This window comes from Miscanthus floridulus, chromosome 9, assembly GCF_019320115.1.
Source record: "Miscanthus floridulus cultivar M001 chromosome 9, ASM1932011v1, whole genome shotgun sequence".
Classification (NCBI taxonomy): Eukaryota; Viridiplantae; Streptophyta; class Magnoliopsida; order Poales; family Poaceae; genus Miscanthus; species Miscanthus floridulus.
The window spans coordinates 128,135,378-128,261,589 of NC_089588.1; the positions used below are offsets into that span (position 1 = coordinate 128,135,378).

A 126,212-nucleotide genomic window follows, 5' to 3' on the forward strand; every position below is an offset into this window, starting at 1 on the left:
AGGAATTTGTAATTTGATTTGGCATTAGAGGCTTATTACCCTATATTTGTATCATAGCGAACAATCCTAAGAGCAGTACAAAAAAGATCAACAAAAACATGCAGATGATTCACCTTGTTTGTGTCTACATTTGTTCCTTTTACCTCCATCAATGCAGCAAGTCACTAATAAAGTAATAATCTAACTAGTTCTATTCAATTCAAATACATCAATTTTCATTTTGTGTTTTTGCATCTTCCTAATACAATTCAGTTGCAGATGAACTGTCATCGGCATTGGATGGCTATGTCAGGAACCCAAATTTTGGGGACAATAACCATGCTCCTGGTCATTCAATCGGTGGGTTGAGACTGGTTATTTATGTCGATTTTGTGGCATTATCATTTTGGCCATTTAAGAATATATTATCCTAGCCAATTGGCCCTAGAGTACAGAAAAAAAGGAAAACTGAAATCATTTTGCAATCTGAAATTTGAATGGTAAATAAAATTTCAACCTAATGACTACCATATAATGTCAGCTCCTTGAGGTGAAGTATCTCGTAACCATAAAAACCTTAAAATCGCCTACCCTATATTTTTTAATCTATTTTTTTCTCTTATTTCTCTCTCCTTTCCCTCATTTTCTCTCAGATCCAGATCTGTGGCTGGAGACCGGAGCTCCCCATCAGCGACGAAACATGGGAGCCGGCGCGCGGTGCATCAGGGGCGTGGGCGGTGGCCTCCCAACTACCGACTGGATTGCGGCGCCTCTCCTCTCCCCGGCGGCCCCCCAACCAGCAGAGACGGAGCCCCCTCCCCCACCGGCGACTCCGACGAGGTGGACGGGCCCGTGCGGGCGGCCGCATCCGTGAGGGTGCTGCTCGACCTGCCGGCGGAGGAGGACCTGTTGCAGATCAAGCTGGTCGTGGCCACAAAGGCGTCGGAGGACGCACTCGAGGCGCACGGGGCAGCAGATCCCGTTGCCGTGATGCATCCATTTGCAGCTGGGGATGCCAGTGGTAGCAACAACGGCAGGTCCGCTCGTTCGCTAGTCACCTGCGAGGTCTGGTGCCCATCCATGCATGCCGATCAAGGTCTGTTTGTTGTGGATCCGGAGGTGTTGTGGTTGATCCTGGACAGGTCTGTTGATGGTGGATAATTTGTCTGTCCACCTTGTGTCCTTGCATGTACCGAGGTGTTTGGGACTGTTGACTGTTCTTCACCGAATCACGGCTGGCTAGCAACAACTCGCAGCAACAACCGGTGACAAACTGCTTTGTTACTTGTGATTCATTTGATAAGCTTGTATTTGTATGTACAAATAGCGATGAATTTTTGCGTACAAATCTTTACGTATTCGTTTGATTTTAGTATAAATTTCCTTCTTGGTTCAATATTACTGTTGTAAACACTAAGTGCAACTGTGATATTTTTACATACTATTGTTTCAAACACATTATTATTTCATAGATAATGTGCAAATGTCAGTATTGCTATATATTGCTCTGCAGGCTAAACCTATAATTTGTCTGAACTTGCTCTACTCATTGAATTGAACCTGTAATTTCTCTAAAGCCTGAAGTTAGAACCTGCTCTGCTCTTTGCACTGAACCTGTACATGCTTATTGCAATGAGCCTGTACATGCTATCAACTATTTAAGATTAAGAAGAAAAAACAAAAAGTGAAAGTGTTCAGCAAATTTAATCAATTGTTTCAATGCTTTTTATTTCTAGAGATAGTAAGACAACTGGCCGTGTTGGCCCCGTTCGCTGCTCTGAAACTTCGCTGAAACTGGCTGAAAAACACTGTTTCGGCTGAATTATTGTGAGAGAAAAACACTGTTCCGGTTGAAAAAAGAAACCGAACAAGCCGAATATGGGGTAAGCCGAACAGGGCCGTTATTTTTAGCTGCATCAATCACCTTTGCTTTAAAAATTGGTGGCATTTTTATTTTTAACTCCCCAATGTGCTGGCTGCAGCAGGATGGCAAGCAGAAGCGGCCTCCCCAATCCTCCTGGATGTGCACAGAAGCAGCCTCCCACTCCCAATTGGATACTGTGCACTGCAATTGGCACAATGTGGTTGATGGTGCCAATATAATCTAGTGAGCATATCTGATATCAGTTGAAGTCACTTAGATTACAGGTTGGCAAATGGCTTGCTTTTATATTTTTCGTACAGATTATTCAGCTACTGTGTATGTGATGCTAGTGCTGTTATGTGAGATGTATGTGTGTGCCGTGACTGCAGATCATGCATAGCATTTTTTTTGTTTGTATAATAAGTATCATTGCTAGTTTTAACCTACAACCATCATATTGTTTTAAATAAAAGTTGGACGACTCACTGTCAAACTTTGAGCTAGCCTTCAGTATATCAGCACTGTTATTAGAGTGTATTTGTTTAAGTTAGCTAGTTTTCATTATATCAGCACTTTGGTCCGGTTCGGCTTGCTGAAACTTGGCTGAAACTGGCTGAAAACACTGTTCTGGCTGAATTGTTGTGAGAGAAAAACACTGTTCCGGCTGAAAAAAGAAGTCGAACAAGCCGGCTTCTGAGTAAGCCGAACTGGGAAGTCCTCGAAGTGCATTTGTTTAAGCCCTGAAAGTGCAGATCTCGAAACATTTGGTGAGTTTGGGTAGCTTGCTGAAATGCTGTAAATTCTGAACTTTATTGCCCTGATTGCAATCATTTGATTTCTCATTTAATGTTTTCTTGCTTCAATACAGACTGTCATTCAGAAGAGCAGAAGGCGACAAAGGCATTTCTAGCAGAAGGCGACAGAGACATTTCTAGCAGGAATAGGCGACAGAGGCATTTCAATACAGACTGTATATATATAATTCTATATTTGAATCTGATTTTGTATGTGAAAGGATCAAGATGTCCAAGAAGGAGGTGAATTAGGCTAATTCTAAAATTCTTTGCAATAATTAAACCCTACACTTAGCCCACTTTACCCCTTATGTCTAGAATGTGTTTCTAATGTTCTACCGCACAAAAGTTTTGCAACCAAAGTTCTAATCCTACTCTAGCATGACAATTCTATGAATGTAAAAACAAGAATTGAATTGCTCAAAGTAAATGCTTAAAGTAAGATAGAAGGAGGAACGCGGCGATGTTTTGCCGAGGTATCGGAGAGTCACCACTCCCCACTAGTCCTCGTTGGAGCACCCGCGCAAGGGTGTAGCTCCCCCTTGATCCGCGCAAGGATCAAGTGCTCTCTACGGGTTGATTCTTCGACACTCCGTCACGGTGAATCATCCATAACCGCTCACAACTTGAGTTGGGTCATCCACAAGCTCTGTCGGATGATCACCAAACTCTCAATCACTACCAAGCCATCTAGGTGATGGCAATCACCAGGAGTAACAAGCACGAACTCTCACTTGACCATGGCAAGCCTAATGAGAAGGGTGGATGCACACTTTGCTACTCTTGCTTTCACTAATGAGGCCTCTCGCTTGGATTCTCAAATCTCAATCACCTCACTAGGACCTTGCTCTGGCACTTTGAAGGGTGTTTTTCAGCTGTTGAAATGAGCAGAAGTGATCCCTTGAGTGAATAGAGGAAGTATTTGTAACCCCTCATTCAAAACGAACCGTTACCTTGGTAGGCTTTGCCATGAGGCATGTCGATGGAGTGTTGAAGATGGAGGGCTTGTTGTTGATGGCGATGCTTGCTAGTGCTTTTTTGATAGATTTCTTATCATCATCACTAGAGCTATCACTATCCGAAGAACTTTCCTTTGTTCTTGGATAATGATGAGCTAGCCTTGAATGCTATACTCTTCTTCTTGTTGTCTTCTTCTTCCTTCTTGTCATCCTTGTCATCCCCCTCCCTTTCCACATAGTATGTCTCTTGTGTCATGACATCACCTAGTACTTAGTTAGGGGTAATCTCCTTCAATCCTCCTCTTATGATAAGCAATCTCAACATCTCAAATCTTAGAGGTAGGCACATTAAGAACTGATGAGAGACATCATCATGCTTGATCTTCTCTCCCAAAGCCTTCAAGTCATTGACAATTACTTACAACTGATGGAACATCTCCAGAATGCTCTCATCATCCTTCATCTTGAAGCTTGTCAACTTATCCTTGAGGATGTACAACTTGGCACTCTTCACCGCCGGTGTGCCCTCATATGTTTCCTCCAATCTCCTCCACACCTCATTAGCTCTTTCACAATCATTGATTTGCTCAAACACACTGGAATCAATGGCATTGTATATGGTATTGAGAGCCATTGTATTGCATTTGGTCTTGTCTTAGTTGGTGGGATTGTCGGGATCAATGATAGCATAGTCATTCTCGGTCACCTCCCATACTTGATCATTGATTGAACCAAGATACATCCTCATCTTTCTCTTTCAATAATCATAACATGTGCTATAAAAAAACGGTGGTTTGCCCCCCACATGATTGAACACAACTTAAGCCATAATTTGACACCGAGATTGTTAAGCCTTTAAGCAAACGGTGACCATGGCTTCGATACCACTTGAAAGGTCCTAATATGGCTAGAGGGGGTGAATAGCCTATTTAAAATCTATAAATCAACTAGAGCAATTTGATTAGTATAACAAATAGCGAAATGCAAACTTGCTCTAACTCTACAAGGGTTGCAAGCAACCTATCCAATAATTCTCATTGTTATGATCACTAGGCACCCAATCCACTAGGTCACTACTCACTAAGAGCTCTCACAAATACTACACTAAAGAGCTCCACTAGATGAACTTAATCCACAAAGCAAGCTCTCAATTCTAGCTACACTAAAGAGCTTGATATAACTAGTTTGCGGGAGTGTAAATGAGTAAGTGAGGTGATTATACCGCTGCATAGAGGAGTGAACCAATCACAAGGTGAATACTTTATCAATCACCGGGAGAATACTAAAGGGCAAGAGACAACTAATTTTCTCCCGAGGTTCACGTGCTTGCCAACACGCTACGTCCCCGTTGTGTCGACCAACACTTGGTGGTTCGGCGGCTAAGAGGTGTTGCACGAACCTCGTCCACACAATTGGACACAGCAAGAACCTACCCACAAGTGAGGTAACTCAGTGACACGAGCAATCCACTAGAGTTACCTTTCGGTGCTCCGCTGGGGAAGGCACAAATCCCTCACAATCACCGGAGATGGCCACGAACAATCACCAACTCGTGCCAATCCTCCTCCGCTGCTCCAAGCCGAGGTGGTGGCAACCACCAAGAGCAATAAGTGAATCCCACAGCAAAAAACACGAACACCAAGTACCTCTAGATGCAATCACTCAAGCAATACACTTGGATTCTCTCCCAATCTCACAAAGATGATGAATCAATGATAGAGATGAGTGGGAGGGCTTTGGCTAAGCTCACAAGGTTGCTATGTCAATGCAAATGGCCAAGAGAGTGAGCTTGAGCCGACCATGGGGCTTAAATAGAAGCCCCCACAAAATAGAGCCGTCGGGCTACTCACTACACTGAACACGGGGCAACTAGACGCTCCGGTCATATCGACTAGACGTAGGACCCCAACATCCGGTCATGTGATGCACGTCACATGTCCCTTCTCTTTAAATACTAAGCGCCTGATCCCAACGGTTAAGTGATGACCGAACACGCTGCTGCGAAGTGACCGGACGTTGGACCTCAGCATCCGGTCATTTCCAGTAAGCATCCAGAAGCGAGAAATCACGACCAGACACGTCCGGTCATGCTCGACTAGACACCCCCAGCGTCCGGTCACTCAACGTCATCATACGTCAGACTGACCAGACTCAGGGCCTGAGCGTCCGGTCAGTTTTTGCACCAGCGTCCGGTCATGAGACCGAAACAGCGCGTCGTCGGCTGCCACTGACCGAACACACCCGTCCAACTGAGACCAGCATCCGGTCACTTACAGTGACCTCCATCTTTTCTATATAGGGCGCCGGTGGCACCGTCGGACTATCCGCACTCTACGGGCGGACACTCCACCGGTGAACTTTCTAACCCTTGCTCAAATATGCCAACCACCAAGTGTATCATCTTGTGCACATGTGTGTTAGCATATTTTCACAAACATTTTCAAGGGTGTTAGCACTCCATAGATCCTAAATGCATATGCAATGAATTAGAGCATCTAGTGGTACTTTGATAACCGCATTTCGATATGAGTTTCACCCCTCTTAATAGTACGGCTATCGAACCTAAATGTGATCACACTCACTAAGTGTCTTGATCACCGAAACAAAATGGCTCCTACCATTTATACCTTTGCCTTGAGTCTTTTGTTTTCCTCTTTCTTCTTTTCAAGTCCAAGCACTTGATCATTACCATGACGTCACCATCATCATGTCATGATCTTCATTTGCTCCACCACTTGGACTAGTGCTACCTATCTCATAATCACTTTTGATAAACTAGGTTAGCACTTAGGGTTTTATCAATTCACCAAAACCAAACTAGAGCTTTCACCAGCGTCCGGTCAATATTTGACCCTCCATTCACTTCCAACTCGCAATCATATGTGAATGAAGTTCGCTCCAATTGATCTTAGGGCTACTTAGGAGCTACCTAGTGCTAGATTTGATAAGTGTGCACCACACCTAACCCACTAGACTTACCTAGGTCAAGCTACCTGTCTATACCCCCCTTAATAGTGTGGCCAAAGGAAAAACAAAGTCCTAAACTACTCTAAGTGTCTCAACACTAAAAGACACTTAGAACTAGTCCATCCTTAACCTTGTCGTCCATCCGTTGAAAATCAAATTGATTTCCATCGTAGGGGCATGACAACCATGATTGCCCAATCAATTGTTATTACCATGACCTAACTTAATTGCATCTGCAAAACACATGTTAGTCATAGTAATCTCGTATTGTCATTAATCACCGAAACCCAACTAGGGGCCTAGATGCTTTCAATCTCCAACTTTTTGGTGATTGATGACAATACAACCTCGAGTATGTAAAAGAGATGAGGTTTTCAATATGCTTGGTTCATATAAGCTTTTGACAATAAGAACAAAAGAGTTAGGCAAGCTTATATGACCCAAGCCAACATGATGTACTTAATAGATATGAAATAAGCATGAGTATAAGAAATAATGCTCATTTGCATCGGAGTAAAAAAGCGGAAGCAAAGCAAATGAGCATAACCAAGTGACATGACATATATAAAGATCAAAGTAGAGAGCACATATGTCACATATCACATAAATATCATGATTACGATCACACTTATGTAGTTCAATGCATAAAAATAAATATAAATGCATAAAAATGTATCACACATAAAAAGCCAAATATAATAGATAAGCTCCCCCTAAATGTATCGCTCCCCCTAAGTCTATCATACTCGATCTCTCTCCCCCTTTGGCGTCAAACACCAAAATCTAAGGGTCTGTCGGCAGGGCTGCAGCGGACGAGTTGGGCGCTGAGGTGCGATGAGCGATCTAGAACTAGGTAGCATCATCATATGATCCTAAGCTCTAAGTAGTCTGACCCTCTGTCACTGGGAGTGACGCTGAAGCGGTCTGGGACTGGTGCGGCTTGTGACTCTGCAGGTATCATAGAAGCAGGCGACTCTGATGATGCAACTGAAGAAGGGAGCGTCTCTGTAGTCCTAGTGATAGGAGCAACTATGGAAGGACTAGGGACATGTAGATCTGGCGGTGTTGACTGCACTATCAACTCACTGAAGGTAGCACCAAGGCTCCTAGAGACTAAGGTATCTGGCACAAGTAGCGAGGAAGTCTGAGCCAGTGTGAAGCCTATGCAAAGTGGTGTGAACTATGGACCCTAGGCTATCATTGGCGAAGCAAACCACTAGGACACCTGCTCTGTAGGTGAAGCAAACTGAGTAGCAGTCTGTCCCTGACTCTGAAGCCCACTGGGCTATAGAACTGGAGTCTATGAAGTGGTGGCAGGCTAGCCAAGCTAAGGTGTAAGCTGTGGCGGTGGAGCCCCAATAGCAGAGACAACATGCTGCAGGAATCCAAGTAACTGCTGCTGCATGAGGAGCTGCTACTGCTGCTGGATAGCTTGCTGCTGTCGCTGGAACTCGTCTTGTCTAGCTTGAAACTATGCAAAAGTAGCTGTGGTCTCCTAGGCCTGGGCGAGCCTGATCCTACCTCATCCTCTCAAGGATAGCAAGTAGAGCGGGGTTTGTCTATGGTGTAGGTGGAGCTGAATTGGAGCTACCAGCCTCATGGTCACGTCGTCGAGAAGGCATCTGAGGGATATCCTAGTAGTCATAATCTAAACTGTCGTTGGGGTCGCTCTCGACCATACCCTCCTGCTGAGCATCTAACTGCTCCTCCTCTGTAGCTACAATGCCCCTGATAGTCTCATCCTGCTAGGCTGCAGTCTATAGCACCTCTGGGTGACGGTGCGACTGGCTAGGTGCACTCAGCCTGCTGTGACGGAGCATCTGAGTCATGTTGTATGTAGGGAACTCGGTAGTAGCACCAAAATACTCTGTCAACATCTCTAGAGGCCTCACTGTAACTTCCCTGTGAATCAGAAATGTAATCCAGTGAGCATAAGGTAACTGACGATGACCCCTGAACCCCTCTGCAAGAGTATCCTCCATCTCTGGTAGTATGAGATCCCAAATATCAAACACAGTCTGCTGCATCAGAGAGTTTAGTAGCCATAACTGAATGCGAGTCAATCCCTCGCGATATCCCATCCTCAGTATCAGGGTCCTCCTCATGATAGCATCAAGCAATCTAGTTGTAGGAGTGAGGTCTCTAGGTGTCCTGCTGACCCCTCACCGAATGGCTCTGTGAAACAAGGTCAGATGAGATCTGTGGGAGACACAAGACCACCATGAGGGCGTCTAGGAGGCTCTATATGTCCATAGCAAACCTCATGAATGCGGATGGGTGAATCTTGTAACCTGAGGATCTCTCGGACCCTGAAGCTCATCCATCTGTAATCACAGTCTCTAAATGCAAAGTGAATAAATCTGTGGCCTAGGTCAATATAAAGTGAAGCATAGAACTCATGCACCCATGATGAGACATATCTGCCTATCTGTCCAAGTAAATCTATCAGCCCTGGTAGATAAGATAGGTAAGGGCGAATCTGCTCTCATGCTGTTGCTACAATGGACTCAATGGAGCAAACCATCTGAGACCTGAATGCAACCCCACTGTTAAGATATGTATTATAGAAACCCTCCTACAGTGGTGTATAGAACCCCTCTGAAGCACGCTCATCCCTCCTCGGTGGGAACTAGACCTCAAATGGAACAAACCTGAGCTGCTACACCTGCTTGGCCGTAGCGGCCCTCAAATCCAGATGAGTCACTAGAGGCGGACCCTATGGTCTAGGAGGCGGATGAGAACCCCTCCTCTGTGTCTCTGGCCTCGATGTCACCTGGATACGGGTATGACTAGAGCGGCAAAGCTATGGCTGCGATGCCTGCTCTGTCTCCTCTGTCTGCTCACCCTCCTGAGTCTGCTCAGCACCATCTGACTGCACTAGTGGCTGTGTCTGCTGCTATAACTCCCCCTGAGGCTGAGTCTCCTCCAAAGCAACACGACGTCCCTCAAGCATGATAGTCCTAGCTGGACTACCATGATGACACTCAACCTGCTCAATAGCTACCCTCTATGTTGGTGAAAGCTGATCTGCCATCTAGACTCCACTCCTAAGTCTGCTCAGCACCATCTGACTGCACTAGTGGCTGTGTTTGCTACTGTGACTCCCCCTAAGGCTGAGTCTCCTCCAAAGCAACATGGCTTCCCTCAAGCATGACAGTCCTAGCTGGACTACCATGACGATGCTCAACCAGCTCAATAGCTACCCTCTGTGCTGGTGAAAGCTGATCTACAATCTAGACTCCACTCCTAGCATCTCCTCTCTCTACATGCTCTGCGGCAGCTGCCACTGCTGCTACTCTTGCTATATCAGCATCTGCATACTTCTGCTTCTTCGACGTGATCTTCTTTGTCGCCTTGCCTATCACATCAGTAGGCAAATGAGGTGGAGGCCTCGGATCCTCATCACCTAGACCACCTTCGGCGTTCTTGACATGAGCCATTGCTAAAGCTAAAACAAATTGCAATCACGGACAAGAACCAACCGTCACTGACACTTGCGAGGCTTGGCCTCGATCCGTACTCACGAGTTTGGACCCGAGTTGACTGACAACTGCCAAAGTGACCTCAGAAACACCGACTCACTGCATGATGGAATAGATTGGATATATGAATAATTTCAATATACCTCTATAGATACGAAACCCTAAGAAGCAAGCAATAGCTACAAAATTAGAATTGAGGACTTGCTACCTGATGAACTGGCGACCCAAAGAGCAGAAGAATGAATCATGGGGAACCATCAGGAATCGCCTAGGGTTAGGGTTCGGCGAGGCAATATAGCACTGGATCAGGCATGGAGAGGCGATGAATGGCAGTTAGGGTCTTCGGCGAGGATGCAGTGCGGGCGTGTGGCTGAGTTGGGGCACAACAGCGCTAGGGCACGGGCAGGTGGCATAGGAGGCAACGCAGTGGACAACGCGGAGAAGGCGTGGGCAGTGCATGGGACTAGAGGTGGCGTGAGGGTGTGGCTGTGCAAGGGCGGTACGAGACGAGGTCGTGGTGAGTAATGTGGCGCAGTCAGGCGGCACGGGCACGGGAGCAGGGTGGTGCGACGAGTGGTGGAGCACAGCTAGGGCACGTGATGTGGCGGCATGGGAACGGCGAAGTCGGCGCGGTGGTACGAGTTAGGTCAAACATGGCGCGGCGCTGTGGTTATATGGTGGTCCCCCGTTGGATGAGAAAAGGAAATGGAACATAGACTAGAACCCACACGACTTCTTCTGACCGAACGCTCTGGTGGCAACGACCGGACGCTGCCACCCAGAGTCTGGTCGACTCCAGAGAGGTCAAATCCCCTCGAGTCATGACCATACGCATCCGATCACCACTGACCGGACATAGCCAGAGTCCGGTCGATCCTTAGATCTTCTTCTTCGCTTGACCGAATGCAGGGATGTCATCTGACTGGATGCAGGGAAAGAACTATTTCAGCGTTTGATCACTCCTTTGTAGCAACGGTTCACCACCTATGAACTGACCAGACGCTGGACTTCAGAGTCTGGTGCAGCGTCCGATCACTCTTTTTCAGCAAATCTTCAAAGTCCTTCGCGCTGCCTGTTCCCAATCAAGTCCCACCTTCAATAAGACCCAAATAAACACCAATTGGGACTGATGTGAGTGACCTCTCTCAAACCCTCAAAATTTTTAAAATATTTTGCCTTAGTCTATAATTCTTTTTAAGAAAATAGGCAATAAAAAGGTGATTGAAGAGAAACGACAAAACAACATTCATGCATATGCAATGCAATACTTGAAAGTAATTCTAGTTGCTTGTCAAGTTTGATCCAAGGTTAAGCTTCTTCACACGCTTTTCAGCGGTTATCTTAACCATGTTAGACAAGCCCTTAGTGCATTACCACAAAGTAAACATGTTGTATATTACAATGCAATGCATGGAACAACACAAGCTCATTTTCTAGTGAAGTTGCTAAAATCAAGCACATTGAGCTCATTCCTCAACCGACAAAATGTTGCCACATCTAGCGGTTTAGTGAAGATATCCACCAATTGATCCTCGGTCCTTACACCTTCTAATAAAATATCATTCTTAGCAACATGATCTCTACGAAAGTGATGGCGGATATCTATGTGCTTGGTGTGAGAGTGTTGAACCAGATTATTAGCAAGTTTTACCGTACTCTCATTGTCACACAAAAGTGGTACCTTTTGTAGAACTACACCATAGTCTAGCAAAGTTTGCTTCATGTAAAGTATTTGTGCACAACAAGCACCCGTGGCATTGTATTCCGCTTCGGCGGTGGACAAAGCCACACTATTTTGCTTCTTGGAGGACCAAGACACAAGTGATCTACCAAGCAAATGGCACCCTCCGGATGTACTTTTTCTATCAACTTTGCAACCAGCATAATCCGAATTGGAATAGCCAACTAATTCAAATCTAGCTCCTTTGGGACACCAAAGGCCAATGCTTGGTGTGTGCTTAAGATACCTAAGGATTCTTTTAACGGCAATCAAATGAGCTTCCTTAGGATTAGCTTGAAATTTAGGACACATATACACACTAAATATGATGTCGGGCCTAGATGCGGTCAAATATAACAAGCTACCAATCACAGAGTGGTAGAGAGTTTGATCAACCGTTTTACCTCCCTCATCTAGGTTGAGATGTCCATTAGATGACATTGGTGTCTTGATTGGCTTACATTCATTCACATTGAACCTTTTAAGAAGATCTTTGGTATACTTTTCTTGAGAGATGAAAATCCCTTCTCTTATTTGCTTGACTTAAAAACTAAGAAAGAATGTAAGCTCTCCAATCATTGACATCTCGAACTCCTTCGACATCAATTCACTAAACTCTTTGCAAGAATCTTCATTTGATGATCCAAAGATGATATCATCAACATATACTTGACAAATGAAGATATATCCATCAAGCTTCTTGGTGAATAGTGTGGTGTCAACCTTTCTAATGGTGAAGCCCTTCTCAATGAGGAAATCCTGAAGACCCTCATACCAAGCTCTTGGGGCTTGCTTAAGCCCATATAGTGTCTTGGACAACCTATAAACATGATTAGGATATCTAGGGTCTTCAAACCCGGGAGGTTGATCAATATAGACTAGTTCATTTATAAAGCCATTTAAAATGCACTTTTCACATCTATTTGATATAGTTTCATTTCATGATGTGATGCATATGCAAGGAGGATACTAATGGCTTCTAGTCTTGCAACCAGTGCAAAGGTCTCTCCAAAATCCAACCCTTCAACTTGAGAGAATCCCTTTGCAACTAGTCTTGCATTGTTTCTCACAACAATGCCTTGATCATCTTGCTTGTTGCGGAACACCTACTTTGTTCCAATGACTCTGGCACCTTGTGGTCGCTCTTCAAGAGTCCAAACTTTATTTCGGGTGAAGTTGTTCAACTCTTCATGCATGGTGATTATCCAATCCGGATCTTGAAGAGCTTCTTCTACCTTAGTAGGCTCAAAGCAAGAGACAAAATAGTAATGTTCAATAAATGAAGCAAGTTTTTGAGATCGAGTCATTACACCCTTTGATAGACTCCTTATGATGAGATTTTGTGGATGAGCTTGTAGTAGAGGTGAGTTTCTTCTATCAACCACTTGAGGGGGAGGTTATGAAGCATCAACATCTTGAGCTTGTGCCACCATTTGATCATGGGAGACATGAGTATCTTCATTTTCTACTCTCTCATCTTTATCACCATCTTGTGGCATATTTGATGAAAAAGGTGGATTGATCACTTGTACATCATCTTCATCATCTTGAGGCTTGATGTCTCCAACCAGAATATTCTTCATGGCCTCCCTCAATGGTTCATCACCTACATCATCAAGATTCTCATGTGCTCCTTGGGAGCCGTTAGATTCATCAAATTCCACATCATATGCTTCTTCAACCAAGCCGGTGGCATGATTAAATACTCGATATGCTTTGGAATTTGATGAGTAACCAATAAAAAAACCAATATCACGTCTTTAAAACTTCCCTAGGTGTTGCTGCTTCTTGTAGATGTAGCATTTGTAACCAAACACCATAAAGAAGGAGACGTTCGTCTTCTTCCCATTGAGCAACTCATAAGGTGTCATACCAAGAAACTTTTGAAGGAATAGGCGGGTGGATGCATAGCATGCGGTGTTGATAGCTTCCGCCCATTTGGGTGTGTTGTACTCATCAAGCATTGTTCTTGCAAGTGTGATTAGTGTCCGATTCTCTCTCAACTACACCATTTTGTTGAGGAGTGTAGGTTGCGGAGACTTCATGCTTGATTCCAACTTCATCACAATAGGCTTCAATGTTTGTGTTGTCGAACTCTTTACCATTGTCACTTCTAATCTTTTTGAGCTTTACTTCAAACCCATTTTGTGCTCTCTTGGCAAACTTCTTGAAATATGATGCCACTTTGGATTTGTCATGAAGGAAGAATACCCATGTGTATCTAGAGTAGTCATCAACAATCATGAGACAATAAAGATTTCCTTCCAAACTCTTGTATGTTGTTGGTCCAAATAAGTCCATGTGAAGAAGCTCTAGCACTCTTGTTGTTGACATAAAAGCTTTTGTAGGATGAGTGTTTGCAACTTGTTTACCGGCTTGACATGCACTACAAAGCTTGTCCTTCTCAAACTTCACATCCTTCAACCCTCTCACCAATTCATTCTTCATTAACTTCTTGAGTGAGCTCATCCCAACATGAGCAAGTCTTCTATGCCATAGCCACCCAAGTGTTGTTTTGGTGAATAGGCATGTCTTCAAGTTAGCATCTTCAGAGGTGAAGTCCACTAGATATAGGTTGTTGTATCTAAATCCCTTGAATATCACTTGATCATCATCTTTCTTAGATACAACCACTTCCTTCTTGGTAAATAGGCATTGAAAGCTAAGATCACACAATTGTCCAATGGATAGTAAGTTGAAACTCAATGAAGCAACATATAGCATATTTGAGATTGAATGATCATTTGATATTGCCACTTTGCCCAATCCTTTGACTTTGCCCGTTGAGTTGTCACCAAATGTAATTCTTTCTTGTCCATCTACTTCTTCATCTAGTGAGGTGAACATACACAGATCACCGGTCATATATTGTGTGCAACCACTATCAATTACCTAATGACTTCCACCGGTCTTGTAGTTCACCTACACACAAGAGATAAAGCTTGTTTAGGAACCCAAACTTGTTGAGGGCCCTTCACTTTCTCAACAAGTGACTTTGCTTCCCAAATTTTCTTAGTCCTATTCTTGTTGGAAGGTCCTAAGAACATAACTTTCATCTTTCCACTAGAGTTCTTTCTAAGCATGTAATGAGGATTAAAAGCAAAGGGTCTAGCATGCTTAGGCAAGGGTTGTGGTGTTAGAGTTTGACACTCATGGGCAAAGTGACCTTCTTGTCCACACTCAAAACATCTCTTTAGCTTTGGCTTTGACTTGTGTTGTTGTTGTTGAGCTTGATCCTTCTTCTCTTGGTTTGCCAAGTACCCAATGCCACTCCTATCCATCTTCATGATGGTGTTCATTAGTAACTCACTTTGAAGATGTTTACCTCTTGTGAACTTGCTCAATCTAATCCTGAGATGTTCTTTTTCCAACTTGAGCTTCTTGTTCTCTTCTTTGAGTGCATCATTATTTTTCTCTTCCTTGAGTCTCTCGTTCTCCTCTTTGAGCTTCTCATTTTCAAGAATCAAATCACCATCATGATCAAGAGTTTCTAACACTATAGTGTTGGTGGTTTTGAGCTCTTCAAGATCTTTCTTGAGCTTTTCATTATCATGCTTGAGCTTGACATACTCATCATAGTTGTCGATTTCAACCACTTGCTTGCCTTTGCCACTAGATCCTTGCTCAATGCTCTCAACAATTAAATCACCACATGATGTAGCTATATCAATCTTAACAATATTGTTAGTAGCATCATGTGGCTCATTGGATAAAAATTCTTGAGCGATAACAAGATTATGATGATTGATCTTGAGAGTTGTATATTCTTCTTTTAGCATATTGTGGCTAGTGATGAGCTCATTATGTATCCTCTCAAGTTTATGATGTTTTTCTTTAAGCTCTTTCTTAGAAGATTTGAGCTCCTTGAGTTTGGATGACATAGCATCATTTGCTTCTCTAAGCTCAACACTAGCCTTTTCCGCTATGTCACATTTAGCTAAAAGAGAGTCATTCTTAATTTCTAGCTTTTCATTCTTAGCTCTTGACTTTCTAATGATCTTAGTGTATTGATTTAGCAATTTAACAAGATCATCATATGAAGGTGATTCAAATTCATCACCATCACTATCACTATCACTATCATCATTGTTAGCATGATCATCACCACTACTATCATCATCATTTGATACCTTTCATTCACCCTTGGCCATAAGGCATAGGTGTGTAGAGGATGGTAGCGGTGGTGTCGGTGAAGATGATGAAGAGTCAATCACAATTGCGGCCACTTTCTCATTCTCACTATCATCATCAGATGAGCAACTTGATGAATCAATTTCCGTGTGCTAATCACCGATGATGTATGCCTTGCCATTTTTTTCTTCTTGTGGAAGTTCTTCTTGTCATCTTTCTTCTTGTATGGCTTGTTTTTCTTCTTCTCATCTTCATCTTCATCACTTGAGTCATCTTTCTTGCCCTTGTTCTTCTTCTTGTACTTGTCTTTCTTGGGCTTTGTGCATTGATGTGCTAGATGACCAAGTTCTCCACAATTGTAGCAATCCATCTCCGAGATTGGCTTTCTTCTAGTGCTAGTGAAGAACTTCTTTTCTTCCCATCAAACTTGACGCCATTCTTGTTGAGCTTCTTTAGCATCTTGACGGTTCTTCTCACCATGAGACTTCCAGCGAGAAGCAGGTACGTAGAGGCCTCCATCGATCGAGTCCACTATGCCCTTTTTGTGCTGCACTACATCTGTAGTACTTTTCAACAAATCAATAGTATTTTTCTCTCACAGCATTTTAGCATAAGCATCAACATAGGCCAAATTTCAGCGTAATTCTCTTTCATTGTCGGGTATCACTATTAGGATACCTGGAAAAAGGAAGCTGATGGCTGCGAATGCTAACTCGTCCGGATGGTCAAGTGTGTATTTTGGTCTCGCCCGACCCCAAGGGTGTGGGCTCCATGTCGTCCGACCCCGAGGGTGTGGGCTCCGTGTCGTCCGACCTCGAGGGTGCGGGCTCCGCCACGCCCGACCTCGAGGGTGTGGGTTCCGTGTCGTCCGACCCCGAGGGCGTGGGCTCCATCACGCCCGATCCTGAGGGCGCGGGCTCTGTCTCGCCAGACCCCTTAGGCGCGGGCTTTGTCTCGTTAGACCCCTCGGGCACGGGCTCCGTCACGTCTGACCCCGAGGGTGCGGGCTCCGTCTCGCCCGACGGGGGTCCATACAACCTCCAACCACTACGGGTCTAAGAGTACGAACCCAGGGTCAAACTTTTGACGCCAGAAAAGGGAGTAGGCGTCTTGACGTGACCCATGGCCACGATGGACCATACCTGAGGACTCACGTCACCAACAGTGTCGGGCATGCCAGCGCTATGCTACCTAATTCCCGTACGACTTCCGACGAGGGTATCTGCTAACCATGCCGCCTGCCGGGATGGAATGGAGTGCCACGACCAGCTGACGACGCCCGCGTATAGCACCAGTGATGAATATGTTCGCGATGTGGAGCCGTCCCCGTCATCATCTACAGGACCGACGAAACCCGCAAAAAGGAGATGAAGGGCGCCGCGACCCCGGAGGCCTTCTTCCTCCTCGCTTTTCTCTCTCTCTTTCTCTCGTGTAACCTGCGCCTTCCCTTTCAACTATAAAAGCGGAAGCAGGACGCCCCACGAAGGGCACAACTCAACACTGAAGGGGCTGAACGAGTTCAACTAGACTCAACTCCATTCAATCCTTTCATCAGAGACTTAAGACCTTCTCCCTGTCTCGCCCGTTTGTAGCCCCTACTACAAACAAGTGCCGGTAACATGAGCAACCTCAAACTGAACGTAGGGACATTCCGTCCGAACCAGTATAAACCATTGTCTTCCGAGCACATCATCTGGGTCAGACGCGTAGACACAAAATTACTAGTCGATGGCTCAAAACACCGACACGCGTGCATCAAAATAATGCATGGTCGTCCATTTATTTGAGCTGCTAGCTAGCTTGCACACGCTGCAAGGACGATAGATTTTGAGCTTAACTTGTGTGTGCATGTGCAGATGGACGAATGGGTGCTGTGCAAAATCTACAGAAAGGAGAAGCTTCCAGTGAAGGACAATTACGCGAAAGGACGACTCGTCGGCCAACAGCTGTCAGATTTTTTGTCGCACACGGATCTGCCGCCAGGGTTCCGTTTCGACCCAACAGACCAGGAGCTCATCTTGCACTACCTGCGCAACCGCGCTACCGCGGCGCCGCACGGTATGGTGTTGGTGTCAACAATCATCGCTGATGTCGACCTTCACAAGTTCGAGCCATGGGGGCTGCCTAACGAGGCAATGTCTCTCGGTGGGCACGAGTGGTACCTCTTCAACTACGGCGAACAAAAGTACGCCACCAGAACCCGCTTCAACCGCACCATCAAATCAGGCTACTGGAAGGCTACCGGCAAAGACAGGACGATAGCTGCTGACGACGGCAAGGTGCTTGGTTTCAGAAAGACACTCGTCTTCTACAGGGGACGCGCACCCAGGGGCTGGGGCACGAAGACAAGCTGGACACTGCACGAGTACCGCCTCATCGACGACAACCCCATCAGTGCCTATGGCAAGGGGTCAGCGTCGCCGGTACGTATATACACGCGCCTCCTTGCGAGTTTCGACATTGTAGTGAATCGATCGTTTATGCATGATTGTGGGCCTTTACTAGATCTTTATTACTAGCTAACCACGCTTACTTCCTGCGTGCAGGACCAGTGGTTGTTGTGCAGAATCTTCTACAAGAGGAAAGAACCGGACCATATGGTTGTTGTGCAGAATCAGCTGCAAGACGACTTCTACATGGAGACGGAAGAGCCATACCATCAGCTGCAAGACAACGACTTCGTTCTACGAGAACTTCTGGCGGATCCAGGATTAAAATCCACCTATAGCGAACTTTTCAACTACTAATTTGAGTGACGGTGCAATTATATGGAAATAAGAGGTAATGGTGATGTAAAATCAAAAGCAAATAATTACAATTCACACACAATTTGCAGTCGCCTTTTTCATTTTGTTCTTCCCTTCGGTCTAATTCCTCAGTGAGTGTAACTACCGGACACGACTGATTTGGTGAGTGCAAAAAGGTTTGCCGAGTGCTTTCTGTCAGGCACTCGGCAAAGGCAATATTTGCCGAGAGCTGGACCCAGAGGCACTCGGCAAAGATAGGACGTCGGCAAATCTACCTTTGCCGAGAGCCGGACACTCGGCAAACTTTAGCCGTCGGCAAAAAATTCCTTTGCCGAGTGCCGGGCGCTCGGCAAATATTGGCCGTCGGCAAAAAAATCTTTGCCGAGTGTCGGACGCTCGGTAAAATTTGGCCGTCGGCAAAGGTGGCTGACTAGACGGCGGCCACTTGCCGTCAACCTTTGCCGAGAGCTCCGCCATTAGGCACTCGGCAAAGGGTTTTTTATTTTTTATTTTTTAAAATTCTTTGCGAGTGCCCTTTGGCGAGTGCCAAGGTTGGCACTCGGCAAATTATTATTTTTTTGTTTTTTTCGCCCCATTTTTTTCTGGGGCCTTGCTACAGTAATTAAAACTCCATTTCAAAATTTGGGACAGTTTTGAGTTTGGTTACTATATTTCCTTAATTATTTTTGTTTCGTTGAATTTTTCCGACTGTTTTAAATTTGAACTGCATGTACATGAAATAATGGAATTTGGTCATTCAAAAAATGGTATTCATGATGTTTGGCGTATGTTGAGGCCGTATCCAGGAACTCGCATAAAATTACCAGCATCTTGTTATCGTAACATGACGATGTACTTGCGGGAAAAGTGTATTTAAATTATATGAAATCCAAACGAAGTCCGAAAATCACGAAACTTGTCGAGGTGTCTTGTTATCGCATGTGGAGGCCATGGTAAAAAATTGAGAAAGTTTGGAGCAAGTTGTGACGTCGGATGCCTAAAAACCAGACATCTCCACATGTGATCCAACTGATTCTTTCTCGTTTGCACAGGGAATTTATTCGTGTATCCTGGCATCAACCAAGGGGTCCTACCCCACGGCAAACCAATACCCTTCTTTCACAGGGTCCGGGAGCAGGGAGGCCTGATTTCATTTCTTGGTTCAAAACAAAGGTATTGTCCAATTTACCTCGTATCTAGTTCGAGATTTTGAGTTTCGCGTACTTAGTCCGGCAATCTTCTATTCTTGTGCTTGCAGGCCCAAACCGATACAACTATGAGTAAGGAGTTGAGACAGGTTGCAAATGGATTCGACAATAAGGTGAAAGCTTATTCAGGTTATGATGTGAATGGATATCGCTTTCACACAGCAAGCTACGAGCAAGCTCGGCCCCATCGAAAAACCACAAACAGCGGAGTTTGTACTCCCGGCACTGATGGCCTCGAGTATCATGGCATAATCGAAGAAATATATGAACTTTCATTTTATGGTTCGAAACCACTTCGTCTCGTCATGTTCAAATGCCACTGGTTCAATCCTCGACTAACGAAACGGAGCCCTAATATTGGTCAAGTCGAGATTCGACAAGATTCCATCTATCAAGGAAAAGATGTCTTTATTGTGGCTCACCAGGCCGTGCAGGTTTATTATTTGCCATACGCGTGCCAAGGCAACAAGACTCTTAAGGGTTGGGCTATTGTGCACCAGGTATCGCCACATGGTAGGCTAGCTATCCCAAACGATGAAGATTACACGATTACCCAAACACATATGACGGAGAGTTCTATCAAGAAGATGGGCTACTAGGGAGGCTGGTAATAGACTTAACCGAGGCGATCGGAATGGAAGTAGACAATGAAAGGGTCGATGACGAGGAAGAAGGAGATGAGGTGCAAAATGCCAAGGACATAGAAATGCTTGAGCGATTACATTTAGACAATGACGATGAAGGCAACATTGAACCTTCGGACAGTGTTGTTTATTTGGACAATTTTGATAGTGATGACGAGACATATGATCCAGATAATCCCAATAATGATGATTACTTCTAATACATGTAATACTATGTTATTTTGTAATCGTGTTTTGTTTATTTATTTAGCATCTATTTTTAACACATGTACTAATATGTCTTGTTTGTTTCTTTTTAATTGCAGGTGATTGAACAAAGATGGCGGGCAGTCGTGTGCCAAGGAACGTGAACTCGAGGTTCATGAGGGCACGCGATGCAGATCCAGATGCAGAACAGGGATCGTCGGACGGGAGGAGGCAGAGGGCCAGGAGCAGCGGTAGTGGCAGCGGCAGCAGGAGGGGCCAGCCTCCTCTAGTTAGGCCACGTGATGTGCCGGAGCAGGAGCGCCATACCCCGGACTCCTCGGACGAGGAGGAGCTGGTTCGGCAGACGGACGACGACGGAGACCAGGCACAGCAGGGCGGCGAGGCTGGAGGCACAGCTGGTTCGGACTCCTCTGCTGTGGCTAGGATCTACTTGCGAGGTCCCTCAAAACTCCCTAGGCCTCCGCTTCTTCCCCTATGCCCAGTGATCTGCCCCTAGGGGGACAGGTAAATAACTTTAGATTTTATCACAGCTACTTCATATAACCTGTTGAAAATTGTCAGAGAAACTAATAATGTTTGTTAATGACTTGTGCAGGCACTAGATGGTTGTGTCGCCTGGTGACTCACGCAACCCCAACCACATCCTGGGTCTTGTGTGCAGGCACTTTTACCCCGGCATTATCACGCACAAGGGGAACACTAAGCCGACCAAATCGTGGGACCACTACAAAGATGCCCCCGACGCATGTGGAGATAAGCAGGAGCGGGTGAGGAGAGAGTTCTAGGTAAGTCTCGCTCGCACAACTTTGATCAATACATCGCATTCATTTGACTTTTTTTGACATAATAAATTGATACATTGTGTCGGTCTACAGACTTTTTTTAGATGTGAAGAGGGATAGGAGGACAGCACGGAGAAGGTGGTGGTGAAAAGTGCCAGGAAATGAATCACCGACATGCACTACGAGGAGCGCCTCACTTGCATCGTCAAGTACTACGCCATGCACCTTGGTGAGAAGATCACCAAGACACAGGCAAGACAGAGGACGCTGACCCGGGAACAGTACCTTTAGGTAAATGAAGAAGAATAATACTGATTCATTTTGAGATTAAGTAGCTTTAATTTGGTCTTCTTACATCTCAAATTCTTTATGACATGTAGACAATTCCATGGTGGTGCGAGTCGTATCGGGACTGCTGGGAGATGATCGTGGACAGGTGGTTCACGGAGGGTTATATCCAGGACCACGAGGCAGGGCGGGAGCGGCGTATGGCAGCAACAGGCCCCACACACCATCAAGGCAGCCGCAGCCTCGGCGCGTATAAGCAAGCATGGGTACGTGAATTTTTAGTATTCTGACGCTCCATTCTGCATGTTTCTTCTAATCATCTTGTTGTCTTTCTCGCAGTCGACGTCACATGGTGGGCAGTCCATCTCCAATTTCATGGCATATGGTCTGGTCCGCAAGGGTAAGGCGACGTCCGCTGTCACCTTCACCCCGGATGACCCGCCCGAGTCCTATAGCAACCCGAGCGTCCACAACCGCATCAGTTCGTACGTGTCGGAGGCAAGGTCGGTCCATGGGCCAGACTGGGATCCGAGCACCGACGACATCGATGGGACGATGGTCATGAGGCTCGAACATGGCAAGAAGCATGGGCGGTACTGGATTGGCGATGGCACCCTCGAGCCCAGCGAGATTCCCTCCCTCTCCCAGATCCAAGCACAAACCCCGACCGGAGGCCTAGCCATACGCCAACGGCCGTCCCCTTCACAGCAGTGGGTCGACGCACTCCAGGTTAGTCCTATTTAACTCTTTGTACATTGATCTTTAAATAACTTAGTTACCTTTGTATTATTGAAACATTCGATTGAAATGTTGCAGGCCGAGAACGAGAGGATGGCTCAGGAGCTGCGGGACCTGGCGGCAAGGACCGAGCAGGCCGAGCGGGAAAGACAGGACGAGCGGGCCGAGCGGGAAAGGCGGGCCAAGCAGCTGGCGGAGATTACGACGTTCCTGCAGAACTTTGGGCAAATGGACGGTGTAGCTGTGCCGCAGTTCGCTCCACCGTCGCCGCCAATTAGAGCTAGTCCTATGAGTATGAAACCAAATTGCTTTGACTAGTGGTTTCATTAGATGACCACTCTAACAGATGCAATCTCTTGTCCTTTATGCAGCCTCCGTCGGCGGGTTCGAATAACCCATCTCAGGCGCAAGCAGGCGACGACACTTTTCCTTCACCAAGCACTCAGTTTCCTCCTCACCGGTAGTTTGTATCTCTTTTTCACCGCTTGATGGACATGTGATGCACTATGATCAACTATCGACTTGTTTCGATGGATATTGGACCTATTATGCTTGTGATGTCGTGTATGTGAGATATTGTGTGATCGACATATGATATATATGTGGTATTGCCTTTGTGATGAGATGGATGTGATATATATGTGCTATATTGTGTTTGTGATGTCACAGATGTTATATATATCTCTTATATGCTGTGTTTGTGAATATAGAATAAAAAAATTAGCCTCTTTGCCGAGTGCCAGGGCCAGGACACTCGGCAAAGATTTTTTTAAAAAAAAATATTTGCCGAGTGCCGCCCTGACAGGGCACTCGGCAAAGAAATTACGAAAACAAATTAAAAAATATTTGCCGAGCGTCGACCTAGCAGGGCACTCGGCAAAGAAATTATTAAAAAAAATAAAAAAAATCTTTGCCGAGTGCCTCCCTGGTAGGGCACTCGGCAAAAAAATTTGAAAAAAAAATTAAAAAATCTTTGCCGAGCGTCTCTGACATGACACTCGGCAAAGCATGTGCTAACGCAACCGGCGCCGTGACGGTCACTTTTCTTTGCCGAGTGCCGAGATTGCACCCGGCAAAGACTTTGCCGAGTGTTCGATAAAAGGCGCTCGACAAAGAATTTTTTGTCGACGGATTTTTTTACCGGAAGCTCTTTGCTGACGGATTTTTTACCGGCAGGCCGAGAGTAAAGTAGCCTTTACCGAGTGCATTAGGCAGTCGGCAAAGCGCCTTAATCCAGTTGTGTGTGGTCGACTTATGGCGTGCTTTGGAAATAAGTTGGCAAGACGATAATTGCGGCTGCCTGTTCTGTGTTCACCTACCAGCTAGACGTGCATCCCAGGTGGGCCAGTCTAGTTCCAGTGCTTGGAGCTTGTGGCCGCTGGCCTTTGTAACTTCGTGAACACGTGTCACCGTCTTCCTCTGTAGACTGACCAGCTCGGTACCTCGCGATGCAGTTTCACAGGCACTACGGCAGAAAAGGGAGTGTTTCCTCGCCGACCGGAGGTCTGGCGGCTGCCAGAGCTCGCCAGATTGCTGGATCCACCTCTGAAAGAGGACGAAAGAGCCAGACCATCAGCTGCAACACAACGACTTCTCCACCGGTAGAGAAACGACTTTTGATCCACTTTGAAATTTGGCTTTAGTCATGGTATTTTTCGCATCGGGACTAGAGAAACCTTTAGTCCCGGTTGGTAGCTTCAACCAGGACTAAAGGTCCCTGCCCAACGGCTATTGCGGCAAGCTTTTGCTGCAGGGGACCTTTAGTCCCGGTTGGAGCTACCAACCGGGACTAAAGGTTAACTTTTATTCCCGGTTGGTCCCTCCAACCGGGAGTAAAAGTCTACTCCTGGCTGGAGGCTCCGTCCGGGACTAGAAAGGGACCTTTAGTCCCGGTTGCTGTCTCCAACCGGGACTAAAGATCCCCTCCTATATACCCCTTCTTCCTTCCCGAGCCCAAGCCACTTCGAGCTCAGTGTTCTTGCTTCATCGTCGACCTCTCTTCTTCCTCATCGCCGGTAATCACATGATTTCTTCGATTCCTCCATCGATTCTTCGGTTCTAAAGGTTACCAATTTTATACTCTCATGTTTCATCAGTAGCATATATCATTTTGTGGACTAGATATATGTGGTTTTTATGGTAGATTTTTTTATTTGTAAGCCATTTAAGCTCAAAATCACTTTAAAGTTTGCATTTTTGGATGAAGGAAGGTTAAAGTAGTTATTCAAAACTAGTATTCATCTTTCATTTCTAGCATGCGTAGCATACTTCATGGTTTAGAGATAGAGAATTTTAGAGTTTTTTTATTTTATTTGTTTATAAAATGAGAAATTTATATTATATTAAAAATGAGTATAGAGAGTAGATGACAACTGTTTTCGGGTCCTCGGCCTCTCATCGGGTTCCAAAGTGACTGAGGCCGGACCTCCCTTTCATTGCATGCGGCAAGTGTGAGGAGAAGATTGTGATGGAGTACCGGGTGAGGAAGGAGTGTCCCAACAAGGACCGTATCTTCTACAAGTGTCCGGATCGCAATGTGAGTTATTTTGTCGCATTTGATGATTATGGTTAATTTATACTTATTTTCATGATGATTGTGATTAAAGTTCTAATTTTTTGTTTTAATTTCAGTGGGATGGCACTAGATGGTCAGGCTGATACTGGGAGGAAGAGTATGTTGAAAACGTGCAAAACTCTCTTGCACAGGCGGCTACGGCGGCTGATGAGGCAGTGATCCTATAGAAGAAGCCCATAGATGTTGAATAAATGCATGATCTGTCTGTTTTAGTTGGGATTGGTTGCAAAATCCTTATGCTGCTGAAGTGCATTTTAGCTTTAGTTTTTTTAGGGTAGGTGGGATTGTCTACATTGTAGCGAGACTTTCATAAATTAATACCTTGTGTGGTGGCATGCATGTCGTATAATTAACTAATTATGTTGTAGGTTTTAATATGGTACGCATGTCATGTAATGCAGATGAGCCAGCATTGGATGTACAATGCTGATCGCTGCTCCCAAGAGTCATTGAGGGCATGCATTCTTTCTTACGTGTGGCTGAGGCAAACAAACGCGATGGTTTCATATGCTGCCCATGTGCCATATGTAAGAATTTGAAGGAATATGCTAGCTCAAGGAGTCCTCATTCACACTTGTTGAAGTCGGGTTTCATGCCAAACTATATTTGTTGGATGAAGCACGGAGAAACTGAGGTTGTAATTCAAGAAGGTGAAGAAGAACAATGGGACGATGATGACATTATTGCTAAATATGGTGCCTTCAATGATACTGCAATGGGGGAAGCTGAAGAAGAGGTAGGGGCAGAAGATGAGCCCGCTGATGATCTTGGTCAGGCCATTCGTGACGCACAAAGAGAATACGAAAGTGAAAAGGAGAAGATCAAGTTCGAGCGCATGCTAGAGGATCACAAGAAATTGCTATACCCAACTTGTGATGCGGGGCAAAAAAGTTGGGTACCACACTAGAATTGCTGCAATGGAAGGCAAAGAATGACGTATCTGACAAGGGATTTGTGGAGTTACTGAAAATCCAAAAGAAGATGCTTCCGAAGGATAACGAATTGCCCGCCACGACATACGAAGCAAAATAGGTAGTCTGCCCTTTGGGATTAGAAATCCAGAAGATACTTGCATGTCCTAATGACTACATCCTCTACCGTAGCAAGGAGTACGAGAAGTTATATGCATGCCCGGTATGTCATGCATCGCGGTATAAGATCCGGCGAGATGACCCTGGTGATGTTGAGGGCGAACGTCCCACGAAGAAAATCCCTACTAAGATTATGTGGTATGCTCCTATAATACCACGCTTGAAATGTCTGTTCAGAAACAAAGACCACGCAAAGTTGTTGTGATGGCACAAAGAAGACCGTAAGGTAGACAATATGTTGAGACACCCTGCTGATGGGTCCCAGTGGAGAGCAATCGATAGAGAATTCCTGGAGTTTGCAAATGACGCAAGAAACTTAAGGTTTGCTTTAAGTACGGATGGTATGAATCCTTTTGGGGAGCAGAGCAGTAGTCATAGCACTTTGCCTATTACTCTATGTATCTACAACCTTCCTCCCTGGTTATGCATGAAGCATAAGTTTATTATGATGCCAGTGCTCATCCAAGGCCCAAGGCATCCTGGCAACGACATCGATGTGTACCTGAGGCCACTAGTTGAAGAACTTCTACTTTTGTGGAACAGACCAGGTGTACGTGTGTGGGATGAGCACAAACAGGAGCACTTTGACCTACGAGCATTGTTGTTCATAACAATCAATGAAACAATCAAACAAGGGATATAATGCATGCACGCACTGTTTTGATGACATTAAAGGTATATTCTTGAAAAAATGTCGAAAGATCATGTACCTTGGCCATCGTCGAATTCTTCCTACGAATCACCCCCTAAGAAAGAAAGGCAAGCATTTTAAAGGTAAGGCAGACCACCAGACCAAGCCGGGCAACCGAACTAGTGAGGATGTACTCAATATGGTCAAGGATGTGAAAGTAGTATTTGGAAAGGCACATGGCAGTGAACCTGTTCCGAACAACGCCGATGGTCATGCACCCATGTGGAAGAAGTCCATATTTTGGGAGCTACCCTATTGGCAAGTCCTAGAGGTCCATAGCGCGATCGACGTGATGCACCTGACGAAGAATCTTTGTGTGAACCTGCTAGGCTTCATGGTTATGTATGGGAAGCCTAAGGACATACTTGAAGCACGACAGGACCTGTGGTGTTTGAAAGAATGAGACAACCTGCATCCCGAGAAGACAGATGATAGACACCATTACTTAAGTCATGTCAACTACACTCTTAGCAAAGAAGAGAAGGAAAGCATGTTTGAATGCCTAGCAAGCATCAAGATACCATCTGGATTCTCCTCGAATATAAAGGGTATAATAAATGTGCCAGAGAAGAAATTCCTAAACTTAAAGTCCCATGACTGCCACGTGCTCATGACACAATTGCTTCCAGTTGCATTAAGAGGAATAGAGGAGGTCATTGAGTTTTGTATTGACTTTATTCCCGACCTTGGCCCGATTGGTGTTCCTGAATCGCGATACAAGGGGAGACTAAGTGGAAAGTGGACACTAGGGAAGAAACCATATATTGGTACGCAGGACAATTATTTTAATAAAGCACACTACATAGTTTTACAAAACTCCTCCTTGGTGGATCCATATATCGAGACACATAAAGAGTTGCTCCAATCTGAGTTTCTAGGGAAGTCTAAAGCTTGGATTACGCGTTAGCACATGGAAACTTTCAGCGACTGGCTGCAAAAAGAATGTCAGGGTGACGAGAGTATTGATAAGCAACTGTATTTGTTGGCTAGGCAGCCATCGTGGCATATTCTCACATACAAAGGGTACGAGATAAATGGAAATACATTTTACATAGTAGCCCAAGATAAAAGGAGCACCAGCCAAAACAGTGGTGTCCGCATAGATACCACCGACCCTAATGGAAATAAGCAAACATAATATGGCCGCATAGAGAAGATATGGGAACTGAACTATGCACCTACTTTTATGGTACCTTTGTTCAAGTGCCAATAGGTAAAGGCGATTGGAGGCAGGGTAGCAGTCGATAACCAATATGGAATGACAACCATGGACCTCAACAATATTGGGTACTAAGATGAACCGTTCGTCCTTGCCAAGGATGTGAATTAGGTGTTCTATGTCAAGGACATGTTATAACACCCCAAAATTTGCCACTTTTAAAAATAGAGTTAAAATGATTTTTTTTTGAATTTTTGTGAACATGAAAACATAGGAAAATAAAAATTTTCATTAATTTAAAATTTATCATAAGGTAGAAACGTGTTTGTTGCATTCATGTCGGTCGCACCTTGTGTTTCTATGTGCAAAATGTGTGTTTTTTATACATTTAGGAGATGAATATATATCTCTAGGAATTTTCCAGCTTCTTTCTAGAATTTAATTCCTACCTCCTTCACCTTAATCTTTATGTTTCAAGTTCCCAACAATATTTCTATGAGCTCCAAATACTTTATTTGGGTTCATCATGTTCCAAAGTGTCTCTGGAAATTTTCCCCAAATTTTCGGAGGCCCCGGAGTATTTTTCGTGGCTTAAATATCAATTCTGGACTTTTCTAGAATTATTTTATCCACAAAATTAATTAATTCCGAAAATAACAAATCTCTCATTTATCCCAACGCTCAAAGCCCATGTACAATAATCCTAATAAATCCTAAAGGCCCATGCATTTATTTACTAATGGGCTTTAATGATCATTTAGGCCCATTAGTAAATGTGGAGGGGGTAACATTAATTAGTACCATATCGCTAGTTGACGTGGATGTGGGGAGTTTTTCTTTCTATATATATGAACCAACCCCTTGAGTAAAGCACACCAAAACCACCATATGGGGAGCCTAGTTTGGAAAATCCCTCGTGTAGTAAATTATATTTTTCTCCTCTTTCTCTCGCTGTTGCCGTCGCCGTCGCCGTTGCCGTTGTCGTCTTGCTCCTCCTACGCCACCGAGGTACCCCTAGGTAAGACCGCCATCGAAAATGTTTTCCCAGACTTTGTCTTCTTCTTTTAAAAGCGTAGTTTCGTTGGTTTAGATCCAAAATACGTTTTCAACTATTTACAGAATTGCCACTAATTTTGTTTTAGCCATAACTTCTCTGTTTTAACTCCGATTTGATCCGTTCAACTTGCGTTAGGTTCATAATTTCATAATCTACGTGTTTATACTACTGTTTAGTATGTTTTTAACTTTTAAAATTCGTGATTAGATTTAATCTAATATTTGACTAAAAGAAATCTTGTTTAAATCATATCTTCTGCGTCTTAGATCCGTTTTAGTCCATTCAAGTTGCGTTAGATTCATAGCGTCAAGATCTACGCGTTAGTAATAGTGTTTATCATGTCACTAATATTGGAATTTCATGGTTTGAATCATATCTTAAATAATAATTATGCAACTGCATTTTATAAATAGAATATGATTTGTTTCACATTAGTTTTATAAATCAAATCTAAATTTGACTTAAATTATAATCTCTATAAAATATCTTATATATGTTTTTATACCATTAAGACACATGAAGCTAATAGTTTTATGAGTAAATCTATCGATAGTTGTATCTTTTTAACCGTAGCTCCGATTAGCGTGCTTTTCGCGTCTGTGTGTTCATAGTAAGACGTAGATTCGTTTTACAAACTTTTCATCTTAATTTGATGTTTGGTGTATTGTTCTAATTTAGATCTATTGTTTGCTTCGTGTATGATTGCATGGATGCCTGTGTGGTGTTTTATGATTACGTCCAGTCAGTGAGATATACGTGGTGACCAAGAAGAAGAAGGAGTATGTTGAAGATTAAAGCTTACCGAAGGATCGGTGTTTTAAGGCAAGTATAGTATGGGACCATCCTTGTTGCCTATTCACTATTAATCATTTAATTCATACTGCATGTGTCTACCTTGACTACCACTAAGGATATCCTAGTCTTTTGTACTTGTACCTTGACTCCTATGGGGTACTACATTGGGTAGTATGATGCTAGTGCTCAACTAAAACCATGATCTTGTAACTTGACTAGTGGAATATGAAATAAACATTAAAAGATGCTTTTTAGCAACATGGAACAAGGGGGCTAGAGCATTGGGCTGTTTTTATGGTGCTCTAGATTCCTCTCCCTAAGAACTTATCTGTAAGTGATCATCCGGGACTTACAGTACAGCTGTGAGGGCTACATGGCTCTGGCTTTAGCTCAGTATGAGGACATTTTCTAGCTTGTTAGTGGTTACCTTAATGGCGCAAGAGGGGTGTGTTCCGGGTTGAATATAGTGCGGCCTTTGTCCGTCAGTGTATAGGCTACGCGTCATTGTGCCTGCCGGAAGGGGAGCTCTACATTCGCAGGCCACAGAAACCTAGCGGCCCTAACTTGTTAGATAAAACTTTGAAAGGCTTCATAGTGAACCCTACCGACCTTCCTTGGTAGTGGGTCAAGAGGCTGATCACCTCAGGCGAAAGGGTAAATCACGACTCACAGTGAAAGTGTACAACCTCTACAGAGTGTAAAACTGGTATATCAGCCGTGCTCACGGTCACGAGCGGCCTTGGAACATTTACGGAATAGATGATGAACACAAATGATACTGATAATGAAGATGCTCACTAATGGTTAATTGTTTATGCTATTCATTATTCATGTTTACCTGATCATGTGTTTATGGGCTTGAGGTGAACTTGTTGCTACTCAATTGCTAAAATCATGACTCATTAGAAGCTAATCGCAGTTAAACCAGTGTCAGCCTTTTGTGCCTCATGAACCCCATGTTATATTTGTTGAGTACGACATGTACTTACGCTTGCTTTATTTTCAATTATTTGGATAAAAATCCCGGATGGGTACCAGATTGCTAGAGTTTGGAGGAATTAGGCTTGTGATCAACCAGTCAATTGTCCCTGTGGATTTGGAGTCTTCACCTGAAGATTAGAGTTGTCTTTACGCTATATATCCTCTGAGGTTATATTCTTTATACTAATACGTTATGTATTTAAGCATTGTCTATTGATATTACCCTTATTTGTAGCTATATGTGATATTTGACTTCCTGGGCTCACATATGGTGTGTATCTGGTTTTGTTCTTAAAACCGGGTGCTACAAAGTGGTATCAGAGCAATGCTGACTGTAGGACGCAAGCCTAGTTAGAAATTGGCCGTCTTAAGGTTTTGAAATTGCTATAAAATCCTTGTTCTATAAATCTTGATATTTTCTTCTCTACTATATCTCTATCCTTGCTATTCATCTCTACCTTGGTGTTTTTTTTAAAAGTCTTTGTTCTCATCTTCACTCCTTCTTGCAATTATCTCTACCTATATGCTTGTAGAACTGTCCCTCATCACCTTCTTGCGAAATCTGAAGATAAGTCTTAGGATTGTTACCTCTAGTACAATGAGGACGATAGTATCACAAGTTGAGTCAATGATTGAATTGTGCATCTTTATTGCTTGTTGAATTATCATTATGTTTATGATTGTTTTGAATCTTTGTAATGATTGCAATGATCTTGTTGGGTGGTCCCACAATTTCATTTAGTCTATAGGCCTAAGGTATAAGGATTAGTGACATAAATAGTTGGGTTATGGCTTTCTTCTGCTTCCTCTATCCTGTCTTTTCGGAGCAGTCTGCATTCTTTAGCTTATATCTCTAGGATGTGAAAACAAATTTTCAATCGAAAACAAAAGTTTTAATGATTTAAATTAAACACTACATTTTTGCATTAACGAAATAATAATTATTAAAGACATTATGTTCCAATATTTATAAGAAAAAACAAAAAACTTTAGGTCACACAATTTTCTTGTATGCAATAAAGCAAAAGTAAATTCATATTCTTTTAAAACAATTTTATGCCTTGTATTTAATTTACTGTGCAATTAACATGATTTTAACATTTTATAGAAAGAAATATATAAAAAAACAAATGGAGCTTGAAACGGGCGGGAAGTGAAACTGCAGCCCAACTTTAGTCCCGGGTAGATCTACCACCCAGGACTAAAGGTGGGATACATTTTTTGCGGCCCGCCAAAATACACCTTTAGTCCCGACTCGTAATACCAATCGGGACTAAAGGTAACCTTTAGTCTTGGCTAGTATTACGAGCCGGGACCTTTAGTCTCGGCTGATATTACGAGCTGGGACTAAAGGTCTTTTAGTCCTTGGTGTTTATAGGAACCAGGACTAAAGGTCCCTCCCCTATATAAGGCGGTCGTTTCTTCTTCCTCCTCACTCTTCATCTTTGTCGCCCATCGTCACTGCCGCCGTCGCCGCCCTCGTCACCGCTGCCCTGGTCACCCTCGACATCTCTCCACCTCCGCGCGACGAGCGACAGCGCCAGTCGGGAATCGGCGTCGGCGCACCACCCCCATTAGAGAGTTTTAAATTTATATTGTTATATATAAATTTGCTATAGTGAGCTAGCCGAGGTTTCCATTGCAGAAGTCCCAATCATACCCGAGTTGCTCCGTAGCTTTGTCTAGAACGGCCCACAAGCCACATGCAGCATAGGTAAGGTCCTGGAGCGCAATCTGCATGCGGACAAAAGAAAAAAAATTAGAGAATGTTATTACAATAATAAACAACAAATAACCACGACTCAGGTATAAGTGACCATTTTACCACATCTGCACGGTTGTAGCTCACAAACCATTCGCTTTCTTGCGGGACGGGGATATCACCAGCATTCAAAGCAAGTGCCTTGAAGTGCGAGAAATCAGGCACATCATAGCAAACACATCGAAGTGCCTCTAAACAGATGTGCATGGCACTAAATTGGGCGCTTATCACGTCCGAGCTCTGTCTTCCCATCTCGTGGATATGGTTCTGATGATTTGCACCCCTCAAAGGGATGGAAAAACTGAGTTCACGCGTCCATAGCCGACCACTTGCATTAGATGTCGTGTTCTCAACAATGTCTGAGATAAAGAACCAGCCAAGTGTTGTTCGCAGCCAATCTATTGGGGATATAGTCTGCGACATATATGTATGCAACAATGATATTAAAATAATTACACTTATTTGTTAGCATCAGAAAACAAAAGATGTTGAAAAATATTTCATACAATAGCTGGAACAAGGAACCGTGGAATGGCCACATTAGAAGGGAATGGCTCATCGCCATGGTGGAAACCTAGTTCTTGTGGTGGGGGAGGTCCGTTGTTCATACCACCTGATAGATAAAATGCCAAAAAATATGAACATAAAATATACGCACAAAAAATTCTTCCAAGTAAAATGTGGCAACATAATTAAATATAGATCGAATGCAAGGAATAAGAATATATATAAATGTAGAATGCAAAGAAACATGAAAATAAATATAGATCAAATGAATATAGATAGAATATTGGAGAAGATAACATATCAATACCATTGAAAAATGCAGGAGCCATGACCAAATCACGTAGAGAGAGAGTGGATTTCTTGAGAAGTGAGAGTGAAACATGAGAAATGAGACTGTGAGAGTTCGTGGGTGGATGGGATCAATGTATGTGGCCGGCGGTTTGTTTTATATAGGGGGGCATGGACATCACTGTCGGTTTTAAGTAGAACCGACAGTGAAAGTTAATATCACTGTCGGTTTTTAAATAGAACCAACAGTAAAAGTTAATATCACTGCCGGGTTGTAAGTAGAACCGACAGTGAAGGTGCATATATGTAAAGGATATATTTATTTAGATAGTATAGTGGGAAAGTTTTAACAACAACGATATATTTATTTAGATAGTAATGAAATACATGAAAAAATAACAAAAATATTAGAAATAAATTACATATACGATAACAATGACCTTACACTAAAATTTCATATACGATAACAAAGACCTATTTACGTACAGGTCAATGCTACAATCAATGTGTATCAACACATTATAATGTAACCACCTCAGTAGCATTCTTCTAGCACCAACTAGGGTCAAACAACAGCACCAAGGTGGTCTATGAGCTATACCAGTTGGAGATGACAAGGTGGCATCGATGAATCCGCCTTATCTATACATGGCCTTTTTCCAGATGCGCATCGTAGCGGATTGATCTGTGAACCTTGTGGCATCTCCAATCTTCGGCGTTGCTCTATCTTCAGTAGCATTCTTCTAGTGCCTCTTGTGTGCACCATTTTGGTGGACTACGACGCATAACGATATCTGTGGTTTGTTGTGAGAGGAAAATATTGTATCATGGCTGATAAGGCCTGGCTGAAACCAACATGCATGGAGAGGCTAGCTCTTCACCGAGGGCCATTTTATAGGGGCTAGCAGTCATGGTATATTTTTATTTTTGAACTAAAGTTGTCGGGTAGGTTGGAGCAGTGTTCCAACTGTTGTGGTCAGTGGGAGCACTGTTGGCATGTCAGGAGCATCTACACATCACTGTTGGTTTTAGTTTAGAAACTGATAGTGAATGGAGCCTTCTGTGTCGGTTCAAGCAACCGACTGTGAAGAACCAAAACCGGCAGTGAAGAGCCCTGCCGCCATCGCACTGCAGTTAGGGGTTAAGTAATATAACTTTTCCCTTCCTTTCAAATTCCTCCGACTGCCTCAATGGTTAAAACTCTGCAACTTAGCCCCCAAGACCCGTGTTCAAGTCTCAGACGGCCTAAATTTTTTGTTTCAATTTTATAAATTATTAAATGACTTTGGGAAATTGTTCATCACAGTTGGTTGTAATTCTAAACCGATAGTGATGAGGAAATATCACTGCCGGGTCAATCCTCAAACCGGCAGTGATGTGGGTGTAGCAGTAAGGGGTTAAGTAGGATACCTTTTTCATTTCTTTCGAATACCTCTGACTGGCTGAACGGTTAAGACCCCGCAGCTTAGCCCCCGAGACCTGTGTTTGAGTCCTAGGTGGCCCAATTTTTTTCAATTTTATAAATTATTAAATGACTTTGGGAAATTGTTCATCAGTGCCGGTTCTAATAATAAACCGACAGTGATGAGGAGCCATCACTGCCGGGTCATTCCTCAAACCAGCAGTGATGGCGGTGTACCAGTTAGGGGTTAAGTAGTATAACTTTTCCCTTCCTTTCGAATCCTCCGACTGCCTCAATGGTTAAGACTCCGCAACTTAGCCCCCGAGACCCGTGTTCGAGTCCCAGACGGCCCAAATTTTTTGTTTCAATTTTATAAATTATTAAATGAATTTTCTCTATGCACCTTCTTTCTCCATGGCCTTCTTAGCGTTCCTCTTCATCTCAGCCTGATCTGTAGACTAGAACAGTACACGCATCAAGTAAACGGATCACTCAATAGTCAACACAGAAGCCACGGGCATTCCCATTCACATCTCTAGGAGCACATACATCAATGATCAATGAAGGTTGGAGGAGGAATGGAGCTACTACACCTTTGCTCAATACCGACTATGGGATGGGCTCCTTCGAGTATTGCGAGCAGGGACTACAAACTGGTTGGGGACCAGTGGCGCCGAGGAGCTGTGGATCCCTCACTACTAGTAGTAGCTCGGAAGAGAATGGCCGCCCCAATGTCCTTCTATCGGAAGTCTAGACATATATATTTATATTTATATTTATATTTAGCTGGTGTTTAAATTTAGAGAGTAAAGTTTAGAAATGTTACGTCCGGTGTCTAATCGAGTGTTTGAATAGTAGTAAGGTCAGTCTCAATGGTAGTTTTAAATAACTTTCATTCTCATTAATTGCTATGATACGCCAGCATATTTGCTGAGTTGGTAGAGTATTAACGAGGAGGAGAGAGGAGATGAGAGTTTCATCAGGATCAAACATCCTTCACTGTTATGTGCATAATGATTACATAGTTAACAATAATCTAACTATCTTTACGTGCATCAACAATGAGGGCCTCATTGTGATCAAGCCGTACGTTAGCAGGTTCGTCACCCTCTTGAAGGATAGGTAGGGGTACGTTCGCCCCGAATGGAGGCATTTCTTGATAGCCCTTGTAGTCTTCTTTGTTCGTCACTCCATCGACACTAGCAATCTTCCTTTTCCCTTCTAGGACTACTGTTAGCCTTCCTTTTGTCTTGTTGTCCCTTGCATAGAAGACTTGTATAACATCTCTTGCAAGGACGAAGGGGTCGTCTCTGTATGGGGTCTTAGTGAGATCAATGGAAGTGAACCCTTCGCTGCCAGTGTTGATTTCCTTGAGCCAGACCCATTGGCAGTGAAAAAGAGCTGCCTTCAACGGACCGTAGGCTAGCTCCCATATCTCCTCTATGAAACCATAGTATGTCACCTGCATGTTGCCGTTTTCGTCGTGAGCATCAAAACGAACACCACAATTTTGGTATGTGCTCTTTTCATCTTGCTTTGTTTGTGTAAAATATGAATCCATTGATCTCATACCCTTGGTACTTAAGATATGTACTCGAAGGTCCCTTGGCTAAGGTATCTAGTTGATTACCCAACTTTATTCCAAGCAAGTGACATCGCAACCAGCTGACAAATTCCTCCTTATGTTTTTTATCCAGCCAAGTCCGTGACCTGCTCGGATACAGAGTTTGCAATTACTACATGTGCTCATCAATGTATGGCATCACACCCTTGGCTTGCTGGAGAATAGCAAACTATGCCTATCTAAAAGAAATATGGTCATCTACTGTAACAGATTTCTCCCCGATCGTTCCTTTGCCATGTAGTCTTCCCTCGTGTTGAGATTCTGGAACTCCGACCCTTTTGATGTCTAGATAATATGTGTAGAACTCAATGGCCTCCTCTGTTGACCATCTTTCAACCATGCCCCATTCTAGCCTGAATCTGTTCCTAACATACCTGCTGCAAACTTTCATCAGTCTTTCAAAAGGGAACATCTGATGCAGGTACATTGGGCCAAGGGCTCTAATTTGGTCAATAAGATGAATGAGCAGATGCAATGGGATATCAAAGTAAGTCAGCGAGAAATGCATCTCAAGCCTAACGAGAGTTTTGGCTATGTCCCGCTGTAGCTGCTCTAGCGTGGACACATCAATGACCTTTTTTGAGATTGCATTGAAGAACGAGCAAAGCTTTATGATTGGGCTGCGGACCTTTTGGGGGAGGATACCACGTAGGGAAACAAGGAGTAGCTGAGTCATAATGACATGACAGTCATGGGCCTTCATAGGGCCATAGTTGGTTCGCACAGTAGCCCGTCGGGACTTTGAATTCATTGAAGAAAGAAATAAGCGCACGCTTTTCTTCCTTCTTCAATGTCCATGATGCAACCGGAAGTTTGAACTGGCCATTCTCTAGCTCCACGGGATGCAGCTCCTTCCTGATTCCCAAGTGTTGCATGTCTAGGCATGTGGCTAGTGAATCCTTCGATGTCCCCCCAGTGTCCATCAAGGTGTTAAGAGTGTTAGCGCACACGTTTTTAGTGATGTGCATGGGATCAAGACAGTGGCGTACACTCAGAAATGGTCAGTAAGGTAGTTTCCAAAAAATCGATTTTTTCTTCCAAACGCTCCCATTAGGCACTGCTACTGCATTGTCCCCCTTCCCAAGGACAACATCTAGTTTGTTGAGTTCTCGAAGTATCGTAGGCCCATCTCGATATTTTGGAGCTAAGCATTTCTCAATAGTATCATTGAAATCTTTTCTGTTCCTGTGGTAAGGGTGATCCTTAGGTAGGAACCTACGGTGTCCCATATAAACTATCTTTGAGTTATTTGGCAGATTTGCAGCATCGGTGTCGTCCAAGCATTCGACACATCCAATATAGCCTTTTGTCTTCTCTCCGGACAACGAACCTTGACCTGGCAGGTCGGTGATTGTAGAGATAAGTACTCCCTTGATTGTGACATGTTCCTTTTTGTACTCGTCCCAAACATCCGGTAAACCCTTTTCAAATATCTCCACTAGTTCATCGATCATTGGTTCCAGAAACACATCGATGTCATTCCCAGGTTGTCTTGGCCCTTGGATCAGTAGTGGCTTCTGGATGTACGACCGCTTCATACAGACCTAAGGTGAAAGGTTGTATATACAGAGCGTCACTGGCCAGGTGCTATGATTGCTTCTAACCTGGTCGAAAGGATTCATCCCATCTGTGCTCAAAGCAAACCAAAGGTGCCTTACCTCGCCACCGATGTCCTTATAGAACATAGTATTGACAGTCCTCCAGTCATGCCCATCGGCGCGGTGCCTCATCATTGTATCTTTCTTACGCTCTTCACCATGCCAGCACAACAGTTTGGCTGACTTTGCACATGCAAACAGGCTATGCACCCAGGGAGCTATAGAGAAATACCAAATGACCTTTATGGGACCTCCTCTGGTCTTGGTACCCTCATCTGATGGCTCTTCCTTGTACCGTGGAGTTTCACACTTGGGGCACTTGTCTAAGTCTTTGTATTTTTCTCCATGGTACAATATGCAATCATTGAAACACGCGTGGATTTTTTCAACCTCGAGGCCGATGGGGCAGATCATTTGCTTGGCCATGTATGTCTTTTTTGGCAACTCATTTTTTTCTGGGAGCATTTTCCTTATTATACCTAACTACTGATCGAAGCCTTTATCGCTCAATCTGTTTATCGATTTGAACTCTAACAGTATGATGTCGGCTTCCAGTTTGCTCATTGGACAATCCCTATATAATGGTGTTTTGCCATCTTGTCTCATTTTCTCTAGCTCTCTCAGCAGTCTTTCACTAAGACATCCGGTCTCTACATTACATAGTAGCTGAGAAATGCCATCGTTATCCTCGGTGTCATCAGCTAGCGTGTTCCTAAACATATTTTTAACTGTGGCCATAGGTTTCGTGTTGACACCGGGTTCCTCATTAGCATCATGGATGGCTATGCCAGGCATGTCCACATCATCATCGTTTTCCAACAGAACATTCACACCAACCTCGCCATGCATAGTCCATATCGTATAGTTTGGCATGAACCCCCTGGTAATCAAGTGCGATCGTATAGACTCAATTTGGGGAAAGTTCCTTTGATTCTTGCAATCTTGGCATGGGCAGAAGACAGGGTTCCCATTCCTAGCGTGGGCTTTGGCATCAGTGATAAACTGGCTGACGCCATGCATGAGGCACCCCGCTATAAGCTTGGCTTTTCACATTTATTAAGTCAATTTATTAGCTATAAGCCTAGCTTTTCACATTTATTAGTACCCCTTTTTCCAACCTTTTCCATTCCATATCTCACCAGTCTTCTTTCCCAGGGTTGTTCTTGAAACGCGGAGCATGGCCTCCCTCACCCTTGTTCGATGCAATACAGTTGTTTGGCTCTAACATTGCAAGCCCATATGGCTGATACATGCAAAGGTAGACCTACCATTGGCAGCAATTGGATTTGTCAGATCCCATTCTTGCAAAACTTTTGGCAAGAATCTCCGGGAGTTGTGATACCGGTATGGTGGGACATGACCATGGGGCCAACAATGCTGATCATGGCATAGGGGAAGCCTCCTCTTTTCTAGATCTTGCATAGGGGTAAACATCCTATCTAGTTGGTCTGACATTGCTGAATCAACTAGGTTCGGCAAAGATCACAAGACTCACTTCTAAATCACCTCCGGTGAGTGCCACATTGCTACAAAAATCTTGTGTTATTCTGGTTCAAAACTTCACATACTGCCTTCTTCCTAGCATCTCCATCAACCTGTTTGCATGCTTAATGGCCAGTGCTAGATTCAAAATTTCACATCTTTTCATGTTGCTAGCATGTTTGGAATTACTGATTTACCGGAAGTACACATAGAGGATTCGTCGGAACAGAATTGCATCCATAGATCTTGCTTTCTGTCATTTTCTATTAGTTCCTTGTGTTATATTTATCTAACTATTATTGTTTGTTCTCTTACATGTGGAAAGTAACAGTCCAATAATATTTGGATAAATGCTGCATACTCTATAAAAATACATTTATTTGTTTTAGTCTTTTATTTTCAAGTTGTAAAGTAGTCTGAGGTTAGCAATGATACTAATCGCTGCATGACATCGGTGTTTATAATCATTCAAGTACATATTTTGTATATTTCACTTGTCTTGATTTGTTGACCTTATAGCTCACATAGTCACTGTATCTTTACTTTTACTAAGCTATGGTAACTTCTTGCAGCGAACAAATGAAATAAATTTTGTTGCACTCCAGACCAAGCTATATAGTCTCATTTATATTTAAGTCTGGAAAACTTAATTCAATTCTACATTTTATGTTGGGCTTATGAAAATTGTAGCCTTGGTGACTACTAATGGTGTATTAGTTGTCTTGTGCTATGGGCTAGGCAGTAATTTTGATATGCCTAGACATGTCTGGTTCTATGTTTGCCTACTATTACAGAATACTTAATTAGCAAAACTAAATGCCAAACACTTAGCCAAAGGTACAACACAAAAAAACTCCACAAAATGACTTTGAAAATCATCGAAAAAAGGAAAAACTGGAGAAGGGAAAGGATGAACTCGAGATTTCAGAGGACAAAATATTTAAATAACAATGAAATCTCTTCTTTACAAGATCACATATTGCCTCCTCCCTTCATCCTCCTTCTAGATCTAGAAAACTAGAGCAAGAGGTGCTCCCGCTCTCTACTTCTAATCTCCTCTAAACATGAAACACTTGGCTAGGCTAAGGAAATGACTTGGGGTGGGAGAGATGGATGTCTTGGGCATTCACTACTCTTATTTATAGGGTTATTATACATTCAAAGATGACCTTAGATATTTTCTCAGAACCATATAATCCCAGGGGCATAATGGTGCAAGTTGAGTTCTAAGCACCGGAAGGCCAGAAGACCTTCATGAAGAAGCTTCTCCTCAACGCAAACTCTCCGATGATGCCATGTGTCACCCTGAGATCCTCCTCGGGGTTTTGTGGCCCAAACCCAGCAAACTTGCTGCCCGTGGTTTTGAGGTCGAAACCGCCAAAATCAGCTGGAGTCACGTATCCGCTACGCTTCCTCCATGATCTCGACGCATGTCACCACTCGTCCTAACCACCCAATCACCAAGTTCTTGCACAACCGCTTGACTTGGTCAACAACTATATTGACATGGTCAACACCGTCTACGTCGTCTCCGCATATACACTTGCTTGTCGACGTCGCCAAGTGCTAGCCATCCACAATCCGTCCTTCGGCTCTCGGTCCCTCGGTCCAAGCCTCCATGTCCATCCTTCATCGCTCCTAGTCTATCGGTACGGACTCGCTTGACCTTTTCTACTTCCGTCGACCGTCTCAATGCTCAACGCCTGCACATCACAAGACAGGAGACATGTTGCACAAACCATAATTCATGCAATGGTTAGTCTCCACACTAAACCAAATCTCAACCATCTCTTGACAATCACTCATCACTCATCACACACAGGCACATATCCACCAAGTGTTCGTAGCTACACCAAGCTATGGGCTAACGAGCCCTTCTTCAGCAACGAGTTCTACCTCGATGAGACTTCTGAGGATGTTCCAAATGGTTCAGGTACACGTCTTTTTCATGCATGCTCTTCAACTACTATAACCACACGCAACATTTGATACCGACGAGGCGGGCTTAGCTAATGTTCTAGCTATGCTACACCGACCCATGGATCATGAGGCAATGGATCACACCGACGCCATCAACACCTACACCAACACCACCTGCATGGAGAACGTGAAGCGAAGACCAACGATGATGACCAAGTTTTCCAACGATGACTATTAGTTGAGATGCACATACGTTTTTATAAACACATACATATGTAGTTCGCAAAACTGATAGAAAAAGATAAATGCTTGGGTAGTAGGTTCAACGGTCATGCTTTGCGGTTGCAGCCGTGGCTGCTGACGTCCCGCGTCCACGCACATCCGTTGGTTTACGCACACACGGCAGTAGTATTTTTTTCTTCTAATTTGGCTTTTTGATGAGGCCGATGACATTGTGGCCTGACCCAATATGAGGGCCTAGGCGAAAACATTGACATCTCTAACAGTCCAACCCGATAGTCGGTATCTCTGGCCCAGAAGTAGATGTGCTCCAATTATGCCAGCATTTGTTTACTCATTTGACTAAATGCACATGCATGATTAAATTTAGGATCATGTATGTTTTCACCAGCATATATATAAACGCAGAAGAATAAGAGAAACATTCATTTGTATTCATCAGTCTATAAACACAAAACAAGAATAAAATAAAATACTCAAAAAAGAGAATGAAAGATCAAGGAGTTCCTTGGTGGCTGTAATTCTTCTTCTGTTTTCCTTCGTCTGACAAAACTAGGCAGCATTTTTGAAGCTGTAAATTGAATACAAGATTATTTGCCAGGTGTACAAATTGAATACAACATTACTAGCAACTAGAAAACCAGTGTAATATTATGCAGGTCTCACAAAAAATATAAAAAAAACATCACATTTTTCATATCTAGCCAGACAAATTTTACGCGCGCAGAACGTGGATACATAGTGTTTGGCTAGTGGTGTGCAATGGCGTCTGGATCTGCTGTCGATAGCAGCACACATCATGCAGTGAAATTGTACTCCACCGGCATGCTGGTGATGCCGGCATGCAGCAGCAGCACCCACAGGAGCGTGATGAGCTCGCCGCCACGCTGCAGGGCCTCGATATGGACCTTGACATTGTCGGAAGGCGCGAGGTAGAGCAGCATCTCCGACCAGAAGTCGGAGAGGAGCTCCCACACCTCGTCTTCAACTTCCTCCCCCAGCTGCTTTGCAAGCTTCGCGCCATTGATGAGCACCTCGTGGGAGTTTTTGCTGAAAGTGTCTAGCTGGTGTTGGTACACGGACGACTCATCACCGCTGCACTTGGGTGCCTCCTCGATACGCTTCTTCACGGCCTCTTACCGGCGTTTGATCCAGTCAGGCTTGTTTGTTAGTCCTAGATCACAATCAACCGCTGTATGTGGCTGGATCACACGAACAAGAACAAGATCGCAAGAAAGCTCGGACAACCGTCACGATGACGACAGGGTGATAGTGCCCCTTTTCACTTTCAAGAGTTCATGATACAGGATGCCTAACCGGCTTACAGAGTGATCACAACACACCTTGATACATCCACTCCTAATACATAGAGCTAATGACACCACACTTTTACAAAATAAACCCTTAAACATGGATACAATTCAATGGAAAACAAATTCTTCAGAAACTGTCGAAGTCGTGGGCGCGGTCACCACTCCCGCTCCGGCGTCCAAGTTTCAAACTGAACTTTCCCGCCTCAGCTCCACTCCCTTGCTCTGAATCTTTCTGAATGAACCTTCAGTGAACATTCTTGTCAGGCTTAACACCAACATGCTCCCCCCTAAGCCTGACAAAGTCCAAGGTCTCTCACACCAAGCAAATGGATCATCACTGTCAATTTTGCCATTGGCAGTGGCTTGGTTAATGCATCAGCCTTCTGCTCATTCGTTCCCACTCTCTTCACTATGATTTGTCCTCCCTCTATGCACTCTCTTATAAAGTGATACTTGATATCTATGTGCTTGCTTCTCCCATGAAACACTGCATTCTTCATAAGAGCAATAGCTGAGTTGTTATCTACAAAGAGAGTTACAACTGCTGGCTTTTGCTTCATCACCTCACTGAACAAATTTCTCAGCCATAATGCTTGCTGAGCTGCTGCTGTTGCTGCTTTGAATTCAGATTCACATGATGACAAAGACACTATCTTTTGCTTGTAGGAATTCCATGTGATCAGATTTTCTCCCAAGTAGAATGCCATTCCACCTGTACTTCTCCTCTGCATCACATCAGATCCATGGTCACTATCAGTGTAGCCCACCAACTGACCTGCACTCCCTCCTTGCACATACACAAGTCCAAAGTTCAAGGTCCCATGCAAATATCTCAGGATCTGTTTTACAGCTTTCACATGCATCACTGTAGGCTTCTCCATGAATCTACTAGCAACACCAATAGAGTAGTAGAGGTCTGGTCTGGTGTGTAGTAGGTATCTGAGACACCCAATCATTTTCCTGTACTCAGTTGAATCCACTGGTACACCTTGTTTATCAGCATCAAGTTTGCATCCAGGATCCATAGGAACTCTAGTAGAGTTGCATTCTTGCATACCAAATTGTCCAAGGACCTTCCTAGCATAACCTGACTGCCTGACAGTGATGTATTCACTTCTCTGATCAACTTCTATTCCCAAGTAGTAAGAAAGCAGACCCAAATCTGTCATCTCAAATTCAGTCATCATTTCATTCTTGAATGTCTTGACATTGTTTGGATTTCCTCCTGTCACTATTAAATCATCTACATAGACTCCCAGGATGACTGCATTTGCTCCTTCTCCTCTGGTGTAAACTGCCTGCTCACTAAGACACCTGCTGAAACCTAGCTTTTTCAGGCTCTTGTCCAACTTGACATTCCAAGCCCTAGGTGCTTGCTTGAGTCCATAAAGAGCCTTGCTCAATCTAAACACAGACTGCTCTTTTCCTTTCATAACATAGCCCTCAGGTTGTGAAACATAGACTTCTTCCTCCAACTCTCCATGTAAGAAAGCAGATTTTACATCCAGATGATGAACTTTCCACCCAAGATTAGCTGCCAATGCTAGCTTGAACCTCACTGTGTCTAACCTAGCCACAGGTGCAAACACTTCTTCAAAGTCCACCCCATGCTTTTGCACATACCCTTTGGCAACTAGTCTGGCCTTGTGTTTCACCACCTCACCATCAGAGTTTCTTTTTAATTTGTAAACCCATTTCAAGCCAATGGGTTTCTTCCCAATAGGTAGCTTAACCAGCTCCCATGTGTTATTTTTCTCTATAGATTCCATCTCCTTATTCATAGCATCTTGCCATTCTTGATGATCTGCTGCCTCTCTGTAACAAGTGGGCTCACTTGTCTCAACCAGCAAAGCTTGCACTTCTGCATCCTCCAACTCCTCTTCTGAATCTGCTAATTCAATTTCAATAGTATCATCATAGACTTCATTCAGACTTCTGAATCTCAGAGGCTCACTGCTGCTCCCAGAGTTGGGTGAGAGGGCTTCTCCATCAGAGATGTCATTCTGTGGTGTAACTGGTTCTGAACAGGAGACTGTCCTAGACCTAAAACAGGAGACTGTGGCAGATTTTCTATAGTATCATCATAGACTTCTGAATCTAGAACTAAACTTTCACCTGCATTTTCTATCTTTGTCTCAACTGAAACAACATCATCAACCCAGCCATTTCCACCAACAGAAAAAATCCCTAATTCAGTGTCAATCTCAACAACAAACTCAGGTGAACTCATTGATCTATCAGCTGAGTCCCATTTCCACACTGTTCCCTCCTCAAAGACTACATCCCTACTGACAATAATCTTGTTAGTGTCAGGATCATATAGCCTATGTGCTTTGGAGCCTTCCTTAACTCCAAAGTATACAAGTGCCTTGCTTCTATCATCTAGTTTTTTCAGATGTGGTGCACTAAATCTTGCATGACTTGTGCAACCAAACACCTTCAGATGCCCAAGAGATGGTTTTCTTCCTGTCCAGGATTCATAAGGAGTGACATCACCTAGCACTTTTGTTGGCAATCTGTTCAACAAATACACTGCATGCCTCACCGCCTCACCCCAAAACTTTCCTGGTACACTCATGCTTTTCAGCAATGCCCTGGTCATTTCCATCACAGTCCTATTCCTCCTCTCCACCACTCCATTTTGTTGTGGTGTGTATGGGGCTGTGAGCTGCCTTTTGATCCCTGCCTGTTCACATACACCTGCAAACATTCCACCAAGGAATTCCCCTCCTCTGTCAGACCTGAGGGTCTTGATCTTGCAATTACTGAAGTTTTCCACTTCTGCTTTGTACTTGACAAAAGCTTCCACAGCTTGATATTTGCTCTTGAGCAGAAAGACATGCATCCACCTAGAGTAGTCATCCATCAACAACATAAAGTATTTGTTGCCACCTGCAGTTGCTGGTACAATTGGTCCACACAAATCCACATACACCAAAGACAGCTTCTCTGTTGCATGCCATTGTGCTGACTTTGGAAATGGTTGTCTTGTTTGCTTAGCTATAAGACAATCACTACAGACCTATTCAGGATGTTCTATCATAGGTACACCAGTAGCCATTTCCCTGTTCACCAATTGTTTCATTGCTCTAAAGTTCACATGCCCCAATCTTCCATGCCAAAGCCAGGCCTGGTTCCCAATGTCTGCAATCAGACAACTAGTTTCCATAGTTTTTAGATCAATCTTGTACAGTCTGTTTTGTGTTCTAGAAACCCTCATGATCATTCTATCTGACTGTTTATCACACACTTCTAATTCATCATCATCAAGAGTAATTCTATGACCAGTTTCAGTCAATTGTCCAAGGCTAACAAGATTACTTCTAAGCTTGGGTATATAGTAAACATCAGAAAGCACCCAATGATCCCCATGTTTCCCTTGGAAAACAATTGTACCCCTTCCCTGAATTTCTACTATAGAATCATCACAAAATCTCACCTTGCCAAGAACAGCATGATCTAACTCCTTGAATTTCTGCACATCACCAGTCATGTCGTTGCTAGCTCCATTGTCAAGAAACCATACATTGCCTGAAGGTACACCCTCATCAGTCAAATGTAGCTCAGGTACTATCTTCACCTCATTCAGAAGCACTGTCTAAATTTGCCTCTCTGAAGAGTACTGTAGCTGGTTCGACAAAATAGTCTCAACCAGCAGAATAGTTGGCTCCTTCTCTACAGCCTTCACCAAATGCGCCTCCTCCTTCTTCTTCTCCCCTGGACACCTATTTGCATAGTGTCCATAGTCATGACACTTAAAGCATTTGACATGACTCTTGTCACGTTTTGCAGTGCCATCATTCCCGGCGTCACCACTGCTGCCTCGGTCGTTGTGTCCACCGCCACTACCTCGACCTCGGCCACGCCATCCACCATCACTCTTCCTGCCTTTGCTTGAGGAATCGCCTCCCGCATTCCTTTGCCTGGCTTCCCACTCGGCCTGTGTGAGCAATACTTGCCCACTCTCCGATCGTGCACTCCCACTGCCACGACGCGTGCGCTCTTCAAACACTTTCAACCGTCCAACCGCCTCGTCAAACACCAAGGTCTTCAGGTCGTAAAACTGCTCGATCTCGGCCACCATGGTGAGGTACCATTCCGGGACGATGTCGAACAGCTTCTTAACCAGATCTGCGTCGCCAATGCTCCCCCCAAGCTGCTGCATCTAACTGACAGTGATGTCAGTTTTCCCGCAACTTGGTCGAGCGGATCATTCTCTGGCACGATCTGCGCCGACAAACCGAGCCTTCAGGGAGTCCCACACCTCCTTCCCCGTCTTCTTCTTCGCAACTTGCATTAGAATGTCGTTGGGTATACACTAAAGAAGGTGCGCCTTGATCTTCTTGTCCTTCGCGGTCAGCTTCATCGCCTCTGCCGTAGTTGGCGCCGCCGCCTCCGGATCCGGCTCCACAACCTCCCACTCCTCCCGATCCTCCATAATTGCCTGAACACGAATACACCAACTGGTGTAGTTCGAGCTTGTCAGAGATGGATACACTTGACGCGTTTCTTGACGTGCTTCCTCGCTCCCGCTGCCGCTGGCAACAATTGACATGGCTAAGATCTAGAGTGGCTCCGCAATTGATTGATGCTCTGATACCAGATGTTAGTCCCAGATCACAATCAACCGCTGTATGTGGCTGGATCACACGAACAAGAACAAGATCACAAGAAAGCTCGGACAACCATCACGATGACGACAGGGTGACAGTGCCCCTTTTCACTTTCAAGAGTTCATGATATAGGATGCCTAACCGGCTTACAGAGTGATCACAACACACCTTGATACATCCACTCCTAATACATAGAGCTAATGACACCACACTTTTACAAAATAAACCCTTAAACATGGATACAATTCACTGGAAAACACATTCTTCAGAAACTGTCGAAGTCGTGGGCGCGGTCACCACTCCCGCTCTAGTGTCCAAGTTTCAAACTGAACTTTCCCGCCTCAGCTCCACTCCCTTGCTCTGAATCTTTCTAAATGAACCTTTAGTGAACATTCTTGTCAGGCTTAATGCCAACATTATCGGGCAACAGTTCCAAAGCCTCGGCCACCAGGTACATGCACTAGCACCACAAGCAACAGGCGACGACGACCTTCTTCTTGCTGTCGTCGTTGGCCACCAGCCACGTCGAGGGAGAAGGAGTACCACCAGTAGAATCAGAGCGGCAACATTTCATGTCGAAGAGGGTGGTCGTGATGTACCACACAAGGATAGCATCGGTGGTGGTGACGACGTCGATGCCATCGCGGCACGCCCATGTGATGTCGTTGCCAGGTGCGAAGGCATGTCGCCTTATCGCCGCTGTCCCATTGCTCAGCTGGCCGCCGCCGCCCCTCAGTGACTTGAGGATGGCCTCCTTCACCTCGAGGGGAACCTCGATCTTGTCATCTTGGTTTCTCCCTCGTATGAGGGAGAGCTGCTGTCTGGGCCTGGCTCTCAAGCGGCGGCTCCACGCACATGGCTGCTGGTGCTGCACGACGAAGAGGTCTGGCTTTAATTAGCATCTGGGTTTGCCGGATCCTATCGTGCCAAAACTCTGGGGTCTTGCATCGTCTGAGCAGCCAGGCCAAGAACCCACGGGTGCAGTGGTGTGCACTATGTGAAAAAGGGTTTATAGCAACGGCACATTTTTTTTGTAGGGGCGGCTGGTGATGGAGCCGCCCCTACAGTGGCGTGCTCAGGAAGCCATAAATCAGCCGCCCCTACAAATGGAACAACAGGGGTGGCTGGTGATACGAGCCGCCCCTACAAATGGGTCTAATTTGTAGGGGCGGCTCACTCACCAGCCGCCTCCGGTGTTTCTATTTGTAGGGGCGACTGGTGATTGAGCCGCCCCTATAAATACCCCACGTACAGTGAATAAGTCATCCACCCAAAAATATCTGCAGCTCTCCTCCTTTCTCTCTCTCTGTCTCGACTCTTCCAGTCCCCTCCCTCTCTCTCTCTCCCTCGCTCGGATGGCCATGGCTCCTCACTCGCCCGCGCGGCGCGGCAGCGCCCCCACCCCCCGCCCGGCCGACGAGCTCTAGACCCGTGGGATCTCGGTCAGCGCCACGGCTCCCTCGAGCACTGCCCTGCGTCGCGGGATCTCGGTCAGCGCCCACCCCCAACCCTTACGCTAATGGCATCACACCCCGACACAGCGGGATCTCAGTCCTGGCCGGCACCCAATTGTTGATCTACGGTGAAGCGGCGTCTATCCGTGATCGGGCAGCATCAATCCGATGACGGGCGGCCTTGATCCATGGTCTGGCGTTGTCGATCCGTGGTCGGGTACCCTAGATCGACGACCAAGCGACCTCGACGGCGGCACAGAGAGCCCCTCCTGCTCCTTCCTAAGGTAGCGGCCGCCATGGAGGGCCACCAACACTCAAGCCCCCAGGTGAACCCACATCCCGTCGTGTCTTCCCCTTCTGGGCACCAGTCCCAACTCGGTGACTACCAACCTCGGCACCCTGCGGCGGCGGCGCAACCTAGCAGCTGGTGCGATGAATGGGGTCAGAACAAAGGTATGAGATCCGACTAGTAGATCGGGTAGTCTCCTCATCTGCCCTACGGCTGGTAGCCAGCAAGCAATTGGTAGATTGATTTCGAGGTCCATAGCCATGCGTTCTTTGCTAGTGATTACTAGATTGATTTGTGATGCGCGAAGCGTGCCTAGGATGCAGAGTACCTGTTCTGCAAGCATCTGCCTTGTGTGAATCATGTAGATTTGCATAGGAAAAGTTCACTATTTTTTTTTTGCCAATTACTCTTCAATGAACTAGTTTAGATTGCCGTAATAGTATGGCTCACCTAGTGTTGTTTAGATTGCTTGGGCTGTGACGTCACACATACATACATGAATGATGACTCCTTATGATGAGAAACAAGTTTTACTAGTTGTATGACGTGCCATTTAACTATAAAAATATGTGAACACGTATTGCTGATGTTGAACATATAAAGATATGCTTGCGACACAGCTGTGATGGGATCATGCAAGGCAGCTGCATGAAAGAGATGGTTTGTGACTACCAACTTTTAATTTTAGATGCAAGATAATAAAAACAATCATGTACTGATTCCATCCTTCTGTCAATTGGAATTACACGATCGATCATATATCTTTTATTCTAGGATGTAGTAGTAGAGTAGAGCTAGCCGCCAGCTAAGGACCTAGGGTACTGTGTTTAATTGATATAGCTTGTTATTGTATACAACTTTAATTTGCATATTGTGTTGGATGCTAAAGATAATTGGAGTAGATTGTGCATGCCAAATGTGGCGATGGGGTGGGTTACAGGCTATTTTGTTTTGTTTTGTTTTGCAAAGTCGTATGGCTAAAGGAGCGGATGTTGAGGAGCTCTCTACCAATCTCCCGGAGCTGTGGAGATTAAAGTTGAGGCGGCCTTGTGGAGGGGCCATTGCCTCTCTTGCAGATTCCTGCCCTCGCATCCATGGCGCTGATTGATGAGATGAACCTGCCAGAGCTACATCTCGACTTCCACCACAGAGGCGGTGCAAATGTTTCCTGATGAGATGAACCTACCTCGAGAGGCTGTTCCTGTTTCTTTCGTTATTAGTAGGTCAACTGGCTAGTGCTTTGTGTTGGAATGTGTCACTTGTCTTTAGGATTGATAATTTTTAATTTTGAATTCATATGAGATTACCAGAAAATATGGCAAAACGCTGACAGGGTAGACAAAAAGCTTGATTTCAAGCTAGAAGTGGTAATCATTTCTTTCCAGAAGCTAGCACATGCATTTCAGTATTATCTCATATGAATACAACTAAAGCCTTCATTTCTTGAACTAGCTTTTAAAACTTGTATTCTTCAAATTTTTGCTTGAAATTTCGATTAGCGTTTCCATAGTTGTAAATGGTACCAGGATGATGATGATATAAGATTATTACAATTATTAAGGTGCATCGGTTTCTTGGTTGTGGGAGGATGGTAGTCATTTCTGATCCATTCTGTGGGAGATGTTGATAACATTATTTGATATGTTGGTTGTTTGCTGGCTGAGGAGCATAATTAGAGATTTATTATTATTTTTATTTGTGAATAAGGATACAAGATGTGCAACATGCTTTTTTTCCAGAGTGTAAATGCTCAGATATGCGTGATTCCAGCAAACTTATGACTGATTAGATTTGTTTCCTGAGATTTTTTTTCCAGATTGGTAAGTATAAAGTATTTTTATTTGGATTCACAGATTAATTGGCTACCTTCTATCCGAATGACTTGCTGTATCACTGAATCCACTCCACATGCATCGCTGACAAAGTGGAAGATTATCAATAGCCTGCATGGTCAGATCAGTATCCAGTGTTGGAGTGCTCCTTTTTTTGCTATAACTTATGCACAGGTGATTGTATTTCTTGCAAAAATAGAACATGAATGCTACTTGTTTTGTAGAGCTTATCATGCTAGTCTCTTTTCCGTTTTGATTCAGCTAATGCTTCAGATTAACTATGCCATCACTATTTTTTTTCTTATATATTGGAAATACTCATGGGTGCAAAGATAATTCTTTATTCTTTATGAAATATAATATACTAGTTATAGGAACTAGAAAGCAATGGATCGGATATCACACTGAGCTGATCATGGAAGCATGTTTGTTCGCAATGGCACCTGCCATGCTGTGCCATGTTTGTTCGTATTGGCACCTGTCATACTTTCACAACTCACAGCATCCTGCTTGCCCATTTTCAATGAAATTCTGATACCTTTTTTTTTGGTGTAGATGCCAGAAGCAAGTGTGGGATTATTACTCAGGAATAGGAGGAAACCTGTTGACTTGTAAAGGAAGAGAGATGGGCTACACAGGGTACAATGCATGTGGCAATGGTTTACATGCATTTCCATCTGTCATTTGTTTGTTTTTTTAAGCGAAAACATCTCTCATTTGTTTCTTCCGATACTTGGTATCTGTGCAGCTTGTGTTTAGAAGTGTTCACAAGGTGAATATTTCAGAAGTTTCTTTTTTTCGGGACATAAATTTGGGTTTCCTGATTGTGCTGTTATCTATGATAAAAGCATTGAGCATACTAGTTAGCATTTTTTAGTTGACTTGATATTTTTTTTATATTTGATTTGATATGAATTACTACAATTCGCATTTGGAAGACATGTCATGGAATATTTGTTATAATCTGGTATAAATAAATGTGTATTATCATCGAGTTTCAGTACAATCGCAGAAGAAGATAAGTCATGATGAAAAATATATGTTCTGGTCGAATTTGAATTGTAAATTTAATTTGTTTAGCGAAAAAATGATTTGTAGGTGCGGTTGTTACTGTAGCTGCCCCTACAAATCGATTTGTAGGGGCGGCTGGTGTTCCCAGACCACCCCTATAAATTGATTTGTAGGGGCGGCTACAGTACCAACCGCCCCTACAAATGTATGATTTGTAGCCACCCTTTCATAGGGGCGGCTGGCAAAGCCTCCCCTACAAACGGTTACCAGCCGCCCGTAAAAATATTTTTCTACGTAGTGGTGGGGACCGAACGATGTGCCCAATTATGCTGATCATGGTCCAGTTCGAGCGCACACTAGCGACCATGTCCCAGATCTCGTGGTGGGCATTCACCAGCGTCAGCAGAAGCTCAAGCAGCACCAAAGGGTTCCTGTAGTACAAGTAAGAGGAGGAGCGTACTACTTTTGGGTTGACCAGGAGGGCCAGCGCTAGCAAGAGAAACGAGGGGAAGATGATGAGGGAGAGGAGGAAGTGGAGAGCCGCGGCCGTGGTGCCGAAGGAGGCCACGGGGAGAGCCGAGTAGAAGAAGTCACTCGCGAACGAGAGCTCGGTGGCGATCACCCTGAAGACCCTCTTGTGGTCATCGTCTTTGTTTTCGCCCCGGCCGAGCAGCAGCCCGTCGCAGACGAAACGGAACGCCCAGCTAGAGCCGGCCTCGGCGGCGAGCCGCCTGCGCAGGCACTTGAATAGAGCGAAGGATAGGCAGAGATCCTTGTCCTCCGGCCGGAGAAAGTCGTCATTGTCTGATGACCAGACACGGTCCAACGTGAGCAGCCTACTACTCCCTTCACCACCTTGCAGTGACGAACGCTTGGCATGGTACCCTTGCGGGCGCTCTTCCACGTCATGGTTCCTTTCCCCCGTCACGATGAGACGGGGTACTGCAAGGAGCTGCTGGGGCTGGGCCGCCACCATCTCGCTCTCGACTTCTTCCCGATCTGCAGCATGTAGCCGTCGATGAGCTGCACGTTGCGGCAGAGCGCGAAGGAGCCCGTCGCCCTCTGGAAGGCGACGAACCTGAGCACCATCCTGCATGCACCAAGTGTCCACAGCGGCGAGATCAGCACCGTCACGACTAGCAACAAGAGGCGTTTGTGCGTGGACGTCGAATGCTTCAGGATGGTGCTGAATATGTTGTAGATGACAAGCGCAGCCACCCATAACGTGTTGATGAAGCTCTCCGTGGACGGCCGGATCTTGAGGCTGTTGACGTCGTCGTCGCCGGCCGCGGGCGAGGCCACCGCAGCCACGGCCAAGGCCGCCATGTCGACCTTGGCCCTGAGGAACTGGACGAGGATGACCAGCACGAGTACGGCCGTGGCCTTGCCGCCCGCGCGCGGGATGTAGGTGGTCAGGTAGGACAGGACGGACGTCATCAACGGGAAGTAGGCCACCGACAGGCTCCAGAGCAAGAAGCGGCCCACCCGATTGCCGCTGCGTCGCTGCCGCGAGCTGAGCACCAGCAGCAGTGGGCCATGGAAGGCGACCACTGCAAGAAGAATGGTGGCTCTGATTTCTGGTTTGCCAAGCTCACTACTAATTGCAGTCATGTTCATAGACTGCTTGTTGGAATTATATATTGCAGTCGTATTCACGATGAACAGCTTGTTGGAATTATATATATTGGCTTGGAGGAGGTGATGAAATGATGGATGGAGAGGATTGCCTAATGCACAACGCGTTTCTATGTACTATATATATACTGACGAGGCGCCCAGTGTCTTGCCTGTCACCGCAGCATTCTTAATAATGACGACAATATAAAGTTAAAGAGGCGACAATGCCCGTCTTCAAGGAAAGAATATCGCATCAACAGCCTTTGTCCTTCTAAAAAATGAAAAACACAGCTTTATTCTTTATTCCAGAAGAAGGTCCCCTATAGTTTTCAGTTGAGAGTTGAGACAGCACAGATGAACACGGAATATATTACCTAGATCACCATTTCACCATCTTCTCTCCCTGGATGACATGATAAAAATTCATCAGAGGTCATGAATGAATGAATAGGATAAGCAGGATATATCAGAAATATCGGACCAATTTTTTTAAAAAAAATCAAATTGTTTTGAAAAAAAAATCAGAGAATTTGACTTGAAACTATTCCTAAGCTATTAAACATCACTTGTTCACATATAAAAACAAGAATAAACATTATGAGTGCAGAATTGTGGCTATGGCGGCGGCGTTGCCATGAGCATGGAAGTGTCCTGTGCGACGGGAATGATAGGGACAAGAGTTGGGTTTCTAGGATTTTGATGGGCCAGGAGGAGCTATATGCGCTATTGTACCATTGCACGAGTGAATTTGGGCCGCCTGCGTGGGAGCAAGAAAAATGTAAAAAATTGGTCGATATCTAATTATATCGGACCCAACAGATAGAACGGAAATTTCAGAAATTTCGGTGAATTTCAGCCAATAAGGAAAACCCGGCATACGGTCGTGGCGATTAGAATCTTATTGGGAGACCAATAGTAAAAGTTCATGTAATACCTATACAATCAATAAAAAAAACTATAAATCTTAGTATTGGTACATTGAAAACGGTCAATAGCCTAGTGGTTACAAACACCCCTAACCACCTGAGTCAATAAGCATGCGCCAGAGTTTTTTTTACTATCAGATTAGTCCCAGACATAATATATAGGGTATGGCAGCTCTTACCCATCGGACTATTTTTTTAGGATTCAGTTAGGCATCGTCATCTGTTGTAGGCTCTAAAGGTGCCAGGGGCAGAGTCAGGATTCAGATATAGGGGTCCAACCCATCGAATGTCAACAAAAATTTTATGGTACTACTATTGACATTGATGTCAGCTTAAAAAATATCGACCATGATGTTGGTTTAAAAAAACTATAGATCATCTATAGTTTCTTTATTTTGAACTAGAGCTTATCTAAATTGAAGATAAAAAGGGACATCGTTCATAGAATTGACGGTTTACATTATATTGATTTTATTTAGCCATATAAAATTAGAATATCAAGAGATATAATTTGAGAAAAACAAACTAGGAAGATGTATTTTGTTTCTAATTGGACATTTATCATCTTAGTGTTAGGGGGAGACCCCTGCCCGCCCCCTCTTATTTCTTCCCCTGTTGAACAAGCACATCAATAATGGGACAGAACCAAATTGGGAGAAGTTGTCGAGCTAGTTACAGTACTGGGATGGATTCAAGGGATACATGCTCTCGAGCGAGGAGGCACAGGAAGCTAGCGTATGGAACAAGCTGAACTCCAAGAAGAACATAATTCCCCACAGGCTTGGCTCACGAGGATACGCGAAGAAAGTCCCCAAATGGGACAGGCAAGAGGAAGGAGATGATTTAGCGTGGTGTTACCCATGCAACAGCCGATTGGAAGCCTGATCCAAGAGGTTCATTTTAGAGAGGGGGGTATCCTACAGTGAAGACAGATCACTTGCACTAGGCTGTAGCCAATCAGTGTAGGAGCGCATCAACGAGGTTGTCGTTGTGCATGAGGAGGCTCCAAGGGAGGTTCGAATCTAACTGGGAGAGGGATGTGCTGACCCATGCTCTTGAAAACAAAGAGCATCCCGGACGCACAAGAGCAGCCGGTGTTGTTGCTTGGAAAATTGCATTCAAGGATGATTGAGCAACGACATACCGGAGCCGCTTGTGGAGAGATGCTGAATGACCTAGCAGCTGAGGAATAGAGATGGGTGGAAAAAATCGTGGAGATCGTCAAGACTTCCATGAGTGCCAATTTTGAGCAGAGGATTGAAGAGGTGGTCGCGATGAGAATAGGCAGTGCTGGGGCATCACGAGCTGTGGCAGCTCTGACACACATGAGCTCAGTGTTCAAGGTCAACAGCTGTGGATCGACCCTGCTTGATGATAATGAAGCAACTGTAGTGTATCTGGTGGACAATATCACTGAATCCACCACTACCGGAAACATCAAATTTGCCGAGTGTTTTTATGTTTGCCGAGTGTATTCTCTCGGGCACTCGGCAAAATAAGATCTTTGCCGGGTGTTGCGTTAAAAACACTCGGCAAAAAAAGCACTCGGTATAGAGGAGGTTTGCCGAGTGTAAAAAAAAAACACTCGGCAAAGATGGGGTTTGCCAAGTGTTTTTTTTTGATACTCGGCAAAGAAGTAAAATCTTTTTTATGGGAAAGAAGGAGAAGAAAAAAAATGAAAAAAAACTTTACCGAGTGCCCAGATCCAGGACACTCGGCAAAGAAAGAAAATATTTTTTCTGGGAAAGAAGGAGAAGAAGAAAAATAAAAAAAAACTTTGCCGAGTGCCCAGATCTAGGACACTCGGTAAAGGAAAAAAATATTTTTTTTGGGAAAGAAGGAGAAGAAAAAAAACTTTGCCGAGTGCTACATCTAGGACACTTGGCAAAGTAAAAAAATTGTTTTTAACCGCACGGCCCCCACCCCTTCTCCCCGCGCCGCGTCCACACGCCCCCTCCCCTTCTCCGCGTCATGTCCGCACGCCCCCTCCCCATCTCCCCGCCAGCGGACCCTCCCCTCCCGGCCGGATCCGGCGGCCCGACCACCCCTCCTTCCCCCGGCCGCCGCCCCCTCCCCTTCTCCCCTGCGCCGCGTCCGCACGCCCCCTCCCCTTCTCCCAGCCGGCGGCCCCTCCCCTCCCGGCCGGATCCGGCGGCCCGGCCACCCCTCCTTCCCCCGGCTGCCGCCGCCTCCCCTTCTCCCCGGCGCCACCCCCTCCACTCCTTCCCCAGATCCGGCGGCGGCCCCTCCCCTCCCAGATCCGGCGGAGTCCCGGTGGCCGCCCCTCCCCTCTCCCGGATCCGGCGGGTGGCGGGCGGGTGGCGTGGTGGCGGGCGGTGTCCAGCGTGGGGCTTGGTGGCGTGGTGGCCATGTGGCATGGGTGGCGTGGCGGCGTCCGGCATGGGGCAACGGCCGTGGCGGCGTGGTGGCCATGGTGGGCGGCGGCGTGGTGGCCATGGTGGGCGGCGCCCTATGGCGGCGTGGTGGCCGTGGTGGGCGGCGACAGGTGGCATTTTGTTTTTTTTTTTATTTCTTGCGAAAAATGTTTGCAAGTGTTTTTTGGGCACTCGACAACGTCTTTGCCGAGTGCCCGATGAAAACACTCGGCAAAGTGAGTTTGCCGATGAATTTTTTGCCGAGTGCCCTTTACCGAGTGTAACACTCGGCAAAGGGTTTGGCGAGTGTATTCGTGGCTTTGCCGTGTGCCCTAGGCACACGGCAAAGCTCGCGTTCCCGGTAGTGCACTCCCTGCAAGCTGTACATGCCCCACTCAAGGTGGCACTAGGCCTAGCCTGGCTTGTCAAACAAGGGTAGCTACTACATGGGGTTTGTCAAAGGAGACGGTACGCCAAGGTCAGCATCGATAGTATCAAGAAGAGAAAGTGCAATAGGTTATTGCTCGACCATCCACCTAAGGAAGACAACAGGACACTTGGTGATAACATAGAGACCTTTGTGGCGTGGCACAAATGCTACATACAGTGTGTTCATGATGAATCCTCTTCGGATGAAGAGGACAACAACTGCGGTCATTCGTCAACAGCGCCAAGGGTTTCCCAACCACCGCCTCCTACGTTGTCGCCACCAAGGAGGGCTCCTTCTACGGCACCACTTCCCATGCTGTCACTGCCAATGAAGGTTCCTTCTCCTATGGGGCCATCTCCTATGCCATCATTGCCAGGTTCCTTCTCTTACGGGCCTTCCTCCTATGCTGTCGTCACCTGGGAGAGATCATTGTCCTACACTATCGCCAAGGAGAGAACCATCTTCTTCTCGGTCACCGCCACCACCTCCAAGGAGGTCTACTAGATTGACAAAATGGTCCAACCCCTCGGTATAAAAGGCTCGCAAAACTTGTTGGAAGAAAAGACATATGAGTGGGAGAATAACTAGCATGATGCAAGGCCCACATCAGCAGGACTCACGCTACAAGAAAGGGCAGCAGGCTTTATTCAAAGGTCTAAGGGGCCTGTCATGGAAACCCACATATCCATTAGACTCAGAATAGCAAAGCAAAAAAAATCCAACAGGCCGACTGGCCCGCGAGTACCTACCTAGGAAAAAATAGAATTCAAGAAACAAGGCAAAGCCATGGGTCTGACAGAGCTACAATTGTGGGATATAGAGGAAGGAAGACTAGAACTTGGCACCATTCCTATCGCATACAAGTATGAGGCATGCAAAAGTCTATTGGAGCATGCGGAAGAGATCACACAATTACCGACAAGTTTGTGTCGACTACATGAATGTTACAAAATAGACACTGGTAAGAAGGAGCATGGAATGTTCAGATTTGGAGTCCCATCTTGGGTATTTTATTTTATAGAAGAAACATTTTGGGTCTACTGGGACTGGTTGTTTAACTTATACCAGAGGCACCCACTCGACGTTGAGATACTATCCTTTGTTGACTATGTAAGTACCCTCACCACACATTATGTGACAGTATCTTGTAACCATGGATACATATAAGAATTGATCATTTCTTGCTTATGCAGTATGGAGGTAGAAATGTGTAGGGCCAGAGGGAACAATGATATGGCTCTTATGGATTCTACCAAAGTAAACAAAAAGGCATGCAAAGGAATTATTTGCAATCCACATGATCTTCTCAAGGATGTGATGACACAGACATTCCTAAATTGCCAACGAGTACCAAGAATACTCCTGTCCTACCATTGCAAGTACATGGTTCTAGCCTTGCTCAATATTATTATTTAAGTAGAGACTAATTTGCATTGTACTTTCATGATTGCGGTGCCTATTTCGTCGTCGTAGAGATCATGATGGACGAAAGCAAGATCAGATTGTATGACTCATGGAGGATGCCAATAAGTCACATCAGAGACCTGGAATACATACTTAATATGTTAGTCAAACATGAAACATTTTCATTTTAAGAATAGAGCACATATATTCAACCTAATCAGTACATAATAATCTCATGCAGTGCCTTCAAGAAGTACATTAAGAAAAACTATGTATTATACATTGTATCAAAAAAGTTTCAAAATAGAAACTGTGGAGAAGTATACCCTAGATCAACTGTCAGGCAATGACTATTGTAATTTCTACATGGTGCATGAAATGCACGAATTGATCAATGAAAAACCGGTGTGATCCATGCTTTCCATTTTATTTTCATTCATCAGTTCAATGAAACATGTTATTATTTTCAGTAACATATGTTAATTGTGCATCTTATTATTACCTTTTTGATTCAATGACAGGGACAAGAGCAACATGGAGAAAAAGCAATATGACCATCAGTTACTAGAGTCCGAGATCTTTGAAATTAAATGCAAGAACAACTTGTTGGGTTCCTCATGGACAAGGTGTTGAAGAGAGATATGAGTTTTACAATTTATATGAAGGCGAGAACTAATTCGTAGTGCTTTATTTGTTATTCCAGAGAGCTTGTCTATGTATAAATTATCGATGTTTGAGGTGTTTCATGTAACTTTAATATCCGCTTGTGTACGAAACATTATGAATATTTCAGGTGGCTCTATCTGGTGCATTATAATTTTCTGATGCGTTATATATCTAGTTCATTGTAACTGATGATACGTTATATACTTGGTCTTTCCTGAGCCTTACTCATTGCCAGGTGTGGTGCTGAGCTGGCAGTGACAATCATAAATGCACTGCCAGGTGCGGTGCTGAGCCGACAGTGATTTCATGCCCAATGTTGTTGGGTTCAAGCACAAGCCGACAGTGATATATTTAGTTTCAGTGCCGGCTCATGGGTCCGACCAGCAGTGATATAATGTGTATCATTGTCGGTTGATTCCTCAACCTGGCAGCTATACTAAACATATCACTTTTGGCTGGTAAGCCAAGCTTGCAATGATAACCATGAATATCACTACCAGATGCTGCAATACGCCGGTAGTGTTGTTCCCGGCAGTGGTAGGCTACCTCCATCACTGTCGATTAGCCTCTACCGGCATGAATTCCGGCAGTAATGGAGGCTTCTGACCCGGCAGCCGTTCTAGTGTAGTTCAATCATGCCGCTGGGACCCTGGGATCTCGTTTTGTCACTCCGCCTTTGCGTCGGACGCAACATTTGATCCCCGATGAACATGAGGGCCCCAATTTATATTTCACTCTATGGCCCAATTTTCTGGAGATGGCCCTGAAACTTGCATAATTTAGCCATTTTATTGTTGCAATAATTGTTGAGACACTCGTGGAAGAGCAGCCGGCGGTGCCAACACCACGATGTGGGGAAGAAGAGAAAGCACCTCGCCAAAGGAACACGTGTGTGTGTACATATTTATCGCTGACGAGGAAGACTCCCATATGGATCTGGAGATCACCTAGGCAGAGCCTGCGCACATGGATTTGCACCAGACAATCAAGATGCTTGGGCTCTAGACTCGATTAGGGACTTAATTAGCTGTTTCAAAATGGATCACAAAAGAGAGTTTATTAGCTTTTTGACATAGGCATCGAGTAAAAGGTTATGGAAGAATATCTAAGCACGTCACAATTGAGCCATTTTTAAGTGATAGGCAAATCCAGTGTGTGTCACACTGTCACATATGAGAGTAGTGAAGAATGACGACGATGATATATCTGTAACTTTTTCACTCATAACAAGCGACTATCAAAAACACGCCCGTCACAACGGAGAAACGATGATAGAAATGGTACATATTATTTATGTCTCACCATTTATAAAATTTAAAAACTATAATTTAACTATTTTATGATGATCATGACATACAAAATATATGTTAATGTTGGAAATAATATGGCAATGGACTATTAAGGCTGTATCTAATTAAAACACAAATCTTAATTGATTTTTTCCTCTATTGCAAGGAACATAAATATTTAGACATAAATATATTTTAACTTTAATTTTTATTATTTCTATATGTTGCTATAGTTAAATATCGAGTTCTATGACGTTTGATGGCCCATAAAAATCTATAATTTTAATCTCTGATTAAAATTGACAAGGAGTTAGTTGTGGATGTGTCAAGGATTGGTTTTCCACTAATAATTATGATAGAAGATCTCTCTCGACTTTTCACATGCTACATCAGGATTGCTGAGATATAATTATTTAGACTGGATTAGATAATAAACTGCTTAAGATTTTAGAAGCAATCAAGTTTTAATAAAAATATGTTTCTAATCAAAATTACATAAATACTTGGCCTTAGGAATATTTATTTCTTAGAGAAAAATCAATGGTTCAAGCACCAATAATATTGCATCTACTACTTATTTTCTTTTTTTTAGAAAAATCACTTGAGTGGATGATCGAACGGAGGCAACCAAAAAACAACAAAATAAAAAGTCCAAAAAAAAGATCGGACGGAAGGCAAAAAGGAATCAGACCTAAACAAGAGCGCACAAACACAGACAAAAAGATGAAGGAAACATTGTTTATTAGACTGAAACTGAAGGGGACACGGAAAAGAGGATGTGGCAGACAGAAAACCGTACAGAAAATGAAACGCTAAATGCGGAAGAAGATTAGAGCTGAATGAAAAAAAAACTACTGCAGAAATTTTGACTTTCTAATATTAGATACAGATACATATATAGATATAGATAGGCCTTACTCGGGTCCGATCCAGATATAGATAGGCCTTACTCGGGTCCGATCCAAAGGGTACACAAGTGACACGAATAATGGGTTATTTCAGTCACCAACGACATCTTGAGCCTGTCATATTAACCCACTTTCACTATTTTTTTAAGTTATCATTCACATAGCAGTGCTTGCGACATGGGAGTTGTCTTTGTCTCTCTTTTTGTTCTTTCCTTTTTACGTGTATATTGTTTCACTTTATTCTCAAGAAGCTTTGCCAAAGACGAGGAGTAATATTGTGTGCCTAGAATTGTTTTAAACGAGAACACAATGCACGAAGGAAAAGAATAAGAAAGGACCGATGTCCTTATAAAAAAAAAGGACCGATGTGAGGAGGCTAACTTTGATGCATGCATGCAGTGCACTGCACTGAGGCTGAGGGTTTGTCCAGCTCCCGGCGCTGGTCCAACAAAGAGCATGTAGCAGCCATGATCGTTTCATATGCTTTCTTGACATTTAGTGCAAACATTATGCGGTTCTCTTTTCTAGCAGTATTCAAGAAGCAGAAACAAAAGCAGAAGAATAAAAGACGCAAAGAGTCATTCGTTGGTGCAAAATCTAAGAAAAGCGGGCAAGGTGCCGTCTCCAAAAATATATGGGCGCATGGACACATGCATGGTACTTAATGAAGCATTTTGCAGTATCCGCTTCGTGAACTGGAGAAGAGGTTCACATGCCGTCTGTCTACCAAGTTTTTTCCGAATTCTTGAGCAATCTAAGAACTCGATCGGCCAAACAAGAAAAAGCAAGCATGAGGAGAGATGTCTCCCTTCTTGCTGAGCTGTTGTAAGTCTTACAGTAGGCAGGGCCGGCTCTATAATTTTAAGGGTCCTTGGACAAGCAAGAAGATAAGGGCCCGTTGAACTATCAAAATTACAGCATATAGTACGAATAATAAAAATTGCTTTGCAATATATGTATAGCTCATAAAACATAAAAATAGTGTAACAAAAAACTAAAAACAATAACAATTATGATTACCTCAAATAAAAATATAATGCTTCAGTGGCTTGTAAAAAAACCGTATTCGGACATTTCTTAATGCAAAATCCTCAAGAACAGTATTAAGATTAATGTTCCTGCCCCTGATCTTGACTGACTTCAGCATTACTTGACACCACAAAAAAACTTATGTAGAGCACCCCTCTGCGATTCTACGAACTGTTCTTCTTGTTTTCTTTTTTTTCTGAGCACCCGACGAATGCTTCTTAGGCAACATCTATCATATTCAAATGAATACATTGAATTAGAAATTTATAACCCTAAGCAAATAAACAAATTGGAAAATACTGATCTATCCGTGTGTTGGTGTTGCTTACTATGAGGAGCGAATCGGATCGGCGTCCTTGCCGTTGCCGCTTGTCAGTCGCCGGGTGGGGACTGGAGAGCGAATCGGATGGGCGTCGGCGTCTCCTCTCCTCAGGCAGCGCGTCGATGGGTAGGGTCGCGGCGGCAGGAAACGATCAAACGAAATGTTGCCTGCGCTCCGCTCGATGGACGATGGATCCAGGTTACGTACAATAGCACTGGAAGGAAGAGTTACCTACGGCTTGGGCTGGTCTGTGATGGGCCTTCAATTGCTTATTATGCCAAATAAAAAATTATAAGCCCCCCGCACCCCCTATGGCCGGCCCTGACAGTAGGGGCCCTTTTTTTGAGCTCAGCTGATCAATCGTCTTTGCATATTGTTGACTGAGCAAATGTGTTGCAAAAATATATTTTTTTTCTATCCATTGTGCCAAAACTTTCAGAGTACTGAGGCTGGCTTTCGGCCCGTGAATACTTACCGGCGTGGACTGTTGGAGATGTCGATCTGTGCTGGTCAAGGCCCTCAAATTGGGGCAACATGTCGTGGGCCTGAACATGAGCTGGCCCGGATCTCCCTGCGGCTGCAACTTTTTAGATAATAAAGGAGTTTATTTTATCAAACAAATGAAAGTGTTCCGGATCTCTACATAGATATATGTGACCGATAGTTATTACATAATTGTAATCTGGGGTAGACTCCGTCGCCCGCAAAGTAAGCTCACCCAAACAGCCAGACAAAACGGCTGAGATAAAGCAAGTTTATTACGTCTAGTACTACATTAGTCTATAAACAAATCGGGTACGACGATCATATCTAGATTTGGCCTCGTCAACATCTTGACTACATAAGGTTCTGGTCTTTCAAACGAAATTCAACCATGCATTTTGAACAAAATTTGTGGCATTGTTATAGCCGAGGAAAATCTGGAACATAGGCACACAAAAAGCAAGAGGAAGCTTAGCCAAATCCGAAACCTGAGAGGGGAGGAAAAGAAAACCTAATGTGACAAGAGCAGTAAAGCAAAATGGATGGCAGTGGAAAGGAAAGATCCACCAAGAGGTTGCCTGCTCCTGGCATGGCACAGAGCGCACGCCAACGAGATGATGGTGCCACATGGAGACCACACCAAGGAGATGGCACTGTTGCAACTGGGCCATGCTAAATTGCAAAGACAGTGGCGCATGGATGTGCGGACGTACTGTGGAAGCTCCCTGCCAACCAGCAGTCGACAACAATGGCCACCGACGCCTATGACTTTCTTAGGGTAAAAGAATTGATCCCTTACTCCTCAAAACCCTCATCCTCATTGTCGCCGCCCTAAAATCAAGAAACCCTTCCATCACTTCTTCTTGTCCGGCCATCCTTTCCTAGACACGAGATAAGTTTAGATGACGTTGGCGGTGAGGCAGAGGTGAGATCTATCGAGACGCTGAATGTGCAAGGCAGCTCTTTGTGAAGTCAAGTGATGGCAGTTGCTTCTTGTCAATGGCGGCCAAATGACCTAGGTGTCGACGGCGAGGTCAGAGGCCGAGTCCATGGGAGCGGGCCAAGGGGGCAATAGTGATGCGACCAATTTTCTCTAATTATTTCCTCAATCTCGTTCTCTTGTCCAATCTTGCTCTCAAGAAAGCCAAAAGGTGTGAATTGCTAACCTTTCTTCTTGATGTCATCGGATCGGAATGTTTTAGGGCACTCATCGGCATCTTTTGTTTTGGGTCCTGCATGTCCAGACTCTAGAGTGGCAGAGTATCAAATTCTCCACCGGGATGTAGCGAGCGACCAATGACCATGGACCTCGTCGTTGGGCGTTAAAAGATGCCGTCAGGAAGCTAGGGACGCTCTTCGCCTATGAGATGCTAATCAGTGGATGCAGAAAATTTGCCCCCATGGTCTTATGCCCTCGATCGTGTGCATCACCGTTGAATGCACATGGGATGCATGTGTCTCTCTCTTACTGCACACGCATCCCCATGTGCATTCAATGGTGCATGCACATGGGGCATATTCTCACATCCGTAAAGATGTCCAATACATAAATGACCAGTTCTCTAGCATGCAAGCATTTCTCAACAAACTCTCGTGAGCAACAGAAGCCCACGACGTGCAGCGGCTGGACTGGTTCAAGTGGGTCCGAGAGGTCTCCTACGACATACAACATCAGCCAATGACCTTGATGGCGAGCGCCGTGGTAGCAACAAGCTAGTGTACCTTTGGTGGACATGGTACCTGGTGTGCACGCTTTCCCCACGGCACCGCATTGCCACAGAGGTTGTCTAGGTGTAAACAAATGAGTGAAATTCATCACAATGTATCTAGAAAAACTTCAAATTTGTAGATCTCATCAAACACTATAATTTTGGTATATAAGTATATTTCTCCATCCGCATACAAGAAAGATATGGTTTTTCTAAGGCGAGAAGCCCCGATACGTCACTACTGGAAACAGAGACTTTGCCGAGTGTAAATTTCTTTGCCGAGTGTCAAAAATCAGACACTCGGCAAAGATCTTCTTTGCCGAGTGCTGCACTCGGCAAAGAATTGCACTCCGCAAAGATTTCTTTGCCGAGTGTTGCCGAGTGCCGGGCACTCGGCAAACACAGGCACTCGGCAAAGGACTTCTTTGCCGAGCGCCAGACTCTCGGCAAAATCTATACACTCGGCATAGGCTGCCCGTGAAACAGCGCCGTGCCACGTCCTTCTTTGCCGAGCACCTACGGTTAGGCACTCGGCAAAGATTTTTTTTTAATTTCTTTGCCGAGTGTCCCAGATCTGGCACTCAGCAAAGATTTATTTTTATTTTTTTTAAATTCTTTGCCGAGCGTCTCAGATCTGGCGCTCGGCAAAGAAAATTTTTTTATTTTTAAAATACTTTACCGAGTGCTCACTGGACGGCACTCGACAAAGATTTAATTTTTTTTTTATTATTTCTTTGCCGAGTGCTCCTGTGTATGCACTCGGCAAAGAGGAAATTTAAAAAAAAATTAAAACATTCTTTGCCGAGTGCCTGATGGCTGGCACTCGGCAAAGACACCCTTTGCCGAGTGCCATGCCCCGGCACTCGGCAAAGTTTTTTTGTTTTTTTTGTTTTTGGCCTCCAATTTTTTTGTGCAGCCTTTTTAAAGCACCAGGAACTCCTAGTTATAATTTGGAGATTTTTTGTGGCTTTTTGTTATATTTAGTTACTTTATTTCGTTTACTTGAATTTTTCCGGAAATTAGAAATTTGAACTGCATGTGGTACGAATAATGGAGTTTAATGGTTCGAAAATTGATAGTCATGTTAGTGTGTGTTATGAGAGGCCGTATCCAGGAACGGACCCGAAATTTCGGACATCTCGTTCACGAAACATGTCCGCGAAATTGCGTGTGAAGTGTTTATAAATTCTATAAAATGCAAACGAAGTCTGAAAATCATGAAACATGTTGAGATGTCGTGATATCATATGTGGAGGCTATGATAAAAATTTCAGAAGATTTTGTGCACGTTGTCACGTACGATGCTTACAAACCAGGACATCTCCACATATCTGATATCACATGTGGAGATGTCCTGTGGACCACCCGCCCCGACGCCATCCGTGCTCGACCCCGTCCCCGACTCCGCCCGATCCCGACGCCGCCCGCCCCTACCCCGTCGCCCGTCAGGTATGCCTTCTCACTTATTATTGTCGAGGTAGTGGTAGTTGTAGTAGTATTAGTTGTACTAGTGGCAGTATTAGTACAACTAGTGGTAGTATTAGTAGTAGAATTAGTGGTAGTAGTAGTAGTAGAAGTAGTGGTAGTAGTAGTAGTACAACTAATGATATTAGTTGTAGCAATAGTGGTAGTAGTAGAAGAACCAATGGTAGTAGTAGTAGCAATAGTGAAACTAGTAGTACAAGTAGTGGTACTACTTGGATATATTCTTCTGCATGGATTGATATCCAAACTACATGGCTTCTGTTGAGCCATATGTGCTTGTCGGCCATCGTGCCGTTGTTTTTTGCAGGTTTTGGAAATCTCACCGTGCAGGGGAGGTTCTGCTGAATTTTTTTGTAAATAACAGTATTTTGTTCCATTTTTGTAGAGAAGAGCCCATCAGAGTTGAGTCGGAGTTCTCGCCACCGTGTCGGTCTGCCTGCACCGCGTCGTCTCGCCACTGCACCGACCCGCCATGGCCCCGCTAGCCTGACTCTATCGCCACCCTAGGTATAACCCCTCTTTTCATATCATTGTCGTAGATCGCGTAACCCAGTTAGGCGTCTCCCGTTCGAAAGAGATACGGTTGGAGGTATGCAGATCTTTGCATATCTATGACCGTATCTATTTCGGATTGTCCACGCTTTTTGGACAGCCCGCGGATGCGTAGATGGGTTAGTTTCCATGTTCTGCTCTAGTCCGAGACAGACTTTCGGCATCACCTCCCTGTTGTTCTCCGGATACACACTCTTCTTTGGCAGGACGTGTATCTGGAGAACAGCGGGGAGGTGCTGCCGAAATTCTGTCTCGGATAGGAGTAGAGCATGGAAACTAACCTCATCTACACATCTGCGGGTGGGATTAGGACCTATCCTCACCTATTAGACAGTAGGAACACCATGTACATGCAATTAATGGTTACATTACTCGCCGATACATATGTTAGAGGATGGATGACCGTCAGTGGATGTACATGGGCTGGAGAAGTCAGAGTGATTACACCACGGAATGGATGAACAAGACCGATGCTTTCTTGAACAGTGCATTTGGCAACGCTGCTAAAGGACATTGCCTAGTTTTGTGTCCCTGCAGCAAATGTGGAAACAGGAGAAGGGTAAACAAGGTGGAAATGGGTAAACATCTTGTGAAGAATGGATTTACGCCGGACTACACCCGGTGGGTCCACCATGGTGAAGCCCATCGTATGAGAGAGGAGGTGGTGAGACCACGGGTGGAGGCTTTTGATGCTGATGCCGGGGTAGCAGACATGTTAGATGACTTTCACCAAGGACAGTTCGATGAGGGACGTGAGAAGGAGGAGATGGAAGCAGCCGCACAGGCGTTCTACGATATGATGGACTCGGCACAGAAACCCCTTCACGATCGGTCAATGGTGTCTCAACTGGATGCCATTGGACGCTTAATGGGGTTGAAGTCCGAGTTAAACTTAAGTCGACCTGGCTTCGATAAGATGTTGGCCGTGATTGGCACCTTGCTTCCGGAGGGCCACATTCTACCGAAGAGCATGTACGAGTCACAGAAACTCCTTCGAGCACTTAAGATGCCGTATGAGCAGATACATGCTTGTCCGAAAGGGTGTCTCCTATTTAGGAAAGAACACGAGCATGCAAAGTTCTGTCCAAAGTGTAAATCCTCCAGGTACCTGGAGGTAGACTCTGATGATGGCCAGAAGAGGCAACTTACGATCCCCATGAAAATCCTACGGTACCTTCTGTTCCTACCGAGGATCCAACGGCTATACATGACCGAGGAATCCGCGAAACAGATGACATGGCACAAAAATGGCAAACGGTACAATCCTGACAAGATGGTACATCCATCCGATGGTGAAGCTTGGATCCGCTTTAATGACAAACATCATGACAAAGCAGATGAGGCTCGTAATGTACGTGTCGTGTTGGCAACAGATGGGTTCAATCCTTATGGAATGATGGCTGCCCCATACACATGTTGGCCCGTCTTTGTTATCCCCCTTAATCTTCCCCCCGGTGTCTCCTTTCAACGACATAACGTATTCTTGTCATTGATAATTCCTGGACACCCAGGGAGTAATATGGGTGTGTTCATGGAGCCCGTATTTGATGAATTGGTCCATGCTTGGGACGAAGGGGTATGGACATACGATCGAGCTACAAAGACAACCTTCAAAATGCACGTTTGGTACCACTACTCGCTGCATGACTTCCTGGCGTATGGGATATTCTGCGCCTGGTGTGTTCACGGGAAGTTCCCATGCCCAATATGCAAGGAAGGTGTGAGGTTTATTTGGTTGCAGAAGGGTGGCAAGTATTCATCGTTTGATAGACATCGTCAATTCCTACCTCTTGACCATCCATTCAGACAAGACATCAAGAACTTTACGAAAGGTGTCAAAGTGACAAACCCTGCACCGCGGATGATGAATGGTGCCGAGGTTCATGCTCAGATAGGTGCTCTCGTGCCCAATGAAGAAGGTGGTTTTGTGGGATATGGTGAGCAGCATATGTGGACTCATATCTCGGGCATGACGAGGCTCCCCTATTTCGATGACCTTCTTCTACCACATAACATTGATGTAATGCACACTGAAAAGAATGTCGCCGAGGCACTTTGGGCAACACTCATGGACACTGAAAAGTCTAAGGACAACCCAAAGGCTAGAGTAGACCTGGCAACGTTGTGCGATAGACCAAATCAAGAGATGCAACCTCCTAGTCGTGGCAAGACTTGGAGAAGGCCTAAGGCTGATTTCGTCTTGAAAAAGGACCAAAGGAGGGAAGTACTTGAATGGATCAAGAAGCTAATGTTCCCTGATGGGTATGCAGTGAATCTAAAGAGGGGAGTTAACTTAGGCACTCTACGAGTCAACGGGATGAAGAGTCATGACTACCACATATGGATTGAGCGGCTTCTTCCGGCAATGGTTCGAGGCTATGTCCCGGAGCATGTCTGGCAAGTGCTGGCAGAGTTGAGCTACTTATTCCGCCAGCTTTGTGCCAAGGAGCTCTCTCGGACCGTCATTGATGACTTGGAAAAAGCGGCACCCGTGTTGCTCTATAAGTTAGAGAAGATCTTTCCACCCGCCTACTTCTTGTCGATGCAGCATTTGATTGTGCACCTCCCGTATGAGGCACGGATGGGGGGGCCATGCAGAACCGTTGGTGCTATCCAATCAAGAGATGTCTGAAGACTCTTCGTAAAAAATGTAGAAATAAAGCCAGAATTGAGGCTTCCATTGCAGAGGCATACATTCTAGAGGAGGTGTCGAACTTCACAAAGAAATACTACACTGAGAAACTTCCTAACGTTCATAATCCACCCCCTCGTTATAATGCTGGCAAAAATGAATCGAACCTCAGCCTTTTCCAAGGGCAACTTGGAAGCGCAAGTGCATCGACCATTAAGCAATTGAAAAATGAAGAGTGGTGCAGTATCATGCTATATGTGTTGACCAACCTTGTCGAGGTGCAACCGTTCATTCGGTAAGTTCTAAACGAACTTGTTTCATTTCGCCGTATGTCCTTGTTTCGTCGTCCAACCCCCTTGTTTCTTGTTGGTACAGGGAATTTCTTCGTCAATCCTGGCATGGATCAAGGCAACCTACACCGCAAGAAAATGATACCCTTCTTTCATGGGGTGCGGGACTAGGGAGCCCCGATTTCATTTGTTGGTTCAAACAGAAAGCCCAAACTGATGCGCCTATAAGTGATGAGTTAAGACAGGTTGCAAATGGCTGTGCCGTTAGGGTCAAGTCATTTACCAGTTATGACGTGAATGGATATCGTTTTCACACAGCAAGCTATGAGCAGAGTCGGCCCAATCGACAAACCACAAACAGCGGAGTTGTTACGCCCGGCACTGATGGACTCGACTATTATGGAAGAATTGAAGAAATCTACGAACTATCATTTTATGGTTCCAAACCTCTTACTCCTGTCATATTCAAAAGCCACTGGTTTCATCCTGGTGTAACGAGACGGACCCCTAAGCTTGGGCTAGTCGAGATTCGACATGATTCCGTCTATCCAGGAAAAGATGTCTACATTGTGGCTCAACAGGCCGTCCAGGTTTATTATACGTCATACGCGTGCAAAGACGCCGAGCATCTTAAGGGTTGGTCTATTGTGCACAATGTATCGCCACATGGTAAACTACCTGTCCCAAACGATGAAGATTATAACTTCAACCCAAACACATATGATGGAGAGTTCTATCAAGAAGAGGGGCTACAAGGGAGGTTTGACATAGACTTAACCGAAGAGATAGGAATGGAAGTAGATAATGAAAGGGATGATGACGAGGACGCTGGAGACGAGGTGCGAAATCTGAAGGACATACAAATGCTTGAGCGATTACATTTCGGCAATGACAATGAAGACAACATTCCTCCTTCGGATAGTGTTGATGAGTTGGACAATGTTGATAGTGATGACGAGACCTATGATCCAGCTAATTTCAATCATGAAGATTATTTCTAATACATGTAATACTATGTTTTTTGTAATTATGTTTTGTTCATTTTTGCATATATTTCTAATACATGTAATACTATATTTTTTGTAATTATGTTTTGTTTATTTTTGCACCTATTTCTAATTATGTCTTGTTTTTCTTTTTTATTGCAGGTGATTGAACAAAGATGGCGGGCGACCATCATAGGTCTGTGAACTCGATTTACCAAAGACAACGCCGGTCGCAGGAGGGGGCGAAGGGGGCGGCAGAGGGATCGAACAGGAGGAGGAGGACCGCTAGCCGCAGGAGGGGGCCGTCTCCTCCCACGCCACGTGAGGAGGACCGCCAGCCGCAGGAGGAGGTGGCGCCCGTGGACGAGTCAGACGAGGAGTTGGTTCGGCAGACGGAGGAGGAGGAGGAGGAGGAGGAGGAGGAGGAGGGGGGGGAGGCGGCAGGCACGGGTTCTGCTTCCTCCAACTCCTCTTCGAGTGTCTACTTGCGAGGTCCCGCGAGCCTCCCACAGGTTCCGCTTCGTCACCAATGCCCACTGATTCGCCCCGAAGGACAAAAGTAAGTAACTGTACATGTTATCACCACTACTTCATATGATATGATGAAAAAAACTAATAATTTTTCTTAATTACTTGTGAAGGAACTGGGTGGTTGTGTTGGGTGGTAGCGCACGGCTAGTCAACGGCATCCTGGGTCTTCTGTGCAGGCAGCACTTCCCCGGCATTGTCACGTACGCATCGAAGACGGAGCCGGCCTACTCGTTTGACCACTACGTCATCGCCTCCGATGCGGAGTACCCCAACAAGGCGGCGTGGGTGAAGGCAGAGTTTTGGGTAAGTCTCCCTTGCACAACATTGCTCAATACGTCGCATTCATTAGACTTTTCTTGAAATAATGAATCGATACATCGCTTTTGTATGCAGACTTATTACAGATGCGAGGAGGGATTTGAGGCCAGGGTGGAGCAGACGACTACCAAAGCCTGTAAAAAACTCGTCACCGACATGCATCATGAGGCGCGCATCCAGGCCATCGTACCCTACTACGGGTCGAAGCTTGGAGAGAGGAAAACCAAGAAAGACGCAAGAGAGATGCAGCTGACCCGAGAGCAGTACCTTGAGGTAAATGAAGAACATCAACATTGATTCGATTTGAGATTAAGTTGGTTTAATTTGATCTTCTTATATGTCCAATACTTGATGACGTGTAGGTGATTCCCTGGTGGTGCCAAGCGTATCCCGAGTGCTGGGCGATGATGGTGGACAGGTGGTTCACGGAGGAGTACCTCAAGATGCACAGGGATGCCCGGGACCATCATTTACTGATGCAAGGTCCAGCACACCATCAAGGCAGCCGCAACCTCACCGGATACAAACAAGCATGGGTACGCGAATTGATTTATCTATTGTCACGCTCAGTTCTGTCTGATTTCTAATCATCGTGCTGTCTTTCTCGCAGTCGGCGTCACATAGTGGCCAGGCTTGCTCGGACTTCCAGGCATGGTGTATGGCCCACAAGGGTAAGGCGACGTCCGATGTCTCCTTCAACCTGGAGGACCTGCCCGTGGCATACACGAACCCGAGCGTCCACTCTCGCATCAGTGAGTACACTGAGGTGGCGAGGTCGCTCCATGGGGCAGACCACGATCCGAGCACCCAGGACTTCGATGGAGAGGCCGTCATGAGGGCGGGGCAAGGCAAGAAGCATCGACGGTTCTGGCTTGGCGACGGCGTCATCGACACGGCCTCTACTCCCTCTCTCTCCCAGATCCGAGCACGGAGCACGAGCGAGAGCCCGGCCATTCGCACACGGCCGACCGCTGCACAGCACTGGGTCGACGCACTCGAGGTTATTCCTGTTTTACTCGTCATACATTGATCTTTACACACCTTAATTAGCTTTGCATTACTGAAACATTGGAGTGAAATATTGCAGGCCCGGCTGGAACAAGAAATGAAGGAACGTCAGGAGCTGGGGGCCTAGTTGGAGGCCGAGCGGGCCGAGCGGCAGGCCCAGGTGCAGAGGCTGATGGACATTACGGATTTCCTACAAGGGCTTGGGCAATGTATGGGCTTGTCTCTGCCACCTGGGCTGTTGGTTCCACCTCCGCCTCCGCGTCCTGCAGCTACTCCTGTGAGTATCAAAGTTTTTTACTTTCACTTGTGCTTTGCTTGTATGGCCTCTATCGTCCTAGATTAGCTATCAAAATAATTTTGTCTCACATGCAATCTTTTCTCCTTTGTGCAGTCTTCATCTGACGGTGGTTCGAATAATCCACCTCATGCACCTACGAATGATGCACCTGGGCCTTCACCACAGTCGCAGAGACCGAGATGAGTGCATGTTGTATTTTTTACATTTGTTGTTCACTTGGTGATGGACTTGTGATGCACTTGTGGACTTTGATGGACTTGTAAACTTATTTGGATGGACTTGAGCACTTATTATTACATATTATGATGGATGTGTTATGGGCGGATGGATGTGTGGATGGATGAGATATATATGTGATGGATGAGATATATATGCGATGGATGAGATATATATGTGATGGATAAGATATATATGTGATATATGTTTGTATGAATGTATTTGTCATGATGGAACACAAAAAAAAATATTTGCCGTTTTGGGTCACTTTGCCGAGTGTTGCACTCGGCAAAGGACCCCTTTGCCGAGCGCAATGGTCACAACACTCGGCAAAGCTGGCAAAATGGGCGACCAGAAAACAGATTTTCCAGCTTTGCCGAGTGCTGTGACTATAACACTCGGCAAAGAAATTTAAAAAAAAAATTTAAACTTTGCCGAGTGCCTTCCGTGTTGGCACTCGGCAAAGAGTTTTAAAAAAAAAAATCTTTGCCAAGTGCCTGGAGTGGTGGCACTCGGCAAAGAAAATTTCCAAAAAAAATAAAAGCTCTTTGCCGAGTGCCTACCGGGTTGACGCTCGGCAAATAATTTTTTAAAAAAAAATAAAAAATCTTTGCCGAGTGCCTGGAGGCTTGGCACTCGGCAAACAAAATTTTCAAAAAAAAAATAAAAGCTCTTTGCCGAGTGCCTTCCGGGTTGGCGCTCGGCAAAGAATTTAAAAAAAAAAGCTTTGCCGAGTGCATGGAGGGTTGGCACTCGGCAAAGAAAATTCTCAAAAAAAAAAATAAAAGCTCTTTGCCGAGTGCCTCACGTGTTGGCACTCGGCAAAGAAAGTTTTAAAAAAAATTTAAAAAAATCTTTGCCGAGTGCCGGCAGGGTTGACACTCGGCAAAGTGACCGTCAACGGAACCGGCGCCGTGACGGTCGCTTTTCTTTGCCGAGTGTTTTCGGGGCACTCGGCAAAGCCTTTGCCGAGTGCCCGATAAAATACACTCGGCAAAGAGTGCTTTGCCGATCAATTTTTTGCCATGTGTGCTTTGCCGAGTGCAATATAGCCTTTGCCGAGTGCCTCAGGCACTCGGCAAAGAACCTGAATCCAGTAGTGCGTGATTAATATGCTGCTAAAACTTTATTTTTCTGACCATCTTAACGATATCTAATGACAAATTTCAAAACTTTAAAGTTGTAGATCTCTTTGAGCACTACAACTTTCGTATAAAAAGTATCTTTACCTGACCCCATACAAGAAAGATATCATTTTTTCTAAGGCGGCGACAAGTTTCTACACGATTAATATGTTCTTGAAACTTTATAATACCTTTTGACCAGCTTAACGATCTTAAATGAAAAAAAAAATCAAAACTAGAAATTTATAGAACTCGTCAAGGGCTATAATTTTTATATAAGAAAACATCTTTGTCTAAGGTCGAATGAAAAAGATATGATTTTTCCTAGATTGAGCCTTGTCATTGACAAGTGGGCCCCGTTTGTCAGGTCCATGTAAGCGCTGAGTCAACCATACCACGTCAGATAGTGCATCGTGTAAACGTCCGTTTATACCTGGATGAGGCCTGAACTAACTTCAAGAACCTAAAAATACATTTTGAGACTTTAGGGACCGAGGCTATTTAACACTTGTAGACAACTTTGGTGGCCTGTGATGAATTTCACTCTAATAAGCAAATCAGGTGAGGATGTCTTGATCGTATCTAAAAGGAATATTTTGACTACAAAAGGTTCTAGTCTTTTAAACAGAATTCAAAATTTGTGGCATTGTCAGTACTTGTCGAGAAATATCAGGTACTGAAACTGATCTCCTACATCACGTCACTTCCCCGTACACTCGGACCAAAGCAAGTATAGTACTGAGGCTTTGACCCAGTCAACACAAACATTAGTCATCTCGTTGACCTCCGTTCACACTCTACCTCCAGTCCTCCACTGCCCTCCTCGCTCGGCCGCTGCTCCGCCGCCGACGGGCCACCATCACCCGGCGACTCCACCGCCACTCCGTCCCTGAACTTGGCGTATATGTCACCCCTGTAGAAGTCTCTGGTCCTCGAAACAAGCACCAGCGACACGAGCGCGCCGCCCACCGTGGCGGCCGTGATGACTAGGAACGACGTCCGGAAGCACACGACGCCGAAGCACGCCTTGTCCCCACCAGCGGCGGCCAGCGACCCGCCGTGCTGCCTCGCGGCATAGGCGTCGTAGAGCCGGCCCGCGACGCGCACGTTGAGCACGTAGGCGCCGACGGGGCTGGCGACGGCGCCCAGGTTGTAGAGCGTGGGGTAGCGCCTGAGCCCGAACAGCTCAGAGATGACGGCGTACAGCAGCGGCCACTACGCGCCGAAGCAGAAGCCGACGAGCACCGACGCCGCGTAGAGCGCGCGCGGGACGCCGAAGGCGATGAGGAGATGGCCGGCGCAGGACGCGAGGAGGACGAGCGTGAGCGCCAGCGGCCGCGGGAACCCGTACCACGACAGGAGCGCCTCGGAGGCGTACCCGGCGGTGACGCAGCCGGCGTAGTTCCACACGCTGATGAGGGAGACGAAGGAGTCCACGCTCTTGGGCGGGTAGCCCAGCGACAGCCCGATCTGCCCCAGCGCCTGCGGGATGGAGTAGTCCACGCCGTGCGCCGGCGGGCTGAACGTGTGCCGCAAGAAGGAGCCCAGGCAAGAGGAAGCCGGTGGCGTATCGGTAGTAGTGGTGCTCGCTGGCTCGGCCAATGGCATGGCGGTGGATTTCTCAACGACCGTCACCATCACGGCGGGCGCGTGACTCGGAGTGTCCTCGAGCTCCTTTTTGACCCGGTACTCTTGCCTAACGACGACGGCGAGGGGGAGGAAGAGCAGGACGAGGAGCCCAGTTGCCGATGCGGCGTAGGAGGCGCGAGAGAAGCTGGCCTGCCTCTGCACGACGATCATGTCGAGGATGTACGTGGCGAGCGCGACGGAGATGTAGAGCAAGCAGAGGAACACGTCGCCGCCTCCGGCACGGCTGCTCGTGCTCCTCTTCGGCCGGTGATGATCCGGAGGCATGACGCGGACGGTGACGAGGAACACGACGGAGACGGCTGTTGGAACCCAGCCGTGGGGGCCGGTCCCTGGAACGAACGGTGGAACGGGGGAGCCGGAGCGTGGTCACCGCAGCGAGAGCACAAGCTCTGGAATGTTAGAAAGTTCTAAACTATAGGTGTCACTACCGGAAACAGGACCTTTGTCGAGTGTAACTTTTTTTATCGAGGGCTAAAAGTCGGGCACTCGGCAAAGAGCTATTTTGCCGACTGCCGCACTCGGCAACGATATACACTCGGCAAAGGCCCTTTTTACCGAGTGTAGGCCCTCGGCAAACCCTACCGCTCAGCAAAAAGCGGCGTCAGGTAACGGCCACCGCCTGCTGTCCAGGTTTGCCAAGTGCCAGCGGGTAGGCACTCGGCAAACTACTTCTTTGCCGAGTGCCAGACCCTGACACTCGGCAAAGAATAACGGCAAACTATTTTTTTCCACTTTTGAACTCCAAAATTTTTCTCAAGTCCTCATACAGTACATGAGACTCCATGTTAAAATATGGTACATTTTTATGGCTTTTTGCTATATTTAGTTAATTTATTTCAGTTAATTGAATTTTTTCGGAAAATGCAAATTTGAACTGCACGTGCATCGAATAATGGAATTTAATGATTCAAAAAATGATATTCATGGTATTGAGTGTAGTGTGAGGCCGTATCTAGGAACGGACCTGAAATTTCGAACATCTTGTTCACGAAACATGACCACGAACTTGCGAACGAATTGTTTTTAAATCCTATAAAATGCAAACGAAGTCCGAAAATCATGAAACTTGTCGAGATGTCATGATATCGTATGTGGAGGATGTGATAAAAATTTGAGAAGGTTTGGTGCACGTTATCATGTACGATGCTTCACCAAGATCTTTCATATTAAATTTTAAGGACAAAAATTTCTTTGTCTCCACTAGTAGACTGACATCGCTACTAGCAAGTAAGATATCATCCACATACAGGACAAGGAAGATAAACTTCCCATTCTTAAACTTTGCATAGACACAATTGTCCTCTACATTCTCTTTAAACCCAAAATTTCTTATTGTCTGATCAAACTTCAAGTACCACTGTCTTGAAGCTTGTTTTAATCCATAAATGAATTTCTTTAGGCGACATCCCATTCGTTCTTTTCCTTCCATGATAAAACCTTTCGGTTGTGCTATGTAAACCTTTTCCTCCAAGTCCCTGTTGAGAAATGCCATCATTACATCCATCTGATGTAGTTCTAAATCATAATGTGCCACTAATGCCATTATAATTCTGAAGGAATCCTTACCTGAGACTGGAGAAAAGGTCTCATTGTAATTAATCCCTTCTCTTTGCGTAAAGCCTTTTGCCACAAGTCGCGCTTTATATCTCTCTATATTCCTTTGAGAGTCAAGTTTTATTTTGTAGACCCATTTACAACCTACTATTTTGGCTCCTTCAAATGAGGTGGCAAGCCACTTTGATGAAATTATTTTCAAGTCCCAAACTTTATTGGCATTCATAGATTTCATTTCATCTTCCATGGCCTCAAGCCACTTTGATGAATGATCACTTCTCATGGCTTCTTCAAATGAGGTGGGATCATCCTCCATTTGAAATTGCTCAGTATTGTATACTTCATAGTCAGCAGAAATAGCTGATTTTCTAACTCTTTGAGACCTTCTAGGGGCCTCCACATTTGGCACATCTTCTGTTTGAGGCTGTTGTTGCTCCCCCTCATGTGTGGCAATAGGTTCTACGGGATCCTGAAGAACATGTTCCTCATCGTCATTCATTGTTATCACAGGTGGAACAACAACAGGTGCCGACACCATAGTATCTTGCACTGTCAGTGCAGCGACAGCATGTAGTGAGAAAAATGGCTCATAAATTATCGGAGTGGGCGCATACACCTGCTTCTCTTCAAGGTTAATTTCTCGAGCTACCATGCTCCCCCTCATCATTTCATTCTCTAGGAAAACAGCGTGTCTCGTTTCCACAAACTTTGTATGTCTGTCTAGACAGTAGAAACGAAAACCTTTTGACTTTTCTGGGTAGCCAATGAAATGGCAACTTACTGTTTGGGATCTAGTTTCTCAATGTTTGGGTTAAATACTTTAGCCTCAGCAGGACCCCCACACACGTAAGTGGTTTAGTGAGAGTACTCTTCCTGTCCACAACTCATACGTTATTTTGGGCACCGACTTACTTGGTACTCTATTGAGAATATGAATGGCGGTTTTTAATGTCTCCATCCACAGGCTCAACGGTAAGGTGGAGTAACTTATCATACTACGCACCATATCCATCAGGGTACAATTGCGTCTTTCAACTACTTCATTCTGCTGAGGTTCGCCCGGTATAGAATACTGGGCTACTATGCCATTCTCCTGTAAGAACCTTGCAAAAGGTCCTAGAACTTGGCCATATGGGGTATGACGACTGTAGTACTCCCCCAACGGTCGGACCTGACTATCTTAATCTTTAAATTGTGTTGGTTTTCAGCTTCTGCCTTAAATATCTTAAAGTTATCCAATGCTTCTGTTCTTTCTTTGATTGGATAAATGTAGCCATAATGGGAGTAATCATCTGTAAATGTTATGAATGAATCATAACCATCCACACTCTTTATAGGAATCCACACTCTTTATAGGAAACTGACCACAGATGTTCACTTCGTTTGGCATCTTTCTTAATTTTCTTTACATACTTTCCTTTTATGCATTCTCTGCATTATTCTAAATCTGAGAGCTCTAATGGAGGAAGAATATTATTCTTAACTAGTCTTTTTATTCTCCCCCTCGAAATATTGCCTAAACGACAGTGCCATAATTTCGACAACGCATCGTGAGCTCTCTTATGCCACCATTTCCAGAGTAACTCTCTGTCACCAGCTGCTTTATCAGCTGGATGGCATGTCTTTAAAAAGCCAGTTAACTGACTCTTTATTCTATCGAGGTACTCAGTGACTGTGTCACACTCTGGGATTGAGCCCACAATTGCAGGCTCAATCGTGTTCTTTATCACAGCCAAACATTTCTTGTTGGCAGTGACCCACTTTCCTATGCTCAAGGACATCTTTTGGGATTCAAAATCCCTCTCTTTAGTTGCCCAAGCAGCATCAACCTCGCTTGTCTCCCTCACCAGTGCCACAGGCTCAGTGGGACATGGTGAGGTGACTACCCAGTCCACCTCAGCCAAGATGAAGGCTAGGTCAATCTTTTTCTTCCACTCCGTGTAGTTGTCACCTTTGAGAGTGGGGATCTCTAACAATTGCATGCCTTGATTCCAATGTTGGTCAAAATTAAAACATACAACTATTCTTATACACTAATTCTACATCACCGTTGCACAGAAATAGAATTAATGCATAAAATTATTAAAATTACGATATTGTTATTAACAACGTTGGTTAGAAAATAACAACAGCATAGTCATGTCAAAATCACTAATTCTACATAACCGTTGGGCAGAAATAGAATTAAAGCATAAAATCATTAAAATTACGATATTGTTATTAACAATGTTGGTCACAAAATAACAACATCATAATCATGACAAAATCTCTTTTTCTCCAATTAAATATCACGTTGGTTCAAAATAACTAGAGAATAAAGAATTTCTTTAGCAGCGGAAAAACTAATTCAATTTAATGAATTTTGCCCATAGGAAAAATCTCTTTTCTATTTTTTGAGCCATTTATCCATTTTCCAGGAAATAAAACTTTTACTGGAAAAGAAAAAGAAAAAACTGACTCTTTTCTTTCACTGTTTTTTGACCCAACCGGCCAAGCGGACCACAGCCAACGGCCGCGCGCGCGCTCCCCCAAGCCTAGGCCACAACCTAGGCCTGGGTCGAGAAAGTGGCCCAGCGCTCGAGCCTGCCTGGGCCAAAAGCTGGCCTGGCCGTTCGTAGCCGCTCGATCAAGATCGACAGCTTAGCATCTTTTTCGCGCGAACAAAAACCGCCACCGCCACCGCGGCCATCTCACCCGAAACCCTCTCTCATTTTCTGCATTCCCTTTCTATTTCCTCCTCAGCACCGCAGAGAGAAGGAGCAGCGTAGCAGCCATGGCGGTTGGAGCAAGCGGCAGCGCTGCCACGCGCCCCTTCACTGGTGTGTGCGTCCACCCAAGGGTGAGCGCACTACCATCGAAGGGCTGCGCTGCGGTGCCCTTGACACCCGAGGCCCGAGGCGTAGGCCGCGCGGTGGCGTGATGTCCTGGCCGGGGTGGTTCTTCCCGCGCGACATCTAAGCAACGTCGGCGGTGGTGACCATGGCAGGTGAGCCCCAAGTAGGCCTCCATGTTGTCCGTCCTTGCTTCTCTCTCTAGGGTTGGGTCTTAGGGTTTGGCCAAATCCGAACCCACTGTTCGTTCTTCTTTTCTACCCCAACACACGATCTACGAGTAGCCGCCCCTCTCGGCCTTCTTCTCTCGTTCTGGATTTTCTTCTCTATTCTTTGCCGTTTGGGGATTAGGGTTAGGGTTAGGGTTTGACTCACTAGAGTCACTATTCATCTTCCCCAGCGAGTCCTTCTTCTTCTTACTTCTTTCCTTCACCCTGTTAGTGTTAGGGTTCGGTGACCCTCTTTTAGATCCGAAAACCGATGTTCTTTTCTTGCCGCGCGCCGACGAAGACGGTGGTGCGGCACCTTTCCCTGCACGGTGGCGGTGGTGACCGGCAGTGGAGTGACGCCCGCCACCCTCCCGGTCTCTTTTCTATTTTCTTTTACCCGGTTAGGGTTAGGGTTTCAATCCAAAATGGATCGAACCCTCTGTTCTCTTTGATTTCTTTTCAATTCTCTACCCCATGCTAGATCTACACACTGGCAACCTTGGCTCCGATACCATTGTTAGAAAGTTCTAAACTCTAGGTGTAGATCTAGCGGGTAAAACAAACATCTGTTGGTGTACCTTGGTAGCTAGTGCGCCCGCAGCGACTGGAGATGAAGTGCAATCGCAGTCCCTACGGCGACGCGAGGTACAACGTCCCAGTGGTGGCACTATAGGGGCGACGGCGAAGTCAGTGGGGCTTCCCGTCGCTGGCAGCACCATTCTTTAGATCGGATTAGTGTTTCTCTGTAGGTGGTTACGGTGGCTCAGGTCAACCTCACAGTTAGAGCCTTGATCCCTACCTCTCTTTATAGTGTTGTGCGATAGGGGCCCACCAACCATATTAGGGTTGGGTGCCCTCGATCATGGCGCAGATCCAAAGGCCCAATAGGCCATTGGGCCTATTGGTAGAGATCAACTAACATGGAACACACACATGAAAGTGGATGAACACAATGATATGGACTGCGCAACTACCGTAGCTTTTCTATGACGTTTTCATTGCATTACATAGACAGATACATGGGCTTGAAAGCTGACCACCTTGCCGCATGACGAGCTCCATGATCTCCTGCTTTACCAGATCGATGACCGTGGACATGCATAGCGCGATGTCACGATAGGGAGACCCACCTGGTGGTCATGGCGTGAGCTAGGCACAGGACCAGCCACTCGCAATTCTACACCATCTAATACAAACTACTAAAAATGTAAAAACAATAGTTCCAACGAGATTACATTAAGGTTAAAACTAACTTATTCAAGCTAACAAATCACCCCCTTAATCTTATTGGACTTGAACGACGCCCAGTCTTGATCTCAGCTCCATGAATCTGATCCTACCCAATGACTTTGTTAGGATGTTCACTCGCTGATCTTCAGTCCCCATGTGATCTACATCAACCACGCCTCTCTCAATGTAGTCACGGATGTAGTGACAGCGAGTATCTATGGGGGTATAACCCTAGGTACCCACAGCAATGGACATGGGCCACGCCACCAGGGACGGTCTAGCCCACAAGATCAAGACATGTGGTGCAAGGAACTGCTTAGCGTGCCCCACACAATTTTAGGAAGGAATCTTGAAGATAAAGATGGATATGTTCGGATATGTTGGATATCGTATTCCATGTAAATACTTACCATATAGCTGAATAGATCTAGATCTAACAGACCTGTAACCCTACCCCCAAGCTATATAAGGAGGGTAGGGACCCCCACAAAAACATCTCATATCATCTCGCCTTAGAATACAAGACACAAGACCTGGGGCATTACGTCGATCAGACGGCCTGAACCTGCCTAAATCACAGTCCCTACGCTCGTGTCACCATCCGGTTCCTATTACGCGCACCTCCACCGATCATCTTCTACCATGGGTATACCCTCGATAGACTACTGGCTAGATTTCGTTGATAGTGGCGCGTCAGGTAGGGGGTGTGCGTGCTGATTCCATGGCCAACCAGATGGTTAACTTTCCAAGCTCCATGATCATCCCTGAGCCAGGCCAGTCGTTTACGATTGGATCCATGACCTGGGTCATCAACACCGACGGCAACGGAGAGATTGTGGAGACAATGCAGGATAATCCTACCCCGAACGTGTTGGCACCGATCACGCCGGCGCTGGCACCTGAAGCTCTGATCTTGGCTCCTCGCCATGTTAGGAGATCCATTAATCTAGCTGATTTGATCGCATCCATCGATCAAGTCACCAACAACTTAGCAGAGTGCTTGTCCCTTGCAGAATCGATCGTAGATCAATCTACCAAGGGAGATCATATTTCTGCACTCCAAGGTCACCATGCCACTAATGTCAAGCACCCTACTCATGCATGACATCTGAAGTGGCAGGATGAAGATCTAGTGATCACGACAACTCTAGATGGGAGCACTGTCCAACTCTAACCACTTCCCGCCCAGATAGAGAGCATGCCGAGGCCCATCCTTTTGGGCTAGTGGGCGTGGATCCGATCTGTTAGGACATGGTGCACCACCTTTTCGTCGACCACACCGAGCGTAGCCGCATCGATGACCTCTACTAGATTGACATCCCTGAGGCTGACCAGCCTGCGCCAACGGTGAACATGGTGCAGATCCGATAGCTCCCGGATGAAACGCTCAACACCATATTGGAGGAAAGTAGTGAGCCGTACTTCGAGGGCTCCAATAACATTGCCCACCTATTCCTCTAGGTTTTGGGAGGGAGCTTTTCATGGTTAGCCACGACAGCGTTGCTGTCGATGGGGAAACCAGTGTCCAGCGCCATGAGCGTGAAGTCAGGAACACAGATCACCAACGACGGCGCCATGAGGAAGCAGAAAACACCGCTCAAATCACTAGAGGTGGTCTGCCGCCTCTCGCCCGCAATCTCTAACATGAGTTCCTCATGGTGGATAGCCACCAAGTGGAGCAAACACCGAGCGTCAATTTGGCTGTAGCCACCAACGAGTTTGCCAGACTCCCACCAACGCCGAAGGTACTCAAGATCCAAGCGCTACTTAAAGCAGCTTAGGTCCAGGTTGATGACATTCGGAACCTAGTTCCATCTTTTTTTACCATGTTGGCACATAGTCGCAACCTCCATGGCTCTCGTCATGGTGGGGGAAGTCGTTACCATAGCGGCCAAATCATCTAGGGGGTCCAGGGGCAATGTTGCCATCAACCCTAGATCCCAAGCACAAAGAGATTGGCATGGTTGACCAGCCCATGACGCCAACTAGGAGGTTAATCAACCCTACGCGGTGATGCCCGCAACCACATCAATGCCAACCTCAATGCCCGTGAATGCATCGAGAACAGTCGTGCTTGGCGGCATCAGATGGAACTCCAATGCCGACAAGAGTACGACAACCAACACGGTGACCCTGTCGGCCTCCAAGCACTCCCCCTTCGATGAGCCGATGGGACTTTGCCCTTTCACAACAAGGCTATGAGCTGTACAGTGGCTCGTAGGCTTCAAGATCTTTGGGGTTGATCCCTACGATGGCAAGGCTAATCCCGAGCAGTGGATGCAGCTCTATGAGATCGTTGTATGAGCCACCGGTGGAAGCAGTGATGTTATAGCAAATTATTTACCCATCATGCTCTCCCAATCGGCCAACATTTGGCTTATGGGCCTAAGGGAGGATTCCATCGAATCTTGGGATGATCTCAAGAGAGTCTTCATCGAGAATTACATGGCAATGTGTCAGCAGCCTGGAACAAAGTATGATCTAGAGAAACTACACCAGACATCTAGGGAACCTTTGCGAAGCTACATCAGACATTTCTCAAAAATGAGGAACTCCATCCCCAACATCAGCGACAGCGAGGCCATCGCCGCCTTCGCTAGAGGACTCCATCATCACCAGGAGCTGTGCTCCAAGCTCTATCGCAAGATGCCCTAGACCATCGGTGAACTCCTGAAGGTTGCAAACTCATACGCCGACTCTGAGGAAGCTGATCGATAGTTCAAGGATGACATTGCTCGTGCCTCCCGCTCAGACCGCCATCCACATCATGATGATGATCGTTGCAAAGAACGGCGCTATGAAGACCATGATAGGTGCTACGATGATCGCAAACACCATCATAATGACCGCCCAAAGGGATCGAGGGCCGCACAACCATGTCGCCGCTGACCATAAAACTTCATCAACAACGTAGAGCAGCCACGCGCTAAGCGCAATTTCAATGCTACCTAGGAGAAGCTCCTTGATGGTCTGTGCCTGATTCACAAGAACATCAAGCATACCATGCGGCAATGCTATGGCATGGCCAAAGCTTTCCGCGATGAAGAGTAGAAAAGGCAGACTTGCAAGGATGACGAATCAGACGACGGTAAGGGGGAGGAGTGTCCTAAGGATGCAAGAACCACCTTCCAGGATGCCAACAAGACCATCACCACAATCTTTGGGGGGTATGCCGCCTTCGAAAGCAAACACCAACAGAAGCTCACTGCTCGGCAGCTCATGTCGATCACCAAGGACGACATGATCACCGATCCAAAGTACCTGGACTGGTCAGAGTACCCTATCACCTTTAGTAGGGCCGACCAGTGGGCTGACATCCCGTACCCAGGGCATTTCCCACTCATGCTGGATCCCACCATCCGCAATGTGTGATTCAAGAAGGTCCTTATCGATGGGGGAGTGCCCTCAATATCCTCTTTGCCAGAGCCCTGACTGAGTTAGGACTCACAAAGGACAATGTCGTCCTTGTTGATTCTTCATTCTGGGGGATAGTACCTGGTAGAGCTTCCCAACCTTTGGGGTAGATCACATGGCTAGTCCAGTTTGGCACCACCGATCACTTCCGTTCTGAGTACGTGAACTTCTTCGTGGTAGCCTACGACACTGCCTACCATGCCATCATTGGCCGACCAACTCTTGCCAAGTTTATGGCCTTGCTGCACTATGTCTACCTAGTGTTGAAGATCCCTACGAAGCAGGGCGTTCTCACCCTGCGTGCCAACATCTCCACCGCCTACGACTATGAAAGAGAAGGACTCACCATCGCCGAAGCAATGGACCTCTCTGCCAGAATGGAGGCTTGCATCATTGACTCCAAGAAGATGCCAGCGGAGGAGCATGCGATCCCAACCCAAGAGCTACCTTGGTCTGTGACTAAGTCCAAAGACACTAAGGAGGTCGAGCTCGTCATCGGTGACAGAAGCAAGACACCCTAGATCGGGGCCCATCTTGACCCCAAATAGGAAGACACGCTCATCAGCTTCCTCCATAGAAACATTGACATGTTTGCATGGACACTTGCTGACATGCCCGGCATTCCTCGGGAGCTGATCGAGTACTCCTTAAATGTCTCACCGACCACGAAGCCGATCAAGCAAAAGCTTCGATGATTCACGCAAGACAAAAAGGAGGCCATTAGGGTAGAAATAACATGGCTCTTACCAACCAACTTTATTAAAGAGGTGTATCACCCGGAGTGGTTCGCCAATCCGGTACTTGTACAAAAAAAGAATAATGAATGGAGAATGTGCGTTGATTACACCGATCTCAACAAACACTGCCCTAAAGACCCCTTCGGCTTGCCTCGCATTGATGAGGTCATAGATTCAACAGTCGGTTGTGAGCTCTTGTGCTTCCTCGATTGCTATTCTGGTTATCACCAGATCTCCTTAAAGGAGGAAGACCAGATCAAGACTTCGTTCATCACACCCTTCGGTGCCTCCTACTACACCACCATGTCCTTTGGGTTAAAGAACGTTGGCGCCACTTACTAGAGGGCTATCCAGCTATGCCTCTAGGACCAAATTGGGAAGAACATCGAGGCTTACATCGATGATGTGGTGGTTAAGTCTAAGACTGCTGATAACCTCATCGTCGACCTCAAAGAAACTTTCCAAAACCTAAAGAAATTCCATTGGAAGCTGAATCCCACTAAGTGCATATTCGGTGTTCCATCTGGTATACTCCTAGGCAACGTCGTCAGTCGCCATGACATCGAAGCAAACCCAGAGAAAATTGGAGTGGTTACCCAGATGAAATCACTGACTTGCGTGAAGGATGTCTAGAAGCTAACGGGGTGTATGGTGGCTTTAAGTCGTTTCATATCCCGATTGGGCGAAAAGGGTTTACCTTTCTTCAAGCTGCTCAAAGCATCAGAGAAGTTTACCTGGACGCCTAAAGCCGACAAGGCCTTTGCCAAGCTCAAATAGTTTCTCATGACGCCTCCAATCATGACGGCACCAAAAGCTGGCAAAACCTTATTGATCTACATCGCTGCAACCAATCATGTCATCAGCACTGCCATCGTCATCGAACAAGAAGAAGCCGGGCACGCCTATAAGGTTCAGCGCCCTGTCTACCTTATAAGCAAGGTAATGAATGAGTCTAAGGCTCAGTATCCACAGTTCCAGAAGCTGTTGTATGCTATATTAATTACGTCGAGGAAGCTTCACCATTACTTTGAGATGTATCAAGTAGTAGTGGTTACTGAGTATCCACTGGGCAATATCCTCTGTAATAAAGAAGCAAATGGCTGCATCATTAAATGGGTGGTAGAGCTCGGCACGTACTCCATTGATTTCAGGGGCTGGCAGACAATAAAGTCTCAAGTGCTCGTTGACTTCATCGCCGAATGGACCGACATGCAAGCTCCTGTCTCAGCCGATCAACTCGAGCAATGGGTTATGTATTTTGATAGCTCCCTCAACCTTGATGGTGCTAGGGCAGGTGTGCTTTTTATCTTCCCATCTAGGGACAAGCTCCAATATGTCCTCTAGATTCATTTTTTGGCCTCCAATAACGCCGCCGAGTATGAAGCCTGTCTCCATGGTCTCTGCATTGCCGTTGAGCTCGGCGTTAAATGCCTCTTGGTATACAGCGCCTCTATGCTTGTCATTAACCAGGTCAACAAAGATTGGTCCTATACCAGTGACAAGATGGATGCTTACTGCTCGGATATCAAAAAATTGGAGGGTAAATTCTATGGTATTGAATACCACCACATCGTATGAGATCAGAACCAAGTAGCTGACTAGCTATCCAAGCTAGGGTCAACCAGAGCCAAGGTCCTAGCTGGTGTCTTTGTCCAGGATCTCCTAACGCCATCCATTAAGTAGGAGCAAGAAGTTCAAGAATCTTCCCCCGTTGAGCAGTTGGTCCTGGTAATTCCCGCTCCAAGTAGCGATTGGCGAGAGCCTTTCATCAAGTACCTGACACTATAGATGTGCCGGCTAACAAGACCGAGATGGAGCACCTCATTCGCCGCAACAAGCATTACATGCTAGTCGATGGCAAGCTTATGCGGAAGAATGCAAAGGAGGAATTGTTTCAAAAGTGCATCTCTCATGAAGGAGTGGCATTACTTCAAGAAATCCACGTCAGATCCTGCGGCAACCACGCAGCCTCTAGAAGTCTAGTCGGCAAAGCCTTTTGAGCAGGTTTCTATTGGCCATCAGCAGTCGCAGATGCCAAAACACTTGTCCGATGGTGTGAGGGATGCTAATTTTTCACCAAGCAGATCCACATTCCAGCTCAGGCTCTGTAGATGATTCCCGCCTCTTGGCCATTCACATGATGGGGACTGGACATGATTGGGCCTTTCAAGAATGCTCTAGGCTGATTCTGATGGATTTATGTCGCCGTTGACAAATTCTCCAAGTGATTGAGTACAAGCCACTCGTCCAATCTACAGCAAAGAAAGTAGCAGAGCTATTCAACGACATCATCCATAGGTTTGGGCTGCTAAATAGTATTATCACCGACCTTGGTTCTACATTCACCGGTAGTGACTTCTGGGATTTCTATGAGGATCGATGCATATCCGTTAAGTATGTATTGGTCATGCATCCCAGTGGTTAATGGCCATGTTGTTCAAGCGAATGGTATGATTCTAGACGCCCTGACGAAGATGTTATACGAGAAGGACCAGAAACATCCGAGCAAATGGCTCAGAGAATTGCTAGCTGTTGTCTGGGGACTAAGGACCCAGCCCAGTCGCAACACCGGAGTTTGCCCCTATTTCTTAGTGTTTGGATCAGAGGTAGTGTTACCTACCGACATCGCTTTCTGAGCACCAAGGATAGAGAACTATGATGAAGAGAAGAATGATCAGGCACGACCAAACGATGTCGACCGACTTGAGGAAGACTACTTGGTCACCTGTGTTCGGACGGCTAAATATCTGGACAGTTTGTGTAAATAGTACAATGGCAACATCTAGGAGCCATCCTTTGTGGTCGGCGACATGGTGCTCCACAGGAAACAGTAGACCGATGGGATGCGCAAGCTATCTTCACCGTGGGAGGGTCCATACATTGTCAAGGCAGTGACCCGACCAGGGTCATATAGGCTCTGTGATTAATACGGCGTTGACATCCCTAACTCTTGGCACATCGAACACCTTAGGCGTTTCTATCCTTGAGACGTTCTACAAAAGATATGTACCTTTTATGTATATATGCATTTCAATAATGATTTCATCCGTGATGCTTTCTCCGTTTGTTTTTTCTCCATAACTTTTCTCCAAATCATTTGTTTTTCCATACTTGTAATCTTTAAGATGACGCACACTATGGTCATTTGACTCAACGATCAGCCATGTTCTTATTTGCGTTATCCAAAAGCAGTCTTGTTCTCGATTTAGCACCTAAACGTGCATGGGCAGTCAGCAACGGCTCCTCAGTGATGCCTGTATTCCTAAGCGTGCACTAGAGCTAAGCTCTCTACGCCATGGGGTGTGGGATAGCCAGGGCTGGTGACAAGATAAAGGACCAACTAGCAGTGCATCATTTGTATTTTAAATACGAACACTTTATACACAAAACGAACATAATGTTTAACAGTGCTGATTTTCTCTGGAGTTCATATATTTTATTTTTACATCATGTACTACCCATTCTACATATTTGTATTATAGGGGCTAGGTTTGGTTGATGAGCTTATTTTTACGCTCGAGGACTGGATCAATCAGGAAGGATAAGAGGATCATCGCCGACCAATTGGTTGCACCATCTGGCATTCGGACTTCATCGCCGACCAGTTGGTTGCACCATCTGGCACTCGGACTTTATCGCCGACCAGTTGGTTGGACTGCTCGGCGCTCGCTTCATCAGCCAACCAACTAATCAGACTGCTCGTCGCTTGGGCTTCATCGTCAGCTACGCTGGAGGCTTGTCAGCTATGCTGGAGACTCCTCGCTATAGTGCTAAGCACTCTGCAATTTTTGCCATGGTATAGTGCTAAGCACTCTCTAATTTTCGCTACGGTATAGGGCTAAGCACTCTCCATTTTTTCTCCATGATTAAGTGCTAAGCACTCTCCAATGTTTCTCCACGATTAAGTGCTAAGCACTCTCCAATGTTCTCCATGGTCTAGTGCTAAGCACTCTCTATTTTTTCTCCACAGTTACATGCTAACATTCTCCAGTTTACTCCAAGGTCTAGTGCTAAGCACAGGAACTTCGTCCTTTACACTTAATTCTTTGATCCTGCTACAAGATGCTACTCTATCTTACAGAAGGCTCATGGACTAAGTATGTACACTTCACCTAGCGGTGAGTGTAATTTTCTCAGCTAAGCTGGGAATAGATTATTTGACCACAAGATTGTTAATATTCTTTGATCCTGCTACAAGATGCTTCTCTATCTTCTAGCAGGCTCGGAGACTAAGTGTGTACACTTTACCTTGCGGTGAGTGTACTATTTTTTTGTCTTACTGGTCTTTAGCTAAGATGGGGACTAGGGGTGTGATCGGCTAAGCTTTTGGAGTCTTCTATTTTTTGACCCTGTCACTAGGTGCATTCTTCACCTAATGTCAGGCTCGAGGACTAAGGGGCTACAATTCACCTAGCGGTGAGTGTAGTGCTTTTTTCCTGATTTATCCTCCTTGTTGACTAAGTCATGGATGATAATCATCTGACTTTGCCAACAAAGCCAAAGTGTGTACACTTCACCTAATGTGGAGAATTTTTAAAAATTTAAACTTGAGCTCCTTACATCCTTCTGGCAAGCCTTACTTTAGTAAGTTCGAGGCCTGTTGATCAGTTAAACTAGTCGGCACTTGTTTTTTACTAATTGGTTAACTAGGTAAATTGGTCGGCACCTATTTTTTACTAATCGGTTTACCAGTTAAACTGGTCGGCACTTCATTTTGTTGATTGGATTATCAGTTAAATTGGTCGGATTGTCAGATTAACTATTTAACTCCAAGTTAAACTGCTCGGACTTGCTCAAAACGGCGTTGCTCAGCGGATACAAAGCGCTCGGGGACTAGCTGTGGGGGTATAACCCTAGGTACTCACTACAATGGACATGGACCGCACCAGCAGGATGGTCTAGCCCACAAGATCAAGGCGTGTGGTGCAAGATGCTGCTCGGCATGCACCACACAATTTTAGGAAGGAATCTTGAAGATAAAGAAGGATCTTATTGTTCCTTCACGGCATTCGTGAGCTTCTTTCTCCACTTTAAATTTAAATTTGTTTTTGGAAGTTTTATTTTTTTTTTTGGGAAGGGAGGAACGAAAAATTCTCGTTTTGTCGTCGCCCTTTAAAGAAAGCGGCCTTAGAGCCCTCAGTTTTTCTTTTCCCATATAGCTGTAGCACTGTGGTTCCCGATTAACCCGTGAATTCATAAATTCTCTGTTGCGCTGAAAGAGGCTGAATTTCTGAACATTTTATGAGGCCACTGATTGAAAGCTTGTATCTTGTTATGACTCTCAGGATGGTGGCACCACCCTTGGTAACCATCTCCATGGACTATCTGCACATCGTAGCACTGTTGTTCTGAGTAACCACGTGATTCATGGCAGTGTAAGTAAATTACTAGCTTTCTAATTTCCCTGCCTTATGTGTGCTGCGGATTGTTGCCATGATGATTGCAACATATACAAGACACAAGACGTAGGGTATTACGTCGATCAGACGGCCTGAATCTGTCTAAATCGTTGTCCATGCGCTTGTGTGACCATCCGGTTCCTATTACGCGCACCTCCACCGATCATCTACTACCGTGGGTATACCACTCGGTAGACTGCCGACTAGATTTTGTCGACAATATCAATGTGCTTGTGTCGATACAGAATTTTGTCCCGTGTCGAAGACACACGCAGCAAGTCAGAAGGGTCCGCTCGATGGAGTAGATCCGCCTAGCTTCAGCGCAGGGGTGGTCGATCCTGCGCAATCCTCCTGAGATGTGCCAGTCAATTTGACCTGCAATTGATAAGAAGAGAAAGTTCATCAGTAATTAAGGGCGGAACTTGCCAGTGTTGCTAGACAGTTCCGAAAGTATGGCTATGAGAGCCGATATGGAAGGAAATCGGCTAAATAGCCGATCCCAGTATATTCATGAGAATAAGTCAGTTAGAGTTCATGAGGTCGTGTGAAGAAGAATCGGTTATCATTCAGAATAAATATCATTTAAGCAAACATTAATCAATGGCAATAAGATATCGATGATGATTGGTTTATATTGAGCCAATGATTACAAGTAATCTAACACCTATTTATGTAAAGAAACAATTCAAGACCGCTCAACCATCCAATAAAGATAAATCTAATGAACATGTTAGATCTCATCTATCGCCATGACCAGTGGGGCATGAGGCAGAATCATGCAGGCCGTAGAAACAACAATAGACTCGATGACCCTAACTCATTACTAATATCAGTGGGGCATGAGGTAGGATCATGCAGGCCGTAATACAATAACAAGATCATGGGCTAACACATCTTTCAACTCATCTTGAAAGCATTCGATATCGGCTAAACAGCCGATTCAGGCATAGCGCACAGTTAAGGTCATGCCTTCTCAGGAACGGATCTACCAACTAACGATCCCCACTCCACGGTGCCAACAGTGGGGTAAGAGGCAGAATCCCACAGGCCGTGATGACGGGCCATGGAACGGTTCTCGCTAACCAATAGATCTACTCAAGATCGAACATGCCTTAACCGCACGCTATGCACGATTAAGATTGATATAAAACAGCCAATAAAAACATAACTCATCGTTTAAGATGTAGATTAGATCAGTTTAAGATTAGCAAACGATGGGTTAAATAAGATATAAGGCCGATCCGGATCAATCTCAATCGGGCAGAGTGATATTGCTATAATTAGATAAACAATGAAAACAATAAGCAATATCGGTAACTCAAAGGTAGAGCCGATAACTTAACCTCGATCTAATTCAAGCAGTGGGGTGTGAGGTAGAATCACATAGGCCATACTTGAATTAGGCAAGAGTCGATAACTAGCTTATACCAGAGCCGCAGTGGGGGTCGACCGGATCGATGGAGCCATACGAACAGATGTATAAACCATGATGGTACTTTCAACAAGCAGTGGAGGTCGACCGGATCGATGCAGCCGTACTTGCTGAAGAACTTACCGAGATCTACTCTACTCCTACTCCTAAGGGGTGGCCGGAGCCGAAAAAAGTAATTGACTTGTATTTGATTGATTCGTCCCCTCTTACAATAGCCAGGGTTTGGTATTTATACCCGGAGCCTAAACATGAATCCTATTTTAGCACGATTTGTTACAGACTTTGGCATAAAAAATAAAAATATTCCTAATTTAAGATAACTTGGACCCTAATCTTTCCCTTTTTTGTAGAGTCCAACATATTTTCGTCCTGGCGTTGATCGTAGTCTTGTCATTATCTGCTGGCGCTATCCGAAGAAAGCCGATTCCTAGATTTCGCGTCTGAATCAACTGTTTCTAATCCGCCCGCAACTGATCCCTTGATGATACGATCCTGGGAGCTTCTAGGTCTCCGTGACTCTCCTTCCAAATTTTGGTGTAAACAGCTTGCTTCTGTCATGATACACTGGGTTCTTGCTTAGCTCTATTGCTGACATGTTATCCACCATCAACCTGAACTTCTGAGCAGTTTCTTTGGTTATATCAGCAATCAGCATACTAAGCCACACACCTTGGTAGGCTCCAAGAGCTACAGCCACATATTCAGCCTCACATGATGATAGGGCCACAACTTTCTGCTTTTGAGATGACCATGTCACTGGATTCATGCCCAGGAAGAACAGAATGCCAGAGGTACTCTTCCTGTGCACCAAGTCTCCAGAACAGTCACTGTCTGTGTATCCTAGCAAAGACAGTTCAGCTCCATCTCCCTTCTTGAGCTTAACACCATAGCCAAGTGTTCCTGCAATGTATCTGACAATCCTTTTCACTGCAGACCAATGCTCCTTCCCTGGGCTTCCATGAACCTGCTAACCAGCCCAACCACAAATGACAAGTCAGGTCTAGTGTTGACTAGGTATCTTAGGCTCCCAATTATGCTCCTGTGCCGAGTTACATCTCTCTCAGTTCCTACTTTTGCAGTGGTGAGCTTAATTTGTTGTTCCATTGCTGTACCTATGGGATTGCAACTAGTCATCTAACATTGCTCCACTATCTTTGCTGCATAAGATCTCTGACAGATTGTGATTGCTTTTTCTTCTTGTCTGACCTCCATGCCCAAATAATAGCTAAGCAATCCTAAATCACTCATGCTGAATGTCTGCATCATTTTCTGTTTGAATTCAGTAATTTTACTCACACAGTGCCCACAAATGATCAGGTCATCCACATACACTCCCACCACCAGTAGAGAGTCACCAGCTCCTTTTCTATAAACAGCATGCTCCACCTTGCACTTACTGAACCCCAAAGAGACTAACTCTAAGTCCAATCTAGCATTCCAAGCTCTGGGAGCTTGTTTGAGCCCATATAATGCCTTGTTCAGCTTCAACACTTTCCTTGCCGTTTCTGAGTTTTGGAAACCAGGTGGTTGTTTCACATATACCACTTCTTGGAGAACTCCATTCAAGAATGCTGATTTCACATCCATATGGTGTACCTCCCAATTTCCATGTGCTGCCAAAGCTAGCAAAACCCTCACAGTCTCTAGTTTGGCCACAGGTGCAAACACCTCATCAAAATCCACCCCCTCTTTCTGAGCATATCCTTTTGCTACAAGCCTTGCTTTGTGCTTCACTACATTTCCTGTTGCATCCCTCTTTACTTTAAACACCCATTTCAGTCCTATAGCCTGATGACCATTTGGCAAGTCTGACCAAAACCAGGTGTTATTATCTTCAATGTCCTGAAGTTATGAATTCAGGGCACTCTCCAACATTGCTCATTCAAGGCACTCTCCACACTCACTGGTTCATCAGCTGCGAGTAAACATAGCCCACTGTACTCAAAGTCATGTATCTCTTCTGTTGAGTCAAACAGATCAGATAGTGACCGATACCTCAGAGGTACCCCATCTGTATTTTCTGAATGTGGACCGCCATTCACAGCTGAGGCTGCGCCAGCGCTTTAGGATTGGGTCTGTGGTGACACAGGTGTTGTAGGAGACTGATGAGTGTGGTGGTGCAGCACCTGCCACTGCACTACCACTATTTGAGCCTGAATCAACCGGTTCATCTATTGTTGGACCAGCTACAGTATCCTGATACTCAACTGTAAACGTTTTCATTGCATTACATAGACGGATACATGGGCTTGATGCCCGACCACCCCGCCGCATGACGAGCTCCACGATATCCTACTTTACCAGATCGATGACCATGGGCATGCGCTGCGCAACGTCGTGACAGGGAGACCCACCTGGATGTCACAGCGTGAGCTAGGCACAACACCAGCCACCCGCAATTTGAGGCCATCTAATACAAACTACTGAAAGCCTAAAAACAATAGTTCCAACGAGATTACATCAAGGTTAAAACTAACTTATTCAAGCTAACAATGGCGGCGGGGATCTAGCAGACCCAACTGTAAATGTTTTAGTTGACTGATTGCTGTCACTGTTGTTCCAGTTCCATGCCCCCTCCTCTTCAAACACCACATCTCGACTGATATGCAATTTCTCTATGGAAGGATCTAGAAGCTGATAGCCTTTTGTTCCTGCTTCATAGCCTAAGAGAACAATTTTTGTGGATCTGTCTGACTGCTTCCCAACACCAGGCCCAATCTTCTTTACATGAGCAATACAGCCAAAGGTTCTCAAATGATCAACTCGTGGTTTCTTGCCATGCCTATGCTTCAAATTGAGTTTTATTTTGCACACTCTTTGTTGGAGATCTGTTCAGCAGATAAACTGCTATTGTGACTGCCTCTCCACAGTATTTTGATGGCATGTTGGTGGTCCTTAAGTCCTAAAAATAACCGCCAACACTCACATAAAATGAACTCATATGAACACCAGACTTAGGATTAGGACTTATAACTAACCAATTCCACGAGTTTTGGTGATTCATCATTTGCAGGAGGACATTTGTGGAAATACACAAAGGGCTAAGAGTGTGCAAGGGAACAAAGCATAAATACCAGTTTACGCAAGCCCAAAGGAGAGATGCCCAATCACCAGAAGAATCAGGGCCCAAACAAGTGGAGAATATGCCCATAACAAAAGCAAATCACCTCAACTCCGCACCAAACCCCCATGGGCGAAGACACAAAACTCATGGGAGGCAACCCACCGAAGATGGGCGCGTTTTGGCCCAGCCAGGGTGCGGCCGCACCCCCACCAACTAGCCCAAATAGTCCCATCTCGCACGGGCTGCCTCTTATCGACATTCCAAAGGTGGTTCCCTGAGTTTGGTTTAGATTCAATGTACTTGGAGGTCAGTTTGGTGGTATTATGAGAGGATCATGGAATATTCCATGCATATTCACTCCCCTCTCCACTATAAAAAAAGGCCTCGACCCCCTCCTCAAACAACACACTAAGGAAGAGAGCTACACCAAATTTGAGCATCACTCCAAGGGGCTTAGGCCCTAGCCAGCTAGAGTTGAGTATTAGGGAGAGATGTGAGGGAGAGTACGGGGAAGTGTCGGACCGGTCGGCGGTCTCTCTGAGCTTGTACCTTGACGAACACAAGTACCTCAACGGATTCGTCCGCTATGTAAGTGTCTGTGATACTTAAGTGTAATCACCTGCGAGAGTTTGAGGAAATGTGTTCATGTCTGAGTATCTTTGGCATGACACAAGAAACTCTTAAGTGGAAATTGTTTCCCTTCTCTCTCTCGGGGAAGGCGAAGCAATGGTACACTCATGCCGTAGAAAGTACAAATAAGGATTGGGATGAACTTATATACAAGTTTTCGTCTCTCTACTAGGGGCGATCCTCGGCTTTGAGTAGTACAAGAAGGAGTCTATTGGTCCAGCCTGGGCTAGGTTTTCTACATTAATACACTCTGTCCCAGACATGTTTTTACCCGACAGCGTGTTGCTGCGTCTCTTTTGTTCGCATCTCGACATGGAGTCTGACCTATGCCTTGACATGACTATCGGAAGCCGTTTTGCACACAAAACTATGACAGAGGAAGTAACATTCCTTAAGCGCCTCATAGACAGTCATACTTCATCATAAAAACCAAACCCCTCCAGGCAAAAGTCATGTCAAGTTTTGAGGAGCCCTCATCTGCCAAATCCAAACCCATACGTTCCTTATACCTAGATTCGACTCATGAGCCCTCACCCGAACCACGAACGCCAAAGGAAAGAGTAATTCATCCATCGGAGTTCCCTATCAAATTCAAGGATTATGGCAATACTTCGAAACATTTTTGGCACAGAAAACCTACTCTTCCTTCTAAGGAAGCCTCCCCTAATGCAGAACCATCAAAGGAATGGTTAATGGAAGTGAAACGCTTTTTCGAAGCAATTCGGATTCTTTCACCTTCCATGACCAGATCTTGTTCGTTAAGGGGAACTTTCATAGAAGCCCTGCACAACCCCACAGTCAGGACTACTATCATGTAAGAATTCCAAGTTTGACTATGTACAAACAACTACCAGTGCTTGGAGCCTTAACTAACAATTTTCTTTCCTGATCAAGAACACATAGGAACCCATTCTCCAAAACTACTTTGCATCCATTTTCTTTTAACTATCCAAGACTAACAATGTTGCTTTTCTATTTTGGAATTTAATAGATATTTGTCATTTCCTTATGCTCCCACTAACGGCCCTCCAGGATCACTGAGCCGAGACCACAGATCCCAACACATGATCCATTGCCAAAACGCACTGTGCCATCAACACCTTCATCAAGCTAAGACAGTGCTGAACGGGAGCAATCATGTGGTTGCTGGCCCCCGTGTCCAGCACCCACACACCATCTTCACACTGCACTGGCACAACTATCTTCTCTGAGAGATACAAAGTTTGCATTGGCACTCTTGTGACGATGTTTGCCACCGACATCAACAACGCCGGCTGATCCACCCCCACCACTACAACATTCGCCTCCTCTCACTTCTATTCTTTCTTTTGCTTCTTTGGTCGTTTGTAGTCTTCAGCCCAGTGGCCATAGATGCCACAGTTGTAGCATCTCCCCTTACACTGCAGTGTACCATTAGAGATGAGATTCACACCACCTGTCTAGCCTGAACCTCCTGCATCAGATCAAGATGTTGCCTTCCCTTTTCCATGACTGCTACCTCCACTACCTCCCTAATTGTGAGAGTTAACTTGGAAATGGTGCTTGCGTTTCTCAAGCCACTCTTCTTCAATGAGCAGTAGCCGACCAGCTTTGTCAGTGATCTGCTCCACTCTATCTTCAAAATGCTCTTTGGCAGCATGAAGGCGTCCCCCCAAATCTTCAACCGAGAGGGTCTTGACATCACAGATCTTCTCGATCGAGATGGCGACTTGATTGAAGCGAGGTGGAACAACATGCAGAAATTTCTTAACCACACGGGTATCATCAAGGGTCTCACCGAGTAATTTGATGTTGGCGACGAGATTGATGATTCTCATCCAAAAGCCTTCAACACCCTCCCCTTCTTTGAATTCGATGTTCTCGAACTCCTTCAAGAGCTTCTGCACATTCACCTCCTTCACTCGATCTGCTCCAATCCTCATCATCTTCACAGTTTCCCAGGCTTCCTTCATAGTTTTCTTTGCGCCACGAGTTCCACATCTCCTTGGGCATCGACCGCATCAATGCTCCCATAGCCTATTGATCTTTGGAGCACTTGACGTTGGTACCTAGATCAATTACTTCCTAGATCTCCATCGCTTCATAATTGATTTGCATCAACATCTCCCACTCCGCATAATTGGATTGAGTAAGCATTAGCCATACCAGAGAACTCTGCTTGACACCTGATGACACCATGCTGGAACTTGGCCGCATGTCGCCCATCTCTCTTGTCATCAGCAGCCTCTGAGGGTTCACCTTGAATTTCTTTAGCGCCAGCCATCGCGGTGGGCTGATCGAGCCGCTATAGAACATTCACCATGGCTCTAATACCAGTTGATGAAACCTAGCCATGGTGGCCAGTCCCTAGAACGAACGGCGGAATAGTGGCACCAGAGCACGGTCACCATAGCGGGAGGACGAGCTCTGGAACACACACACGAAAGTGGATGAACACAATGATATGGACTGTGCAACTGTTGTAGCTTTTCTGGGATGTTTTCATAGCATTACATAGATGGATACATGGACTTGATGCCTGACCACCCTGCCGCATGACGAGCTCCACGATATCCTGCTTTACCGAATCGATTACCGTAGGCATGCGCTGCGTGATGTCATGACAGGGAGACCCACCTGGCAGTCACGGCGTGAGCTAGGCACAACACCAGCCAACCGCAATTCGAGGCCATCTAATACAAACTACTGAAAGCCAAAAAAAATAGTTCCAACAAGATTACATCAAGGTTAAAACTAACTTATTCAAGCTAACAATGGTGGTGGGGAGCTAGGCGTTGAGTAGGAAGAGCGACCGGGCGTCGCGGTCGCCATAGAGGGAGAGGTAGATCTATGAGAGGATGGCACTACGGAGGCCAACGTAGGCCTTGAGTAGGCCGAGCATGGTGCCATGAGCCTCGAGGAAGTTACTGACACACATCACCAGCGCGCCGGTGCTGGCGAACGCTTGCAAGTTGGCGCCAGCGTAGACGTAGGCGCACATGAGCCATAGCCACGGTGGCGACGATCGCTCGATGCAACCGGGCGTGAGGGAGACGTAGACCATGAGGTAGCAGCGAGGTTCATGGCGGCGCCAATAGCGAGCATGGCCCATGGCGGGGCCACCTCGCTGAGCAGCCCTGTGGGGACACCCATGTTGCTGCCTAGGTCTTTGAAGAAGGCGAGCATGGTGATGGCGCGTTGGTCATAGCCCAGAGCCGACTTGAGCACCTAGGAGTAGAAGTCAAACGCGTACATCATGCCCGATGCCGATAGGATCTGCAGGCACACCAACAGCGTGTACCATCGCCCGGATAGCACCTGGGGGGCGAACCACGCCATTGTCACCACCTCCATCGCCATGCCACTACTGCCGGCCATGAACGCGAACACCATAGCGCGCGAAGTGTACACACGTACGTGCATGTGCGGGTGTGCGTTGTGAACAAACAAAGTGCAAAGTTGCAGACCCAACTGTGAATGTTTTAGTTGACTGATTGGTGTCACTGTTATTCCAGTTCCATGCACCCTCCTGTTCAAACACCGCAACTCGACTATATGCAATTTCTCTATGGAAGGATCTAGCAGTCGATAGCCTTATGTTCCTACTTCATAGCCTAATAGAACAATTTTTGTGGATCTGTGTGACTGCTTCCCAACACCAGGCCCAATCTTCTTTACATGAGCAAGACAACCAAAGGTTCTCAAATGATCTACTCGTGGTTTCTTGCCATGACAATGCTTCATATTGAGTTTTATCTTGCACACTCTTTGTTGGAGATCTATTTAGCAGATAAACTGTTGTTGTGACCGCCTCTCCCCAGTATTTTGATGGCATGTTGCCAGTCCTTAAGTCCTTAAAATAACCGCCAACACTCACATAAAATGAACTCATATAAACACTAGACTTAGGATTAGGACTTATAACTAACCAATTCCACAAGTTTTGGTGATTCATCATTTGCAGGAGCGTATTTGTGGAAATACAAATAAAGGGCTAAGAATGTGCAAAGGAACAAAGCATAAATACCAGTTTACGCAAGCCCAAAGGAGAGATGCCCAATCACAAGAATCTGGGCCCAAACAAGTGGAGAATAAGCCCATAACCAAAGCAAATCACCTCAACTCTGTGCCAAACCCCCATGGGCAAAGACACAAAACTCATGGGAGGCAACCCACCGAAGATGGGGGCATTTGTGCCCTACCAGGGTGCGGCCGCACCCCACCAACTAGCCCAAATAGTCCCATCTCGCGTAGGCTGCCTCTTATCGTCATTCCAAAGGTGGGTTCCCTTAGTTTGGTCTAGATTCAACGTACTTGGAGGTTGGTTTGGTGGTACTATGAGAGGATCATGGAATATTCCATGCATATTCACTCCCCTCTCCACTATAAAAGAAGGCCTCCACCCCCTCCTCAAACAACACACCACGAAGAGAGCTACACCAAATTTGAGCATCACTCCAAAGGGCTTAGGACCTAGCCAGCTAGAGTTGAGTATTAGGGAGAGATGTGAGGGAGAGTACGGGGAAGTGCTAGATCGGTCGGCGGTCTCCCTGAGCTTGTACCTCGATGAACACATGTACCTCAATGGATTCGTCCGCTAAGTAAGTGTTTGTAATACTTATGGTAGAAAGTCTTTTGATTAGTTAAGCTTTACTCTTATTTGCTTGAGGGTTCGTCGTCTGTTCTTGTAACACATACTCTAGTAGAGGGCCCTGATAGAGACGGATAACCATGATCGATGCTAGAGTAGTAGTCGATAGCGTAGACGTGGTGTCTAAGCTAGAGGCTACCTTCGTTTGCCTCGTTCCCCACAGTTGAGGTGTAGGCGGCTGGTGGTGTCAGCCCTATCCGTCCCTTATAACCCCCCACATTTGGTTTTGGCGTAGAGCTATAGGTCGGAGGCGCCTGGTAGACCATGTCTAAGATAGTGCCTGAAGTGAGCAAGTAGAAGTAGAGTTTATCTTTCCAAAGACCCTAAAACCATAGGAATCCATCTCTACCCTTGCCAACTCTATCCTTGTGTCAAGGCTAGAGGCTACCTTCGTTTGCCTTGTTCCCCACAATTGATGGGGTAGGCGGTAGGTGGTGACAGCCTTGTCCATCCCTTGTAATCCCCCACGTTTGGTTTCGGTGTAGAGCTATAGGCCGGAGGCACCTAGCAGACCAGGTGTAAGCTAGTGCCCGAAGTAAGCAAGTAGAAGTAGAGTTTATCTTTCCAAAGACCCTAAAACCATAGGAATCCATCTCTTCCCTTGCCAACTCTATCCTTGTGTTGTACTTGGACGAACTAGCTAGAATAGTACAACCATTCCCTGTGGAAAATACGATACTCTAAATACTTCTGGGTGAAGTGCTACAATGGTAATTCCGTGCGCTTGTGGATTATTTCTGTTTGCATTAAGAAATACCAACAAGCATTTCTAGTGCTGTTGTCGGGGAACAGTTGCTGTATTTTCTTCAAACCTAGTTCATCCTCATATCTTGTATCTTTAATTTTCATAAAAAGAAAATAGATATTCCTTTTTCTTTTTCATTATGAAATCAACTTCATATCAAAACCTTTCTGCTTCAAAGGGCGAGTTCCTTGAGCCATCACTTTCCCCAAAACTAAACTATTCATCTAGCAGTGAACTTCGTTCTGGCTTTATAGCCATGGTTCGGGCACAACCCTTCTCCGAGAATGATAACAAAGACCCGTGTAATCACCTGCGAGAGTTTGAGTAAATGTGTTCATGCCTGAGTATCTCTAGCATGACACAAGAAACTCTTAAGTGGAAATTGTTTCCCTTCCCTCACACGGGGAAGGCGAAGCAATGGTACACTCATGCCGTAGAAAGTATGAATGAGGATTGGGATGAACATATATAGAAGTTTTGTCTTGCATTTTTCCCTATGTCCCGTATTGTCTCTCTACCAAGGGCGATCCTCGGCTTTGAGCAGTACAAGGAGTCTAATGGTGCAGCCTGGGCCAGGTTTTTAGCATTAATACACTCTAGCGCAGACATGTTTTTACCCAACAGCGTGTTGCTGCGTCTCTTTTGTTCGGGTCTTGACATGGAGTCTAAGCTATGCCTTGACATGACTGTCGGAGGCCGTTTTGCACACAAAACTATGATAGAGGAAGTAACATTCCTTAATCGCCTCATAGACAGTCATACTTCCTCCATCATAAAAACCAAACCCCTCCAAGCAAAAGTATTGTCAAGTTTTGAGGAGCCCTCATCAGCCAAATCCAAACCCACACCTTCCTTATACCTAGATTCGACTCATGAGCCCTCACCCAAACTACGAATGCCGAAGGAAAGAGTAATTCATCCTTTGGAGTTCCCTATCAAATTCGAGGATTATGGCAATACTTCGAAAAATTTTTGGCACAAAAAACCTACACTTCCTTCTAAGGAAGCCTCCCCTAATGCGGAACCATCAAAGGAATGGTTAATGGAAGTGAAACGGTTTTCTACAGCAATTAGGATTCTTTCACCTTCCACGACCATGTTTTGTTTGTTAAGGGGAACTTTCATAGAAGCCCTGCACAACCCCGCAGTCGGGACTAGTATCATGTTAGAATTCCAAGTTTGACTGTGTACAAATGATTGCCAGTGCGTGGAGCCTTAACTAACAATTTTCTTTCCTGATCAAGAACACATAGGAACCCATTCTCCAAAACTACTTTGCATCCATTTTCTTTTAACTATCCAAGACTAATAATGTTGCTTTTCGGTTTTGGAATTTAATAGATATTTGTCAATACCTTATGCTCCTGCTGATGGCCCTCTAGGACCACTGAGCCGAGACAACAGATCCCAACACATGATATGTCACCAAAACGCACTATGCCGTTGACATCTTCATCAAGTTGAGACAATGCTGAATGGGAGCCTATCATGTGGTTGCTGGCCCCCGTGTCCAGCACCCACACAATGTCTTCACATGGCACTGGCACAACAGTCTTCTCTGAGAGATGCATAGTTTGCATTGGCACTTGTGGGGGTATTAACCCCTATACCCTTATAGCTAAGCTTGGGCCGGCCCGGATCGATGGGTCCAGTCCACCCGAAAGACGACGTGTGGCCCAGCCATCCTGATCGGAGTCCCACACAAGGAGTCAAGGAGGATTTGGCGATCAAGCAGGATCCTGGTCGGTTAGAATAGGAATCCTTATCCGGCCACATATGGCAATTGTAACTGACTAGGATTGGTTTCTAGATCTATAACCTTGCCCCCCGGACTATATAAGGCGGGCAGGGGATCCCTCTAAAAGACATCTCTCATTGACATACAGCAATACAAATCAGACGCAGGACGTAGGTATTACGCCTTCTTGGCGGCCGAACCTGGATAAAACCTCGTGTCTGTCTTGCGTCACCGTCTTGTTTGTGGCTTGCGCATCTATCTGCCGATAATCTACTACCTTGGGCATACCCCTAGGTAGACTGCCGACTATATTTCGTCGACAGTGGCGCGCTAGGTAGGGGGTGTGCGTACTGCTCTCCAAGCAAACAAGATGGTCATCATCCCCGGCTCCATGGCTACGCCGAATGGCCTCACGTTCACCGTCAGCCAGATCACCTGGACCACCGGCTCCGATGACTTCATCGCCATGACCATGGAGGAGGCGTGGATTCAGTCCGCGCCGACCACTACTTCACCTGCATTGGCTACGGCTCCGACCACGTCAGATACGGCTCCGACCACTACGGATACGGCTCCGACCATGATGGATCTGGCTCCGACCACGGTACATCTAGCTCCGACCATGCCTACGTCACCTTCAGCCACGCTGACAACCCATCATCCGCTTCCCTGCTACAAAGGGAAGTAGATCGACAACACCGACCTGCTCGACTCCATCGATCGGGTCGGCACCAAACTCATCGAAACCCTAGCTCTGGTAAGTACGATTCAAAGTCAACCTAATGAGCAGGTAACCACTCCCCACAACAGATCTACCCGACCAGCTCAGACGAGTCGTCCTACGCGACTTGGAACAGATCTCATGGTCATATCTACTCCTGAGGGGCGCTCCGTTCGTCGCCAGCCGACCTTCACAACGGGCCTCCGACTCTCCGAGTACGAAGCCTTGATGGAGAACCATCAGGTCCAGCCCTATGGCCTACAAAATGCTGCCTCCAGCTATGCATGCAACTTACAACACTGCTCGGATCTATGTTTTATGCACCAACCTCGGCCGAAGCCACGCAACTTCGTCAACATGATTCAGATTGAAGATTATCGTGAAGGATCCATCCACATGGTCCAAGAGGGTGACTCCAGCTCCTCGTCTGGCACCACATCTGATGCCTCCGTCCACACCAAGCTCCAGCATCACGGAGATGAAGGCGTCGAATACGATCTGGATATCCCGGATCACGCCCTGGGGTTCCCGCAATTCCCGTCTTTCCAGCCAAGGTGAGGGGGTTTGATCAACGTTGTCAGCAATGATGAACCACCGGCAGTTGGCGAAACAGAACAAAAAAGGACTGCATGCGAGGCATGCAACATTGACTGGTTTAATCGCCGGCAAATCGAAGCCGAAGCAGACCAGGAGGCACGGCGCATAAGGGTCCAGCCATGTGACCTCAACGATGCTTTCGATAGGGTGGGAGACAAACAAGTCTTCAGGACTCCAAGTGCTAACATAGCCATCACCATGGCGACAATGCAACGGCTACCGAACACCCCGGAAACCCAAGCAGTTCACAATGAAATACAAGCCTATCTGATGGCTGCTATGGCCCAGACCGTGGAGATTGCAAACCAAGCTCGGGCTCCATCCGTATCAGTCAAGTCAAGCCACAGCCGCCAGCACCCAAGTCATTCACAGCCACTCAACCAACGTGGCTCATGCAACAACGATGGCCATGACGGTGGTCGGGATGACAACCGCCGTTGGGAGGACAACCGTCGCGACGTCCGGGACGATAATCACCGAGACAACCGTGACAACCGCCACGATAACCGCGGTCGCAGGGCTAATACAGATGGCAATCGAGATCGCCGCGATGGCAATAATGATCTCCGCCATTACCTTAGTGAACGCGACCTGTGCGCTCGCATCAACCAGAGAGCCGACGATCGAGCCTCCCACGAAAGCTATCACCGTATGGAGTATGACACTGCCCACGGTCCACCGGGTTTGAAGCAGTTTACTCCACACCTTTGCCAAGTCATATGGCCCAAGAATTTCAAGCTCGAGAAACTTTAGAAGTACGACGGCAAAGAAAACCCTGAATTATGGGTCATGCTCTACGAAACCGTGTGCAGATCAGCCATGGCTGACGAGCACGTCATGTCTAACTACTTCCCAGTCGCTGTTGGCCATGCAGGTCACCAGTGGCTGGTCAGCTTGCCGGCGAACTACTTTGATTCTTGGCAGGAGCTTAAGCAAGCCTTCATCGACCATTTCATCGCTACTTGTGAACAACCGGGCAACAAGTACGATCTGCAATGGATCCGAGATCGGAAAGATGAGCCACTGCGCGAGTATGTTCGATGTTTCTCGGAGATGCGCATCAAGGTCCCATCAATCTCTGACAACAAGGCAATCGAGGCTTTCATCACTGGCCTCCGCTTCCACGACGCCCTAAGAGACAAGCTCCTTCGGAAGAGACCTGAATCAGTCACAGCGCTCTTGGCCACCGCTAAGAAATATGCGGACGCCGACGACGCTAAAAAGATAATTGTTGAAGAAGCAGCAAGGGTTCCACGCTCTGACCACCCTCCACACCACGACGATTACCGCGGCAATCGTGGTCGGAATGACAATTTTGACCGCCGCAACCAGTGCAATGACTCCCGCGACCACCGTGACCAACGTAATCAGCGGCGCAACCGCCGTGACGATTACAGGAGCAAGCGTGCCCGGGAAGACGACGGCGAGGTCAATACCGTGAAAAAGGGCGGCAGACGTTGTAACTATGAAGACGACTACGCCAAAGCATTGAAGGGGCCCTGCCAGCTTCATCCTAAGTAGAACCATACCATGGAGAATTGCCGCGTCCTCAAGTCTATCTATACGCGTCAACAGGCTCCGGATACATCCGATAAGCCTAACGATGCAGCGGAACAGCGCAACGAGGATAACGAGGACAACGATGCAGACCCTCGTCACAAGTACGTCAAGCCAACCGATCGCGTACACACAATCATCGGAGGCAAAGTGTCCATCAAGACCAAGAGGGAACACAAGCTGCTCGCCCGTGCTTGCTTGAACGTGGCCAATGCCGATAACCTTCTTGTCGATCCCTAGCTCCCTCTGTGGTCTCACCGTGAAATCTCTTTCAGCAGGAAGGACCAATGGGCCGCAATACCGGAGCCAGGACGTTTTCCCCTGGTCCTCGATCCTTGTATCAACAAGGTCCAGTTCGATAGAGTACTGATCGACGGTGACAGCTCCATCGATATACTGTTCAAGAACAGTCTGGCCGCCCTGAAGATAGCTCAGGCAGATCTTAAGCCATACGAGGCACAGTTCTAGGGTGTTCTCCCCGGACAGAGCTCTACACCTCTCGGGCAGATCATGCTACCTGTCCAGTTTGGGACCCCGGACCACTTCCGCACCGACTACGTCAACTTTGTGGTCGCTGACTTCGACGGCACCTACCATGCTATTCTTGGTCGACCGTCACTCACCAAGTTCATGGCCATACCTCATTATAGGTATCTGGTGCTCAAGATGCCTACCGAGAAAGGAGTCCTAGCCCTCCAAGGTAACGTGTACGCCGCTTACACCTGCGAAGACGACAGTTTCAAAATAGCAGAGGCCCACGACCTCTCTATTCACATGGCCGAGACCATGCTCGACGCTAAGAAGACCTCAGCCGACCACCTGGAGATCCCAGAGCTCGAGGCTCCACGCAAGAACATCAAGTCCAAGGAGCACAAGGCGATCCAGCTGGTCGACGGCGACCCTAGCAAAATGGCCCTTATCGGGGCCAACTTGGATCCCAAATAGGAAGACGCGCTCGTCAGGTTCTTGAGGAGCAACGTGGATGTGTTTGCATGGAAACCTTCCGACATGCTCGGTGTACCTCGGAACTTGATCGAGCACTCCTTAAATGTCAACAGCAAGGCCAAACCAATCAAGCAGAAGCTACGACAGTTCGCTCGCGACAAAAAGGAGGCGATTAGGGTAGAAGTAACATGGCTTTTGGCAGCCAGATTTATCAAAGAAGTGTATCACCCAGAGTGGTTAGTCAACCCGGTTCTTGTACGCAAAAAGAATAATGAATGGAGAATGTGCGTTGATTACACTGATCTCAACAAACACTGCCCTAAGGACCCCTTCGGCTTACCGTGCATAGACGAGGTCGTAGATTCAACCGCCGGTTGCGAGCTCCTTTCCTTTCTCGATTGCTACTCTGGTTATCACCAGATCGCTCTCAAAAAGGACGATCAGGTCAAGACGTCTTTCATCACGCCTTTCGCCGCCTACTGCTACATGACTATGTCATTCGGGCTCAAGAACGCCAGGGCTACATACCAACACGCCATTCAGGCCTGCCTAACAGACGAGATAAAAGATGACCTTGTAGAAGCCTATGTGGATGATGTAGTTGTCAAAACCAAGGAAGCACATACCCTTGTTGACAACCTAAAATGCACCTTTGCAGCCCTCAATACATTCTAATGGAAGTTAAACCCAAAGAAGTGCATCTTTGGTGTTCCTTCTGGTATATTGCTAGGCAACGACATCAGTTACGATGGCATACGCCCTAATCCAGAGAAAGTCAAAGCTATCTTAGACATGAAGCCCCCCAAAAAGGTGAAGGATGTCTAGAAGCTTACCGGATGCATGGCTGCTCTCAGCCGTTTCATATCAAGATTAGGAGAAAAAGGGCTACCGTTTTTCAAATTGCTCAAAGCATCCGAGAAGTTTGAGTGATCGGAGGAAGCAGATGCTGCCTTCACATAGATAAAACAATACCTTACATCACCTCTGGTCCTCACTGCTCCTAGAGAAGATGAAACTCTCCTACTTTACATTGCGGCAACCAATCGAGTGGTCTCCACTACCATGGTGGTCGAGCGCGATGAGCTGGGCCACGCCTATAAGGTACAGCGGCCAATTTATTTCATTAGTGAGGTACTCAACGAATCCAAGACCAGGTACCCACAGGTTTAGAAACTGCTCTACGCCATACAGATAACATCTCGAAAGTTGAGACATTACTTCAACGGATATCGTGTGGTGGTCATGACCGAGTACCCTTTGGGGGACATCATTCGCAATAAGGATGTGAACGGGCGCATCGTTAAATGGGCAATGGAGCTATGCCCCTTCTCCTTGGAATTTGCAAGCCGTACTACAATCAAGTCTCAGGCACTCGTCAATTTCATCGTCGAGTGGACAGACTTAAGCACGCCTGCCTCCCAGAGATCTGACGAATATTGGACGATGTACTTCGATGGCTCTCTCAACATTGACGGTGTGGGAGCTGGAGTTCTTTTTGTGTCACCATCCAAGGAGCAGCTCCGGTACGTCCTTAGGATTTATTTCTCGGCATCTAATAACGCCACCGAATATGAAGCATGCCTGCATGGTTTACGCATTGCGGTTGAGCTTGGTGTTAAATGTCTCTATGTCTACGGAGACTCAGCTCTGGTCATCAACCAACTCAACAAGGACTGGGACACGACCAGCGAAAAGATGGATGCATACTGCAAATCGATAAGAAAGCTGAAAGGTAGGTTCTATGGCATCGAGTACATACACGTGGTCTGGGACAAGAACCAAGCAGTGGATGCGCTATCAAAGTTAGGATCGTCCCGAGCCAAAATCCCACATGGCGTATTCGTCCAAGACTTGCTCACGCCTTCCATTGAAGAGGAAGATTCCACGGTTGACAAAGCTCTAGACCAGCAATTGGTGGCTACGGTTCCGGCGCCGAACACAACCGAGCCGCCTCTGACCACTCATGAGCCAGACTGGAGAACACCTTTCATCAAGTACTTAACAGATGGTAGCGATTATACTGATCGGACAGAAAATGAGCGCCTGATGCGTCGCAGTAAGCAGTATCTGCTCGTCGATGGCAAGTTATGGCGCAAAAACGCAAAGGAGGAAATCTTGATGAAGTGTATAACACAGGAGGAAGGCAAACATCTCCTGGACCAAATCCACTCTGGCTCCTGCAAGAATGTTAAAGAGTGGTTCTTCGTGGTCGGGGACTTAGTCCTGAAGTGGAAGACGAACCAGGCTAGTGTCCACAAACTCGTAACCCCATGGGAGAGACCCTTCATGATCAAGGAAGTCACATGACCAACGTCTTACAGGTTAGCTCACCTGGACGGTACGGACGTACCAAACTCGTGGCACATCGACAAGCTTAGATGTTTTTATGCTTAACTACTAAGATATGTACTCCTCTTGTACTGTCGATTTAATTCAATAAAGCAATTATGATTTCTTCGACCCCTCTAATGTGTCATTTCGAATTTTATGGTTATTCTACCTTAGCCAATAAAAGCCGACCACCACTCCTTCTACGGTTTTCGGAGCAGGCCTTGCCTCCGGTTCCTCCCAACACGTGCATGGGATCCGCTCTCTACGTTACGGGTGATCGGCAGGTCCCCCTTGGTTTGACTTGTCCGCGTCTATGTGTGCACAGGTCACCGCACCTCACACTCCGACCACATGGCAAACTAGGGCCGCACAAACTTTTCGGGATGATGTGTCAAGCACAATGGTACAACTAGACAGAACGTTAACATGTTCTTACTCAGTTACACCAACATAACATATCAGGCTTAAATATGCTTTATACAAAGCAAACAAGCTTATAATGATATACAATTATGTTATTACAAGCTTACCTGAAGAGGCTCAAGTTTACAATAACACAACTATGTCCTCCTTCTATAGCTCTAAGCCTATTACATTGGCTGGTCGGGGCGCATGGCACTTACTGCTCGCCGCTTCCGATATCCTACTCGAGTCTCGGGGACTCTTGTGCTAGTTGAGCTGAAGGGGATGGCCCCACCGGTGCCTGGCTAGTCGAGACCGCAGGCTTCGTTGGTTGGCTTGCAGCTGATGGCATTTCCAGCTGACTTGTTGATGGCGTACCCTGTATAGGTGCTGTCCCACCTCCACACAGGTTAATGTCGCCAATTATCTTTGATGATAGGTCCAGCTGGGTCGTCCGAAGCTCCTCCGCCTTGTCTGGGTCTACCTCCTTTAGGTACCTAGCCTCCAGGTGCTTGAGATCGATCAGGGGGTAGTGAGCACGTACCATGCTTAGCACATGGGCACCCGTGTACTCACCCACCTCCTTCATGAACTCTTGGAACCATCCCCACACTTGTCTGCATCTCTCGACCAGTCCGAGCTGGGGCGTCTTTGGCTCTTCCTCTATGAGCGCCGGGTCGATAAGATCGAGGATGGGGACAATGCCAGTTGCCACTTCTTGGCACCGGTTCTTCCATGTGTCCCGCTCCTCGGTGGCCTCGAGGCATTGTGCTTTCCAGCCATCACGCTCTTTGATCACGGCCTCCAAATGCCTCTTGGCATTGACTTTTAAAACTGAACACCGTATGAGACATCAAGATGTTATGGCACGACAAGACAAGGCGGGCAACAGAATGAGAAAGGTGGTCTGGAATACTTACTTTTCAGTTCCTCCTTCATTTTGGTGGTGTGGTCCTGGAGTTGAGACTGGCTGCGTGCCAGTTTCTCGTTGTCTTCCTTCAGGCGACCACACTCTGCGGTCACGCGGCTATTCCCCTCTTGGAGGCGGGTTACTTCAGCTTCTAAGCCTGCATTACAGCTGTCACTACCAACACCACAACAATACGTGTTACACACTTGCTGTGAATAAAGTGACAACTTACTTATTCTTTCCCGCTCTTTGTTATTAAGCTGGCCGACCAGGTTCTGGTTTTGTGCCTCTAGCTCTACCCTCTTCTGGTCAATGGCTTCGAGTTGGTGGCGCAAGTGTTCCACCTCGGCCACCAGTTCTTTATTATTCGCCGTGATCCCCTCAATCTGGTCGAAGCACCTCTTTCGGTACTTCACGGTCTTCATCAAGTCCTGCACATAAATAAGCTAAGTCAGACAGATCGACTACATAACAGGGTCAAGTGGTCAAGCCAAACATACCTGGACTTCTGCCACCAGACGCTTTGCCGCCCGTTCGACTCTTAGGGTCTCTTCGACCTCTGGGATTTCTTCGTGCATAACCCATTCATCGTTCCACCAGCGCGACACATATACATGTTGTCGCTTATCTTGGGGATGGCCCAGGACCTCTTCTACTTCGTCCTCTTCATCCTCCTGTTTGGGGGGCGGCGCTGGTCTGGAGTCTGCAGTCTCCGCGACCACCATGGCTTTTCCACGAGCTGTTGCATCTGCAAGAGTGCTCTGTGCCACTTCCGGATGCTGCTCCTCGGCTTGATCCGGCTCCCTTGGCGCCAAGGTATCAGCCTCAGCAGGGTTTGTGCTCAGAGCACTTGTACTCTGCTCGGCTGTCTTCTCGACCAGCCGCTCGGGGACTAATGTTTGGTCGTCCGCCCGCTGAGGTCCCGACGGAGTTCCTTCTACAGGCCCCTCCACGGCTGGCTGCCGGGCAGTTTTTTCCGCCATTGCTGGCAAAGTTGTGCCGCACCCGGCTAGCTGGTCAGGGTTCTCGGTGGACGCCGACCTAATTTATCAGAGAAAAGTTCAGAAGATAATAGTATTCAATACAAATTACAAGCTTACATCAAAGTTATAGATACTTACAGCTTCGAAGCGCGGAATGATGTGGCGAAGGAGCGTCTCTTTGACCGCCCCTCCTCCGCGTGCTCGGTAGGTTCCACCGGAACTCTTTCCACCACCGGTACAGGCGTCGGGGTTTGATGCTCGGCATCTCCTTTGTTTGTCCTCTATGTTGCAGTGGTTGGTGATTCGATCACTGCTGGCACAGAGGAGCCACCTTGCTCCGTCAACCCCGTTTGTCTCCTCTTTCGGGGGAGGAGCCGGAAGATGTCCGCATCCTCTGCTTCGTCATTCGAAAGGGGGAAGACGGCTTGGCGTCGTTTGTTGGCAGCCGGACGCTTGCCAGCGGCTCTGGTCGATGCATCCTCCACAGCCTCGAGTGCCACCCAGTGGACGTCGTCAGTCCTAGCGCTGGTCTAGGCAGCTGGGCCTGCAACTTGTGGCCAATCCACACCGGGGGGTGGAGACACGAACACTGCTGCCCGGTCACGACCATTACTTTGAGACACATAACGAAGACAACAGTCAATTTCATGTTACAACATGATTCTACAGTTAAAAGGAAGCATCATTTACCTTTGGGGGAGGTCGGGCCAGCTTGAAGGCGTGCTCGATGTCGTTCAACCTGACATAATTGGGATCGGCCAGGTTGAATAGCTCCCCAATCCTGGCCTTGACTTCTGTCTTGTCGAGCGCCTCTTTTCTGGTCCTTGTTGGATCTACGCTTCCCTGGTACTCGAAGCCAGGATGTACTCTCTTCTGGCAGGGCTGGATCCTTCGGCTGACGAAGTTCCCGACCATGCTTGGACCATCTAGTTTTCTCCACGGGGTCATCCCGAGCAGTTCTGCGATCTGCTCCAAGTTCTCAGGCTTCTCCGACCAGCTATTCTTCCTCTCCGGAATCAACCCCACGTCGCAGAGGGTGATTATGTTCGGCTCTTCACTGATGTAGAACCACTTCTTGTACCATTCGTCCAGCGAGGTGTTCCAGGGGCAGTGCAGGTATTGGGTCTTCATGCCATGACGAAGATTGAGGTAGACGCCTCCGGCTATCTTCGAGCCACCGCTCCCTTTCTTCCGCAGACAGAATAGGTGGCGAAAGAGGTCGAAATGGGGCTGGAAGCCACCATAAGCCTCGTAGAGATGGATGAAGGTGGAGACAAGAAGAATCGAGTTGGGATGCAGATTGCAAATCCCAATCTCGTAGTACAAGCAGAGACCCTGAAGGAAAGGGTGCACTGGAACCCCAAAACCCCGTTTGAAGAAATCTTCGAACACCACAATCTCACCTGGTTGTGGATCGAGGAAGCTTTCTCCTTCCGGCGCATGCCATCCCACGAGTGCCTTGTTGTGGAGCACTCCCATGGCGACGAGGTCTTCGATGGTCTGCTCATTGCTCTGCGATTTCCACCACTCCTTCACCATGACTCTGCCTTTCTTCTGGGTGTCTCTCTTTGCCATTAATCTGTCTTTACTAAGGGGGTGGATGCAGTGGCGAGGGGGTTGGCGTTGATTTTTGGAGGAATAGGGTTCGGCAAGAAGAAGATCAAGGTTGTGGCGGCGAATGACAATGGGGAATGGTATGAGTAACTTACCAGATCTACATTATAAATAACAAAGAGCTCCATCGTTTCATCCACTCGAGATTATTGGGAGACATGCGCATGCGCCACAGACGGTTGTTCACACAACCTTGAGATCTACGCCAATAAAAGCGCCCCTTCGTTACCAGTGTACGTGCCTCTTCGTTGATAGTGTAAGAGGGCCCACACTGACGCACCTCCATACAGGTGCCAAGCGACTGTTTGCTAGAAAAGAGTAAGAAGACAGAATGATGTACTATACCCATCTGCTTTTTTTGACCAGGCGTGTCAGACTGGACTTGGCAGAGAAAGGAGATAAATAAATACACCAAATAAATACATCAATGGCGTTCGTATTTTCGATGCTCGTTTTGTGCTCAAGGATGGATCAGACTCCTACAATGTTCAGGGACCACCCAGACCACTGCCGTGCTCAGGGACTGCCCAGACCACTGCCGTGCTCGTGGACTGCCAAGAATACTACCGTGCTCGGGGATTGCTCCGACCACTGACGTGCTCGGGGACTGCTCCGACCACTGCGGTGCTCGGGGACTGCTCCGACAACTGATGTGCTCGGGGACTGTCCCGACCACTGCTCGAAGAATGGTTCTCCTCAGCTACATGTGATTTGTACTCACATACAGTTGAGAGACATTTATTTAGACCTTGCTACAAGGCTCATATTTTGCCTTTCAGCAAGCTCGGGGACTACGTCGGTACGATGCACCTGCCGGTGCATCTTGTATCGCCTGTACAACGATTGGATTTTTAACTTTGGTGAAAATTCTTTTTTAGACCCTGGCACCACGTGGCTGCGTCACCTACTACCAGGCTCGGGGACTAAGTGGGCACACTTCACCTTGCGGTGAATGTGTTTTAATTGACCCCTGTGCTTTGAATGATTGTAAGGATTATCAATGTGCTCGGGGACTGTCCCGACCACTGCTCGGAGAATGGTTCTCCTCGGCTACATGTGAGTTGTACTCACATACAGTTGAGAGACATTTATTTAGACCTTGCTACAAGGTTCATACATCTCCTTCCAGCAAGCTCGGGGACTACGTCGGTACGATGCACCTGCCGGTGCATCTCGTTTTTGTTTGTATGACAATTGGGTTCTCAACTTAACTGGGAATTCTTTTTAGACCCTGGCACCACGTGCCTACGTCACCTACTACCAGGCTCGGGGACTAAGTGGGCACACTTCACCTTGCGGTGAATGTGTTGGTTTTTTCGACCTCTACACTTCTGACGATTCAAGGACGCTATGCTTCAAGACCACTTACATTTCTTTCCAGAAATACAAGTGGGCACACTTCTCAGGACGGAAATCTTTTTCTTTTTTCTTAAGAGCACCATACATTCTTTGGACAACTTACTTCTCTGACGATGACGGTGGTCAGAAATGTCAAGAATTCAAGCCTTACTTGTCGGAGAAGGTTAAAATGGCGTGTCTCAGCATAATACATGGTGCTCGGGGACTAGCTGTGGGGGTATTAACCCCTACACCCTTACGGCTAAGCTTGGGCCGGCCCGGATCGATGGGTCCAGTCCACCCGAAAGACGACGTGCGGCCCAGCCAACCTGATCGGAGTCCCGCACAAGGAGTCAAGGCGGATTTGGCGATCAAGCAGGATCCTGGTCGGTTAGAATAGGAATCCTTATTCGGCCACATATGGCAATTGTAACTGACTAGGATTGGTTTCCAGATCTGTAACCCTGCCCCCCGGACTATATAAGGCGGGCAGGGGATCTCTCTAAAAGACATCTCTCATTGACATACAGCAATACAAATCAGATGCAGGACGTAGGTATTACGCCTTCTTGGCGGCTGAACCTGGATAAAACCTCGTGTCTGTCTTGCGTCACCGTCTTGTTTGTGGCTTGCGCATCTGTCTGCCGATAATCTACTACCTTGGGCATACCCCTAGGTAGACTGCCGACCATATTTCGTCGACAGCACTCTTGTGACGATGTTTGCCGCCGACATCAACAGCGCCGGCTGACACACCCCCACCACTACAACATTCGCCTCCTCTCACTTCTATTCTTTCTTTTGCTTCTTTGGTCATTTGTAGTGTTCTGCCCAGTCATCATAGATGCCACAATTGTGGCATCTCCCCTTGCACCGTGGTGTACCATCAGAGGTGAGATTCACAACACCTGTCTAACCTGAACCTCCTGCATCAGATCGAGATGTTGCCTTCCCTTTTCCTTGATTGCTACCTCCACTGCCTCCCTCCTTGTGAGAGTTAACTTGGAAATGGTGCTTGTGTTTCTCAAGCCACTCTTCTTTAACGAGCAGTACCCAACCAGCTTTGTCAGTGATCTGCTCCACTCTATCTTCAAAATGATCTTTAGCAGCACGAAGGCATCCCACCAAATCTTCAATCGAGAGGGTCTTGACATCACAGAACATCTCGATCGAGACGGTGACTTGATTGAAGCGAGGTGAAACAACACGCAGAAATTTCTTAACCACACGGGTATCATCAATGGTCTCACCGAGTGATTTGATGTTGGCGACGAGATTGATGATTCTCATCCCAAAGTCTTCAACACTCTCCCCTTCTTTGAATTCGATGTTCTCGAACTCCTTCAAGAGCTTCTGCACATTCCCCTCCTTCACTCGATCCGCTCCAATCCTTAGCGTCTTCACTGTTTGCCAGGCTTCCTTCACAGTTTTCTTTGCGCCAAGAGTTCCCCACATCTCCTTGGGCACCGACCGCATCAATGCTCCTATAGCCTATCGATCTTGGGAGCACTTGACGTGGGTACCTAGATCAATTACTTCCCAGATCTCCATCGCCTCATAATTGATTTGCATCAACATCTCCCACTCCGCATAATTGGATCGAGTAAGCATTGGCCATACCAGAGAACTCTGCTTGACGCTTGATGACACCGTGCTAGAACTTGGCGGCATGTCGCCCATCTCCCTTCTCATCGGCGGCCTCCGAGAGTTCGCCTTGAATTTCTTTAGCGCTGGAGATCGCGTTGGGCTGATCGAGCCGCTATAGAACATTCATCGTAGCTCCGATACTAGTTGTTGGAACCCAGCCGTAGCGGCCGGTCCCTAGAACGAACGGTGGAATGGTGGCGCCGGAGCGCGGTCACCGCAGGGAAAGCACGAGCTCTGGAACACACACACACGAAAGTGGATGAACACGATGATATGGACTGCGCAACTGCCGCAGCTTTTCTGCTACGTTTTCATTGCATTACATAGACGGATACATGGGCTTGAAGCCTGACCACCCCGCCGCATGACGAGCTCCACGATCTCTTGCTTTACTAGATCGATGACCGTGGGCATGCGCAGCACGACGTCGCGACGGGGAGACCCACGTGGCGGTCACGGCGTGAGCTGGGCACAGCACCAGCCACCCGCAATACTACGCCATCTAATACAAACTACTGAAAGAGTAAAAACAATACTTCCAACGAGATTACATCAAGGTTAAAACTAACTTATTCAAGCTAACAACGGCTGCGGGGAGCAAGGCGATGAGCAGGACGAGCAACCGGGCGTCGCGGCTACCGTAGAGGGAGAGGTAGATCTGCGCGAGGATGGTGCTGCTGAGGCCGACGTAGCCCTTGAGGAGGCCGAGCACTGTGCCACGGGCCTCGGGGAAGTTCCTGACGCACGTCACCAGCGCGCCGGTGCCGGCCAACACCTGCGAGTTGGCACCCACGCAGACGTAGCCACACATGAGCCATAGCGGTGGCGGTCGCTCGGTGCGGCCAGGCGCGAGGGAGAGGTAGACCATGAGGTAGCCAGCGAGGTTCATGGCGGCGCTGACGGCGAGCACGGCCCCACGGTGGGGCCACCTTGCTGAGTAGCCCCGTGGGGATGAGGAAGAAGAGAGGCCGACAATGAAGCAAGAACACTGAGCTCGAAGTGGCTCGGGCTCGGGGAGGAACAAGGGGTATATAGGAGGGGACCTTTAGTCCCGGTTGTAGATAGAAACCGGGACTAAATGTCCCTTTCTAGTCCCGGACGGAGCCTCCAGCCGGGAGTAGACTTTTACTCCCGGTTGGAGGTACAAACCGGGAGTAAAAGTGAACCTTTAGTCCCGGTTGGTAGCTCCAACCGAGACTAAAGGTCCCCTCCAGCAAAAGCCTAGCGCAGTAGCCGTTGGGTAGGGACCTTTAGTCCCGATTTGAGCTACCAACCAGGACTAAAGGTTTCTCTAGTACTGGGCGCGAAAAATACCAGGACTACAGCTAAATTTCAAAGTGGATCCAAGGTCGTTTCTCTACTAGTGGCCCACGGTGGGGCCATCTTGCTGAGCAGCCCCGCGGGGACGCCCACATTGCTGCCCAGGTCCTTGAAGAAGGCGAGCGTGGCGACGGCGCGCTGGTCGTAGCCCAGCGCCGACTTGAGTGCCCGGGAGTAGATGCCGAACGCGTAGTCGCGCCCGACGCTGACAGGATCAGCAGGCACGCCAACAGCGTGAACCATCGCCCGGAGAGCACCTGGCGGGCGAACCGCGCCGTTGTCAGCGCCTCCGTCGCCACACCACTGCTGCCGGCCACGAACGCGAACACCATGGCGCGCCAAGTGTATACACATACGTGCGTGTGCCGGTGTGCGTCGTGAACAAACGAAGTGCAAAGCTGCAGACTGCTGTGTCACCTGACATGCATAAAAACAGTTTGACTGTCACTTGCTATTATTATCTTGTCATTAGGAAGCTGTCATGGCCGCATCATGGCATACATGGTGTCTATAGTTATATCCATGCATGGGCCTGCGCAGAGCCTTTTCGTCCATGAGAGCCTGACTGACACGAGCAAAGAAAGACAAGGTATTCAGAAGATTCAATTTAGGCCCCGTTGGGTTGCAAGAAACGTTTCGGTTTCTTGGGAGAATCAGGAGAATCGCTTCCAAACGGGATACTAGAGCTCAGAATCGGATCGAAACCGTTTCGAACTTCCTTCCTAAAAACGCGACACCGTGATTACCCTGGTTTCGCCCGATTCGCTTCGCCTTCCGTTAACTCCGTCCTCATCTTCCTTCCCAGCGCAGGCAGGCGTGCTCGTGCGGGCCCCCGGACTCCTCCCGGTGGTGCGGGTGAGACCGCGAGTCGTGGACGCGTGGCGAGGGAGGTCCTCCCGGCGGCACGGGTGAGGGAGCTCCTCCCCGGCGGCAGCGAGGGAGCTCTTCCTGGCGGCGGTGTGGGTGAGGGAGCTCCTCCCCGGCGGCGGCACAGGCGAGGGAGCGCCCCTAGGTGGCGCGGACGGGCGGGCGAGGGAGCACCCCTGGGCGGCGCAGACAAGCGGGCGAACTGTGCGCACGAGGAAGAGGAAGAGGAAGTGGCTGACACCTGGGTCCCGCAGACGGATAGATAACAGATGGATTCCGAATCAGTGAAGCCAGCCAAACGGTTCCAAGATTCAGTTTCATGGAGAGAAACATTTTTTCCGAGAATACAGATCCGAAACGTTTCTACGTGAATCTGCATCCTTGCCAAACGGACCCTAAGATGATAGCTAATAATCGTCCTAGAGTAATTTAGGGTATATTTGGATCCAGTAGCACTAAAAATTATCTAGTTAATAGCTAATAGCTGCTAATTTTATCTAACTAATTTTTAGCAGGGTGCTGTTTGGATCCACCTACTAACATATGGTTAGATAGTGAGTTGAAGATGCATATGAACTATTAACACCTATTAGCAACTTCAATCTATTAATGGAATTAATAGTTAACAATCCTCTAGCTAATAATTAGCAAGTTTATTAGTAGGTCTATTTGAATCTATTAGTATTAATTTTAGCTACTAATTTTTAATTTTTAGTGCTAACAGATCAACGAGGCCCTTATTTGTCGTGAATACGACCGACGGTAGCAACTAGGGGACGTCGAAGTCTCTTGCCGTCGCTGCCATGTGGCGATAGCATCTTCAGGCGGCCGCCGCGCTGCCGTCTGAGTGTATTATTTTTCCGGGTAAAATATATTTTCTAATCTCTTATTCTCTTATTCTCCATTACACAAATTTGATCCAACTAGTAAAAAATTGGTTTGATTTCTAAAAAGTCATATTTATTATATTTCAAATTAGAAAGATATGAAACTGGTACAAGTTTTCTTGTAAAAATCTTCGGCGCTTTATTTAGAGTTACTTGGATCTAATTTTTTAAAATAAATAATGAGCATGACTTCAAACAGTAGGAGCAAAAATAAACTAGTTCCAAATAACTATATATATATATATATATATATATATATATATATATATATATATATATATATATATATATATATATATATATATATATATATGTGTGTGTGTGTGTGTGTATGTATATATTATGTATGTATATATGTATGTATATATATGTGGAGAGTATATTCAGTAGCCAGCTAGAAAATAAGTTATTATATAGCCACATCTATTTACGATAATTTCTATACCGATTTATGATAAAGTGAATAAATATTTACGATAGTTATGTTACTATAACGCATGGGATATTTACCGTAACGTTACAGTAAATCACATAGTAAGGAGTTACAGTAATCTCGTAAATTAGCATAGCAATTATCGTAACTCAAAATTTCAACTAATTTTTTGGTCTGGCTTCCTCTAACTAAATGTGAATGTGGAAGCAGTCTCTCTTCAACTATCCACGGCCCTCCTATTTTATATGATATAATATGCAAAGTTTCTTAGACTAACCTAAATAGATTCTAATTCCGAATAAACTGAATAGGAATTCTAATCTAAATCTGAAGGACCGAAACTCGACTACCAGGGGCGTGAATGGGAGCCGATCTAAAATTTCTTTTGGAATAGCCGCTGGCCCACTCGAAACCCCAAAATGCGAAAACTCCAACAAGAGTTAGTTGTTGGTATTTCTTAATGTTTACAGAGTAATCCGCAAGCACATGGATATACAGTTATAGCATTTCACCCGGAAGTATTCGGTGTATCGTAATTTATATTTTCCCAAGGGAAGGCATAGGTGTAAAAGTTTCTATTAGGTACATGAACAAGATAACATGTTGAGTAATATACCAAGGTTCATAACAGGGGTAAGCCATGATAAAGATTTTGATAGTGTGACACACACACAAGCCCGTCTCAAGGATAAGAATAAAGAATAAAGAATATAACCTAAACAGGAGCAGGCATACAAGTATCCTAGAGTTGTTATACAAAGATTAGCAGATGATCATACATATACATGCTTAGGAATTAGTTCTAAGCACCTAGGAAAATGGGGAGACCAAACGAGCACTGGTCTGCCAGCAAGCGCATAAGGCAATTTAGACTCCTACACCATACTCGAACGTGTGGGATTACAAAGGATGGACAGGGCTGTCACTACCTGCCGCTTACCCCTCAACCGTGGAGCACAGTCATATTCGCAGGTTCCCGTATACCCGATCACCACGCCCGTGTATATGGAAACTACCCAAGTCCCCCGGGACTCCAACCCTACGGATCGACAAGCATAGGATATGGGCAAAACCCAAAGGTACAACTAACCGTCACCGTAACTTAGATCTAGTCAAACAAGTATATTGTATGGATGATTGATCATAGAGATTCATATGTTAAACTAATAACATAAGAACTTAGCTCAAAATCATGAGCATAACAACTTTGATAAATTGAGAGCAAGGTCATAAGGAAGCTTTTGATATTTCTCACACCAAAGATCTCCAAGATGTTCAAGCTCTCCAACAATGCTTTGCCTAGCTCCAAAACACTACTAAAATGAAAAGTATAAGAGGAGAGAGGAGAGAGGCTCCAAGTGTGGTGTGTGTGAGTGAGGGGGCCTCTCCCTATACTTATACTAGTGCTAATGTCGGTTCTGTAGGAATATTCTAGGGATCCCACATGCCACTGCATTGGAGATGAAACCAAGAGACGCCACGTGGAAGGGGAGGGATGGCGGTGCGACGCGGGGGCGACTGACCCCAGGTGACGTCTCCCCCAGACCGCCTTCCACGGGTCGATTCCCTGTTGGGCCTGGGCTGCGTCTGCACGTGCTTGAGCCCAGTTTTGTCAGGTTGGTGGGCTTTTCCCTTTAGTGCTCGCGTAGGTTGGCTTTACGCTTTGTTCCTTTGTGCATTTCGAGCACGTTTTCTTCGTTATTCAGCTTTGTGTCCTGCAAGACACATATTTTCCAATACATATGGAAATATGTTAATATAAATAAAATATGTCAGTAAGATAGGGTATTTCTATCTTATTTGGGGGTCGGATTTGGCTTTTAAGGACCGCCAACAAGATCCCCCAAGCTTACCGTTTGCTCATCCCGAGTAAAAGCTAAGACATAGGTTGTTGATCAGGAGTTACTACAATGCCGGTCACATTTCCATAGTACCATGTGTATAACAAAGTCTTCTACCATGAGTTGAATAAGTTGGTAGTTATCCACCCTTTTTACTCAATCCCTATGGAGCTTTTGGCTTTTCTGAGTCTTGGACGGTTGCAAGATAAAACGGTTGTATAGAATCACTATTCATTCATTCTTTCTTTTCAGAGATTTTGAAAGTTTTTCAAATAAAAGCAAGTTCCTCGAATGATACTCTCGATCGCTCAATGTGTATAATCCTCACTAAAGGCTTTGATTTTTGCCTTCTTTTTTATCCTACTACTAATAGGCTTTTGTTGTGCTTTTGGGTAGGGATGATAAAGAGGCATACTTGCATCACATGATATTGCTAAGTCAAAAACCGGATCCAAGGAGATGCAAGTCATACACTTTGATCAAGAAGTGTAAGTGTCGGGAATTTTAGTCTTTTTGATTTGAACTCCTTCTTGCATCACTCTCTCCCTTTGCTTTTGTTTTGAAAATATGGGCTATCTCTTTCTTTTTTTCTTTCACGCTTTTTAGCATGGATTTTCTTTTCTCCTTTTTTCTCTCATGCTCTTTAGCATCAATATATTTTTTTCTTTTCTTCTTTTTGCATAGCCCATATTTTCTTTGCAAAGGAGAACTTTTGAGAGAGAGGGTCATGACACATGGATGGAGTATTTTTATTTGGTGGATGGACGACATGTTTTTGCGTAACTCTCAGTGTAAGAGTCAGCATAAAAATATATGGAGTGTATGTGAATCTTGATCATGGGTGCATGACGAGAATCTCGACAAGGGTCACAACAATTTGACAAAGCTCAACATGATAACAAGTAGCATATGAGTAAAGTTTTTGCAGTGTATAACATCATCTGGCTTTGGTAGGACATGTCATCATTGAGGAACTTTTGAATTTTAGCATTTTCAAAAATAAAAACTCCGGATGTCAAGTTTCTCTTAGAACAGAGTCATAGCAAATTCTGTTGTACCATATCATAACTCGCAACAACTTAGACAAGGATCATGCATTCGCAACCCACAAGGTTTCAAGTTTTTGGGATGAGAATTTTTAGCCCACAAACTCAAATCTTGGAGAATGCTAAGTTATAAACTACTCATCATTTCAACAAGGAGGAACTAAAATATTCTTACTACACATATGAGAAAAGAATTAATTGTTTTTGTTCTTTTTAACATATTTTATTTTTTGGTCTTTTATCATATTTTGATTTTTTTCAATGCAATGTAATAATGAACATGATACATGTTACTTCTCAAGTGGGGGTCCTCCCTCAAGCTAGCATGAGGCCTATGGTCCGGGGTTGTACCCCTGTGACCGCCAATAGGCCATCATGTGGTCGTTCTGTTGCTTCAGCAGCGCGTTCATCTGGAAGCTACTTGAGCTAATTGGGTTTCAATCATAGGAAGTTAAACCTTCTATTTTTATATTGATATTTTCTAGCATTTTATCATTAGACATAAGTTTCTTTGAAAAAATTTCATTTATTTTTGCTTGACCTAACACTAAATCTTTCAGCGAAGGTTGGTTTGAATTGAAATTCGAATTTGATTCGAGTTATCTCCCTGAAATGGTGGGCGTGGCTGGTTGTTCCACCCATTACCTGCTTGCGGATGATACCCGTTGTTGATGAAAGATGCTTCTTCATGGGTCTTGGGGTAGTCGTTCCCCGTGTGACTGGCATTGCCACAAAATTCGCATGTCATTTGTGAGTCTTGGTGGCACGCTCGTCCAACCTTTTCATGAGGAGGTCCATTTTGGCGGCAAGCATATCCGTTTCCTTAGCGGTGTGCATGCCCTTCTGCTTCGTCTAGAGCCTATCTTCACTCTAGCCTTGGTTGGAGACCATCTTTTCTATCAAAGCCATAGCTCCATTGATCATGAGTGATAGGAAGGCTCCACCAGTAGTAGCATCAACATGGGATCTTGATATGGGTGTGAACCCATTGTAGAAGTTCTGGAGTATGAGCCAATTCTCCATCTCATGGTGTGGGCAGGCAAGGATGTATTCTTGCAGCCCCTCCCATACTTTGGGGATGGATTCATGTATGTTCTGCTGAAAGTTTGAAATTCTTCCCCTCAGGGCATTGGTTTTGCCTGTGGGGAAGAACTTCGCGAGGAACGTCATGGAACATTTGGTCCATGTGTCCACAGTGGTCCGGTCCTTGTAAAACCACAGTTTCGCCTTCCCGATGAGGGAAAACATAAACAGACGGAGCCTGATGATCTCAGGGTTGACTCCCTTGATGATGATGGTGTCACAAAGCTCTAGGAACTATTGGAGATGAGCGTTGGTGGCCTCACTAGGCAGTCCATAGAATGGACTTGCATGCAACATCGTGATTAGGCCAGTTTTGAGTTCAAAGTTTGTATCTCCCATGTTGACAGCAGGCCCAACGGGCACGTTGGTAACAACGGGGATGGAGAACTCGTGGAGGGTCTTTTTGGCCATCTCGGTTGAAGCAGATGGTGTTGAAGCGAGAGGTTCGGTTGATAGCAGAGTAGCTTTAGGAAGAATGAGACGATGTCAGGGCTTCCTTAGTAGTGACTCTGGATTCTCAATGAAGTTTGTCGGGAAGGCGAAATCACTCATACGCTATCCTATTTTCATCCACAACAGGAGAAAACAAGAAAAATTAGCCTGCATGAGCAATGGCTACTATACATGCATATCATGATGAACATATCCTTATAGATACTTTTAACTAATGCCTTCCCTAGCAGCGGCGCTAGAAATGCTTGTTGGCATTTCTTAGCATCATTACTAGGAATTGTATTCCCTGGCAATGACACCAGAAATGCCTTGGTGGTAGTTCTTTATGTTTATAGAAAAGATCCACAAGTGCACGGAATTACCATTGTAGCATTTCACATGGAAGTATCTAGGGTATCGTTAATTTATATTTTCCCAAAGGAAGGCATGGTGTAAAAGTATCTATTTGGTGCATGAACAAGATAATATGACTATATAACAGACCGATGTTCATGACAGGGGTAAACATGATTGGTTTTAAGATAGTGTGACATACACAAGCCATCTCTCGGGGATAGAAGAGAATAAAGAATAAATAATAAAAGAATGATCCTAACAGGAGAAGGCATATCCTAATACAACTATGAAAAGAATAGCAGGTAATCATACAAATACATGGTTAAGACCTAGCTTGAAGCATACAGATGGACGGGAGACCTATGAGTACTGGTCTGCTAGGAACCTCATGAGGCAATTTAGTACTCCTATATGAATACCCGAACGTGGGGGATTATAAGGGATGGATAGGGCTGTCACCACCTACCACCTACCCCTCAACTATGGATCACCATCACATCTGAAGGTTCCCATTTACCCGAGCACCATGCTCGTGTATAAAGAAACTACCCTTATCCCTCAGGACTCCGACCCTATGGATCGACAAGCATAGAGCAAGGGCAAATCCAAAGGAACGATGAACCGCCACCTCAACTTAGCTCTAGTTCTAACCTATGTTGTATGAACGATTAAGCATAAAGTTTCATATGCTAAATACATAACATAAGAACTTTGTTCTAATTCTATAACACAGCAATATTAATAAAGTGAGAACAAGAACATGTAATAATTCCTCATATTATTCATAAGAACTCTCCAAGATCCAAGCTCTCCAAGGTAGCTTCTCCTAGCTCCCAAATACTACAA

At 45.9% G+C, this 126,212-nt stretch overlaps 2 protein-coding genes, 1 long non-coding RNA gene, 1 other non-coding gene and 2 pseudogenes across 4 annotated transcripts; 2 read left to right on the forward strand and 4 right to left on the reverse strand.

Annotated features, from left to right (window-relative positions):
- Positions 1-17,752: 17,752 nt before the first annotated feature.
- Positions 17,753-18,643, forward strand: LOC136480892 (NAC transcription factor 29-like). The gene is made up of 2 exons (XM_066478324.1): positions 17,753-18,319; positions 18,443-18,643. Exons 1-2 carry the CDS (start codon positions 17,753-17,755, stop codon positions 18,641-18,643), a joined length of 768 nt encoding a protein of 255 aa, XP_066334421.1.
- Positions 18,644-42,208: 23,565 nt separating this feature from the next.
- Positions 42,209-53,811, reverse strand: LOC136482937 (uncharacterized; annotated as a pseudogene).
- Positions 53,812-56,641: 2,830 nt separating this feature from the next.
- On the reverse strand, positions 56,642-57,139 carry LOC136480893 (uncharacterized). The gene has a single exon (XM_066478325.1). It carries the CDS (start codon positions 57,137-57,139, stop codon positions 56,642-56,644), a length of 498 nt encoding a protein of 165 aa, XP_066334422.1.
- Positions 57,140-58,705: 1,566 nt separating this feature from the next.
- Positions 58,706-63,421, reverse strand: LOC136482938 (uncharacterized). Its single transcript, XR_010765255.1, has 3 exons — positions 63,168-63,421; positions 62,830-63,067; positions 58,706-59,086 (listed from the first exon to the last, which is right to left on the reverse strand). It is a non-coding gene; the product is annotated as an uncharacterized lncRNA (long non-coding RNA).
- A 12,138-nt stretch (positions 63,422-75,559) lies between these two features.
- Positions 75,560-118,752, reverse strand: LOC136482939 (protein NUCLEAR FUSION DEFECTIVE 4-like; annotated as a pseudogene).
- Positions 118,753-124,515: 5,763 nt separating this feature from the next.
- Positions 124,516-124,622, forward strand: LOC136484474 (small nucleolar RNA R71). The gene has a single exon (XR_010765993.1). It is a non-coding gene; the product is annotated as a small nucleolar RNA R71 (small nucleolar RNA).
- The last annotated feature ends 1,590 nt before the right edge of the window (positions 124,623-126,212 follow it).

Coding starts and splice junctions, on each gene's coding strand:
- LOC136480892 (XM_066478324.1), top strand. CDS start 17,753: ATGGACGAATGGGTGCTGTGCAAAATCTACAGAAAGGAGAAGCTTCCA. Junction 18,320..18,442: donor GCAAGGGGTCAGCGTCGCCG/GTACGTATATAC, acceptor TCCTGCGTGCAG/GACCAGTGGTTGTTGTGCAG.
- LOC136480893 (XM_066478325.1), bottom strand. CDS start 57,139: ATGCCGGACGCCGCCACGCCACCCATGCCACATGGCCACCACGCCACC.